This window comes from Hirundo rustica, chromosome 9, assembly GCF_015227805.2.
Source record: "Hirundo rustica isolate bHirRus1 chromosome 9, bHirRus1.pri.v3, whole genome shotgun sequence".
Lineage (NCBI taxonomy): Eukaryota > Metazoa > Chordata > Aves > Passeriformes > Hirundinidae > Hirundo > Hirundo rustica.
In genome coordinates this window covers 9415108-9537003 of record NC_053458.1, presented here as the reverse complement: position 1 = coordinate 9537003, position 121896 = coordinate 9415108, and the positions used below count along the sequence as shown (strand labels likewise).

The window sequence follows — 121896 nt, the reverse complement described above, 5'->3', positions numbered from 1 at the left end:
CTTGTTTCTGGCCCTGGACCCAGAGCTGAGCCAGCCCCCCAACAGGTAAGAATTCCTTGAACCTCTCAGACTCTACTTACGCCATCACTCTCCAAGACATCGGTGATGTAGAGAGCCTTTTTCCTCCCCCAAAACACCTCTCCACCCCACCGACAGGCACCCCAAACCCTTCAGGTCTTTGGACAATAATATATGGCATAGGATCAGTTTCATTCTAAAGCCTTGCCCCTGCTCAGTCATGTAGGACTTCACCCAAACAATGCCACAGCTCTTTCCCACACCTCAATGTCTCTACCCAAAGCAAAATGCCCACCCAAGCTTTCAGGGCCAGAAATTTGTCTGCTGGGAGGTAACCAAATGGTAGCTGTTACACACCCAGCACCAGATGGGATTCCTGTCTCTGCCATGGCTAATTGCAGCACTGGTCATCAGTGAGGGAATGCAAATCCAGGTATGCCCCACTCATCCTCTGTTACCTCCTTGGCAGGGACATCATTAGGAGCTGCACAAGGAAAGGATGTGGAATTGAATACTAGTGCTGATAACGCATCAGAAGGCAAAAGAAAAGAGACAAAAGTCATCATCATCCTTCCAATCTGCACCTCTTCCCCTGACTGGCTCCTCTGGCATCTTCTGCTGGTGGCCAGCACCCAGCTGAGGCAAGCCAAGGACCAGAGGCTGGATAAGAGCAGCACCCAGAAGCATGCCACAGGAACACAGTCTGCTCCTACCAGCTATGGCAGGGAGACCACTCTGCCCGGATCTGCTGGAAAAGAGGCCAACCCTGCATCGATAAGATGAATTAGTTGTCTCAATAGCACCAGCAAAATGAGCGAGAAGAGCCGAGCCCGTGAGGCCCGGCCTGCTTTGTTTCAATTACAGCAGCTGCCAGAAGAAAAAGATAACCTCAATATTGATGGCAGGAGCCGCAGACAGAGGTGCCCTTGCAGGCTACTGGGAGCAGGTAGAGGAGGAAGGGGGAGGAGAGATGGAGGAGGGGGAGCAGGGTCTCAGCCAGCACCCTGTGGGAGAGCCTGGCTAGTGAGAAAGATGCATCTGACCCCATTGCTCTCTCATCCCTGTGAGGAACAGCTCCTTTTCACCCTGGTTTTGTCCCAGTCACTGTGCAGAGCATCCTCCAGAAGAGACAGAGTGCAGAAATCCAGCATCAGGACAGAGCACCATGAAAACACTGAGCAGCGAAACATCTCTTTGCTCCCCACTCAGGCTGCGGGGCCTGGAGAGGCGTTGAGTAGGGCTGTGTGGGATGATGGATGGGGCTGGAGTAAAGGGCAGGGACAGGCCTGGGGCACCCCAAGGTGCAGGCAGGCGTGACTGCCTGCCAAGGGCACAGCACCCACCTGCCTGAGGGCTGGGGAGCCCCACGATATGCCTGCAATGGCGACTGGTCTGGGCACTGGGGACAAGATGCCCACGGTGACTTTGGACTACATGTGGGAACCAGCAGCAGCTTGGGGCAGGCACGACAACATCACACCTACAAGCCAGGTATGGAGGTGCTGAGCCAAACATCCTCCAAGCAGTGCAGTGTTAATGTCCTGGGCTCTCATTCTGGGAGGCAGCCAGAAGATAGGAAGAGATGGGGTCTTCTCTTGAAGACGACTTCTCTTCAGCCTTCAAGCCCTTCGCCTCCTGCTCAGGGGATGTAAATCATCCCCAGCTGCTGCATCATGGGGTCTACATCCAGCCTTGCATCCCTCCCTGTGCCCAGAGCACAGACCGGTGCTGAGCAAGACGCCCCTCCCGGGCCCACCGGAGGCCAGATTGAGCAGTGGTCACTTCACAGAGGTTTTATTCATACTCCGGATATCCACGCTGCCCTCCCACCTCGCTTACCACCAGGAAAGACCTCAGGATCCTCACCCTGTCCTCCCCGGGCCGTGCCCCATTGGAGCCCCCGGGTCTCCAAGAGGGGACAAGGCCACCATCTTGCGGCCACCCGCCACCACTGCACATACCCGTGTGCACGGTCTGTGGGGCGCCAAGCATGTGACAGCTATGGGGGCACAGGGTTTGGACCATGGGGAGCTGCGACATCCCACCGCTCCTCGTGCCCTCAGACCCCTGGAACCATGTCCTGCAGAGCACACGCTGTCCCTCCCCTGGCTCCCTGGCCAGGAAGCCCAGGGATTCCAGCACACCCACGAGTGTCTGGACGGGCAGAGGATGCCAGCAGTGCTGCTCCCATCCCAGCTCTGGCCCCTCCACCCCCGCCCTCCCGCTCTGTGCAGTGTCAGCCAGCAGTGACCAGGGACCTCCTGGTTTGCACAGCAGGCTTCATTGAGCACAGAAAGGCAGGCAGTGGCAGATGAAGGCTCAGAACTGAGCCCTGGGGCTGAAAACGCAGCACTGAGCAGGATCCAAGGGGAATTTCCATCCCTATCACAGCATAGGAGTGCAACCCTCATGGGGTATGCTGGAGAGAGTTGTTAAACCAGTGCTGCTGGTGACCAGCAGCCCAAAGCAAGTCCTTCCACACCTCTGTGAAGTGAGTTGGGGTCATCTGCACACTACTGGGTTCTGCAAGGCCGCCCAGCCTGGTTTAATGCTCATCCTCCTCCTTCTGCTTCTTCCCCTTGTGATGGAGCTGGGCATGGTCTCCATGGTGGTGGTGAGCATGGGTAGCAGGTTTGTGGTCCTCACTTGGGTTTGTGTCCCTCTCGCTGCTGACCTCATGATGGTGGTGAGGATGGAGGGGCTTGTGCTGGTGGATGGGGATCTCCGACTCCATCCCCTCGTGTTCAGGAAGTGAGCTCGGGGTTGCAGAGCCCTCCATGGTACTGTTACCCTGAGGAAAGTAACACAAGGACTGGTGTGGTATGTGCCCACAGAGCCCTGCAGAAAGCCTGGGAGCACTGGGAAGAAGGCAGAGCAGCATTCATCATACAGGAAACTGTGGGTCAGAGCAAATGCTCTCCAGCCCTGACCCAAGGCACAGGGAGGGCAGGAGAGGCTGGAGCATACAGGGCAGAAGCCTCTACACTTGTATCCCTTGGCTCAAGCTGTCTTTGGTCCAGAAATGGGAATTTGCATTTAGTATTTCTGGATGTATTTTTCTCCTGGGAAGTGACTAATCACTTGCCAAGCTCAGAGCTACATCCTTTTCTTTGCTCTGAGCTTGCCACCTCTGCATCCACTGCCTGCCCTTTCTTATATTGGAACAGTCCTGGTTAGCATTCCCAGGCATGGGATATGACCCCTTTAGTCAATTCCTTTTCAACCGGAAAGCTCTGACCTATTTAAGTGCCCTTATTCCATACCTTTCATCACCTTGTCTCTCAAACACATCTGAGGGCAGCTACCAGCCTAGAGCTCATCCTCACCTCGGAGATAAGATTGTTTCTGCTGATGTGCGGTGCCGGAGGACAGAAGGGATCCCGGCTCCAGCGAGCATTCCAGCTCTTACCTCCTGGGTAATGTTGTGGTAGAAGGAGCAGTTGCCACAGAAGTCCTTGACGAGGCTGGAGCGGATGGCTGCCTCCACATAGGGGAAGTGGAGGAAGCTGAAGGGCAGCTGGATGTGGAAAGCCAGGCGGCCACACCTGAGGGGAGAAGCCATGGCCGGGATCAAGACGGGGGTCTGGAATCCCCCCAGCCCAGCCATGAGGGGAGATTTTGGAAGCCCATCAAACGCTCTGTAACTCCCAGAAAAGCCTCAGGCGAGTCGGAGGACACTCACCGGTCATAAACAAGGAAGTCGTCCTTGTCACCCCCTAGGACCTGCCAGACGTCAGGGTCCTCCCGCTCCGGCTGGAAGACGGGGACGCCGGGCGGGGCATGGCGCTGCAGCTCCGGGAGCATGGCGCGGGACAGCGGCGCCTTCTCGTTGACGATCATGTAGCGGACATGGGCCGTGCCCTGCCGGGCCAGCCGCTCCCGCAGGCCCCCGAGGCTGAGGGAAGGCGGCGCTGGGAGGGGCTGCCGGGGCAGGGCGCCGCCGTAGGCCCCTGAGGCGGCGGGGATTGTTCTGGGGAGGGGGAGCGGGGCTCACCTGTGGGCCTGCCTCAGGCAGAATTGTCAGCTGGCCTTCAGCAGGGCCACCACCGTCACCTGGCCTGCCGCCCCCTCCATGGGGCTCGAGCCATTGATGGTCCACGCCGGAGCCTCCTGGCAGATCCGGCTGCTGTTGGCCGCCTCCTCGGAGGCCGAGGCCAGCCCCAGCCCCAGCCAGGTGGCCAGGGCCAGCACCAGCAGCCCCATCCTCGACCCCGACCCTAGCAGGGGGACACGGGGTGTTACTCTCCCCGCAGATCCACTGCAACCCCGAAATACCTCCTTGCACCCCGCTCCAGGGCAGACAAGGACTGTGGGCAGTGTTGGCCTGATCCTGGCACTGGGAGCCAGGACCCCCACCCCAGAGGGCAAGGAAAGGGAGATGAGGTGGGGAGTTGGAGCATCCAGCTCGTTGATACTGTCTTTTGTGGGCACCCAGTTCCATAGCACCCTGTTCTCCCCCGGCAAAGAACACCCACTCCACATCTCAAGAGATGAAGGTGCTCCTCCTCCCATGGGCCGTCTCCACTTCTCTGATCCCACAAAACAAACCCAGCCCGAGAGAGGTCTGTCTTTGCCCCAGAAGGGAGCAGGGATACAGCCCTCTTCATCTCAGTTGCCAGTGAACAGTCACTGGGACAAAGATGGTTTCACCTTCAGGTCACCTTGAGAGTCCTTGATGCCCCACAAAATGCTTTGGGGAGTACATAGAGCCTTTAAAGCCCTTGAGTCCCAACATCTGCCTGAAGCCCCGTCCTCCAACAGCCCCCTAACCCTGCCCACCCCAGGATATTCCCCATCCCTCTAAAATCCACCACACTTAATGGGCAAGGGGGAGGATAGGGGTCTGGGGGGATGATCTGGGGAGGAAGCAGGGAGATGCAGGATCTGGTCAGGGTGGATGTGCCCCCACTCCCAGCCCTCTCCCCGCGAGAACAAGCCCTCGATACCGCACTTCTCCTCGCTGCCGTCCTCCCTCGCTCCGGGCCCCAGCAGCTTTCAGCAACTTCCAGCTGGCCCTGGTCTCCCTTTTATCTCCTGTCCACTCTCCCCGCCCAAGAGGGAGGAGAAGAGCCTGGCCGGAGCGGGGACTGCGCTCCGGCCACCACCGCCTGCCTCGAGGGGACAGCGACAAGGCAGGCACTGTCCCCGTCGGTGCCATGTGGCCTCGGGGTGCTGCCACAGCCCAGCCCAAGCCGTGCTGGAGCAAAGCGGTGCCTGGTGCCGGGCTGACGCCGGAGGGTGACGGGCGGTGCTGCAGGGAAGAGCTGGACGCCTCCGCTCCAAACCTCCCGGGCAAGGGAGGGCTGGGGGCGTTGCCAAGGACTCTGCTTGCACCAAAGGGTTGCGGGACTGTGGGGTGACCTCGAACAGCGCCATCCCCGCGCAAGGTCCCACAGGAGCCACCAGCGCAGTCTCTGCTACGCTGCAGCCAAAAAGATGGTGCCTCCCTCACCCGCTGGGGTGCCGGAGCTGCCTGCCCTGTGGGGTGTCACCCCAAAGCCGGGCTGCTCTGTAATGCCCACGGCTGTTCTCAGGCCAAGCGTGGCCCCTCAGCAACTCCCCAGTGTCCAGTTCCATGCCTCCTGTGGTGGTGTCGGTGTTTCCTTGGGAAATCACAGCGACACTGGATTCCACCCCCCAGCCAAACAAGAGGAGCTCACCACTCTGGCAGCACAAGGACATCTCTGCAAATATTTGAGCAGTTTATTGTACCTGGGATCTGTACAAAAACATGATAAGGCAGGGAAGGGCAGCAGCCACAGTCACAGCGGGGACAGAACATGATCCCAGATGCACACAGAGGGGGGATTCGTCTGAAAACAGCAGGGGGAGAGGGGATCGCTACTGAGGGGCTGGAGGGCCCCAGAGGTGTCTGCCGATTGGGGTTTTGGGCAGATATTTTTTCCCCCTTAAGCATCCCAGATGTGGAGCCGTGGGTTGGATTGGTGAGCAGTCCCTCATGACTGACACCGGACTTTCCACAGAGCTGTCACCCCCCACCCGCACGCTGCTACCCGCAAGTCCCCACCGGGTACCCCGGACACCGTGAAGTGCCCAGCACTGAGCAGGGACACGTTTCCCCAGTTCATGTCCTGGGACGCGGGCTGGAAGGGAATGATCCTGCACAGACAGCAGCTGTGTCCCAGGGAGCCCCAGCCACCGCCTGGCAGGCGCTTCCCTCTTCACTCGGCTCAACCCGAGCCGCCGGCGCCTGCGGTTTTCAGCCCGGGAGCTTTTCATCCCGCAAACGCAGCTCGGCACCGCCGGCCTCGCTACCAACTGCGGCACCCGCAGCGGGCGGGGCGTTCTCCGTGCGTCGGCCCCGTCTCTCCCCGATCCCTCGGCGGGATCGCTCCCGCAGCGCCCGGGCAGTGCCAGCACCGCGCCCGGCCCGCCGTGCCTGGTGCATGCCGGGGAGGAGCGAACTGAACCGCCCCCGCGCCGGCCCTGCCCGGCGTCCGCTTCGCCCGCAGCCTTGACCCCGGTGAGCCGCAGCCCCGGGGCCGGCGGGGCCCCTCGGGCACGGGGGTGGCGGGGCGGGCGCGGAGAGCGGGGCCGGCGGGAGCGGAGCGGGGAGCGCGCTGCTGCCGCGCTGGGAAGCAGGGACGGAGGGAAGGAGCGCCGGCCCCTGCCCATGTGCTCAGCGGGGCTCCACGCGGTCCGTCCGCCCTGGGCTGGTGGGAAGGAGCAGGGAGAGCTCGGGGCACACAGCCCCTTCAAGCGGGCGGACGAAAAGGAGTATTTCAGCAGCCGTGTGGCCCCCGGCGCACTGCACCCCTGTGGGGTCTGGCCAGGGCGGTTCGTACATGCTATGGGGTCAGGAAGCCTCAGTGGGTGCTCTGGAGGGGTGATGCCGATTGGGGTTTTGGGCAGATCTTTTTTCCCCCTTGAGCATCACAGATATTCGGATGGGTGGGGAGGAAGGTCATTTTCCCGAAGTGTCCCTCCTCTCTGCCCCTAGGGCAAAGTTATTGTTCTGAGACTGTTGCAGAGAGCATGGTGGCCCCACGCTGTCGTGTTGGGGAGGGGAAGGGCACATCAGCCTGTCATGACCCCACTGCTTCCCTCCATTCGTGGGACACACCTGACAGGTGCTGGGACAGCACAGGAGCATTTTAGCTGTAATCAGTGTGTTGCTCCATGTTTACCAGTCCAACCTCCATGTTCCTGGTACAGGACATTCTCACCACAACCCTTGTCCCCATAATCTTGCTTACACGTGAAGCACACCTCCTCCCCTGGGGATCCCTGCTGACCTCCCTGCAGGACTCCCAAGGGACACGTGGCTCCAGAGGGGACCTGCAGGGCTGCACCCAGGGCCTGGGGCTTTCCTGCTCTGGGACCTCAAGCATGGGGGACAGAGCAGCAGAGTGGAGGGCTGGCAGGAAGGCTCAGCATCCTTGGGCAGCTCGTTGTAGCTCGTCCCGAAGGTGGGTATCCTTTCACAGTGCAAATTGGCTCCTCAGACCCACTTATTTAAAATTCACGCATTTGCATCTGTGCTTGCAAACACAGGTGGGGGAATGACTTTTTCCCAGGGCCAGCAGCCCCTCTGATTCCCTGCGTCCTCCCTGCAGCCTGCCCAGCCATGGCAGCCTTGCTGAGCCGCCCCTGCTTCATCTCCCTCCACCTGCCCTACAGGCAGGGCTGGGCCCAGCACCTGGCCAACACCTTTCGCTTCCAGCCAGTGGCCGTACGGGAGACGCCGCGTGTCCGGCAGCTGGCCTTGCGACAGAAATCTGCCATCTTCCTCGTCAACGAGCGCCTGGCACCTGCCAGCACCTCGCCCTGTGATTTCCTCTATGACATAGATCCCCAGCCCACCTTGGGCACAGCCTCCAATGTCTGCTTCGAGGTGGATGACGTGCCGGGGCTCTGCAAGTGGCTGCAGAGCCAGGGATGCTCCTTGCTGGTGCCCCCCACCGAGCTGAGCGATGAGGGTGGTTCTGTCACCTACGGCGTGGTGAGCTCTGTCGTGGGCAACATCAGCCACACCCTTTTGGACCGATCCTGTTATCGGGGTCCCTTCCTGCCTGGCTTCCAGCCCATCCACGGAGCCCCCTCAGCCACAGGGGATGGGATCAAGATCACTCACTTTGACCACATCACGTACGTGTGCCCCCGGGGTGGGGCCCGGGCGGCTCTGGACTGGTACCAGCGCTGCTTCGGCTTCCACCGCTTCCTGCTGAACCCCCAGGAGAGGCCAGCTGAGGGGTATGTGCTGGGGGGACAGGGGGTGGGCATGCTGCTCCTTGCACTGCAGAGCGCCCAGGACACCCCAGCCCACGGCTGCAAGCTGGTCTTTGCTGAGTCCCTCTCCCAGAATGGCACCAACCAGGTGGACACGTTCCTGGAGCAGCACGGTGGGGCTGGGATCCAGCACGTCGGCCTCTGCACCACTGACATCGTCAGCACCACCAGAGCTCTGCAGCAGCAGGGGGCACGGTTCTTCACACCCCCCACCACATATTACAGCCAGGGGGGCAAAGCGGAGGAGATCCGAGGAGCTGGGCAGGACCCCCACATGCTGGCAGAGCTTGGCATCCTCCTGGACACCACGGTGCCTGGGCACAAGGGCTGGTCGGGCACTGGTGCCACAGAGAGTCCCTCTCGGGAATATTTGATGCAGATCTTCACCCATCCCATCTTCTCTGAGGAGACCTTCTTCCTGGAGCTCATTGACCGTCGGGGAGCGACGGGCTTTGGGGAAGGCAATATCCAGGCACTGTGGAAAGCTGTGCAGGTCTACATGGACCAGCAGCAGTAGTGCAACACTGCAGTCCTCCTCCCTCAGCTCCCCATCTTCTCCAGTCCAACCCTGGGGCAAAGACCACAGAGATCCCATCCCTGGAGTGGCCCAGGTGGGCAGGGACTAAGGGATGGCTCCAGATCAATCCAGAGCCAGTTCAGCGTGGGAATAAGACGCTCGGGGCTGAGACCAGCGGGGGTCTGAGCATGCCCCAGGATGGGTGGGATTTCTCCCCTGCCCTGGATTCCCCAGTGATTTATCAACCTCACGTGAAGAACTTTCTGCCTTGGTTTCATCTTAATTTATTGAGACTTGAGCCTGCAGCACGGCCAAGAGTGTGCTGGCACAGAAACATGCCCAGACATGGAGAAATTATCCGAGGGGAGTGGATAATCGGGAGGCCGTGGATATGGCCACTTCCTGACAGTTACCACCCACAGCATGACCAGCCCTGGAGGGCTCGCGGTGGCCTCTTGCTCCTCTCAATCAAATTAACTTACAGGCACTGCTTTGAGTTTTTAATCCTCTTATTTAAGATGTGCTGAGTGCTAGGTGAGGATGAAATGGCCATTTCCATCACTCAAAGCAGGCGTGTCCCTAAAATTGAGATCACTGCCCCTTGCATTCCTCCAGGACTGTCCCCTGTCCCGGCCAGTCCCCAGCATTGTGCCTTTGCAAGGGTGCACCATAGTCAGCACAAACAGTGCTGAGCAGCCCAACAGAAAAAATATAAAACGAGGATGAAACGGTACAAAAATCCCTGGGGGCAGTTGTTCAGCCCCAGGGAGGAGCAGCCCATGGGCAGGAGCTGCACAGCCCTTGGGGGCTGATGTCTGCCCTTGCAGGAGGGGTGCTCTGAGTGCCTTATTTGGGGTCAGCAGCAGTTCATGCTCAGCCAAGGGCCTCTTGGGTGCATTAATAAAGAGATCCCTGCTCTCCCCAGCCCAGACGTAAGGATCCTGTTGCCTATCTTTTCATTCCACCGCAGGCTGCCCAGCACCCCCAGCTTAGCACAGTGCAACAGACAGTCCCTTAGAAAACCCCCCACACTTGAGATTTATTTTCAGGTCCAGTAAAAACGAGGGTACAGCAGCATCCCCAGTCACTGGCTGGTGGATGAGATGCAGGCATGAGATGAGGGGACAGGGCTGCAGGAGCAATGTGGCCACAGCCTTCCCACTGCTGGAGAGAAACCCCTGCTGCCCTGAGCCCACAGTGCCAAAGTGGTGCCAGTATGGGGCTGAATAGCCCCAGGAGGGCTCCAGCCAAGGAGGGAGGGCAAGTCTGGCTCTAGGATTAGTCCAGGACCAGTGGCCACAGCCAGGCACAACGACCACAGGGGAGGCAGGGGAAAGGAAGAGTGGGAGACCATGATAGTGCTGTGTCCTGGGCTTGCTACAGTGACACCACTGCCCCACCCTGGGCAGGACTCACCCCAGCTCGGGGCTCTGGTGTCTCACACGAGGAAGGGCGGTGCCCTCACGGCGCGGTCGGTGCCCGGAGAAAGGCGTGGAGGGAGAGCTGTGTCCCAGGGCAGGTGCTGCCTGCTCCTGGTGCTTTGTTCCCCCGCTTCCTCTTGGAGCCCTGCAGGAGGCACAGCAGGGCTCAAACAGACCCCAAGGGCCCCCACGATCTCCAGGGATCCCCTTTGGGCACTGGGAACACCCAGGGGCAGCGCCAGTCAGGAAAATTCCCCTGCCACAGGCTGGGGATGCTCCTTGGCCTGATCCCAAACCCCAGGGGCCCTTAGCTCAGCACCCCAGAGGCTGTCCCACAGCACTGGGGCCTCAGGCACGCTGGAGCACTGCTCACCTTGACAGGGCTACTCTCCTTTCTGCGCTGCTTCTCTTGAGCTTTCAGCACCTGAAGGAAGAACAAAAGAGCCCAGAGCTGCACAGCAGCAGGGTCCTGGAGCTGGGACAGCCCAGAGAAGTTGAGAGGATGCCAGGGGTTTTCCCAAGATAACTGAGGGAAGGGAGGAAAGGCCCAAGTGCCCCCCAATACCTTCTTCATGGCTGTGGACACGGCCGAGGTGTGGAACTCATCCTCTGTCACCCATCGTGATGGGGACAAGGCAGGGTCCAGGGTCACATCCCCATCTAGGTGCAGGGAGTAGACCACATACGTCTGGTGGATGTGGGAGAAGATGTGGATGACCTTTGAGGGGATGGAAAGACACATGAGACAGGCAGCTGGCAGGAAATGCAAAATGCACTGAGCCTGCCAAGGCCCTGAGGAGTGGGGCAGAGCTTGGGAGGGGTGACGGTGGGGAAGGGAGACCCTTCTCCTCTGTGCCACATCCCCATGGCTGAGCACAGGGGGCTCAACTCACACTGCATCCCTCCAGCTCCAGGCTCACCTCTCCAATAAACTGCAGGCCTTTTGCTGCCACAGGCTGCCCCATCCAGGCCTGGAGGTGATCAGCCAGCTCCTCCCTCTCCTTTTCCTCCTGCAGATCTTGAGCCAGCGGGACACTTGGGAACTCCCAGAGTCCAGCCAGGAGACCTGGGAAGGAGACATGACAGAAATGTGAGACAGCAAGGGACACATCCAGGAACACTGAGCCTCATCAGAGCCCCAAAGGGCTCCTTTCCCCACCCCAGCAACCAATACCTCCCCCTCTATCCCTCATGCAGGTGGGAAGGGGCTGTGTGGTGCCTTCATCCCCCTCCTCCCCAGCCCCGTTACCCGAGCTGGGTCTCTGCACAATGAGGTATTCTGGGGCCCCGTGGCAGCCCCTCCGCTCCAGCACACACGTGGCCGTTCGCATCGCCCGCGGCGGCTTCTTTGCTGCTTTCCGGGGAAAGTTGGTCACCCCCAGGCTGCTGTCCCACGGCTCCGTGGCTGGGGGGCACAGAGGACAGTCCCCAACACCTGCCAACACCAATGTAACAGTTGCTGCAGGGCTCAGACCTGGAGCTACAACAGGGATCTCCCCACATGCTTACCACAGTCCTCAACATCAGGCACTGGGAGGGTTTTTCCAAACAGCTTCTGAGAGGCAAAGGCCAGCTCCTTCTCCACCTGCAAGGGGGGACAGAAGCGAGGACAGGCTCATCCACCAGCCCACCTTGTCCCCAGGCATGGCAAACCCTCAGGGCCATACTTACTCTGCGCCACGCTTGGCAGTGCTGCTTCACCGGGCACTCCCCGCACAGTGGGGCCTTGGGCACACACACAGTTGCCCCCAGCTCCATCAAGGCTTGGTTAAAATCCCCTGGGCGACTGCTGTCCACCAGGACATTGGCCATGTCCCTGGAGAAATGGCAGTGAGAGGCACAGGGGTCTCTGGGGAGAGCATCCCGGGATCTTTGCCTGCCTCCTGCCTGTCAGGGGGGATGCTCCTAGGTATGCACAGGCAACACAGCTCCTTTCACCACTGCTCCCAGCAGCACCAACTTCCCTAGAGCTCCCATACCCCACGCCTGTCTCCCTTCACAGGCTCAGCTCCCCAAGGCTCCTGAGTGATCCTGCCCTTAGCCATGATCAGCACAGCTCCAAACACAGACAGAGCATTCCCCTCACCAGAGCCGGTCGATGACAGCCGGGCTGCTGGAGTCGGCACCGATGCATCGCAGGCGGCACAGGACCCGGATCACATTCCCATCCACAACTCCCACAGCCTGGGACCAGGAGCAGGAATTACCAAGCTGGAACATACTCCGGACAAAGAAGGGAGCTGGGATGCTCCCAGGATGGAGAGTGACACACACCAGGCCAACCCACAGACCAAGCTGGGTGGGGGCTGAGATGCAACCCGAAGTGGGGGGAGAGCCAAGCACAACCTTGTGAGACCCAGCAGCAGGATCCTGTCAGGAGTGGGGCGGGGCAGCAGAGGGGGGACGTGTCCACTGATGCCAGCTCTCACCTGTCCGTACGAGATGGACGCGATGGCTCCCGCCGTGTATCGGCCCACGCCCGGCAGCAGCTTCTGCAGGTCCTCAGCCGTCCTGGGCATCCGGCCAGCCAGCTCAGACACCACCTGGCAGGGAAGGGGCCGAGCTCAGGGAAGCAGCTGGGGTGGGTGTGTGCAGGTATCCCATTTTGCCCAGGGGAAGATGGGATCCCAGCCTCTGCAGCCTCGTGCCAGCAGCACAGCCCCAGCCAGGCACGGCAGATGTGAACCAGCAGCAGCCCAGCAGCCACAGAAGGGTTTAGAAATGCCCCTTCCCCCCAACTCCAGCACCTTCCTTGCTGCCTCCTGCAGACGCTTCCCTCTGGAGTAGTAGCCAAGCCCGGCCCACAGCTCGTTCACCTCCTGCTCCGAGAGACACAGCGCGGTGTTAACGGGGAGCCACAGGGCAGGGAGAGCAGCCGGTCCCAGCGACGCTCACCTCCAGCGACGCCTGTGCCAGAGCCTGCAGCGTTGGCCACTTCTGCGGGGCACAGGGAAGGGGACAAGTCAGGGACAAGCAGAGTTGCGCTTTGACACTGGGGATCTGCCACAGGCAGTGGACGAGGTCTCCAAAAAGGGGGAGCCTGTGGGCACAGGACTCTGTAAGCAGCAGTCACCTGCATCCAGCGGTTGTAGTAGTCGATCACCGTAGCCACCTGTGTCTGCTGGAGCATGATCTCGGACACCCACACTGCAGGGAGCAGGCAGGGGTCAGAGCACAGGCACCAACACCACCCACACCACGTGCTGTAGCCATGTTAGCACTGGCTACAAACCCTGCACAGCATCCAGCTCATGGGACACCCTTCCACCCCTCACCTTCCCCACATCCTGCCCCACAGGAGCTCCCCCAGCCCCAAGGTGGGTCCTCCAACCCCCCAGTGCCTTGCAAGGGGAATCAATAGTTCTCATGGCCGCTTCAGGCAGCTTATTCCAAGGATGGCACCCAAAGCCACACCTCGCAATGCCAGTTCTGCTCCTCACCTGCATATCCCCGTCTGTCGGCATCCGACTCTGTCGCTGCCTGGAAGGGGAAGAAGATGAAGTGTGAGAAACAAGGTGACACAGGACCCCACCTGTGTCAGAGGGGACCTGTGTGTAAAATAAAACAATCCATGGTGTGTTTCAGAACACTGCAACAAAACCTGAAATTAAAAAAAAAAAATTCCCCCAAGCACTCAGAAGTTTTGAGTTTGGGTTAATCAAGTGACAGCCAAAGCATCTTCTTGCTGATAAAATCCCATATAGAGAGTTACTTATGAGGTTTAAAATCCCACAGAGAACTGTCCCATACCCGAGCCTGCCTGCGTAGGAAGCAATTGGAGGCAGATGTAAATCCCACAGAAGAGCTGTGCAGTTCCCACCGTTCAGACATTGCTGTAAAGCTGATGCCCACCCTCACCACTACAATGACTCTCGATCCACTGCTGCCAGGCTGAGCACAGAACAGGCAGGAGTTTTAAAAACATCCAGGAGGCTTAAAACAAATACATGGGAAACCTTTTCCATGCAGCACTCACTGCTACAGGGTACCGTGGAGGCGGGAACAAAACAGTATTAAAACAGAGCTGGACTAACCTTGACAGAGATAAATATTCCTCTTGAAGGTTACGTTTGAGAAGCACACCCAGCTTTTACTCTTCATACCTAGGGACTGCCTTCAGACCAGCCACCACAAAACAGCCACGACTAGCTGGGAGCACTTCCGTGCAGGTAGAGATGCACCACAGGGAAAAACCATGGTCACTTCAGCCAGGCCCCCTTAAGGTAGAGTGAGTAGTTCCCCACGCCCGCTTCCCGAAGTTTCCCCTTACCAGCGCCCTCCAGGGAAGGTCCCGCTTGCATCGGTCGTACCAGGCGAGCAGATTCCCGCGCAGGGCCTCGACCTCAGCCGGGTCGCTGAAGAGATGCCGGGGGGGCGGCGGAGCGGGCGCTGCAGCCGGGGCTCCTGCCAGGAGAGAGGCGCGAGGTCAGCGCTCGGTGGGAGACGGCGAAGGGCTGCGGGGCTCAACCGCAGCAGAGGCGGGAGCCCTACTGAGTGGCTGCCGGGTGGACGCGCACCGAGTACCGGGCTCTATAAGTACCCAGCAAGCACCGGAGACGGCCCAGGCCGGCTGTCCGTGCCACCGAGAGAACACCACACACTCCCCCCCTGCCCTCCCGCTACCGGGCACCTCCGCGGGGCGACGCGCGCTTCCTGCCCCGCCCCTGGGGCGGGGCCGCGCTCCCGCCGCTCCGCCGGAGCGCCCCTGCCGCCGCCGCTGCCCGGGCCCGCGCGGGGCTCATGGCGCGCCCGCTCCCGCCGCCGCGCGCGCTTTCCCGGGAAAACGTTTCCCGCCCCGCCCCCGGGCGAGGGCCAATCAGAACAGGAGGACACGCCCACCGCCTGCCCTCCAACCTCGAAGGGAGGTGCCGGGGAGGGCTCGTGCCCGCCCCACACCGGATCGCAGGGTTGGGGCGGGGCCTCCCTGCGGGCCGGAGCCAATCAGCAGGCGGGGAGCAAAAGGAGCCCGCCCCTTCTCCCGCCGGTCCGAGCGGTCGCTTGGGAAGGACCCGAAGGAGCTGTTCTAGTTAAAAGCCTGTTGGCTTAATTCCAAATTTCGGTTGAAAACGGATTTTGAGAACGGTTAAAAAGCCCCACCGGGGCCGCAAGAAACCGGGCAGGCCGCGAGGGCGGGCAGCGCCGGGCACGGAGCGGACAAGGCGTGCGGGGCCCGCGGCGGGCAGGCGAGCGGGCAGGCGCGGCGGCGGAGGCCCCATGCGGGCGCGACCATGGCGGGCCCGGCGCGGGTGCCGGTGGTGGACGTGCAGAGCGACAACCTGGCGGAGCTGTGGCCGTCCATGGTGCTGGCGCTGCGCTCCGCCACCTTCGTGGCCGTGGACACGGTGAGCCGGGGTGGGGTCGGCGGCGGGGCGGGGCCGGTCCCGAGGGGCCGCTGACGGTGTCTGTCGCCCCGCAGGAGCTGAGCGGCCTCGGCGCCAGAAAGTCGCTGCTGAGCCCGTGAGTGCCCGGTGGGGCGGAGGGGGGGCGCGTCTCTCGGTCCCGGCTGCGCGGTGCCCTCTCCCCGGGGTACGGGCAGGCCGGAGCCGTCACGGCCCGTTCTCCTGCTGCCAGGTGCATCGAGGAGCGGTACAAGGCCGTCTGCAGCGCCGCCAGGACACGCTCCGTCCTGTCCCTCGGCGTCGCCTGTTTCAAGCAGCTCCCGGAGAAGGTGCGTGCACGAACCGTGGTGCGGCCGTTTTCTCTTGGTCCGTCCCGGGGAACGGGAACGCGCTGGGAGACGGAATTCTCCCGTGGAATTGTCCCGGCTGTTTCGGCAGCTCTCTCTGACAGGGGTCCCTGGGTTCTTTGCACGCTCTCCTTGTGCAGTCCGAGAACACGTACCTGTGCCAGGTCTACAACCTCACGCTGCTCTGCACCGAGGATTACGTGGTCGAGCCCCAGTCAGTGCAGTTCCTAGTGCAGCACGGCTTCGACTTCAACAAGCAGTATTCCCAGGGCATCCCTTACCACAAGGGCAACGACAAGGTACAAACCCACTCCCTTTCAGACACCTCACCCTGCTCTGCTCCAGGTTTCTGGGAGTGTGCTGGCGTCCCCTGCTCCTGCATGAAGGTGGGCAGACGCTGGGGTCTTGGATGCAGCATTATCTCTTTCACCTCCCTGCTGCTTTAAACCCACTTGCTGCAGTTGCTTTTCCAAACGTTTGTGTCTCTCTTCAGAGTAAGTCAGCTGTGGGCAGCATCCTGCTGCTGCAGGCTCTGAGGGCTCTCCAGGGTGACAGCCAGTCAGGGTGCTGAGGCTCACTGACTGATCCTTCCTCGTGCAGGGCAACGAGAGCCAGAGCCTGAGCGTTCGGACGCTTTTCCTGGAGCTCATCCGGGCGAAGAAGCCGCTCATCCTCCATAACGGCCTGATTGACCTGGTGTTCCTGTACCAGTGTTTCTATGCTCACCTCCCGGAGAGCCTCGGCACCTTCACCGCCGACCTCTCCGAGATGTTCCCGGCTGGGATATACGACACCAAATACGCCTCGGAGTTTGAGACTCGCTTTGTAGCGTCCTACTTGGAGTACGCTTACAAGAAGTGGTGAGCAGCACACTGGTACTCAGAGCTTACAGGAGGAAGGGAATGTCAGTGTGTGTTTGTTTTTCCAGACGAGGGGGTTGTGTCCTTTCACTGTCCCACTGACCAGAGGTGCTTTTCAGGTGACTCTGCCCTGTGCTTTTTCTGTTTCTAGAACAGATTTGTTTTTTAATAGGCTTTACCTGTGCAGTGGGCAGCAGCTGAAAGAGAACTTAAGAACTGGTGCCAGTAGAAGACTGACCACAGTGGCCTGATATGAGATTGGGTCACTGCCTCGCTCTGGTCCAGCAATGCCACAGGGTCATGGCAGAAACTCACACAGAAAAGAAACCAGGGCTGTCTTGCAGCGTCTGCTAGTTATAATTCTGCTAGTTATAATTCTGTTTCATGAGGGATACTCCAGTTGAAGGGTGGGTGCTCCCTGCACTCCTTGACACTGACCAGCTCTGTCTCTCCTGTACATGAGATGCCCATGGCCCACTCTGACTACCATCACTTCCTTCCAAGCAAGGGTTGTGCTCTTGTTCAGGACACACATCTGTGCTTTGCAGTCTGGCCCCATATTCTGCCAGCCTCATTCAATCTAAACAAACCCCTGGCAGTGATAAAGCCCTTGGGATCTCCATAAAACTCAAGTCATGCTCTGTTTTGAGGAGAAATGGTATTTTTAGTGACTGTTTTATCTCAGGAAATGCCACTTTGATAGGTCTGAAAGCATTCAAGATGGCCATTCTCAAAACATGAGTGCTTTGTTTTGACAAGAAAAAACCTTTTTAAGATGACATCTTAAATGTTTTGACCCAAGTTCTCATTAGGTAGAGCATTCCAAAGGTTTTGGGCCTTTTAACCAGCTCTTGGGATAAAACAGAGATCAGATTTTTTTTCATGAAATGAAAGCCCTTGTTGCCTGCATTGGCCAGGTTCAACCTGCCTGGATGGTGACTGTGGATTGTCTGCACAGTACCTCATTTTGGGGCATCTTTTCCTTGTTCTTTAACATTATGAAAACAAACACATATCTTAGTGCCCTTTATAGTTAAAAAAATCAAACTATGCATCCCCTTCTCCTGTAACTTTACCAGAGATGCTGCTTTCCCTTCCTCTATGTCAGCATAAGAAAAAAACACCTTTGAATCAGCATGGAAACAACTACTTACTAAAGCTGCTCTCCTGGGGTTGATTTCCTTTCCAGCATCGGGCTGGAGCTCAAGAGCAGGAAACTCATGGAGTTGAGAGCTGGTGGAGAGCAGTGTTTGCTCCATGCCCTGGTCCCATCCCACAGTAACTGTGTGCTCCTCTTGTTCCAGCAAGCGAGAGAACTGCAAGCTGAGGGACTCCAGCGGGCAGCACCTCACGGTGGAGTTCTGCAATTACCCTGCCCACATGTCCCACTACATCGACTACCGCTACTGCTCTCTGGAGGAAGAAAGCCACAGTGCTGCAGGGGGGAACAAGGTGCCTGTCTGTGAGAAGTTTTCGGTAAGGAACGCAAATCCCCGCTCCCTTCCTGGCTCCGTGAGAAGGGGCACATGTCACCTGAGCCAGAAATTGTAGGAAAGGGAACTTCCTGCTTCATAGTACAAGGAACATTTTTAAGCTTCAGGTGGCTTTATGGGCAGTAGTGTGCTCTGCTTGGAGGTGAGGAATCCTACAGGCTTCATGAGGAAGATTCCAGCAGAGAGTCTATATCCCTAAACAGTGGGATAGTATGAGTTACAGTATCCCTTGATGTCTTGGGCAGGGGCTGCAAGTTCTGCATTAGTTTGGCTTGTCCTACAAGAAAGAAGTGCCACCTCTACCCTTGCCTTTATCTTCTTTAGACATAAAAAATCATTACCTGTCTGCAGCTTCTGGCTCTGTAGCACAGGGTGATCCACAACAGCTCGTCCTGGTGCAGCTACAGCAGCAAAGAGCCCCTATGGTCAGATCATGACTGGCTTCAGGTGCTTCCTGGAGAAAAGGAGCTCTTCCAGATGTTGCACATTCTGTCACAGAACACAGGTTAGGGAAATCTGTGGAAGTTTCTCATCCAACCACCAACTCAGTGTTGCTCAGAGTCTTGTTTGGTAAATTTTGAAATTGTGTAAGGACAGACATTAAAAAACAACTCCAGGTACCTATTCCAGTGCTTGACCCCTATGTAAAAAATGTTTTCCTACATCTCTAGTCATAATTTCCCCTGACTGTTACCAGGGCCCCTCTCCTCTGTGCTCTCACAAGAGTTTAGCTCCATCTTGCCCATATCCTCTGCTGTAGGTACCTGCAGACAGCAACTAGATATGCCCCTCCCCTTAGCCTTGTCTTTTCTAGGTAGAACAAATCCACCTTCTGTGGCCTCTCCTTATATGCTGTGTGCTGCACTGTGACAGCTCCCTGCTGCACCCAGTACAGTGTCAGCACCTTTCCTGTGTGCTGGGGGGCTGTGAGTGGACACTGTTCCTGCTCCAGCCTCACAAGCCCTCAGTGGAAGAGAATATTTAGCTCCATTCCACTTTATGGTGATTGCTGCTCTAAGCAGCAAAGTGGAGGCAACTGCAGACCTCTCTCTCTCTCTCCCCCCAGGCCTATGGGTGGTGCCCAAAAGGGGTGAAGTGTCCACAGTCTCATAACATCGACCTCATCATTGATGAGGATGACAAGCTTTGGGAGAAACGAAAGAAACGGAAGCACAAATGGAAGCATCGGAAGAACATGAAAGCGCTTGCAACGGCATTCCAACAGGAAAGCTCCGGGGAAAACATGGAGCAAGCTCAGAATGGGGAGGAAGGGCCACCACAGAAGCAGAGCTGCTATGAGCCTGCAGCTGCTACAGAGCTGGCAGAGATCACACCCAACGGGCAGGGCAGGCCCCTGGAGGAGATCTCCGTGGACATGGAAACAGAGGTCAGCTCAGACACCAGCACACAATGGGAAGAGAATCCGGGGAGCACTGAAAGAACTGACCAGGGAGCAGCTGCACAGAGCCCTTCCGCCAAGGGAAATGCCTCTGACAGTGACCAGGTGGAGAGGAGGTCAAAGGTGCCCGCTGGGTTGGGCTCAGCCAGTCACCCAGCCAGCCCTGAGACTGAAGCAGCAGGCGCTGCAGCAAAGGAAAAGGAAACCCATGGCCCTCCTTCCCAGGGGGGCACACACCGAGCTGGCTTCGATGCGTTCATGACCGGCTATATCATGGCTTATGTCTGGATGCTCAAGCAAGGGAAAAACATAGACGCTGGTGCAGGGCCCTGGTTGCCAGACTGCCATAATAAACTGTATCTCAGTGGGAAATCAGTGCCACTTCAAATTGTGAAGAGCTTGTTTTCTAAATCTTCCAAAGCTCACAGCGAGAAGATAAAGTTGGCCTGGGACTGTGCATAGAGCTCCAGAACCCCTCACTAAACTGTGCTTTTTTTTCCTCCTCCACATTTTGGAGTTCTTTCTTCCATCGAGAACTCACCGAAAAGGGAACAGGTTTCTTATTCTTGTTTCTCTTTTAACATCTGACTGATTAAATTGCTCTCTTGGAGTTGCCTGTGTTCCTTAGTGGCGTGCTGGGATGCGAAGACAGGGATGAGGCTGAAAGGGGGAGAAATGCACCTTTGGTTAGAGCATGCACAGATGAGACCTTTGCCCCTACAAGAGAGAAGGAGAAAATTCCTCCCAACTGGGCCAGCTGATTCTAGTGCCAGCTAACTGCATGCAGAACCAAGCTAGAGCAGGTCTTCAGACTTGTTCCAAGGGGAGAAGCAGTGAGGCTTAAAGCCAGATACGTGATCCTGAGAAACTGCACAGCTTCCTGTGCTACTGAAGATATTTAGGGCAAGAACAGAGCAGCCACCATGGCAAATGCCCTGCAGGCTGTTACCAAAAGCCATCTTACCTGGCAGGTCACAAGATAGGGCCTACTCTTCAGAGCGCTGTAACACAGAGCAGAAAACAAAAAATCCTGGAAGCCCATGGATTTAATAGTGGAACTCTTCAGTGAGATGCAGGAGAGAAATAACACTTACTGCACATGACAGTTTTCCTTGGGTATAAGTCAGCACTGAGTAATAGCAAATACAATCTCAAGCCAGGTATTAATGGCATTTGTATTTTAAGTAAGCATTCGAGCCAGCTTTTTTAACTTAGAGCAGTTGTCCTCTTAATCACAAGACTCAGGCCTTGATTTCATTTTTATTTTGAAAGCAAGTTGGGAAAGTTTACAAAACCTGACCAAGAAAAAAATTATGAAAATATTTAAGTGGATTCATCTTTGGTTACTTCTTATTGCAGTTCCAATAAAACATACACCATTTCTATAGTTCAAAAAAGTCAGAAGGTCAATCAACATAAAAACAAGAACGTGCTTTCTTTACATATTCATAAATATCTGCAATATTAGAAAAGTTGTTTTGCAAAGATTTTTTTTTCTGGCAGTGTTAACTTACTATTATACACAGGCTACAAACTTCTTCCTAAGCCTTTAATTACAAGTTCAGCTATTTACAGACTGCAAAATATTAAGACGTAAAACTCCTTCATAAATACGAAAATAGATCATCTCGCAAAGATCTTTATACTTAATCAAATATCTGGCTGCCCCTTCTCCCAAAAAAAAAAAAAAAGTTATTTGTTTTGCATAGAAATGTAGTGACATGCAATATAAACAATAGCATTAAGTGCAAACAGGAATTATTCAAGTGTCTTTAGTTGTACTGGCAAAAAATACCAATGTTCTGTTACACATAATACATCAATGCCTCTCCAACAAGTACAAGTCTGCTAGAGCCCCTTGGCTGTGCTGCTTTCGAGGGGCAGCAATTCACATGCATTCTCTTGGCTGCATTTTATCAACCTGCAACCACAACAAAAATAGCTTATAACAGACATTTAAATGAACTCAACATAGATTTAAAGTAAATTAAAACCATCTTTGATCTCTTCAGGGAGATGTGTAGCAATGTGTAGAAAGTACTTTAAAAGAGCAAGAACCGCTCCTGAAAAGTCAAAATCACGGTAAAATCCAATCACGATAAAACTTTGTCACATCACTATAAAACAAGGAGTTTACTGTCAGAAAATGGCCCTCTGTAGAAAAGCAACCTCAGTAAGCACAAAACCTAGGAATTTCTAGGTACAGCCTAAATTCAGCTTTATGCAGCCAAAGGGATGAGATGTAGTGACTTCCAGCTGCATCCTTGGAAACACTGGGTTTCAGCAACCACTTCGCAATTTTTAAAATGACCTTTTACTCCAGTTTCATACGTGTACCTCTTCCCATGCAAACTAATCCAGGAAAGGCCTGAGCAGCAGTCCTTGGCATTTCTGTTTCTGACATCTCCACTTCAGTACAAAAAGCCAGAAAAGTTGATAGTTGTGCCCAATGCATGTCAATTGGTTGTGCTTAGAGCGGACATTTAAGAAAATAAAATTTTAGCTGTGCTGCTTTGTAAGAGCTCTTCAGGGCAGGGAAACGTAAAGACAGCGGTGTAAGAGAACAGTGAGGTCACTGCAGTGGGTGCCCCAGGGCTCCCCAAGCCTGACTGCTCAAGCTTTGCAGTCAGTGTCAGAGGGCGGCAGGCTGCAGGATGAGGTGTCAGCACTGACAGCCAGGGCTCACTCAGGGGAGCCCCAGGGCAGGCAGAGGTGTGCGTGTGCTCTGGGTCAGGCTGCTGGACAGCTGCCCTCAGCCTGGTGATCCAAAAGTAAGCTACTCATTATTGCTTGTTTGTCTGAAGTCACACACCTAAATGCATCTTGTGACAGTAAAAGATGGTGCTGATGGTTTCCCTCCCTGAATATATAACTGTAGCAAAGATTAAAAAACAAAACAAAAACAGAACAAGCAAATGAAAACAAACAAACAAAAACCCCAAACAAATGAACAAAAAAACCCACTAAGCGAAAAAAACCCCAAACCCCAGCAGGCACCAGGCAGGTAACTGAGCTCTGGTGTTTCTCTGTTCTCTAAGGAAGTTACACACACACAGTGGCAGCCATACAAGCTGCTCTGCACTCTGCAGACATGATACAGAAAACAGAGACTACTCTACAGATCAGCACCTTCAAAGGCAGAGAGGTGTGGGCCAAAAGGGGTGATCTTAGTGAGCACAGGCATTTTCTCTTTCAGACTGCCAACAGCTGCCTAATCTGGCATGGACTGTATTAAATAACTCAGTATCACTGGGTTTCTCATTTCATTCATGGCAGCCACTGCAAAGGGAGAACTGCTGCTCCAGTTAACACACACTTCACTAGAGGAAGTCATAGCTGTAACACATAGAATAGCTACCTGCAACTCAGCAAAGATACACATCCCAACCAAGAAAGAACTAAGGCTTTCTCCATCCTTTCTTTGAGATGGGAGAAGAGTAGAAAGAGTCTGGCTTTCATCAGAGACTAGCTTACCGTATCCAGCCTTACAAGAGAGCAGGGAGAGTGTAACAAGCTACCTGGATGAAATTCTGGACTCCGCTGCATCACCATCTGCTCAGCAGTTGTGCAATGTTTACCTCACTTAGGAATGATAATACAGGTTAAAAAAACCCCATAAAATTTTAAAAATCCCTTGTCTTTTGGGATGATGATAGTGGAAAAGGGCAGGATGCTCTGCAAATGTCACAGAACAAGCTTTCCCACACACTGCATCCCAAAGCAGGGATCGCTGATGCTGGTTCCAGCAAGCAGCATTAAAGCTCATGTTGCTGCTTCTTTCACAGGTACCCGCTGGTGGAGGGAAGTAAAAAAAAAATAAAAAAATAGATCATCTTATTCAGTGACAGGAGAAACCAACAAAGACAGCAGCTTCTTTCTGTAGAGGAAACAAAAAGTCCATTTGGGACAAGCTAATTTCTTCAGTTTGACAATTCAAAGCCCTCCTGTGAGTTGTCCTCTCCAGGAGCACTTGTGGGGCTACAACACTGCTGGCAACTTCCCCTGAGCAGGAGATCCCTGTCGTCTGTCAAGCAGGCTTGTGAGGAGCCATCATTACTGCAGTGAAATCAGTGAGATGGGATGTTGTAGCAGAGAGGGAGGTGAATGTGACCCTTCTAGCTTAGTGATAATAGTCACCTGTGATGTAGCTACTGTATTTAACTATGCTGCAGAAACAGATCATGATGTCCACTCAGCTCTTCAGAGAAAAGAGCCCACCCCCTGCTAAAAGCTCAGTACAGCTGGTACTTTCAGGAGCAGTTTCTTCAGAAGCCCAGAAATGGCAATGCCTGGAATATGTTTCTCTGTGCCCTGGGCAATTCCTCCACATTTGGGCTGAGGTACATAAAGAGCTGTACAAGAACTTCCCTGCACAAATGTATTAAACATCATTACTAAATCCCAAGGGAAAATGAAACACCAGGGAACAGATTCTTCTTGTTAATTGCAAAGTACTTGTCATGTGACTCAGCCTGCAGATTGTGACCAGCATGAGGGGTTTTGTTTTTGCTCCTTTTGAAAGAAGAGCTTGTTTAATGCTACAACAGCATTCAAAGCAGCTCTGGGACTAGAGAGCATTCCTATCTGCTCAACATAGCTCGTAAAGACTTCTGTGCCTGTTTCTGAAACAGAGGCTCCAACTCACGTGCACTGATGCAGAATGTTAATGAAAAATCTGCAGTGGCTTAGAGCAGCTGTTCAGTTAGTGGAAGAGGGAAAAATCTAAGGGTCATTCTTCTCTACATGGAGCTTAAGACCTTAAAATGCCCCATGCTGGAAATCCAGGTCAAACTGTTTATGTGGTGCCTGCTCTGGCTGCTGCCTCTTGGAAGGACTGTGGGACCCACATGGCCATTCTGGCTGGAGTAGTTCCCCCCTCCTAATGCAAATCAGGAAAGGGAATAAGCACAATTTGAAATAAAGTTTTATAAAATAATCGGCCTTTTCAGACACTGTCTGCAGCTGTCCGACAGTCAGCTTCCACCATCCGTTGAGTCTCTTTCAAATGTGAAGCCCAGCACTGCAGAAAAATGGAGTTTAAGCAACTGGGAACAACTGTTCCTTCAAGGACACATTCAGTTTGAGCCCTCTCTTCATATGTCACAAGCTGACTTTGTGCTGCCACTTGCTGAGATGTTGGAGGAGGTCTGAGAGAACAGGGCAGGACTGTCCCCATCCTGCTCCCTGAAGGGCCATGCTTCTCTCTTCAGTTCAGTGGGAGGGCTAACACTGAACAGAGGCTTTGTAGACTCTAACAGAGCAATTTTCAGTAGATCATCTTCTACCTCCATCTCTTCAGAAGGGAGACAACCTGCAAACACTTGTGGGGAGCCACGTCCCTCAGAGTACACCGAGTTCTCCACTGGGAGCTTTTTGTAAGATAGTCGCCCAGACTGGGCCAGCACTAATGGTTGATCACATGCTGGATCTCCACATGTGTTCTCAACAGGGCAAAACCCATTTTCCTCCTGGGCCACTGGCCCATCTGAACAGTCCATATCCTCCTCTTGTCCTGGTGCAAGAAGAAACTCTGGTCTGTGAGGCTTGGCGTGAAAAGGGGGAATCTCTGACACACCATATTTAGTGCTACTCAAGAGTTTTTGCCGAACCTCTGCACCTAACTGGGCTGGGTCACACCTGCCAACAGTTGAAGACAGTCCCCCAAACAGGCCATACTCCTTGTGTGCTAATTCAGGAGAGAGTGGAAGCGATCTGCATCTCCTCCCAGGAAGAAGGGAAAGGTCTTGCCAGTCTGTGCTATATGCCTGCCGGAACTGGGACTGGCTGGCTTTCAGGCCTCCACCTGCCTCTGGAGAATGCAAGTCAAACACGAGGGAAATCACAGACTTGCTGGGCATGTCAAAGAATTTGATCTTTCCCCCCTTGAGGTCCTCCCGGGCATTGAAGGGGTTAACTTTCCGGCCTAGCCCTTTGCTTGGTGTGTAGTAGGGGTCCTGCACGTTGATCTTCCTGGAAGGTTTGCGGGAGAAGATATCCGACTGGCTGCGCGACAACCAGATGTTCCGCCGCGGACGGGGTGACTTGGGCGGGATCTTATCATCCAAGGAACTCAAACGTTTTACTCCTGGTCCTTTGTCAATTGAGCCTGAGTAGAAAAAGAGAAATACTCTTAGCTTAAAGAAGCTCTATATATTCTGCACCTGCTCACTCACAGAGCCTTCATGACAACTGTAAAGAAAAAAGCTGTGTTTCTGATATTCCAAACTATGTTCCATAAGCACATGTCTGCTCTTTCCTTTTAAGTTCCTGCACAGACACAAGTACACCATCCTCCTCTCCTCAGTGTATTTTAGAACCCCTGCAAACCTCCTTGCTGCCAGTGTACTGCCACAGCTGAGAGGGCACAGGGTGGTCTTGGAGAAGAACAATTTGCATGTTTCTAGATTTATTGTCCTGCAGAGATTGCACAAGGTCTGTTGGTGCTACTGACCACAAAAGAGAACCAGTACAAAACATAGTTGCCAAAGAAATCGGAACTTTTTCACCTTGACGAGAAACGTCTAAGACAAAAAAAAAAAAAAAAAAGTCTCTCCTTGTACCATGCAGATTTTAAATCATTCCATCCCAGCCTTCTTTCAGTACATTATCCAATACAAAACTGGAGGTATGAGAGTGTGATCCTAATGAATTGGAGTTTAAATGTTGTACATGTGCCTGTGTATTTGCACCCATTGCACACACACACATTTATAAATAAAAGCTGTATCACTAGATTAGGATGAGAAACTGGTAGATGTTAACTCCCCAAGTGTTTGGGGACATGCATCTGTCACAGGCTCTCGAGGTGCCTCTAAAGAGCCACTTTAGAGCAATAACAAATGGGTATAAAGATAGCTCCTTTTGATTACCATTTCCTGAATAAGCACATATGGATTTTCACTTTTCCCTTTAAATATTGCCACAGTTTAGACTACAGCCATTCCACATAGGAAAGACTATGCGAGTCAAAGAACAGCATGTAACACTTTGAGAAATATTTGTTTTGTACATGTACTCCAAAGGGAAAATGCCAGAAAAAAAACACCAAACCCCAAAAGAAAAGACCCGACCCAACCCAAACAAAAAACCCTAAACAAACAAACATTCCTTTTTAACTCATACCTCTTTTAGATGTTTTCCAGGTGTGGGAGAATTACCACATGCATTAACTCTATGTGGTTTGACATAGAGAAAAATTATTTCAATCTACAACTTTATTACAGATAGATAGGTATGTCCACACATTGTAAATCCACATAATATAAGGAACTTTTTTTTTAATGTACTCTTAAGTTTCTAACGCCAGAAGTGTACTAACATAAACCACCCAAGACAGAATACAGCCCAGGCTACAAGAGTTTGCTCCCCACACCAGGTGGCACCAGACAGCTTTAGAGAAAACCTTTCAAGGCCAACTTTCCCAAGCAGACCTGGGACTCATCTTTTCTTGTCTTTCAGAGTATTTCTAGGTACTTTATAATACTCTTGCATCTTCTGTGCTCTTCCTCCTGAAGGAATTTAAGAAGCCTCTAAATGTTACACGTAACATACACCGAAGAAATTATGTATATGTACAAAGTATTGCTGCAATAAAACTAAAGTGGATGGATTTTCATATACTATTAGCAACTTACAAACCCAATCCCAAATAGACTCTAAATTTCCTCTCAAGGTCTTGGCAACAGAATATTATCAGACACTTTAAGAAACAGCTGGTTTTTTGCACCAAAGGAAATTCTGCAATTCAAAGTAGCTGCAGAAGAATTGCTCCAGAATAATTTTCAGGGTTCGTGTAAAATTATTTATAGACCACAAATAAAGCCATATATAACCAAAATACCAGTTTTCAAAATACAAAGCTTTTTTTCTTGCTGTGAGCACACAGCAATGTTTGTACAATACAGACACTTACCTTTTGGTTTTCTTTCACTGTTGTCAAGGTTCAAGAACTTTCTGTCTCTCTCTGAGTCCTCATTTCTCAGGCGGTTTAACATTTCCTCCAGTGTTTTGACAATATCAGCAAATGAAGGACGCAGCTTTGGATCCATCTGTGAATGCACACAAATCAAATAAGTCCATGTGTGTTTGTCCATGCTATTCTGCTTACATAGTGGACAGAGAGAGGGCCAATCTGAGGAAATTCAAAATGGTTTTAAGTGTGTTGCCATTAAAAAGAAAATCTACAGAAAGAAGGGGGAAAGCAGTATTCTATTACGCCTCTCACATTTAATCATCAATCTGTAAATATTCTGTGAAGAGGAAAAATTTTAAATTGAAAAGGTGGGGAACTGTCAGATTCATGGCTTGTGATGGGGTTGGTTGTTTTGCTTGAAACAGCTTGCATAATTCAGGATTTCTTTCTGGACTCTGGTTATCAAACAGAGATTATGTACCAATGTTATTTCAAAAGGATTACACAAAACAACATGGCTATTTAAAAGATTGCAATTCTTCCATCATCTCCTTGTGGCTTTAATTAAAATGCACCTAAATAGCACTGCTGATCTTAAAGCTGAAAATGTTGTATTTCTCCATCTGTTAATTAGCCATACTACTCAGCGTACTGGTCTATGCTGTAAGGAAGCAAGGGTGGTTATATAATTTGACAAAGTTATAAATGGGGGAAAAGAAAAATCAGTCTTTCCCAGGTAAAATATTCCCCCTGGTCATCAATATGTATTAGTCTGTATTTCTCAGTATGTGTTTATTTATTCACTTTAGCAGATACAGATCTCTAAACAAAGCTCAACACTAAAATTGTACCACTGGGCAAGCAGCTTCCTTTAAGAAGTAAATCTGAAGGCATTTCACGATTTTGAGCATTGACTCTGGATATATGTCACAGGCTTCACTACATCTAATTCAGCAGCAGAAAGTTAACTACATTCCAGTAATAAAAACGATTCTGTTTGACCTGATTGCTGTTTCCAGCCTTCTAAAGGCTTTTTCAGAGTGGACAAGCCCAGACAGATCTCACCTCTACAATGGGAACAGTAGTGCTTTGTACCCAACAAACCCCAAAGACCTCGCCGATACTGCCCTGCAGGTTGTTTGAGATGGATTTTCTGAAGAGAACTGGTGTGATCAGCAATGCCAGAACACCTTCGAGCAAAAGGGAGAAAGTGCTAAAAATTCATATGTACAGTAATAATACCAAACAAAGAAACCACACTTGAAGAGCTCAAGAGCAGCAAGAAAATTGTTCTGAAGCAGCAGCTGGAATTTCCTGGCATTGGAAAATATTTTTCTGCATTCCCTGTTTCACTGAAAGAGTAGGGCAGGGGCAACACTGGAGCACACACTGTACTCTGACAAACTTACTAATTTGGGAATCTTGGGGAGCTGTTGCAAGCTACAGGAAGTTAGAGGAACTAACTTGGCTATTTTAATTTGTGCTAGGTAAGATCTAAGACAAGAGCAGCAATGGAAAAGTTACTCAGAGCAGCGTGTGCCTCTTCCATCCCTGAGCAGTCCAGATCCTGCTCAAATGGAAGAGAAAGTTCCTTCTCAAAGCAGCAGCTGCCAAAGGCTTAGCTCATCCTGGTAAGCTTTTTGCATGATCATTTATGATTAAGTTTATTAAAGATTCCCACAAATAGGTTTACAATTGTTGGGTGCTTAGGTGTTTATTTACAAACCCCCACACTTTATAACAGTAAATTAAATTTTAATCCACTACTCATACATGTCAGTTTTTACTGACATGTCATGTTTTAGGGAACCTTAAAACACATTTCCTGGCTGTAGAAAATTCAAGGTCTTTGCACATTAATTCAGCTAGGCTATACAGTTCACACCTTGTTGACCTATTAAATAATAAAAAGTTACATAAATGTCCATGTCTGAGAAAAAAATTACCTCACTGATTACCTCTTAGTGAAGCACAGCATGCTGAGGAAGATATAAGAAAGCCTTATCTGTTTACTCCACTTTCCTTCTCCTAGGTGAGAGGTATGTGAATTCCAGCATGCCCCACACTGAAATCAGCATATTAATGGCTGGATCACAAGACAGTAATTTCCATTTCAATTCAGCAAAGGGACATTTATTATACAGGAAGCTGCATTTGACAATAATGAGTTAGTAGAAAACCCCTTTTCTCTGAGCACGCCAAATTCTTACGTGACAATATAAGGTCACTGCCCCTTCCTTCATGAGCAGCTTTACTCTGAATTTCTGAGCTAAAAATTTGCTTTGAATCATGCACCATGTGTTTGGATGCAATACCACTTCTGGAGTCTGCAGGTGGGAGCTGAGCTTTCCAAAGTGAAATCCTACCTCTAACCAAACCCTTTAGTGCTCATGTAACCAAAGCACTTCATAAACACGAGTGAGATGTACCACTGTCCAGGCAAAGCAAGCTCTGATGTACTAAGGTGAAATAAGAGGAGTTCAGTAGCTCATCCATAGTAAGTTCCACAGACACTTTTAGAATTAAATTATGCTACATGGTGCCAAGAGCAGCAGTCATTGCCCATATTCTCACCTTTGTACCACTCTCTCCTTGAGCATGGGCTTTTGTACTAATACAAAGTAAAGAGAGGGGTCGGGTCAAAAATAACCAGCAAAAGCACAAAGATATGAGACGTCTTAAAAGCACTCACTTAGACACAATGCTGGCATCAGTTCTTGCACAGCCTGGTTGTGAATCCAGGGCCAAGTTTTCTGCAGTAAAAGTTTTTAGTTTCCTCTAAGTTGAGCAAACTGGACATCCCCAACTTCAGTTGAATGTAGTGGAAGCTCAGGTTCTCTTATTTTATATAAACTGGTTTACTGTACATTGGTACGAATAACTCTGTTACAGGATAACCAGCAGAAGAGATCTACTGACCTGGAGTTTTCACAATAAGGAGCCAGGAAGGCATCCAGCACTATCACAATTTGACTTGAATAATTGCCAGAAAATTTTCTCCATACAGCACATGGCCTATAGCCTTACAGATATTAAATCACTTCAGTCCAAGTTTGGATTTTCTAACAGAGGGTAAGGATTTGGATGTCAACCTCCTTTTCCAAAAGGCATCAGACACTTTAGAATACTTTAATGCCTGCTTTTGATTTGTTTGTCCCCTCTGTAAGAGCAACTCAGTCCCTCCTTCATAGCTCAGTAGGTCTGCACACAACAGCCGGATTTTGTCAGCCCGAGGGTTACCCAGTGTCAATGGCATCCAACTGGTTATGATCAGCCTGAGCAGCCTGCAAGAAGCTGTTCAGTGTGCCAGACCTGTTTGTTTGGCATGACACAACACAGAATTGCAGAAACACAAGACAGACCTTTTAGCAAGGGGAATGGAAGGGTTATAAACACTGAAAGGGACTTTCTGGGTTGTCACAAGGTACATTGCTTCTATAGGTAGGTTCTTCAAGTCTCTTCTGTAAATGCTTTAAGCTTTATCTTCAAAAGCCAGAGGGATTTAGAGAACTCCAGTTCAGGCCTCTCCCCCTCGAGTAAGACACTTACGTTACAGCAGTTGAAGGCCAGCTGCAGGAAGTCAGGAGGACAGTCTCCCACCATGTGCTGGAAGGAATCATAATCTAATCCAAAATTCTGTACAAATGACAACAGAGAATATAGACATAAATGAGTCTTCTATCTAGCTCAAAACATCTTCTTAGGGGGTCCCTATGTGAAGTTATCAGGAATAACCATGAACACCTTCCTCAGCAACCACATAACAGAGGAGTTTGAGGAAACTCCATGCACACTCCAAAGTGCAGCATTCCCAGTGGAGACTGCTGATACAGGACAGCTGTAAGAGAGTGGGCTGACATCAAAGCCCATCCTTCTTCCTGGGTTCAATTGCAATCCATTGCACTTGAAATGTTGCCTGTGTGGATTTGGAAACAATACTGTATACTATGATGTTTCACTGTAGTGGCTTTCCTAGTGCAAATTAACAGCCTACTCTCAAATTAGAGGCTTTGCTATGATGGAAATGCATCAGTTAAAATAGGTAACTTTTCAGTGGATGGTAGGCTGGTAATACAAATTATCCAGTTCCTTAAGGGCATGTCTATAAAATTTGAAGGGCAGACTAAAATAGAACCTTTTATTTATTGCAGTTCAAGACCTAAGCAATTTTCCATTCTGAGAAATAGAGGAGGATAGACAACTTGGAATAACCCCCACAGAGGGTCAAAAGCTGCCCTGTAGATGGGATGAATAAAGAAAAAGTATCTTTAATTAGTCAGTCATAGCTCAGATCCACAGTGCTTAGCAGAGTCTACACAAAAATAAGGGTGAACCTTATTTTAGCTGCTGTTAACACAGCTCCTGCTCCTTTCACAAGGAGGGGGATGCTTAGTGCCAAAAGTGCCTTGTGAACCTGGCAAGAAGTCTACATGAGCTATCACTCCACAAAAGGAAGAGTTTGCATTGCAATGCTGCTGCCAGTTAGGGGCAGAAAGGATTCCCATGAGGATTGCAGCTGCACAAAGTCTCTGAAAAAGTGTCTTCAATGGAGCTTCCTACAATAACAGCATAAAGAGCAAAAGCTTTTTACAGGCTATTTTTAATGTCACACCTATCCATCCTATCTTTGACAGCAGTGGCAGAAGTTCTAAAGGCTGAGCCGTTATCGTGGCAGACTCACCACCTCCCCCCAATGTTATAAACACAACCACTCACCTCTGTGCGAGGGAGATAGTCTGGGTCTGCCTGTATTCTTGCTATAATCTCACACAGAATGATGCCATAGGAGAACACATCTGCCTGAGAGAGAAAAAAAATTAATAGACACATGGTTCAGCTGTGAATACCCAGCGTTCTTATCTGCCACTGAGTTTCTCCTTACCCCAAATGGCTATCGTGAAACAACACCACAGCCTCACAGCACTGAGCAACTGCATTAGAGCTAACATTTTCCACGTGAAGAAACCCATGCTCGCAGAAAGCATTCTTGTTGCACAAATAGCGATGATAAAATTAAAATTCTTTCAAGAAAAAAAAGAAAAACCCACCAAACCACTTTTAATTCTGCAATGCAAGAAATTAAAAAATAAAGAAATCCTTATTTGCACGAAGAACAGTGAAGTTCCATTTGATGTACTACACGTGGGAATAATTAAAAACATAGCAAAAAAATTACATGCCCATATATCACTGTGGTTAGAAATGAACACGAGTCACAGCCTAGCCAGAACATTAATGCTGTTTTTAAGAAAAATCACATTTTCCTCTTCTTGATTCAATACCTCTGGAGAAAACTGTCTTCCCAAAGCTTGAGATATCTAGCAGCACTATATATCAGGTTTAATTTCCATGATGTTTAGTAACCACTTTTCTGACTACCTCTGGAGCTGCACAGATTCCTCTAGATTTCCACCCACCTCAATTTTTCAGGTAATAAAATTTAGGAAAACATGGAATACAAGTCTACAGGGCAGAAGCATGAATCCCTCACCCTTTATGTATCAGGCTTGTTTATATGTCACCTGTCATGCTGATGAGGCATGACATCTGCTTCCTCTTCAGTCCTTCCCATGGTAGGGTTAATGAAGAATGTGGTACCATAGATTTGGGTACTTTATTATTAATTTAGGTCACTATTAATTATTATTATCATTTATTAATTAAACACTTTTTAATGCTTTGAAATGGTAATTATTCCATTCATTACTGAGATAGTTACTGCTTTCCTGCAAGTTAAAAGTACCACCAATTAAACAGATTATTAACTACGAGATATAGAGAGGTGCAGGATGTGGGCTTTATCAGAAAAGCTGCACTGGCAGAGCTGAAGTAATGGAGACAAAAATCCTATGTAAAGAAGAGATTGATTGAAAACACCATTTCTAAAATGGTGTGACCTGATCCTCCTCTGAAAAAAAACATTTCCCAATGACACAAACAGGAAAACTTAAAAAAACCTTTGGAGAACATTTTGTCTTATCAAGGTATTTTACCTTACAACGTGCTGCATTATATTTTGGATACATATATACACACACACATACACAGAGAATTGTGCAAGTTTACATACAGACCTTTTACTTCTACCCAGATTTCACTAGTGGATAGTCAGGGAAACAACTTCACTACATTTCTCAGACTTGGTAAAATTAAATTGTGTTAGGTCAACAAAACATTACTATATTTCAGTATGTGGGGTGTTTCAGAATGGAAATAGCATAACAGAACAATCCTAAAGCAAATTCTATTTCCATATAAGATTAAACACCATGAATTAAAAATACTAGCTGTTTAATTCCCACTCTCCCTTAGTCTGAATAATCTACTGAGTACAGAAACATCACAAGTGCAAACAACAATAGTTTTAATACAATGGAAATTCTAAATCTTGCATACCACTACAGAAGAAAAATATTTGTCAACTAACTGCATTTATATAATGTACCTACCTTTTCATTGTAGGGCTCATCTCTGAGAACTTCTGGTGCCATCCAGAAAGGTGAACCCACAACTGGTAACTTCTCACTATATAGATGGGGGTTAGATATGGGTGGGAGGTGATGGGAGAGAAGGAAGAACCATTAATTAAATTCTCAAACATTGCTACTAACTTTCCCAATCAATTACTTCAATCAATTATATTTTACTTCCAGTTTTTAAGTGCCCAGCCACTTTAAAAGAATGTTTTATTTTAAGGTTGCAGCTGTTCAATAGTTTTTATTGCCTAACTCTTGGCAGAGTTGGCTCCTTCATCTGTACATAAAAAGGTTTGCGGACCTCAGTTTTGGGCTAGATGCCAAGTTCTCCATTCATCCAGCAAGATGTGCAGGTATCCATCCCTACATGTATATGCAGCTCTAAATGAAGTCAAACTTATTTATTATTAAAATAATAAAGATGTGAAAACTGTATTTAAAAAAATAAAAATCAAGATGGACCAGATGTATCCTTTAATATGGAAAAATTAAAAGTAATCAGAATAGACCCAATTTGAAAAACTTGCAGTTTCCATAAAGCTGAATACTGGGGTCTTAAGAAAGGCTCCAGCCTGTCCCCAAGCTGATCTTGAGGGAACACCTACTTAAAAAAGAAAGGCCTCTGGAGGCCTCAAAGTAGCATGCTTTGTTACCAGCAAATTGGAAAGAACAAAGCTGCATTTGAAAATGGGGGTAGAATTAGCCAAATACAAAATAGTGTCTAATGTAGCAATTCTATTATGTTGCTGGTTTTAGTCTCAAGCTACCTTAACTGTAATCTCAGTTTTCAGGGCATCTCAAAGCTGGGTATTAAGGACACCTTAAGGCACCTGTAGTGTCTTCCTGATTTTGTGACGGGTTCATGTGAATACAGCTGAAGCTTCCAGCACCTCATAGGGTGCTCCACAGTAGCTATAAGACAGACATTGACTGTACTTATCAATAGTCTGTAAATTAAGATGTTCAGTTTGTTAAGCTTTTGGATGCAGTATTTCACCAATATTAATGTAAGCCTTCAGATCTCTCAACATAGAGTTTTAGGATATGTGCAGTTTAAAAACTGTGTGTGGCTGAGATCAACTTCTATTGTTTTCTTTGCAGTCAGAAATGCTGGAAGGCTTTTATTTATTTTACGCAGAAGCACACACTGGAGAAAATCTGACAGCACATTTCACAGTCAGAACACTCTGCAATACACAAGTCAATATAGAGAGAACAATGAAATCCTTGTCCTTGATCTCTCTAATGGAGGGATGACAAAAGAACTATTTTCAATTGTGACAATAGCTTGTGACAGTCCCCTGTGCATTCCTCAAATGAGTTAAGATTATAATTTCATCCTAGAGAAAATGAGCTACTGTTAGACAGTAATTTTATAATTAATTTTATTTTACTCTGTTATAATCCTGGATCTTAAAAACCAACCCAGAGGTTAAATAAGAATAATGCTGGAATGCCACCGGATACTGTTCATGAAAGTACAAAGAAGCTAAAGTTGCTTGAAATCAATGAATGACATTTATTAGAAAATCATCCCAATCCAGAATGTTGTACAGTATTTTTGTATTTGCTTTGTGTTTTGGGGTTTTTTAAATCCACAGTTCCCAAGCACCAGCTTAAAAGATCTGCCAAAAAGCTTGAGCAAATCCTTTAGTGATTGGAACATTTTTGAAGAATAAATGTCACCACTAAATATCAAAATGGACAGAAATTAAGGCTGGATCATTCTGGCTATCCAGCCTGCAGTTCCAGACTGAAGACTGAGGGTATTTTTTGAAAATTCTATACCAGAGTGCAATAACAGCCCCAGGGATCTGGCTCATTAGAGCATGTGACCTGCACTTGCACTAGAACTCTCACTCCATTTAGATTAGCTTGCATACCTGTGATCAGGAATTTTCTCTGCTAAACCAAAGTCTCCAACTATTGCTGAGTATCCATTCTCATCATGTTTGATTAAGCAGTTCTGGAAAAAAACAAAACAAAGCAAAAACCAAACAGAAGAGTTATTGTCTGGGTGTGAAACCTCTATAAAATTCCAGATTAAAAATAGATAAAACAAGACTACAAATATAGTTTGGAAGATATCAATCTGTGAGAAGCTTTTGTCTGAGAGCTACAACCCTTTCCCCCACCATCCCCCTGCACAATCACATGTCTGTCAAACTTAAGATGCTGCAAACAGCCTTCCACTTAGCTAATAATCCACTTTAAAACTTGCTGAGAAGGCAGGCAGCCGCAGGCAGCACATACCCTGCTAGGTTTTAACAAGAATTATGATTTAACTCCCTTATGCTCAAATATGCAATACATGCTGTTCACTATGACACCTTACATTTTCTCTTTACAATTTGCCTGTATCTGACCAGAATACAAGATCAGAGCAGACTCTAAATGCCTTTATTTATTTTGCTACATTAACTACTGAAAAGGAACTCACTGCTTTGCAGTAAACTTCCATCAGAAAAATATGTGACCAAGTTATGTGTGCTTTTAGAGTAATTTTTTTTTTATTTTACAATATATCATAAGACATGATTTAAGAGAAAAGTCTAATAGGGAAATGCTGTCAGTCTTTTCTTTTCACGTGCCCTCCAGTGCCAGGATGGAGGGCAACTTAAGGGCACAGATAATTGTGCTCTAACAGCATCACATCACATACAGGGCATTATTGATTTCTTTTTGTTATTTATTTACAGCTCTGAGAAATATGCTTTGACCATTCAGTACCCCATCTTTTCCCATTTCACCAAAGGAATCGATAGCTGATTCCCTGCATTTTGTTCTGTCCTGCAATAGGTAGAACAAAACAGAATTCACTCCTTTCCCACATGCTTGTTCTGTATCCTTCTGTGGGCAGTACAATAGCAGTGACAGGGAGCAAACCCACTGCCGGCTCCTACCGAGTGGTACCCTGCATTAATTAGCTAAACAGCAGGAGACACTTTCTGGCTTTATTGTGCCTGGGTATACAAAAGCCCCTCGCTGACCCCAAAGCATTAGCTTGTCTGTATAATGCAACTACCAAGAAAAGTGAGTCCCTTGTCTAAACGATCAAGTTCAGGTCATCACTGTTTACATTATTCAGAGACTGTCGAGGCTCAGGCCATGAAGTGAGTTTTCCTCCTGCCAATTAAAAGGTTAAGTGAGCCACTCCTGCAATCGTGTAAAGAAAATGCATGCCAGCCTCTTGAAACACATGCCAGGCTCCTGAGATGCAAACCTTTGTTTGTTTAGCATGACTCAAATATAATAACTACAGTTAGTCTGGGGATTCATAAACATGTACCAAGTTAAATCAACTGTGCTTGCCCAAAGAGCAGCAAAGCTTCTCAGTTGCAGGCTTTGCTATCTTTAATCAAAGAGCGCATTCATTCAGCTCGCCTCTCTTTAAACATTTGGTCACTGTAAGTGGACTTAAAACTGAGAAGGATAAAACTACTGAAAAGTCTTACTCAAATGATTCAGACAAGTGGAATTTCATTATGTACCACACACAAACAAATCTATGAGGATACCAAAGATTTTGCAGTGTTCATGAAGGCTGATACTATCTTACGCAGGAAAAAATTTAGGTTACTTTTCTGCCATAGATTTCTCAGCCACTAAAAATTATTCTTAATTCAACATTTACTAAAAAAACCCCTCTATAATTCATAAACACCGGTTTTGAAATGTAGATTTCCTTCTTGCATTATACCTTTGATTATTTACATTTTATTCATTTTGAGAAGCAAGACTGCAGTATTAATTTCACCTTCTGGGTTTTAGGGATTGCGATTCTCCAATAACCCCTGATCTCCAAAATTCTGAGGAAACGTTTACATCCCAACTAAAAACTATTTTCAACATAACTAAAAATCTGTCTACTGATCTTATAATAATTTACAAGGCTGCTTTGATACCAAAAGGAAGCTTAACTGAAACATCATCATGACAGGAAATATTCCTTCAACTTCTTACCAGTACCTAATCACATCCCATTAGACAGTGATACATCCACTGAAGCTGAACAACCCTACCCCCCAGCAAGCCCCAGGCAGCATCAGCTTTCAGGTGCAGCACTCAACTATTGCACAAGTAGGTTATTCTAGATAACTCCTACATTAAATCAGTGCTGTCTGACAGCTCTGAGCCCCTTCCTCGATGAGCAGGATTTGCCCACAGCAGAGCCAGGCTCCTTTCAGTGCAAGCGTTTGGAGAAACCCAACAGCACAGACACCCCACTGCGGGGGGATCCACAGCTCCTGCAGGACAGGCCACTCCACCAGGAGAAGGCAGTGGGGGAAAACCTTGGGCAACATTCCTGCTGTAGAGTTCTGATGAGCTGTTCTGCCGTGGTGGGCTGCACACACTGGTCTCTCTCATTAGTGGACACTTGTCTTTTGTTTGCACATGAAGTGCTGAGTGTGAATTTAAATTCATTAGGATACGTGTTCCAATACAAGAGTGACTTTTTTATTCATACTTAAATCAGCCACAGGCAGGTGACATGTACCATACAATAAAATTCCAGTGTCACTACAAATGCTCATTGTAGTGAAACTAAACTGATTTAATTAATCTGAGGCAATTTTTTACGTAGCTAAGCACTGATTTCCTAGAGTCCAGAAAGAATGAAAGCCCATTCCCAGCAAAATCAGTAGTAAACCCTTTCTACATACACCAGCATGGTTGGATGTCACTTCTCCAGCCTGTACTGCTCATTCACGGCATGGTTGTGTAGATGGTAAAGCTGCATTCTCTGTGAGATCCTCCAAGTCAAGGCAAACCCTCAGCACCACCATACTCCTCCTCCACACTTCCCACCCTAGGAATGCCATTACACAAAGCCAGGCCAAACCCACAGCACAGATATTGGAGCTACCAGATTTAAGATGCAATTCATAAATAGCTGACATAACACAGCCCACTGTGGTTCATGTGCACTCAATGAAAGACACAAAGAATTCACATTCTACCAAGAAGATAAATCAAGATCAAAAAGAGACAAAGCTTCGGTAGAGACGAAAAGGTTGCAAAGAGCTTTTGAACTTCATCTAGAGGTGGCAACCTAGTAGGAAAGGTACAAGAGTACAAACTGCACTGCTTCTTCTAACAAAGTGATACTTTTCAGTTTCTGTAAAAAAAATAGTATATCGGTGTGATATGAAGAAGTTCCATTAATGGATTTTAACTCAGAGATGCAAGAGTTCAAACCCCTCACTAGTGCAAAGAGCCTCTCAACAACTGCCTATGAAATGAAATGCCAAGCAACTTCACAACACGAGCTTTGAGAAAGCACTTTGACTTACTTTTGCACTATTTGTATAAGCTGCAAGGCAATAAAACCTGGTGACCTTTTCAGGCTTTCTTTCTGGACCTCTATAGACAGGGATGTTCTTTCCTTTGGCAGCTCACGTAGTCAAAGAGGGCAGTATTTGACTTCAGTTGAGTTTTTGAGGGTTTTTTTCCCCCTGTCAAAATAGGGACCTCATCAGTCCTTCCTGAGGCAGTCTCTTAATAGAAGCAAGGAGTTCTGTATGTGAGTTCGAAAGAGTTAACAGAGCTGTTTATGCAGACAGATGTGAAAGAACATAAAGCACCCTTTGTGTGTTACAGGAGCTTAACATCTGCTTTGCACAGCATAATCCTAAAATGAATGCAATATTCTACTCTCCCTTTTATATAAACAAAAATGAAAATAGACCCAAGAGTTTCAGAGTTAAAAATAAGTTGCTTAGATGAAGAAACACCACAGTTCTATTTTATGATATTAGATACAAACTAAACTCCTCAGAGACTTTACTGCACCCCAGAAAACACAGAAATGCCACTGCAGTGTCATTTACAACCTTCTGATAACTGTTACCAAATTAAAATACTTAATGGCCAACTGAGATGTATCAGCTGTTTAAAAAGTGCTATCCATCCCCTAGGAGAAACCCCACTGAGAATTAAATGTGTAACAGGAAGTTTACAATACTAGATACAATTTTGAAACTATTATGCTCAAGGGAGAGGTTCCATTTGGTTCCTGAAGCATCAGTAGAAGTTTAGTATTGAGGCTATCATTAGAAATAGCCATCTGTAACAGCTAATTTTTTTCAGTGCAAGCCCTCCCCTGCAGTGCAGAATATCCAGATGAGCTTATTCCAGCACAAAGGGGACCTTGCAACTGCAGCACTATGAGACTCATCAGACAAAGGTGCTGTTCACAGCCTGGGGTTTATTTTGTTTTAAGGAAGCAAACAGCATACAAGGTAGGAAGTCAGGGCATGTCACTTTCAGGCCCAAAGGCAGTGAATTTATGTTATATCAGATAATTCACAGTAATTGCTTACATGCATGATTCTGTCCCATAGTAACCGAGACTGCTCCTCTCTCAATGAGAGAAGGCTGAGCGATTACACGCTGTGAAGTGAAAGCAGATGTTGGCAGGAATACACACACATACACACGTGTTTATATATTTGTGCCTAGAGATTACAATTCCTCCAAGATTTTATCATCAATGGAGCTCACTATGTCCTCTAAAACTGTTCACAACCTACTATTGATTATAAAACCTTGTTTTCAATTATACATAATTCTGCAAAACTAAAAAGCATTTGTTTGGAGGTTTGCCTGTTTGTTTTTAATCAAGAGTTTTGGTAGTAGATTTTTAGGGAGGAGCTGTAAACCATAAAATATCATATATTGAATTGGCATGTTCTCAACTTGAAATGTGGTGAGACCTCTGTATAAGATGCTCCTGTTGTCACCTGCACAAAGAGTAGACTGGGATAGAAGAGTATATGCTGCATGAGGAATTTGAGAGCACGACTAAGGTGACAAGACAGAGGATAAGCCCAAGGCAGGGACCAAGACCAGGGTCCTGAGCCAGGGTAAAAAAAGCAAATGCTATTACACGGACAGAAGAACGGCAAGTACAGCAAACAGGTGGTGGTAGGAGGGATCAGAGCTAACCTGGAGCAGCAGAACGTGGGGAGAGCTAGAAATGGTCAAACATACCAAAACACAAAGATGGACTGGATAAAGCATCGAGTGGGAACAACAGGAAGAGATTAGATGAAGTCAGCCACACCAGGATTTTGATCAACAAGGTTGGGGGGCAGGAACTGGGAACAAAAAGAAAAGAAAAAACCTAGGAACAAGGATGAAATGCCTGACCAGAGACTGGCATTGTACAGTAGCAGAAAGGAGTGAATAGCAATAGAGCAGGTTTGATCAGCCCTGGAAAAATGGGCAGACTTCTGGATGTTCACTTCTCAATGTCAGAGTCTCTCTTGTTCCCCTCCCCATTCCTCCTCCACAGCAAAAACATGCAATGTGTTTTAGCAATACTAATTAACAGTAGCAACAAATTAAAATATTTCATGTGTTAGTTACTGTAGTAACTAAAGCAACAGACACCCCTACCATGAATCTCAAGCTTCCAACTCTAAAATGAAGTGCAGAATGCCATTTTTTCCAAAACTGGTAGGAAGCTGTACACAACAAACACTACATTAAAAAATAAAATTGCACAAAAGATGGGATGTAAAACTACTTTTCCCCTTATGCATACATATTAAGGTAACATCCTTAATTACATGATCACACAGACAGTTTTCCACCTGGCATCCATGTGTTTTATAGTACACACAAAGGCTTCATGCTGATGGTGAATTGGGGCTGTACATAAAACATTTGGACCACTATTTTCAGGACTCTGACCACTCTTCCCACAGAAACAGCAGGGTGACAGAAAAGCTGGGAAGAGATGAAAGGAAAGCCCGGACTGCCAATGAAGCTCTTCTGTCTTGTGGTTAAGACTATTGCAGTGTTGCCCTGGGATCTGGATTCTGGCCTTCCCCAGCGTCACAGAAGGATTCCGTAACAAGGAAGCTACTTTAGCAAAATCTTTCACAGATTGTTGCTTATCTTGTGCTTTCTCTGCCTCCAGGGGTCAAACCTGACTATTTTATGAGTGCTGTAATGCTTCCAACTGCTTCTGAGGTCCGCAAGCGTATTGCTTTGAACTTAAACATGTAAAATGCAAATACTCCAAACAAAGTCTTAAAGCACATACCCAATATTCACCAATATTCTTGCTTTTAATCTGTTATAATAAGGAATGATCTTATTTACCTCCCTCATCTCAGAAGTGCTGTAAGAATAATTTCACTGATATTAGGGCAGTCATTGGCATAAGCTGACAAGGAAATCAACAGTGCTTCCAGAGCAGGGTTTGAATGCAGTGCAAATAAGGTGTTGAAGAAACTATGTGTAGCTGTAAGATGCTTGTTTTGAGGGGTGAGGTACAAAGGAATTTTGTTATATTCTTTTTGCAGGCTGGATACTTCTTCCCCATGCTTTCCCAAACACGGCTATTTTAATTGTAAATTACAACAGCTAGAATGCTGTAAAACCAAGTCACACCAAGAACAAACTATATCACAATTCAGTTGCTTCTATTGAAACACTTTCACAACATGATTTCTGTTTTAATGATTGCATCTCCTACGACTAAGATTTTCAGTTAAAATTAATAACCAGAACTCCTTCACAATCACTGAAAGATTAAGAAAATTCCTGTGATTCCAGGATGCAAATCCTCCTGCGCTCTCAGCGAGGCCCCAGTGAAAAACAATTCATGGGGTTTGTGGTGATATGGATAGGGGGCAGGGAATAAGCCAAGGAGGCTGGCTGTCAGAACCCATCCATGGCTTCACTTCCATGAAAATCTTTTCATGACAAGTTGAAAGTGCGGACACCACATTTCTTGTCCTATAAAAAGTCCAAGTCACTCTGCCCACACCCCTACTCTGTGCAGGCTGCAAATGGCCAGTGTGACCACTCGTACCTTCAGCCAGATTCAAGCCAGGCTGTTGCTATCAGCTAGGGCAGCTCAGCCTGATCAGCTACAGCAGCCCAGGCACTGAGCTGCTCTTGACATGGGGAAGCAGCGGCTGTCGGGCCAGCACATCCCTTCTAACAAGTGCTGCCTCTCTTTTTGACAGAAGGACATCAGGAAGGGCACCAGTGGGATATGAGGGCTGACATCCCCGTGGGCTGTCACATCGACTATAATGACCTACATCTACTCTTCTCTACTGTTCTTCCCTCTGGCCTCCTGCAGTATCAGTGCTGTTCTGCTCCTCTCCACATGGTGCAATTAGGAAGAGAGATCACCCCGCTGGACACTAATGGCCCAACCCACTTATTTTCCAATCTTAGATTGGACAGGAACTTTTCTTTATTTAAATTGTTAGGTATCAAATATACATATAATGCTAAAAGCAAGACAACTCTGCTGCCATAAGTGACACAGTAAAATTTATGTATCACACCATCCACACTCCAGGAAGATGCAGGAATTAGAGGTCTGCCAGAAACAGAAAGGCAGAAGTATGGGTCTAAATTAATTAAAATTAGTAAAATTCATATTAAAGGGACAGTCAGTGGACTACTGTCCCAAGTGTAACATGTAAAGCATGGAGACATTCCTGCACAGGAAGTCTCAGTTTCGTTCTGTTCACGCTTCAGTCAAGGCCAGCAAGTTTCATAGAAAAATGCTCCACTGTCCCACCTTGCAAACTCAGTCTGTTCTGACTTTCGCAGATGTCTAAACCCTTGTTTTAGCCTTCATTTGAATAATAAAGCCATCCTGTCAATTAGTGAAGTTTACTGAAGAAAGAAGGACAATACAGAATAGTATTGAATTTGCCCTTGTTCAATCCAAGTTCTCTCCCAACGAAAGAATTCATCACATCTTCCTCCTTGCTCACTCACTGACTCTTTACTAGTAAGAATGAAGACAACTCATCCTATCACCAGTACAAACCTGGTAAAAGCCAAGGCATCTTCTCAAGCAGTAGCCCAAAGCCATAAACTAAGACCTGAAAATTTTGGTGACAGGTTTTTCCTATGGTTATCTTCATTGTTTTGCTTTGGAACAAAGTTACTCTTTTAAAACTTAGCCAGCCAGCAGGGTAAACATTTGCCCAAAAGGGGAGTAGTTTGCCCAACAGATTTAAAGTTTATTTTATCAATACCTAAATATGCTAATAAAATCCATGAGTTGCTTAACGTGAGTGTTTAAGGCCAGGTGTTTCATCTACTTCCTTTCCAAACAGAAGAAGGAAAGTGTATACATCACATTAAAAAAAAAATTAAACTTAAAAATAAAAATAAAACAAACAAAAAAACCAAATGCCCAAGAAATTGAAAAATTCAGACCATAGCTGTCATCAATTAAATTCTGTATTATTCTTAAAGCTGACAGCTTCTGATATGACCCACAAAAGATACTGCAACTTTAGTGCTAAGAGCCATGCAAATACAGTGTAACTGCTAGTAAATTCTTAGGGTTTGATTTGTTGTTCATTTGTTTTTGAATAACCTTAGCTACTTCCCCTGGCCTCTGATGAGCTTGCTCTTGCTGGATGTCCCGCACCCCTCCCAGCGGGTGCAGCTTTCTAAACAATTGGCATCCAACAATAGATAACATTGAAGCATTGACAGGGCAGCTCCAGAGAATGACATAGTTATGTAAAGCTTGGAACAAAGGCATTCACAGGGATCCCAGGAACTGGATTTTCCTAAGACTGACCATCACAGAACGTGTTACAATAAATGCTGCAGGCACAGAGTTCTCCTTAGTTACTTTGGTTCCTTGCAGTAACTCTACTCCTAAATGCACTAAAATACATTCTGAACTGAAAAAGAAAGGGGAATACCAAGTTGTCTTTTCAGATACTTTTATGCATTTCTTATCTGCACACCCCAAGGTGACTGAAATGGAGCTTTCTGAGTGCATCATGTCAAAGTGACATGACGCCCAGTCTGGGCATTTTTCATAAATTTTATACTCTTCCTTACAGAATTCAGTGCCTTTCACTTGAAAGAACAGCCAAGAAAGTATTTTATGACTTCACCAAAATACTTCTTTCATCTACCAGCTGGACTTTTTTTTCACCTTGACTAAATGCACACTCTACATCTGTTTAACACTGCAGTAAGGAAGCTTTAAAAAAAATGCCTAAAAGTGGATGAAAGGACTAGTAGCCTCATTGGCAAACATACTCTGTTGTGGTTTTATTTTTAAAAACTAAAAAATATTCCCTTTTAGACTAAATTAACATTCTTCTGGATTCTTCTGATTGAAGTGACATGATGAAGCCTTCTCAAAAACAGTTTTGAAGGACTTTCATGTTGCAGGCCCCCGGTGAGTTTAAACCAACTCATTAGCACCAGCCACCAGGACAGACAGGACAGCAGAGCCCTCAGCACAGGCTGCAAGGGGTGGTAAGAGCAAGTGTGAACACTGGGACAATCTGCACACACAGCTTAGTACTCCTGTGTCAGTATTTCTAGCTGAGTTTGAATTATCCAGCTACTTCAGCCAACTAAGTTCATGCAAGTTGTCACCAAAGCAACTAGAAAAAGTAAATCTATGTCCGTTGAAAACTCTGCCACTGATATATTATTCTGAAAGAAATTTCATGTTTTGAAAATTTTAGGCAAACTATTTTGATCTTACTGACTTTAAAAATGAAAGAAACATAAACCAGGATTGTACACAGCACTTAATGCAGAATTAGTACCGAAAGGTCACTCTTCCTACAGAAGAAAACTTGTGAAATACACAAGGAAACAAAAACAACAAGTAGATTTTGAAGTGTATTTCTAATAATCCCCTCAATTTGGGTTCTTTATATGATTAACCTGTTCCAAATGTTAGGTTGTTGTGCTTAATTATCCAGGGATTTAAATACTTTACTGAACCAGAATTCAGAACTAAAAGAACTGTGGAGCTGCTTTATGAGAAATTCTAATCTGAACTCATTTAAGGGATGATCTTCCTTCACAATAATAATTTCTCTAGTTTCCATACAAACTATGAACACTGTTTGAGGAAAGTTTAAATTCTATAAACTGCATTTCAATTTGTTTCCCAAAATGTCTTAGATTATACAGTAGCAGTTCTCTGCATGGAATGGAGGAAGGGAGAAAATCCAGCAATGAGCTACAGTACCTTCATTAGGAAGTTCCCCTAATTTTATAAACGGTACCTTGGACGTAAGGTCTCGGTGAAAAATGCCTTTATAGTGAAGATAACTGATTCCCATAGCAATGTCATATGCCAGTTTCACCCTCACTGTCCAGGGCAGATGCTGGTTGCCATCTAGTAGCTGTTCCAGGTTACCACAATTGATGTACTGAAAAGACAAAGCAACATTTCTAATTAATCATTAACTTAATATTTTGTCAGGAATGTAAAATTCATCACTACAAGTGACGCTGGCTCAGTTACACATTAAAACCTTTTTTTTCATATGGGCTCGGCAGGCACAAAGTTTGCAGGTCAAGAGAAGCTGAAAATATTTCCCTTCACCACCTGTACCAATGCCCTTGTGTTAAAGACGCAACAGCCACCACTGTATTAACTCCATGGTATTTAAATAGACCCTTCAGAAAAATCTACAATATCATATCACCCTCTCATTTCAGCTTGAGGAAAATTAGGGCAAAAACGATGCAGAGCTGACTTTCATATAGAGTTAATCAACAAAGGCAGAGCTAAGTATCCAAGTGCAGGTCATGGAGCCTGATCAAGTTCCCAGTTTCCTTAAACTGAAACAACATCAAAGAAAAATATTACAATGTGCTGCTGTGAGTTGTGTTTTTTCACTGCTGTATCTACAAGTTCTAATCAGCAATATGATTCCCATTGTGTTCAGTACTACATCAACCCATCAAATGGCAGCCCTCATGAAAAGGAAAGCACATTAAGTAAAAGATAAATGCTACAAGAGACAGTGAAACAAAGCAGCACCTAAATGATACTAGGTAATGTAGCCCAGGTCAAGACACGGCAGCTCCAGGGCTTGAATAATCATTACAGCAGCACAGCTTATGCTTTATGTATGGACCCTTTATACCACACCAGCAGCTACCTAGTGTTTAGGCAGCTTCTTGTTACACTCCCTCTTACACAAGCAAGAGTAGCTTGCTCCAGAAGGAAAACCGGGCAGCAATGCAGTGACTTCTGTCAAGGAAACCCGAGTGAAGCAGACAGGACTATTTGCTCCCAAGCCTGGCCCACACATGTACCCCTGAGCAGACTGTACCAATTTCACTTCTCTGTGCCACATAGGTCTCCAACACTCTCTCAAATGACTTTCCTGCATGCACAACCATCTTCATGTTAAAAAGAAAAATCTTGATTGCAGCTCTTGTTGTTTCAGAAACTTTGCAACCTGCTTGTATTTTGTTGCTCTTCTTTGTGTCTTGGAGCCTGGGACAGGAAGCAAACATGAGCCATACACCCTGCAGTGTAGATGGATGTAGCTGATCTCCTGAGACTGTGCTACAGCATGGAAAGAACACACAGTTGGATTCTACTGGTAAGTTTGGGGGTCACAGGTCACCTCCCGAACAGTCTGCAAGGAACAACTCCTTCCTTACAGCTCAGGTCCACCAATTGCTGATCTCACCAGTGAATTCTGTAAACCCTTGCAGCCGATACACGGGTTCTACACTGAACTATTTGAGGAGCCAAAATTGTCGGGTCAGAGAGGCATAAAGCAAATTTACGTGGCACAGAGCCCATCGGGAGGGGGCGCCACAAAGCAGCCGGGGCTCCTGCGCGCACCCCTCGGGAACGGGGCTCCTGCGCGCACCCCTCGGGAACGGGGCTCCTGCGTGCACCCCTCGGGAACGGGGCTCCTGCGCGCACCCCTCGGGAACGGGGCTCCTGCGCGCACCCCTCGGGAACGGGGCTCATCCCAGCCCAGGCACAGCGCGTTCCACCGGCAGGCCAGGGCATGACCCCCCTTCTCTCCAAAACAACCTGTCCCTTGTGCTAGGAGTTCATGTGCCAGGAGAGCAGAGCAGCTCTGCAACAGGTCACTCTGAGGGTATGCAATCTCCATCCTCAGAGACTTGCAAGACCAACTAGAGCTGCAGCCAACCTGGTTCAGTGTTGGAAACAAAGCTGCTTTCAGCTTTTCCAGCTTTGATCTTTCTAATTTCTTTTATCTGAACCCCTAAGGGAGCTAAATGACCTTAGACAGCATGCAAGGAAATTAATAAAAAAACAACCAAGCAAAACCCAACAACAACAAAAAAACCCCCACATGCTCAATAAAATTAGGTTTTCTTTAACATAAGTTGCTATCATGCTTAAGGAAAAAATGGCAACTAAGGTTTCTACAGTAACATCTTTTATATTCCCAGCCTCCGTGAAACAGTGTGAACAGCTCTTCTCATGCAGTCATGTTCAAATCAGAACAATACTGACCAACCTGGAACGGAAAGCACCAAAGCACCTGGCTGAATAACCCAGTTATAAAATGATACTTAGCAATTATCCCAAACCATTTCACCTTTCTGACAGGCCAGTGACAGACCATCCATAAAGCATCACCAGACTTGAATTCATCGGAAAGACAATGCAAGGGGGGAGGGAATCACTGACCTAGCTTCCATTTTCTGCTCTTTGAACTGTGCCATTCCATGACACAAATTGCTCCAGAAATGCTAATAAACGAGCAGCCCCTAAGAGTATTGACACACACAATGAAATGGGACAATAGCTGGCTACTATATCGAGCATGCTTTTGCTTTCCCTTTCAACACAGCAGCGTACTGATTCGATCCATTGTTGCCATATTAGTTAAGTGCATCCAATACATCCGTTCCTGCAGCACTCTTCCAGTCAAACTGGCTCGCAGGGTCATTCACCCATCTTAACTGCAAGGCCTAGATTCTAGCATGGCTGGGCAACAGGTGACACACACATTGGACACAGCATCCACCAGCCACAAAAGTGACAGCCAAACCCGTTTCCAGCATATCTACAAAACCTACCAGGCCTCGCTCCAAAAGTGCCACCCAGCAAGTGCACAGCCCTCATTTAGCACAGAGGTGAGTCCTGCCTTTGGCTCTAATTTCTATGCCTATGAAGCACACGAGGCTAATCATCAAGTGAACAACTGAACTAAGATTTTCCTAGACATCTTTTAAGGCTTTAGTTGATCTCAGGTTTTAGCTGGCCAGCAGGTAATATTTGCATGCAGAGGCATGAATTGTTCCTAAGGCAAGCACTGTACAGTGCTCCCTCAGTGTCATGTAAGTAATCCAATTCTTCCAGTCATTCAGGCTGATAATGCAAACAGCCAGCCTGATGGCCTATTTTTTTCAAAGGACTTCAACAATGCCTTTTCAGGACAGACACAAAACTATGTACATTACTTCCTAATTGCCAGTGCAACTGAAAGGGAAAAATACTTGTTTCTCAATCTCTTACTGGCACAAATCAGGTCTGTGTGGTAAGAGTACCCTGAAGGACAGAAAATGCACCTCTCCCAAAGACAACACTAGATTTTATTTTGTCCCTGACACAGTACTGGTACAAGTAAGGCTACAGCACACACATTATCTCAAAGCATTATTCTACTACAATAACAACAGCCATCACCTAAGTCTACAAGCAATTGGAACAGAGATCTAACTAAGCTATGACAATGAAAGCAAAGGGCACTACATTTCTTAGAGACATCACAGCTAAGTGGGGCAGCGTTCAGACCTTTTCAAACCCTGGATCATCAGGTTGCAGTGAAACAGCTACCCTTTATTCCTCATGCTGCTTTTCTCTCATGTAACTGGACACCAACAGCTAGCTTATCTGGTTACCAGTCTGAAAGCAACAGCTATAGGTTGTTTATTTTTGCATTTACTACAACTTAACACAGCAAGTTGAACACTCATTTAAAAGACCTTGGCATCTTAGTCCACAAAAAATATCATTTCTTAAAAAAATCTGAGGTAAGCGCTCATACCTTTGTTGTGAAAACAAATGTTCAGCTGAACTGCATTTGTGGTACCTCTCCCAATTGTTATGAAGAAAGGGGGCAGTAGCTTCTTTGAAGGACACATTACTCAGAAGCTCAGCCAAGCACAGATGGTTTCTGGATCAAAGAACCTTGAAGAGGTTTCTGATGTTATAATTTACTGCTGTGAAATGCAGTAGCAGCAGTGTATAACTTATCCCCATACAACAGTCATGCTACTTTAACCTAAAATCAGCATAATAGGACTGCTGCCTGGTAACACAACTGCAGTCACATTATCAGACTCAAGCATATGAAATGAAGGATGGATAGAAATTCAACATATAACAGTACTTAGGCACAGCATTACATGCTTCATTTCAAGAGACTAATAATGAACTTCAGCTGTCAGATTTTAGCTTCAAAATTCAAAATTGAAGTTTAAACACTAATACAAGAACTAGAAGCATATCAGATTCACACAATTCTAGCAGTTATTTCCCAAAAAACAGACTCCAAATATTGCCAAGTCTGAGCAGGAAGACTGACAGGAATTGCAAAGAGTTTTCAATGCTATTTTGAAAACCAATGCTGTTTCACTGTGTAGGTCTGATAAAAATAAACCAACAGATATTGCACAGGAAAGCCAGAAAAAAAAGTTGGCGTGCTATTTAGATGACTTTAAATGTCACTGCCTGTCATTTAAAAATCAGCAAATAACCACAAGGCACTCCTGTACTTCAGCCAAATGTTGCTGAAGACAAGGCATTAAGTGGTTAAGAAAAGATGATGTGGAGGGTGCATTTAAGGTGACAAATCAAATGAGGCAAGTAAAGAGTAAGAGCTCCAGAGACTCAGAATATTACAAGACAAATACTGAAACAGCAACAAATCAATATACAGCAAAAATGCATTGAAGAAACAGGTAGAGATACAGGAGAAAAGAGAAGCTAGAACTGTGGCAGTAGCACCTTCTGTATGGTGTGGCATGAGAAACACCAGAGCAAAACCCAGAATAAGTATCTGTACTCCAAAGGGAGACCTGGAAAGCAAAATAAAGTATTGTAGACTCTGTTGACAAATGCATTGAAGAGTGTCAAAATAGACAGAGCTTGCACATTTGTGCCATTTCTAATGCTGAAAGTAAGAAGGTAACTCTCATGCCTAATAAAAGGAAGTTGAGAGCTCTTCACTAAGCTTTCTGCAGAAATTTAAAACCAGTTTTCAACCACCTGTCTCAAGGAAGACAGCCTCATCTTCAGTTCTCATATGTTTAAAGTTACCTGTCACACTCTGCAGTTTAAGTGACTACTCTGAATGCTTCTGTACAAGCCAGTGTACCCTTCTGCCACAACTGGCATAATTATCTACACTGTAAGGCCTGGAAGTTTCTTCCTTTCCCCAAACTGTTTTCATTACCTTCAACTGTGCAGAACTGCAAAAGAAAGACAGTATCACCATGTTCAAAACTACAATATGAGATACCACAAGTTGATACACAGAGTGACTATGAGATTAAATTGACATTTCTTAAAATTTGAAGGTGGTTCATAGACCTCCAGTTGTTAAAAATCCCACAATTTAAAAATCTACAAAACCACTTGACCCAAGTAGTTTTGAGCAGTAATCTTCCATTTCCATTGATTGTATCAATCAAAACAATCACTGAAACAGAACAAGTTGGATATTGGATTTGGGCTGTGTGAGTATACTTCTGGTCAGCAGGTCAGCTAATGCTGCCAGGGAGAAACACACAATTACTGAAACAGAATACAGGTGAAGCTAACACATTTCAGGACAAAGCTTGAAGTTTTCCATGAAGGATCAGAAGGGCACAAGAGGCTTGGAAAAACAGCTTGATTGAAAGAACAGAAGCAAAACTGAGAGTCTTCATCTCTGAAGGCCCCTTTACTTTCCTGCTCCTCAGTTCCTGAAAGCCAAAGGAAAAGAATCTGTAACCTAAAATCAATTTCTCTTCTGCTTTTCTACCAATACAAACAATCCTGTTCTTTAATAAAAATTTATGGGTTTTTTCTTTAAAGATGTTAAACATTACAGGATTAAAATAAATTTTTAAAGTGCCAGCTATTCTCAGAGGAAAGGGTCAGCTTTGTCAACTGCCATAGCCTGGTCACTCATCAGAATCCAGAACCAAAAGCCAAGAAAGGCAACAGATCTACCTCTGTTTCTTCTTCTGTGTCAGTTGCAGCATTGATTAATTCATTGGCTCCTCCTTCTGAAAAGGCATGTACAGGCACGGCTTCTTTTATAAGGGCAAACAAGAATTAACATGCACTAACTCAGGAAGGAGCTGTAATGAAAACCATTTGTTGCACTCCAAACATTCAAGTGTTGGCATGGAAAAGAATTCAGCAAGATTTGTCTTCCTTTAATTCCCTAATTCCAACAGCTCTTATGGTCAAGTATGCTGAATTTAGTCCTTTTCTGTCATTTCATTCAATCAAAATGTAACGTTCACTTGGCTGCCTGCTGCTACAAACAGATTTTTGTTGGTTAGGTTTCAGCTGAGGCACACAGCAACAATGCACTGCTGCAGCCCATATGGATGAAGGAAGTTTTATGGACGCTCACTCACAGTCAGGTCTGTAATACTGCAGGAAATAAGCTTATTTTGTTGGAACCGGAAAACACTCCCAGTATATCTATACAAACTGACCTTGATAACCATTTTTCCTGTAATTATATTAGTAGAAAAAAACCCAGAAAGCAAAGAAGGCCTGACCAAAAAACCCTGCATTTATAATGTGAAGTCACAACCATTTGGATTCTAAGTGGAGCCCAGTCTCAGTGCAGATAAGAATCTGGGATATGGCATAAATTAGCACACAGAGAAGAGAAAGTACCTTGTTGCTGACACAGGCAAGACAAACAGCATCTCTACAATAACACTTCTGTTAGGAGCAGAAGGCTCTATCCACACTGACAGCATTTCAAACATACTAGACTCAATTCTGCTGAGAAGCTGCAATCCCTGACAAGGAGCCTCTTATTTAAATAAGGTCTTTCTCACCTTCCCAACATAAATACCAGCAGCAGCAGCCCACAGATAACATGCCTGCAAGATGACAGAAAAATAACCCCTTTGCTTCACTTTTTGAAGTCTGTGAAACAGCTACAAGGATCTACTGAGAGCAAAACTTATAGCAAATGAACACCTCTCATAGTACAAACTTTGTTTAAATTCTGCATAAGGAATACTCTCTTTGAGCTGTTTAAGAGTGTTTTTCCAAGCTTCAACACTCCCACGTCCACTTACACTTGAGGGTGCTCAAACACTTTATTGGCAATTATGGAAGGCACCAAGATTCTCTATTAATAGTGGCGTGCAAAAGCAAACTTTAAAGGAATTTTCTCAGAAACTCAGTTTCTGAATGTTTTGGATGGCTGATAAGTAAAGCAAAATGAGGAAGTGAAACCACAGAGCACTTGTTAATTCAAGAGTATGTTTCCTGGGAACCAGGCTAAAAAAGTGGGGAAAGAAGAAAAAGCACTACATACAAATTGAATTTACTGGAAATATGTAAGGAAAAAATTCCAAGGCAAGAAGTGGCCAGCATCACAGTACCTATCTGGACTGCCTCTCTTCATATACAGAAGTAACAGGAAAATCTAGTGCTCAAGACAGTAATCACATCTCCTCTCTCTCCCCCCCATACCACGAGAGCTGAGAAGTTTACGTCTTCTCACTCTTGTTAACCTAGATACCAATAAAAGAACTCAGAGGTTGAAATTCAAAAATGTTTTTCTTTTTTTGCTTGAGGCAATGGCAAATAGTCCAGTTGGCTTACCGTGAGTGTCAGAACAGAGATACTAACAGCCCCCCCCCCCCAAAAACACCCCAAAACCCACGCAACCCACAGACAGAGCACCCACCCACATGTGTGTGCCTCACATGGGGGGAAGGGAGACAAGGAATGAGACAATGGAACTTGCTGTTTGCAGCTGAACATTTATCTGCCTCTTATCTTTCTTCTATCCTTGAGACATTCTAAAAAGGAGGAAGAGGTTAGCACCAGCAAGGTATTTAGCAAGCCGTTCTCAGAACACAACATATTCAGATGCATCAATCTCCAAGAAAATAATGAATAAAAGTTGCTTGTGCACTATTACAGGCTCTGAAGTGATCAAACAAGTTGATCATCCTCCTGTGAGAGAGGAAGGGAAAATAATTAAAGCCAAGATTTAATTTTTAAAAATAGAGGAGAGGAATAGAGAAAAGGAGGTTTAACTATGAGCTCAAAAGTTCTCACTGAAATAACTGGTCACTCATCACTTCTCATCTAGCACCTGCATGCATAATACAGACTGTGCATCTCAAGTTAGACTTTTTAAAGTCTTGGCTTCTGCCTTTACATGAGGACTTTTTTAGTGTCTCTGATTATAGTTCTTTTTACATCTGAACTTTGTTTTTGTGAGAACCCACCCTTCTCACCTAACCACACAGTGCAGATGTATCTAAGCAGCTTCCCACTGCCCCCAGCACAATGCAGGGCTCACAGAGCTTTCACCACTTACCTGCTTCTGGTAAAAGCACAGACTTTGCCTGGAGAGTTGGCCCTGTGTGTTTAATTTACCTGCTCACCACCAGCCCACAGCAGGTTTTTCCTTTAACTGACCTGCCAGCTTCCCTCCTCAGACAGTGCCTATAATGCCAGCTTGTGTCCTCCAGAAGACAACGTTTTTGTCAGCTTTTTGCTTCCTGTAACAGAGCTTTCTGCTGTAACTTTCTGAGAATCAATTCCACATTTCTGTTTTCAGAATAAGTGTCATGATCAGGGAGAGCAGCATTAATTTCCTTCCAAAATGAAGGCCCTTGCATTCTGCATGGCCAGGTACAACCTACCCAAACAGATTTAAAAAATGTTCTGTTAAGTGTTTTTCTGGAAACCCAGATCTCGGATCACTGCAATCAGACAAGATGGTTGAGCTTCCATTCATTTAAAAAAAAAAAAAAAAAAAAAAAAAAAAAAAAAAAAAAAAAAAAAAAAAAAAAAAAAAAAGGCACCAGATGTAGGGGGAAAATTTTAAAATATCACCTAACTTAAATAAGGTCCTTTACATGCTTTCAAAAAACCTGACTTTTGATATTTAAGCACTCAAAACTGCAAAGCTACAAATCAGAGAGACTTAGCTGAAACTCCTGTGGAGCCCTGTATCCTTTTTGCTGGAGAAAGAACCAAAGGGTCAAGCACACCACATATGCCACAACATGAAGCTGCAAGAGTATGAAATGGAGATGGAATTTCAGTCAGAACACTAAATTTCCTGCCTCCTGTCATTGAAAGCCAGGCCCCCTTGTGTGATTTTAAATGGACTTTTTTGGTATGTGCAGCACATCAAGCTGTGTTTGGGACTGAAGTCTTTTTTTCTTTTAAAAAAATTCACAAAAATATCAGGTTCCCAAGGAAAATCTTATTAAAGTAAAGAATATGTACTTTGTCTAAACCTCTGTGAAATAACTTCACTGTCTTAGAGGCATTGGGGTTTTTTTGTTACAAAATAATACATGAAGCCTTAAAGTTACAACATAAGGTTTAAACGGTGTGACATTTTCTAAAAACCACCACCACTCCCCCTCCTTTTTCTGCAAGCTTCTTAAACTCTACTTACTTTGAACAGTCTAATTTACCATACTATTGTATGTACCATATTTAGATTTGATTTTGCATCCACTGCTGCATACAGTTGTCATGTTAACACCTATTGTTAATCAGCCTGATTCAGATCTCTCACAGTTGTTGGAACAAGCTTAGTGCAAGTGTCTACAGAATCATTTCAACAAAAAGGGAGACATCTTTGGCTGATAAAACAGATAAGGGTGCTCACATTCTCTTGACCCTCACTCAGCTTTCTTAGAGTTGATAACCTATACTGAAACGTCACTGAAAACAAAATTTTCATTTTTGTTGCTTTCTCGTGTACCCTTTCAAAAAACATAGTTAGGGCAGACCCTCCTGCCACAAAGCCAGTACAGCTGGTTTGGTGTAGCCCTCTGCAGTTGATCAGGGCACGGCTGCTCCTAGAGGCACCTGTGCTTCTTGACAGGTTCAAGGGCACAAGAATGGGTCTCTTCAGCTTTGGAAACTGGTGTGGGTCTTTCATGTGGGGATCTCTCAGGTTGGAGAGACACGCTGTACTTCTCTGAAGAGAATAAAACCAGTGGAAAAAGGACACTGAAGAGGAAACACAATGCCTTGCACAGCAGAGAGAAAGGATGAGGTAGAGCTGGCTGTCAAGCCACAAACTATGTTTGCTGAGAGTGCATTCAGCCATTTTTATAAATTAAACTGAGAATTTAAGTGAACTGCTCCAGCAAAACTGAAACTGACAGTCCATATGCTGTGAAGAGTGCAAAAATAAGACCAAATATGGCTCAAGTGCTGGCAAGTATTTTTAAGATTCTATTATGAACAATCAAGAGATGAAGGGAAGTGTTGGCACCAAACCAAGCTTATACAAAGAATTATAACTGCATTTCAAAATTATCAAAGATGTAGTAGAAATCATTTTGCAAGTGACATGGAAACAAGTAAGTCCAAGGTCTATATGTAGTACCAAATAAATAACTTGTCAGATACATGCACACATCCATGTACTTAATACTTACATTATAGATACCTCTTTTTTTTCACACTAATTTCAGCAAAAGCTAAAAATTACACTTTGTTATAAGAAATACAAAGCACATCTCAAAGCTTTTCACTTTAAAGAGTCAGGATTTTTATAATTTCAAAAACATATTGCTAGAGACTTTGCTAGCATCTATTGCTACGTCATTTGTCATCTTAAAAGCACACTAATCTTGGAACATAAACAGAAGCTTCCTAATTTTTCAGCTGTAAGGAAAGTCCTCTATTGCCTATGCCTTTCTCCTTTCAGCAGGCAGCTGCTGCATACAACAACAAAAGTGATAAAACTGAGTTCTTCCTAACTGAGTCCTGGAGTTAATGTGCAATGAAAGCACAGGCAATAGGCTTGTCTTTCTGTACAAGTTTAGTTGGTTGGGTTTTTTAACCCCAAAAGATTAAGTCAGCATTCAGATGTGCCAGTAAGCAGGCATACAGTAACAGCTTTTTGCATCTTGTAGGTTTACCTTAGCTCTATTCACCACAGCTTTTTTATATTAATAAAATACGATAAAATTAACAAGATATTTCAAAGCACCTACTAGCTTGCAACAATTTTTCTGTGGTGAGAAAAGTGATTTTTCTCAAGAGCAGAAACATAAAGGGCCACCAAGATAATTAGAAGGATGGAGCACTTCTCCTATGAGGAAAGGCTGAGAGAATTTGGATTGTTCAGGCTGGAGAAGACAAGGCTTCAGGGTGACCTAACTGCAGCCTTCCAGTACCTGAAGGGAGCCTCCACAAAAGATGGAGAGAGATCTTTGAAAAGGCTAAGGAGGAATGTTTTTAAACTGAGAGTATGTTTAGATTTAGATCTTAGGAAGAAATTCTTTGCTGTGAGGGTGGTGAGACACTGGCACAGGTTGCTCAGAGAAGCTGTGGATGCCCCATCCCTGTTTAAGACCAGGCTGGATGGGACTGGGAGCAACCTGATTTATTGGAAGGTGTCTGTGTGCATGGCAGGGGAGTTTGAACAAGATGATCTTTAAAGGTGCCTTTCAACACAAACCATTCTGTGATTCTGTGACCAGGTCCTTGGCAACCAGCCCCAGCTGGCCCTGGGTGGCCCTGCTTGAGCAGGGAGGTTGGATCAGGTGACCTCCAGAGGTCCCTTCCAGCCTCAACCATTCTGTGATTCTGTGAAAAAAGCACTATACAGACAGCAAACAGCCCTAAGAGACATGTCGTGATCCATTCATTCTAATTTAGTGCTGGAAAAAATAGTGCCAATGGAATGATTTCTCACCTTTTACATTACAGACTAGCCTAGTCTTCCTAACACCTGAGCTGTTTCCCCAGTCTCTTTTAAACCCAGCTTCTGCTGCCATGACCTTGCTCTTCTCACGTCCTCACAGTCATTAATGGAGAGTGCAACTACTGCTGCATCAGACAAGGTTACCATCACTCTTCTCTAGAGGTCAAATCCCTGGGCTCTGAGTGAATGGTTTTCTGTTGACCCTGAGGCAAGTACATGCAAGGTCTAACTCTTAATGACTCCTGTAAGGGAAAAGCTAAACAATCCAAACAACCAAATTAACAGAGGAAATAACATGGATATGTGCTGGCTGGACTTCCAGTCTTGCAACAAAACCAGCAAAAAAGACAAGCAAATAATAGCAATAGACACTTGTAGTTTTATAGCACACAACCATTCTTGTCACCAGAGCATATATTCCTGGAACCAAATATATCCAGGTCTAAAACTCAAGTCTATTCCTGGAAAGGTACAAAGTAACCACAGTTTAGCAGAGGACTCAATACCTCTGACATACTTTCAAGAGGGCTAAACTTACTCTTCCAGTGCTTGGGTTTTGCATCTGTGGAGGGCCAGATTGCCTCTGTGTGTTACCTTCCAGTACTAGTACAGCACCACTGAAAGAACTCTTCATTGAAAAAGTGAAGCTGTAGCTCCAATTAATGCTACAAAAAGTATCTGAACCACAGTCGAAAAGGATAGAGCCTGCAAGTAGAGGTTTATCACAGCATTAATCCACGGGTCATGTTATTCATTGGCTGAGAGATCACAAGGATAAATTTAATCTGCAGAATTTTACACATACTTAGAGTTCTTATAAAGTTCAAACCACAGTCCTTCTCTTGCATCCATTTAAAAATTCTGGCTGTCAGTTGTTGGAAGTCATCTGAAACATCATTTGTCATCATTGCATGATAATCTTTTTTTTTAAGTTACTCCAAAGTGAATGCCCTCTTTACACTATTCTGTATCAGGACTCATTCCCCTAAAGCAAAGACATTTAGAATTAACAGGTATATTCTGTATCTTCTGAGCTGTTAACAGGAACATCCAAAAAACAGAAAAAGCTTGCACCGTTGCTCATGTTGTTCCTCCAGAAAGTCAAAGCAGTGACCAGTGCCACAAAACCATAAAACAATGAACCTTACATACTGCCCAAGACCTTATTACATTCAAGGAAGATGCTTTATGTATGCAAATGATACCAAATTGGAGCAGAATTAGGTCCCAAATCTGAGGAGAAATAAAGGACAAAAATACCTTCAGAGTTTTACCATCCCTCTGCTTTTTTTCTCTTCCTTTTGAGTTTTCTTTTTTCAGTACTTCAGTCAGAAGGATTATATAAAGTGTCTAAGAAAGATTTCAATGAGCAAGGGGAGGTAATGCACAAGCATTAGGTACGTACACGATATGAAGGAATACAAACTGATCTGGGAGGCTCTACTCAGTATGGCTTCACTGAACACATTAGGTAGTACCCATCTTACCTGAATTCCAGGACTTCCCTAATAAATCTCAGAATTGTTGGGGTTTTTTCCCAAAAATTGGACAGCAGTATCCAGGAAACAAGTAATATTTTCTAACAGGGTGAAAATGAGGGTCCTTTGATTTCTTTTTATTTTCTACTTGATACCACCTTCAGCACAACTGTAATTTTCTCTTCAGTTGTCTCCAAGCGCAGGCTCACAAACTTCACACCACAGCTGTTCTCTACTTTTGAGAAACAACCACCGGAGCCAACTCATCCAGGACCCAAATGTCAGCTGGGAAACACGTAATACCTAAAGCAGGAACAATTCATTTGCTGCATAAAATATTTGCAGAATGACTGCTAATGGGAACTGCAGTTCCAAAGGCACCAGAGAACCAAGTTCTCCAGAGTTGGCAGCCTACTGTCAGCACCAAAGCCGAGTTAAATATTTGCAGTGCTACATAAGTAAAACTAAAGTTATTCAAACAATATGAATCACACTGGTGGAACAACAGTAGGGATTAGAGAGTCTTTCTTACAGGAGATGAGGAAAGGAAGCAGCAGGGAAAGAATGGCATTTCAGGGCTTTTTAGAACTCTCACAAGTGTGCAATTGCCATATGGAAGACAATGTGTGACTACAATTTTAGCTGTAGCATAAAGATTCAGAAGAGGAGACCTAAGTGAGGTCTGTCTGGTTTCCTCCATTCTAAGGTCAAAGGCTCTCCACAGAAAGATAACCAAGAACTGAGGGGAGGAAAAAAAAAGAAGAATGAAATACTTTTAATGATTTATTCTGCTTGTGAAAGCTGTACATCAGAAGAACCTTCTCACTTCAAGAATTTCCTTTCTATTCCTTATAAAAGGGCAACTCAGCACAATTGAAACAATTCTGAGATTTTTTAAGCTTTTAATATTTTTTTCTTTCTAATCGAAAAGTAAAAAAGTAAAAATGCTAAAGAAGGAAGGTCTCCAAAAGCCTGAAACTCCACTAATTACATTTATTGTTTACTTAAATTATTATTGTTGGGAGGGAAAGCAGAGAAGGGAAGTTTTCAGTTATCACCAAAGTACTTACTGAAAAAAACCCTCTCTTTTTAAAGGACAATGGCATTTTCATTACGATGAGCTTTAGCACTTGCCATACGTAACAGCGTCTGAAAACCACGGCTGGAACGCTCAGTGCCTCTGATTCCGCTCCCAGTAGCTGGTGTGGGATCAGGTGTTCCAGGAGTCTGACTCTGCAGTTCACCAGCAAGGACCAAATCTGCAATACTTCAGGAGAGCATGTCAAGCAGCTCCCAGCTCACACAGCTGCTGCCTGAAATAATACTGTCCTACCCCTCCATCACCTACCACGCGCTCCTATCACACTGCAACAGCCCTGCTCTCTGCCTGAGAAAGTTCCAATGCATGTCAGGTCCCACACTGAGCAATCAGATTGTGGCAGCAATGCATTTGCACACACTTTTACTATCATCCAGTATGAATTAACTGCCATAAAACTTCTGCTGCAACAATCAACTATTGTCCCCAAAGCACTGCAATTTAAAGATATCCCAATCAATGCACAATAACTTTCCATTCTTCATCTTCTATATACACAACTGCCAAGGCTTTCACTTCCTTCAAGAAGGAATTATTAACCTGTATGACTCATTCTGCGCAAATATAAATATACATCTAATTATAACAAGATTTCAGCCTGACCTGTCTCTTAGAAATTCAGATAAACCTGCTTAACTGAGTTCAACAAACAATTCAAGATCTGCAAGAAGGTATTAAGTGCTTTTATATGCTAGACTTTATGCTGCTACGTTATCTGCTTCAGTATAATACCACAGGCCTATAAAACCTACAACACACAAATAAATTTGTTTGCCTCCCATCTAAAATGGATGTTTGCTCATGCAGCCATTCTATGGTAGATGTGCATGGGATAAAATCCCACACAATTGCTATTCCCCATGGCTGCTCCCCACTGGCTCAGGCTCCACAGCCCCTGAACACACACTGTCTGCTCGCCAGGCCTCTGACACCAGAGACTCTACTACTATGCAATTTCTCCAAGACTTACAAAGCTGCTGCGGCCAGAAAATGGAAGTGAAGAGAGCTGTCAGATTAGGAAAGTAGCTGCAAAATACAGAGAGGCCTGAGGGAAAGGCTGAAATTAGTTTGGAGAGGCATGCGAGTACAGCAGGAAGCACTGCAGATTCCTGTAGCTAAAGGAACAAACCAGCAGCTTCGGATTAGAGCTGAATGCTGAGAAAGGAACACCCAGTTTCTGGTTTTAGAAAAAAGCATGGCAAATCTGTGCTCATGAGCCTAACATTAGTGAGGCAGTCTAATGTCTACCAGCTCATCTGGGTGATACACCTATTAAAGCATTCGCTTTCCTTAAATGTTTCTTAACTTACTGCTTGCAAGGAATAGAGGTCCTTGGCAGCCTAAACTGTTCTGTCAATCTAAGGATATTGAATTACTTCAGAAGAGGCATATGCCATAGCTTCTGGCTTGAGAACTTAAAAAAAAGTATTGGATTATCAACACTGATAAGGCTGGATTCAGAACAAGGCCAAAGTCCTAGTGCAGTCTATAATTAAACAGTTCCCTTCTTATTTTGAAAAAAAAAAACCAAACCAAAACAAACAGAAACTACCTCTTGCTCAAGAGTTTTAAAAACAAAAGCCACTTGAGAGAGGAAAATTAAATCAACACAAAATGCTGCCAAAAGGGAAAATCCCAAGGCATACATAGGATCAACACCTTCCTCAAGCAAAAAACCTGCTCTGCACGATCCACTCCTGTGTCTGTAAATATGGAAGAAATCTGGAATGCTTCAAACTCTGCCTTCCAATAGCAAAGTGCTGCATATTCCTAATGTAGCCCCTTAACAGGCTCACAAAATCCTCAAGGCTCTCCTAATACCATCTGAGGTTGCCCTGCCTGTTAATAGCACAAGTTGTCTAAATCCAGTCACCAAACATCTGGCACAAGTTCTCAACTTCTCCTGTTATGGAAACATATACATATATAAAATAAACATGATTTCCCATCATGCTGCCCTCAGACATAAGCTCTAAGTGATGCTGTATCCCACTTACATAGGCATATCATCAACTGCACTCTCAAAACACAAGAGGGGATAATTAAACTCCTTACAGAACAGGTCCAGCGCAGGCAAGCGTGAGAGGATTCTCCCTGCAGTGACTCAGACCCCTATTGACCAATGGGCCTCTGAATCAACAGTTTCATCTCCAAGAAGTGAAACCCTGGCAGAAGTTCTGAGCGCTTGTAGTGCCTGGCTGGTGTCAATTATGCTGAGCACTGGAAGCAAGGAGACCACCTTTGTGGACCACAAGCTGAAAAAAGCCATGAGACAGTGGCTAATTTGTTTATCCTCCTGGGCTATATTTGAGCTGGTGATTCATCCTGTCTGTCTTACTAATGACTCCTTCAGCTCATCATCTCAGCCACCTTCCCCAACCTCCAGAAGTCTTCAGAATTCAACTATTACTCTACACACACTTGAAGATGAAAAATTCTGCTGTTGGCCAGAAAAGACAATTCTAGCACTTGGAACATATACAGTTTTTAAATTTTAAAAGCTCTCTAAAATCAAAGCATAGCGATGTTACAGGGCAAAATTATGTGTGGATTCCCTACAACATCAATTTCTGTCCTGGATTTTCCTGCTGAAGGCATTAAATGTTCACCTTTGTCCACAGAAGAAAAGCAGTAATCACTAATTATACTTTTAAAATATGTCACTAGAGCTATTCTGTTTCTCAAGATGTTGCAGCAAACTTCTTCAGTCTAAAACTTTTCCTTTTTGGTCTCAAGATGCTTCAGGAATCTCTTCTGTTATGCTGAATTATAACTATAAAAAGTTATTCTTTGAAGTCTTTCTTAGATTTATTTGCTTGCCAAGAACTCAAAAATAGCTGAACAAAGCAGCAGCTACAAAGTTAGCTCACTATGAGGAAGCATCTGTGCTGTTTTCATTTTCTTGGCTTTTTGGGTGGGGAGGGTTATTTAAATGGTAAGCAACTGCTGTGAAGGAAGAGAAAAAAGACAACTAAACAAAAACCCCACACTGAGCAAAATCTTCCAAGTTTTCATATGATAAAGCATTACAAAGGTCCACCTCTTCTATGATAATGTTTAGTGAGTAGAATGGCCCAAAACTTCCCTGTGTTTACTGACCAGATATCCAAAAGAAATCAACAACAATGTTAGCAAAGCCTGCCCGAATAACTTGATCAGCCATCTTAGAAATGTTTCCTCTACTGAGCACAGGGACAGGGAAAAAAAAAAAAAAAAAAACAACAAAACCAGAAAGAATAAATCAAATAAACTGTCCCTCTCATGGCAAAAAGCTCACACACATGATGTATCTTGAAATTTCTGGAAGTGTCTTTACCTTTGCTCCACTAGAAATACAGACACTGAATCAGAGTGCACCACTCCAATAGCAGCTAGAATGAGAACTGCAACATTGTCACCCCAGAAGGTGAAGAAATTCACTGCCCACATGTGTGCATCTTTGCCTCAGAGCTGCATCTGTAAGTTACAGAAAGTGATGGTGACACATAATTGGCATACAGCTCCCCAGTCTTCTCATTTTACAGCAGTTCTTGGCAAGCACACCATACCAGGAACATGCTTAAATTGCTAATTAATAACAGACTTGTCTTTGGGAGGGTGGGAAAGGGTTAATCTTTTAATTGAGCAGTTCCTACAAAACAGAAGTAAATAAGAAACATTAACTTTACAAACCACGAGTTTCTTTCGGTCTGTACTCAAACTAATACAACAGGCAAAGCATTTTATTGATTTTGACTCAAAACAGGCACCACTATTCCTAACAAGAGAATACTCTCTTGTTTTTCCTGAGCAGTTTACAGGGGGATTAACCAACCAACCCAATAAAGCTGGGTGGGAACTCATATGAATGGAAACTTCAGCTTCATATTTGATACCTAGATCTTGGCCAGGGTACGTGGGAAATGGAATAATTCCTTTTTATGGGACCCAGATTAAGCTGCAATATGAAAGGGGTAGGGACTAAATACAATAACATGACCCAGCTGAAATGTTATTCATTCACTTGCAAAATACACAACTGGAGTATAAATAAGACTTAAATAGAATGCAATGTCACTAAAACAAACAATATTTAGGGGCAGCTCAATGCTAATGCATATCTCTCACTTAGAACATTATCAGTGAAGTTTTATGTTCTTACTGTGATTTTTTTTTTTTCCACCCCAATCAGTGCTTCTGAGGAGAAAAGACATACAAGGGCTGTGAGTGGAGTTGTGAGGACTGATTCTGCAGTCATCCCTGAATATGGCAAATAGTGAGTGATTAACTCACCAGTCACCATAAAAGAAACTTCACTCAAGGTGAATGGCAATTGCAGAATCTGTCCAGAGAACTGAGTACTTCACATTCAGTGTGTATATTATGAAATAGTCTTACCTCAGTAAGAGCGTGCAGCTGTCCTTTATGCACACAGACACCCATAAACCTACAAGAAACAAGAAAAGAAAAGTGGTTTGGGCTTTTTTCCCCCCTCTTTTTTTTGTTCTTTAAAGAAACTAATATAGGATACAGCAAAAAAGGAGGTAAGAGAAAAAAAATCAGCCTCACAGACACTGCATACCTCACCACTGATTATTCAAACACCTCAGCACAAAACAAAACCATATATCTACACTACAGTATAATTTGAATTAGCAATTCCAAGAGAGCACAGGAGACAGCTCAACCTCAAAATGGAAAGTTACTAATTTGACTATAAGCAAAGGCCAGCATATGATTTATGCAGAAAAGAAGTCTCAGAGTCCTATTTTAAGGAAGTTTAAGCCAAGTAATCCACTGTTGGCCTGCGTAAACAGAAAATTACTTCCCTTTGTATTTTGCTGTTTAAGCATAAAGATGTTTCTTCCTATCCCATTCTTAACCAATCAGGAATATGAGGGCACATGTAATTTATACTTCCCCTCCCCAAACTCCTCTTTCCAACACTTGGATAGAAGCAAGTTTCAATAGTATCCCTTACACGCACATTCCACAAGCGTTGCCTACACTGCACAATTTTCAGACTCCTGCTGTTAATAGTAATGATTGCCACTCTCAGTTTGTCTGGAAAGCAACAGGATGTGCCACAAACAACTGAAAGCTCATTTTTACCACCTTACAAGCTGAACTTAAAAGTGACAAAATGCAAATTAATACTACTAGTAAACATCTCCCATGAGAAAGTTCAGTAAAGCTGAAATTTTAAACACTTTAGAGCCCTCCCTGCATAGTTCAAGTGTTCATTCTTTATAGATTAACTAATTCTCAGATTTAGCATTTAGATTTGAGTCTCAGCAAGCAGAAGCAAATTGTCTGACACTTCCATAATGTTCAGAAATTTCCATTTTGCAAGTAAGAGGTAGACATGTACGATCTCATTAAATGTGATGGAATCTTGTGGACAACAACTCAAAGTAAAAAGACCTTTTATATCCTGAAACACTTCCGAATTTAAAAACAAAATGATGCAAGACATGCAGTGCTAGTTCAGCTAAGCTGCTTTTGAAGAAATGAATGATCCTCACTGTTCTCTTGTCTAACAGCTGACTGGTAAATTACAAGCAGCCAAGGAAAAATAATATAGGTAAAGTCCTTTGCATAAGCTGAGCTGTGGAAATCTGTTTTTATAACCAAAGAAGCAGCAAGACTTGTATTAGAATTTCTACTGCCTGCTCTCACCTCAAACACTCAAACAACATTCCCTGAATATGGGGATTTTTATTTGAGAGACACTGAAAATCTGATTCCTCTTGTTTAATGTGGAATCATAGGGCATGATCAAGTCCTCAGGCGAAAGGGAAGAAGCTTCTTTTAGCTATACCATCTACTCAAAACATTGCTCCTTCTGAGTTTTATTTCATACAGCAATGGACATATAAACAAATTTGTAAAGGAACTGACAGATTAAGCTTCCTGAAATGAAGAAACCAAGACTTCTATAGAGCAGAAATCTATTTCTTAGTGCATTCTGAAAGTATCCAGAGCTATCACGCATGGTGTTAATGGCTTTATTCACAAGCAAAAATGGAAAGCACACCAATATTAATTCCTCTATAAGACAAGTATTTTTAAAGTATTATTTTCTCTATTAATTACACAAAGTTAACCTGCTATGACAATGTTTTGATTCAACAAAAACTGAGATTAAGTAACTAAAAATAATGTTTTCATCTACAGATCAACTCCTCCTTTGTAAAGGTCTATCACACTACTTACAAATTAAGAATTCATTGTATTTGACTTAATTCCAAAATACAAATGCATTTAAGAATTTATCAAAATTTTGGAAAAATGTGATTTCTTGTCTCATCTTTACCAAATAGGAAAAACATCACTGTCACTTAAAGACTGGTAGAACTTAAATGTTTTCTGCCAGCCTATTTTGGTCAAGGGAAGTCTCAATGGAAATATATTCATTACCTTTGTGAACTTATGCTTAAGGCAGCAAAGACACATTGAATCAAGTTACCAAGAGTGAGAGCTAAAAATTCTCAAATGCTTAGGATTTCTACTAAGAATCAAAAAGCAAAGCTCCATATCATGATCACGTGGAAAAAAACAAATGTATCTTTATGTCCATTTTTTAAACCCCACATATTTAGAAACTATTACCCAGGAAAAGAGAGACCAAATACACTGATAAAGACAGAATTAATGAGCTTACAAGCAACATACTGAAGCCATTTAAACTTTGTGTGAATGAATCTCAGTTTTCAGGCTCTGGAAAATAGATTGATAGAACAGACCTAGCAATCCAGATTCCTGGAAAACCTCTGCTTTAGCTGTTTTATCAAGCAATAATGAGCCACTTGGTTAAGCCAAGAACTGCTACAAAACATTGCTGGAAAGGATTTTCACTAAAAGATAATACACCCAGCTGCTACCGAGAAATACAATTACCAAGCAAGATTTAACATGGTTTCAATTTCTGAGATTGCCCCAGATGAGATTCCAAGTTCTGTGCATAGGAAGCTGACATGCTGGTCCAGCACAGCTGACATTATTCCTGTTGGCTAGACACACTGTCTCCTGAGCCAAAATGTGCTTGTAGGTGAACCAGCAGAATGTCTTGTCAGCCAAAGGTTACACTTCCTATAAGCATTTCTAGCTGGAAGCAGCTCCAGTAAGCAAACCATCCACAAAACAGGAGATCACTTGCAGATTTAAGGAAGTTTATTTTCAAGACAGTGTATCTGGCCTTATCAGCAAGCTGAAACACTTCCAAAATCTGGTTGGAAAAGTTTTCCTAGAAGCTGCAAAGAGGATGATACTTGAGTCCAACCGACTAAATACGGTGCAGCACATATCCACTACCAAATAGTTTCTAACAAATGTCAGCAATCTATGCACATGTTGGAAATCTCATTTTATAAACAATCAAGCTGGAAACCCTGTCCTCCTAAACAAAACCAAGAGAAGTCTGGATATTTCTTAGTCCTTCACAGCGGCTACAAAAACTACTTTCAGTTCAGTCAGATGGCATGGGAGAAAATCCCAGACAGAAAAGAGGAGACTAAATACTGTAGCCTCAGTCTGCAATCTTTGCCTTAATTTATCAAGCAAAACTAATATCCAGATGATACAGCCTCTGTGGATATCCAGACACTGAACACATGCTTCCAGTTAAAAGAACTTCACTGGGACACATTCCTGTTCTGTGGATAAACCTGGGGCAGCTACAGTTCAACAAAAGAAATCAATGCTCTCCAAAATTTACTGCTCACAATGAGAAAATTCAGCACCTTGAGAACATTAAACAAAAGAAACAAACCAAACACCAATGCAAAAGCCTCTAGTACAAGCTCAGTAACAGAGACAAAAGGTCAGAAGACACATGCTTATTTCATTGCACTGACTGTGGGAGAAGGAAGAGGGCAAATAAAAATATTGTCTGCATTAAGGCCCTCCTTAAAGGTTCAGGCATCATGCTAGATTAAAAATGTATTTTAAGTTTTCTACACTTGCATCTTGATTCTCGACAGAGGTAAGGCACTTAATCTATCATTTCTGTAACATATTATACACAACACATACAGCCTCTCTTCTGCTGCCTTGCACACTGTATCTCTACAATATTCCTTTTTGATAACCACGTTACCCAAAGAGAAGCAAAAGCAATTTTCTTTCCTGTTAAAGCACTGTTCAGTACAGGAGAAAACATGTTAAAAGACAAAATCTGTCCTTCTGGCTATTGTAACAAAGTCCATCACAAGCAATTTTCCTAAAAGGAAGGTTTGAAAGGATAAAACTATACACACAAAAAAACCTCCTGGTATTGTGTTCCCAGGGTAATAGATTTGTCTCAGAGAGGCTGAAATAAAATTCTCCTTGAAAGGAGTTCATGGAATATGCACACAGTGTGCTTATTTGTGTGCCTGCACACACAAGAAGGTGGATTTAATCAATGAGTCAATCTGCCTGCATGCTCACAGCCAAACACGCAGCAATACCTCCAAGTGCTCCCATGAGAACACTTAAGACATGAGCTAAGACTTTCTGTGTACAGAATGTTTTAAATTAAGTCCCCGAGGTACAGATCAAATAAAGAAATACTTCTTCATGCAAACAATAGTGATATTAAAGACTGAAATTCTATCTTAAAATTGAAGATACACTAATTTATGAGACAGCACAAGAGATGTAGAATCATTGGTAGCACACCACTTCATTTGTATGAGAAAAACACATCTGTAAGATATTACCAAAAAAAGAAACTCTATCAGGTCTCTCAGGCTGTAGCCTGAAGGCTCCCAAGCTCAGGACACAAAGATGGAGATTTCTTGAGTCCCTTCCAGACCTATTTTCTTACTTTGATTTGGGTAAAAACTCATGACTACAGCAGCACATCAGCATTTTCAGAAAAGTAACAAAATAGTAAAACACATCTACAAGCATACACCAGACCTTTCATAACCATGGTACTTTATCTAACCCAACCCTTGAACAGCGCTGCACCTTAAATAGGACACAAGCTAATAAGGAAGTGGAGAAATCTCCAAACCCCTGTTTTCCCTAACCCCAGTAATTACAGTCTTGCCATGTATCAGCTAACCTGTACTAAAGTGGCCATAGTAAACATCACGTGGTACAAACCCCGACCTCAGCTCACTTTTCCACACCTCCTCTCACCATCTGTCTGAGGGAAGATGTGATAAAACCAACATATCCCACATCCAAGGCAGGAAGAAATGTAGATCAGAGGTAGAAAAGCATTCTAATTCTCCATGTTTAACTTGTATGCAGGAGTGAGATGGAGACAGGAGATGAGGTTGATGGTAGAAACAGAAGAAAACACTCCTTGAACACCATTCGTCTGCTTCTGCCCTGTCCACTCCCTAAAATGTCCCCAACCTGGACCCTGGGGAAAAACCAGCAAACCAGAAAGTTTATAACAAACACCAGACAGTGACTGAACAAAAAATTACTACATTGTAGTTAACACCTACTCTTGTCTCTAGAATCACATCTGCCAGCTGAAATAGGAAACAAGAGGAAGGGAGACAAAAAGCCTCCCAAATCCCCTATTTTTTACCATCATGCCTATGTAGTTGCAAGAGCTGGAGTCTATTCTAAAATAACCTTAACAGACTGAAAAAGAAGTCCAATTTTTTGCCAAAATAAATCCTCTAATAGAGGGTAGAATCTCATTTTCTTCATGGAAAATACATTAGAAACTTGCATATACACATATATTTGACCACTGGAATCTTTATGATCCTACCATGGGGACGGCAGACTTACTGAGGACTTGGTAAGTGAAAACTAAGCTCTTCACTTACATCTCTCTTCTAATCAAGATGGATCTATAAAGCTGGCCAAGAGCAGAATTTGAGTGCAGAAACACTGAAATGAGTGTGGAGATGTAAAGTTAGCCTTTCACTCCATGGTGAATAAAGCCTAAATACCCAGACCAGTACTTCATCAAGTAAAACTGAAACTCACCAAGAGAAACTTCACCCAATTCCATCTCCTCAAGATGCACAAAAGTGTCAGTAAGGTAAAAACACAGAAGTGCTTTTAAGTAATCTCTACCAATCTAAGGCATGGAAGGAAGTCAGCAACTACTGACAAACTCACACTCCACAAGAGTGACCAGAGTCTGGATAAAAACCTCAAAAGGCATCTGTAACTCTGAAAAGGAGTTGATATCGACAGCATAGAGGCAAAAGCAGTTTCAAATAGTCAGCAATATTTATTAGTCACATCAGTGCAATCAACAGCAAGAATACCAAAATCTTTGCGATAACATCTTGAAGTTAACTGTGGGCACATTGGAATTGACAGCTTGTAAAAAGTTGCTATATATTTTAGAGCATTGGCAAAAGGATGGGTTTTTTAATCACCCAAAGATAATGATGATTCTGGGCTACCAAATGCACTATGAGGAGGAAGAACTTCTCCTTTCCATAACACTTATCTATATAAACTACAGAGGAGCTCTCGGACAAAAACACCCATTCAATAACAATTAAGGATGTTCAAAAACACAACCACACTCCCACCTTGTAAGGTTTTAGTGTACTAAAGTAGATGCCTCGTTGCTGAATCTGACATTCGCTTTCTAAAACAGTAACTTTCTATCCTACACATATTGAAATGGTTTGAGAGCAGATTTTGGAGGCTGTAAAGCCAGTATTTATCCAGTTTCATAATTTTACAAGCCATTTGATAGCAGAGCAACTCACAGCCTTCACTTGCTTCAATTAACCACTGTACAATATGATCTCAACATTTCAGCCTAAGAAACCATTACTGTCCATACTGGCTAGCATAAGGAAGGAAAAACTTGTTTACAGTGGAAGTTAACAGCAGGTAGTCCCAGAGTTCAGAGGAGATGAAGCAGCTCAGAGATATGTAAAAATCAGAGAACACCTTCAAGGCATGAGGAGGAGATCCAGTGGCGAATTAATAGAGAAGTGAACTTGATGCTAGTGACAAAACTCAGTAACGTAGAAGAATTTCAAAGGCAAAAAATTAAGTGAAGAAAAAGTAAAGAATACTTAACAGCAAACTGAGATAGCTCATAGCCCCTGGAGAAGTTATATATTAGAACTTCTTTGAAGAGGATGTTCCCTCTAAATACTAATACAAGCTTAAATTTTCCCAAAAAAAAAAAAAAAAAAAATCCCAGAAAATGTTTCAGTGGGAACACATTGCTGTAGAACATTTTCCTAAAAACCTTTCAGCAGTACAACTGCAGCTGCTCTTATCTGACAGCACAATGTTGTCAAACAAGCAACACAACCTCCCACCACTTTAAGCATAAATTACCATTAATTATTATTTTTATGTGTTTCTAAAGAGGGAAACAGGTTATTTCACAACTAGTAGAAGCACCAATGATTTATAAGTTTATGAAACCTAAATAGAGAGGCTTGCATGTGTGTGTTTATATACAGGTATATACAGACACATAGGCAGGTAACATCTAAGAGGGACAAAATCTTCTCCCAGACATAAAGTGGAAACACTGCAGTAAAAATTAAACAAAAACTTAAATGACACATCATTAACACACAAAGCCACCAAGTTATCTCCTACACAGAAAAGCAGTAGTTTTTATTGTGTATATATTCAATAAAAAACCAACTAATACAAAATACAGTTTTCTTGTTTGCATTTCCTGTAGGAATAACTCTGCTCTCTGTAGCAAAGGGACTTACCCAGCAGATAAGAAAAAAGCCTACATTTTTTGAAGAAGCTTCAAATTAAGCAATTCATAAATCAAATGCAGTATATTCTAAACAAGCCATGCAAAGATATACCATTTCTATTTAAGTAGTTAATTTCTGATGTATTCACTCATAACTGCTTACTTGAGCACAAAAAGAAAGATTTCTCTGTCAGTCCTGGGTAATAACCGGAAGAACAAATGAAATTCCTTTTCTGCTTCATACATAAATCAATACATTATTGTTCTTCCTTCAGGACCATCTGTGTAGCACTGCTGACTTCAAATTATTCATAGGCTGTAAGGCCAGAAGGGACCCGTACATCACAAATATGATCTCTTTTACTTCACGAGACTCCTAAATTTCAGCAATTACTCAGGACTGAGCACAGTAATTTTTGCTCTCAGCAACACCTCTAATTCCATTCAAGAGAGGGCAGGGTTACATTTAGGTACAACTGAATGATTTTGGCCTGTCAATATATCCCTTTCCTACTTTCCCTCATCCCAACCCAATTAAATTCCTGATTTTGAACAGAGCTGTAGAGCTAGATTATTTTTTTAAGTAAGATTTACCAACCACACAAAGCTGATTAGAAAACTGATGAAGTTGGTGATTCTGACAATGTCAATCTTACTTTGGAAAGTTACTCTTTCCACAAACCTTACTAAAAAAGGAGCTTTAGCAGTCCTCCAGGGTCATACACTGCTTATCAAAGGATTTAGAAAAAAAGAAATGAAGGAAAAGATGTGGGGGATATATATAAGACACAATTAATGATCCTGAAATCTAAACAACCAGAAAGATGATATAATTTAAATTAAAACAACAACAACCAGAAGGAGGAGTTGTTTGGAATGCACCTGACCTTGGAGCAGAGAAAACTAAGAATTGTATTTAGGGATAGATTACTATAAAACTTAAATAAATATATTATGATAAAACCAATGCAGTTTGCTATGAGTAAGAATTCTTTAAGTTCACAGGTTTATGAGGTGTTAAGAATAATAGAAAACAGACATGAACTAAAGGAGTGCTCCTAACAGATATTTCAAATGCTTCTGACACATCCTCATAAATGCTGAAGGAAACACATAGGACAATATTGTTAAAAATCAGTTGATGAAGACTGAGATAGGATTTCAAGGATCAGAAAATTTGGTTCTAAAGGATTTCAGTAATCAGTATTATGTCTGTACTACGTAAAAGAATGGTAAAGAAAAGGAAATTAAGTAACAGAGTTCACTGTGTCTCCAAAACTTTTCAAAAAGAGCTGAGATCAGAAATGGATGCCAGGTGTGCAACAGCAGCTTAGGAGAACTGACCATTTGATGCACTGTCATCACATCTTTAAATTTCATAATGTTATGGCTTCAGCCAGTTATGTTAATTGCTTGTCACATCACCACAAAAGAGAAACCAAGACTAAAATGGTTTAAGAAATCACAAGATACACATTGAAACATTTTGGATTTGCATGCAGTAATCTAATGCAAAGCAAGAACCTCCCTTTTCCTTCCAGAGCGTATAAATTAGATTCGTTCAGCTCTAGCTTCTTCAGTCCTTCTTATCCCATCTTGCAATACTGCAGCAAGAAAATCATAAAAACTGGGAAGCAGACCTAAGAATATGAAGCAGCTATGGCACTTTGCATTGTTAAACTTTAAGATTAGGAAGCATAAGTTAGTTGAATAGTGTTAAATTTGCAATAACTTAAATTCACAAAAAGAAGCTAAACTTCACTCTCATCATCACACTCATCATATCATTTTATTGATTCATCAGAAATTTAAAATGTGAGCCCTTGTTTTTCTCTGGCATAAATTACTCGTTACTGGCAAACTCCAGACACAAAATCATGTTCATGTTTGGGTTTTTTTCTCTTAACTCTTCTTCTTCTTCCCATTCACCTATTAAATTAGCAATTGATCCTAACACATTCACAACACATAAACCTACAACAAAAAATTGCTAAATAAAAATTGGAAAGAGGAGAGCCGTGCTAAAGACAACTTATCTCTATATGATTCAGAAAAACGCCAGTGTACCTTAAGATGTTCGGATGTGAGAGTCTATTCATAAGTTGAACCTCTTTCAGCATGTTTGCTCTGTTGCTGTTCAGTGTGTTCATCTTCAAAGCCATTACCTGGTCTGAAGTTCTGTGCCTTACCTATTGGATAGAAACAAAAAATGGTAAGGATATGGACTGAAAGACCGAAGAACCAGTATTGTTGTAGTGCAGTGTAGAGATCCTTCATGACAAAAGTGATCCATACACCAATTTCTGCAGTCTTTACCACAGAGATGACTCTCTGTAAGCTTCCTATGCAAATGTGAAATGGCATTTTGCTCTCTTCTTGCAACTCATGATGACAGAAGGCTTGAGAAGTTGAAAAAACTCCAACTATTAGCTTCTAAGTACAAGGGAAGGAAGCCATCTGTCCACAGAGAAAAAACTTTCCCACTCCAAGACCTATGAAACTTATCTTTATTGCACCCATATCTTTTTTTTGCCCCTGCAGTGGTTGCTGTCGTTGTTCACAGAATGCTTTATACGAGGATCTGTTGCCTACAGTTACGAGGCAGATCTTGGAGGTACTCAGTGTTTACTTCTGAAAATAGACTATGATCCAGCTTCCATATCCAGGGGGCTGAAAGCATTCCTGCCAGCCCTTGCTGCAAAGCAGAGAGGTTCCTGCACAGGGGATCACCTCACCCAGGGTGTCAATAGTGGCTGTAGAGCATCAGCAGGAAAAAGGATTTCTCTGGCAACTGCACAGCAGAAGTTCAGCGTGACTTTCCCCAGTCAGAAACGCAGGACTGTGGCCATTTTTAACTTGGTACTCAAACTAGCCCATCTGTCAAGTGTTATGTAGATGTGTGCTACTGTTGGAAAGAATATGTCACAATAGTGTAAGGCCTGCCAATCCTTTGAATTTCCTTGCAGTTGGGCAACCCCACACCCATACTGGTAGTATTCATGGAAGTTATGTTCCCATTTTCTTCCTACATCAATACCTGCAGCTCAAACAGAAAACATGTATTTCTCAAAACACTGAATTACCCCCCATGGCAAATTCATGTATGTTTACAGAGATTAGCTTAGGAAGGTCTGTGTTCCAGGAACTTAAGAGTCATCAGCTCTCTAATTTAAAACTGAAATCAGCATTATGACTTAAATACATACAAACTACCTACATTTTAAACAACAGCAGCCTGTCCCCTTTTATTCCAGAAGACTGTTCACCTTTTCCAGCAAGAGGCTCCTTTAGCTGTGTTATGAATTACAGAAACAACTGAACCCATGATAAACAGATGTAAGAAGAAAATAGGATATGGGTTTTGAAGGTAAGGCTCCCTGGTAGCTCTGAGGCAGCAAGTGATACCTATTTTCAAATTTTATTTGCACACCACTATCTGCAAGAACAAAGGGCATATTTCATCTAAACATTCTCATCTAGACACAAAGCCCATGAATTCAGCACAGGGATGTACAGGGAGAAAAGGGTGTCACATTTCAGGTGTGTGTCTGGTTTAACACTTCTAAGTTGCCTCTTCCCGTCCTAGTTTCAAGTATAGGGTAGCACTGGAAACACCCCAGGTGAGTGGTAAAAAATACCCAGGCACTGAGTAGAAAAATAGTCCTCAGATGCTTTTCCTTCTGCTTCCCCCCTGCTTGTGTACGAGCTCCTCAAACGCCTCACCTACAGTCACCCAGTAATCCCAGTGCAGGAAGGATCAGGGAAAGGGAGTGGAGAAGGATACAGAAACCAGCACTGAGTAGAAACCAACAGCAAGTTCTCAAGCATGGGACTCCTCCTTTCTGTGGTAATATTGGTTTTAAAATAAAACTGGTCGAACTACAGCTTTAGTGCATTACAACAAGATAATCTAGAATCATTCTCAACACAACCTGTCTTGCTTGTTTGGCATGCGGATTGGTTTTAAGCAGGATGATTGCATGTTAAGTTGATGAGGTTTATTGTTACTTGCCAGGTTTCTTGTGTCAGTTCTGTACTTTCATTAATTTTTAATTTTATCTAGCCAATTTGAATGAACAAACTAAGTTGGACAGGTCAATGTATACACAGAGACTTATAAAACATTTTAACTATACCTTAGGATTTATTAGCAGTAAGGCCTTGGGTGAGGGGAAAAAATAAAAATGTTTTCCTAGACTTAGAAAACTTCAATGTACATTTAAATAAAGAAAAAAGGACTATGCTTTGAACCTATACACAGCAGCAGCTAAATATTCCTTTGAGACAAAGGTTAGGAATTTTGGGTGTTGTGGTGGAGTAGTTTGGGTTTTTCAGGGAACAGGAAAGAATTTGAAGTCACTTAATCCCTACAGACAGAGATGCTCTCAACAGAGCTTGCTCAGAAATGAGCTTTCCACCAACAGAGAAGCTTCAAGGTCTGCCAAAAGGGAACTAATACAGGTAGAAAGTGATCAGGAACTCAGATGCAATGTGGTCTTAAAAAAGCACTTGCTTTCTCATTAACTCTGCCAGCTACCTCTTAATCTCTTGCCCATTTCTGTAACTCACTCATTTTCACAACAAAATTTCCTGCTCTTTTGCCTCAACTCTGAGGTAAAAGTAGAATTTACCAGAGGATCTTTTTCCTTGTTCAGACTGCTTTTCTTAAGGTAAGGAAACCTCAGAAAAGAAGGTGGGCAATTGCTTAGGTCACCGTGTCCTGCATTCTTCCTGGATATTCAGGACTGATATGCAACAAGAGGTGGTCAACAACTGCTTCTCAAAAGTCTGACTGTCCAAAGCACTAATTGCACATCCAGAGAAAACTGAGCTGCTTTCGCAAAGACAAAAGTTTTCATCCTCTGTTTTAGGCTATCCTGCAGTCTTTCCAGGCTTGACAGACTGAACAAGGTTCATTGGCAAGGTCAGCAGGCTTTTCTTTTATTTGTTTTATAAAATCACTTCTCCCATGCTTGGAAATTTCTCGAGTTTCCTACACATAGAACAGCATATTCTGTCCAATTACCTAGTCTCTAAATAGTACCCAACACTGCACTATGTTTTGCTTCACTTAAAGGGACACAGTAACACCCGCAATTTTATCTGAAGTTCTGTATATTGTTCTGATGTTGGAGGATGTATTCCTGCAAGATCTATCAGAACAGGAAAATTCCCAATCAAACCAAAGGAGAGATAGTTACCCTTTAAGCAAGAAGGAAGAAGCAGAACTGGAGGTGAGAGGGCATCTTTCTCAAGAGGACAATACTTAATATTATGAATAGTATCAAGTATCAGTTTATAAATTATGGAGTACAATGCTAATCACTTGGAATATACCTAAGACTAATTACGTTCTCTCCTCTGAAGAACAACTGGCAAAGAGCATTTCTATGGCAAGAACAAATTGACAACAAGGAACTGAGAGATTCTGTCTTTAAGGTCTCAGTCAAACTCGGACTCATGAACATGGAAGGAACCATCAGCTCTGCACTCCATGCCTACTGATCCATCAGTCATACCCCAGACAAAATTTGTGTCTATCCTGGCATGCCTTTCCAAAGCCCTGCAAAACTGTCTAGTTCTAATCCTTCTCCTTTCAGGCCACCTCTGTGCCGTAAAACATGGAAGTGATGTTTCAACCACCTGACTCCAGAAGGAAAACGAGTAAATATTTTGGCAATACTGCTGATCCAATTTAACATTTGTTTACAAGGCAGTTTGCCTCAGGCATATGCCTGTATACTCAACATAAACAGGGATTCACTCATGCAATTCAAACCTCTCACTGATGCAACTTGCAGATTGCTGTGAAGCTTTTAAGCTGTCGACATTATTATTAATTAGGGGCCCTTGCATATCAGACCAAATAACCTTTCAGCAATGTCTGGATCACGGTGTCTCTGCTTAGAAACCTTCTGACAATCCTACAGCTGCTCGCACACGCTTCCAGCTTCTCAGTCTGCTTACCTATGTGTGTGACTCCATCTCCGAGGTCACAGTAACCAGATATTGCTCTCTGTTTTATTGCTAACAGGCAGTTAAACTGTCCCTTTGCACTCTGGTTCTCCTAGGACCAAAGTACTTTGGACTTTGACCTGGCTATGGTTACCGGCGTGGTTCTGTTCACATCGCACCATGTTCCGATTCTTACCCCTTTCTCCAGAAGAAAGTGGGAAGTAGAGGAAGTCATGGATACAAGTAAAGAAATAGTGATGCATTTAAAGGTAAATTTAAAAGTAATCTCACAACAGTGATTGAGCAGGATCACATTCCAGAGAAGTAGTTACTATATAAAGTTCATGAAGATTATCATGCAAAAATTGGTGGGTTTACTGTTCAGCTCAGTGTTTAGCTATAAAGTTCTTTATTACTAAAAAATTAAATATATTTATATTATTCATCTATTACATCATATATGTCTGTCATGGTTCTCTGAAAATCCAAACATTTATATTACTTCCACTTTCCGCTGGACTGAAGGGTAGGTATTTTTAAGCAATAGCTGAAATCTAGCCTGATTTCATCTTTCACAAGGCCTTTTCAATCTCTATTGACTGTACCTTTCCAGGTGGCCCTGGGATAAACATCTGAAGAACATTTCCTAATACTGATATTGTAAATCTGCCAACACAACTTTCAGCTGTGCTCCTAGTTTTTCATTGCATTTTCATTATTTTCCAAATCATCATTATATAGCTGGAAGTATTTTGTCACAGTTCTCTTCCAAAACTTCATTTAACCGCTTTCCAGTTTTTCCTTACCTTCCCCTCTTCTGGCATCCAGCCTCGCAGCTTAAATACATTTACAGATCTTTACTTATACAGCCTACTCCATAAAATCATGTTGCTGCTCTAGCACACACATCAATTTTTTGTTTATTCTTTTACACACCTTGGTCTTCATCTGGCCATTTCACCTTCACTGTCATGTATCCAAAACACCATTTTAAAAGCAGTCCCCTCTGGCCCAAATACTTGAACTTCCTTGAGTTTGTTTCTCTGTCTTCATTTGATTTCTCTTTGATGAAAAGAGATGAAGACATTCCCTTAGCTACCATTCTAGGCCATTTGCACTAAATGTGCTACACAGTTTAATTTTGATTGACCGAGTTAACAATAAAGCTTGTGAGGCACATGAGATGGTAGAAGTAATCACTGTTAAGGAGAAAAGGCATCATCGTATGAGTGCCTAGTAAATGATAGGGAAAAAGTCTTTCACGGGGAAGCTGACCAGCAATTTGGCTCTGACACAAAACTTCTCTCAAAAACAGACTATTTCCTTGCTGTGACAGTAGAAGAAATCTTAAAAAAAAAAAAAAATAGGCTCAGCTGTATTTTATCCAAGTCTCACAATCGAGCTCCCAAGTCATCACACTTACAGGGACCTATATTCATGCCTCGAGGACGAATGTGTTAGAAGAATGCCTTAACTCTATGGCTGATTGAAAAAAGCTCCCTTCAGCAAAGAAGATAAACCAGTTCTTCAGCTCAGTTCACAGTGGTTATAAATCTGTAACCTGAAATGTTTTTCTTAACATTAAAAGGTACCCACTGTCAGACACACATATTCATAGTAGTGATGCCTATATCAAATCAAAAATTTCACATCACTAGGAAATTTTGCAATGACAAACAGAAGCTGAAAGAAATACACCAGTCCAGATAATACTAAGCTGCTATGTTGATGCCAGAGATGGGCTGTGGCTGTTTTCAGAGCAGTAATACAGAACGTCACCATACTACAACTTCTTGCAGCAAGAGAGAGACTTGCCAAATGTAACAAAACTCTGCCAAATAAAACTAGTCAGCATGTGTTACAAAAGCTTTAGCCCAGGTTCAGAAGATCTACCGAAACTAGGCACAAAATAAACCCCCAAACCTTTCAAAAGCCTGGCAGTAATTGTGATTCTACTAATTTCTAATACTAAAAAGAGTTGAGAGAAATACACAGAAAAGACTGGAGATGTACAAAAGCTCAGTATTAGTCAAACTAATTTGATAACTTCAGTAATTTCTAGCACCACCAATTCAGCAAGGAAGTTCAATTACTAGAGAATATTCCACACCTATGGTCAAACAAATTCTCTAATTTTTTCCAAACTAAAGTGAACTTCTAATTAGTAAGACAGCACTACCATTGATACTTTGTAAATCCATTTGTGTGCCAAAAAAAGCCCGCAGTTTTTCTTTTGTATTTTGTTTTTCTTCATTGCCTACTGTAATGTAGAACCAGGGCCCAAAATAGAGCACTCTTTTGTTTTAAACAAGCCATTTATTGATAGGAATCTGTGGACATATCTCTGCCATTAACTTGATCTCAATCAAGCCATAAAGGCAAAAAGAGACTACAGTCTTATTTTGAGAGAAAGCACAAATTCATCAGAGGACTATTGTTCCACAGTTTGAGATGAGAAATAAACAGGCACAGCCCAGGGTGGGGAAGTTGACTGATTTTGTAGCCAGTTCAGCAGAATGTAACCATATAAACTTTCCTCTGCAATCTGGGACATGGAACACAGACACTGGGTAAGCAGTTTTACCACAACCTCAGTAAACAGCTCAGCCATGTACCTTATACCTGAGTAATATCATAGTCAGGACAGAAAAAAATAGTTTGAAGTCCATAACTGAGAGCTTATTCCTAATTTTCAGTGTTGGCTATCCTCAGCTCACAGAGCAGCCCTGAGCAGTCTACTTTCTTTTTTTGTTACCTAACTGTTCTATAAAATTGAGGTGATATTATCTACCTGACAGAAAACTGGAAGATTGACATCTGCAAATGACTGCTGTAACATTCAAAGATAATACATAATCAGATACTGTATCTGTGTTCCTAAATTCCCATTTAATTTTTAATTCTTGTGGTTAAATATTTCCCATGTTACTATGGGTTTATCCTGTATGAAAGATAATGATACTTACATAAACTGCAGATGTTTTTGAAGAAAAACAATGCTTTGGACTGAGTTTTCATGACACAGAAATTTTGTCTTTTAACCCTTACAGTATATGAACAGTTTGGCACTGAGCACACAGTCCCCCCACTACACCAATAATTTCATCATTGGTATTCAAACACATTTATGGGGTTTCTTTTCAAAACCATATGGGAGCCTTGACAGAAAGTTCTGTTCGGAGCAAAAATAATTTCCTTAGAATTCCTTTATAAATCTTTCGAACAAGCATTGCCATGCATGAGTACGGAAGTCTGTCTCACCTCTTAGAAGAGAGCCCATGGACACACAACTGTTGCTATTAGAAGCACTTAGAACGTGATCACAACCACAAATAAAAAGAAAGCAGGGAGCAGGAAGAAGCTACATTTTGCTTATTTGAAAATACTTCAGCTTTTATAAATTGATACAATTAATAACTTTCAGGTTACAGCCAAAACCAAGTAATTTCTTGTTATTTAAGCCTTCATGAAACTGCTCTTCTTGAGAACTAGGTTCTTACACAAGCAGCTAATTAAATATGCCATGCAATTTCTTATGTCTCATCATGGCCTGTAAATGCTAGGAAGCACAAGAATTGGATTTGCAGGACTTAACTGCAGCAGCTCATGTGAACAGTACAAAGCAACAGCAGTGAGTCAGTGTTAGACACATTGTCAGCTACGGATTAGCTAACAAAGCAACGCTGTCTCGGTATCGATCACTCCGGTGGATGGTTCAGAGCTCTGTCCTCTCCTCAACCCCTGATGCCACCAGACCATCAAACAGAGCTCTGCCCTGCAGAGCTGCTGCCAGAGCAAAGGGCCCTGCAGCCACCCCAGAGCACTGCCAGGCTGTGCCAGGAACAGTGAGGATCAAGAGCTGTGGTGACTCCCAAACACAGGAAACACGAGGACAGCGAAGAGGTTCCTACAGTCTGGCTACGGCCTCAGCATCCATTGAGCAAGAAGTTTTGGACCACTTGCATACAGAATACCAACAACTACTGCAGGAAAGATTAAAAGAAGCCCTGTCATACAGGCTTTGGAGTTCCTTTCTCTAATCACTTCCAATGGCTGTTAAGGAGCTATGGAGAAGCATTCCCTATGGATCTGAAACTGTAAGCATCTCTTTTTTGTTAGTGCCATCAACAGCAACTTGCAGTTCTCATTTTTTACATTTCATATTAGGCAGTAACACACATGCGCTTGTGTGTATTAACATCACAGACACTCCCCAGGCACAGGCAGTGAAATCCATCACTGAAATAGATTTAACTTTCCCCTGCTGCCAACACCAGTAAATAAAGAGTCCGAGAGAGGTGCCTCAGAGACGTCTCACAAAGATTTTAAGTGATGCACTCTTGTTCTCTCGGCGCAGTCATGTTAATACTGGACATATGCCAGTATGCCAGCACAGTTATTTGAACAACAGTAAATCAGCACCTGTCTCTCAGTATCAGCTATGAATGAGCTTACACAAATGTGCATGTTTGCCAGCTGGCAAAACACAGAAAATCCCAGAGCTGCCAACCCAGCACATCTCCATCCAGAACAGAAAACTAAACAGATCTCATTTAACCGTGCTTGAGAAATTAGTATGGAAAACAAGACAAAAAGCACACAAACATTTCAGAGCCAAGGGAACCTTGCCACCTGTTTTGCCCTGGGAAAACTGCACAATGATACTCAGATTGGCACTTTTCCTACAGAAGAAAATCAAAGGCCCAAAGGACTCTGAACTACAACAGCCACTGTACTAAACACAAAATCCAAACAGGGGTTATCTCCTATTGCAAGGTACTTGTTACAGTATCAGTGTCTTTCTTACTGTTGACAGAATTTGTGAGCGGTCTCTCTATTTGTGAGGGCAACAAAGACTTATCTCAAATATTCCATGTATCAGCTCTTCAGCAAGGCTGAGGAGAGGCCAAATTTCCAAACAGGTGAAAAATACATTTCAAAATGGACAATTTTACATTACACATTGTTGTTGCTTTTTTGTTGTTTGTTTGGTTTTGTTGGATGTGGGGGTTTTTTTGTTTGGTGGGGTTTTTTTGGTTTTTTTTTGATTGAGCATTCTTTAACATCAAGTTTGTTTCAGTGATTTTTATTCTGGCTTTTTAGTCCTCAAACACAACATTCATTTTCAGGGTAATTCTATCATATTTTCTAAATATTTCTGTCTACCAGGGGAAGCTGTCTGACCCAACCAGAGAAAGTGAAATATAGTGTAAGAATTGTTTCACCCTATTATAATTTGTGTTACTCAGTAGAGTTCTAGACTTACTGTAGTGATGCCACTGTTGGAAGAAGCATTATGGAAGTATAGTTCTGAAAATATTTCAACACCACTACAAAAGATAAGGCTTTCATTAAATCTGCTGCCTGGTTCTCCTTTAATCCCAGTGTTTCCTCAGCTGATGTTTTAAGACGATTATAACATGCATATCTTAAGACTTCTACCTAGAAAATACATTAATAAATTAATAAAAAACAGAACTAGTTTCAGATAGCAAATATGAATTTGCCCTCCATTCTACCTTACATTTCAAAGCGTCTTCAATTCTGCTAAAAGTAAGAGTGTTTTACACTTCAGATATATGCAAATGTCATTAAAATTCAGAATAGATAAGTGTGGGGAAGTGAGTATTTTGCCCCAATGGTGCAATCCATAAAGACTAACAACACAGATGAGGTTTTTAATTCCTATATTAATGATCTGTTGGAGTACAGCCTATTTATTACTACTTCTCCCTGTAGCCTATGCCCTATAAAAGCATTTGCTAATTAAGTGACAAGGACTAGGATGACAGCAGCTTGGCACCCCAATAGCAAAAAAAAACATTACCAAGAGGAAGACAACTGTCTGGTTAAGTGGTTACCATACAAATCATCTGAGCAGTTGGAAGAAGGGCTCCAAAGGACTGATACCTCACACATGAGAGTAAGAAAATGAAACTCACAAGAGTTCTGCTTCGACTAAGAAAGCACCAGAATCCTCAGCATTCATGCCTCAGTTCCACAATGGTGCTTCTTCCTACTCCTGACAAGAACCAGAATAGAAACAGATTAAAATCACCTCTCTGATACAACTCTGGAGTTTGAAGTGAAGTTTCAGAGTTATTCTAGCTTCCTTGGCTAGATTACATAATACAGTGAGTGCACTCCCAAACAATTACTAACTTGTTTTAACATCGTAACTTCACAGGAGAGACCTTTAGCCTCCAACACCTTACTTCTGTCACCTTCAGCAAGGTGATATTCCTTCACTAGGCAAAAGGAAAAAAGTTTCAGCTTAAAATTCAGTCCTACAAAAAAATCAGGCCAAAAGGCATCCATGGACAAGAAGAGTTGCTATCTGTTTTTCTAACTGACATCTCACACAGGGAAGGCAGGGACAAGAACAATGGCTCTACACCTGAGTGAGGCAAGATAAACCTTGGTCAAATGGGTGTCACTTTTCAGTCACAAAGTATATTCCGCATACCTAAAAGATCAAATATTATATCTGCAAAACCAAAACACAGGATAATCCACTTACTCATTCCCTACTCCTTTTCCAGCCTAAAAAGATGGCTTCTGCCACTATTTGTCATAAGCAGACCTTGAAGTATCTCATTTCACCTGATGTAGCTACAGCAGTTTCAGGAGGAAAAAAACCCACACAACAGTTAAAAAAAAAATCCCATTGTCTAGACCATTACTTTCCTATTGTCTAGACCATTACTTTCCAAAATTGGTGGTATTACACTGCTGGAAGCTGTAACTTCCTCAACACCTTACCAAACATAATAAAGAACATTCTAAAAAAATATAAAGACGGCCACAAATACCACTAATAAAGCAACAGGAGACAAATTTTTTGGTTGGTAAGGCATATCCCACAAATGCTTGCTTTTTTAAAATAAGCACAATTCTTGTTACAGCATTTAGCCTTTCTCATTACACTGAAGAGTACCTTCAAATAACTATTTCCTTATTGTAAGCCTGTCTATGCATTGTAGTGACAATTTTTACACAGCAAACACATTAAGACTGAAGTCATCCACTGAATCATTTCTGTAGTTATTAAACCAATTTTTATTGTTTCTTTGTCCTCAGGTGTTAACACTGAGTTAACAACTTGTGTTCTCCAACTTTAAAAAAGTCAAATATCCAATGTTGAAAAAGTATTTAAAGCCCACAACTTGAAAGTTTCCTACAAATCCTTAATAGAATAACTAAAATCAAGTATCTTTTAAGCCTATCAAATAGTACCACAAATACCATGGTAAGTGGATACTGTGTAATCTCACCTCTAATGTTTTACAAAGTTTTTGACAAACTCATGTTCAGACACTTAGGTTTAGGCCTCCTGATCAGGCTGCTAATTCCAGAGGCATAAGATCCTTTTCCTGTACAAACCTTTCACTAAAGGTTCAAAACAACACATAACAAAAAGTGAGAGAACTTTGAAACTGAAGCCATAGGGACAAAGAAAAAGCATGAGAAAGACTTGAGACTTCCAGTGAAAATTTACTTGCTCAATGCTGCTCTCAGGATATTTTTAATCTGAATACCAGCAAATCTATGTTATGCAGAATGACGTTTTTGATGTGTTTCAAATTTCTAAATTGACAGTGTTACTGTTTTCCTCCTTAAGACAAAGTGACAATCATTGTAGATAGAGAAGGCATGAGGAAAGTATTTATTGATGATGGAAAGCAATTCTTCCAGATGCTTTCTCAAGTCCTCAATAAATTTGTACCATCCCTTTTCCAGGAGCTTCTGCCCTTCCAGCTCAACTCAGTGAAGAGACTAACCATGCCCATCAGCTTCACAGGAAGTCAGAGCAGCCTGATCTACTGTTGGAGGCTTTTCAGTGCAGTGTGGTTATGATGCAACCATTCCTCTCTTGCTCAATAAAATTGATTCTTCAGAGATACGAACTCCTGGGCACCTCCCACAGCAGTCATCTCTACAATCAGCTCTAAAGAATAGGTTGAGGAGTTGTCCACACACAATTTCATAAAGCTGCTCTTGCCCCACAACAAAGAGATTAAGAACAAGATGACAAGAAGCCTTTTCCCACTCTATGCTTTTTGACTCCACAAATCTACAAAGCAAAGAAAAACAAAGATTTAAAGTGAGGTAGGAAGGCCTAGACAGCAACAAAATTGCCAAACCTTAATGTTAAATAAAACTTGCAGAAAGCAATTATGCCTACTGGGAAAGAATTAGTTTCCAGGGGAAAAAAAATTAGTGTGATTATCTGCAGTACAGTACTAATGTCAAAAGAAGAACTCTTGTTACTGCCTTGTAAGTCTGAGGACATGATACACACACAGCACTAACCAAGCTATGGTTCCAGCAACTCTACAGCTCATGTACAACAGCTACCATAAAGAAAAACACCTACACACAAACAGCCTTCCTACCTTTCTCTATACAAGCATTCTGCCCAATTAAGTGACTTCATGGTGATATTAATGTCTAAAGTCTGGTGACAAAGCATTTTGGTATTAACAAACAAATAAATTTCTTCCTGTTGTCAGTATTTATGTTGGGAGTTTAGAAATAATAGTCAAAAAGATATGATAGAATTAAGAAAAGCTTGCCTCCACTTGACATACTCAGATTCTCCTTGATTTATGCTGAAAATCAACCACTTCCTCCCCAAGAGGATTCAGCAGGGAAGGAACTGACTTGACAGTCTTGAAGACTGACATCCCACTTATGCAGCAAACAGGCACACAGAGGAGAGTAACAGAGCCCTGGGAGAGTACTGAGGCCCTGCCCTGCAGGTGGGAGCCCCAAACCAATTCTGTTCTTGGCCATCCTGCAAAGACCAGCAACAATGCACAGACTCACATTTAGATTTAAAACAGTTTGACAGTTCAAATATTGCAGTGCTGTTTATCTGATAAAACCCAAGTTAATAAAGATTCCAGTCCAGGAAAGTGTTGTCTGCTAACTCTGAGACACTGTTTCCAACACCTTCTGCAGTGGGATTTTGCTGAGCGTGGGCTGAAAACCAAGCAGCAGGTCCCTTGCCTTTTTTCCTGTACCATTTCCATGTCCTTTTTGTAGTCATATCCTCCTTTTAATATGAACTGGCATTCCTTTCCTTGCATGCTCGTTTTTATAACTACTCAAATATCTGCTTCCCTCCTTCCACACACTCACAGACATGTTACTCTTCTGACTAAATGCCACAGGAAAATGGAACCCTCTGTCAGTAATGAGTTGCTAGCAGAGTCAATAAGCAAATAGGAAGGACCAGCTGTAGAAACAACTCAAACTGGGAGGTTCTATCTATAAAAGGATCATTTAAAAATAATAAATTATAGCCCGGATACACCAAAGGAGGCTGTAGAATCTTTTATAATGGAAGTTTAAAGGACAAGCCAAAAGTGGCTGCCAAGGATAGAGCAGAAATACTTATGTCTAGCTTAGCTAAGGATACCGTAGTAATTCTCATAACATCCCTGCCTAGTTGTACATTAATTTTCAATTTAGGTAATAAAACTGATTAAGCAAAATGTATACATATTTTGCAATAGCAATATAGAGACCTCTGTAAGGCACCCGACTCTGCGCCACAACTGCTTGGCACGGTATTGTCTTTGAGATCTTCAGTTCAGAACTGAATTAAACAGCAAGGGAGGTATACCTGTGCTATATGTGGTGTCAGTATACACTCCAGACAAAGTTCCAGTTACTGGCAAAATTCAAAGATCTTAGGTGATGTAGCAGTGTCTTTAGATGACCCAGTAATTCTTGCAAGCCTTAACTGTTTGAGAAGTTCATAATGCCCTTATTTTTAGACAGAGTTCAACTACGAGTATAACATGATACAGATATTCATGCTCACCAAGACAGATACTCTTTTTTTTTTTTTTTTGGTCAGGATACCTCTCATAACTTTTGGGTCTGAAATCCCATGAGTAAATCCCTCACTTAACTCTATTGTTCTGTTCCTACTCTGTGCTGTTATTCTAGTTAGCAAGTCCTGTCAAACCTAGGTCAGAGGCAACAGAAGAAAGTGACAATAAACATTCCTGCACTAGACTCTTCAAGGCCTGCAAAATTACAGACAAACACAGAGAGAAATATTAATCTAAATGGTAATGAAGTCATAAAGTACAAAAAAAAACCAAAGCTCCCATTGAGTCACTTTGGGAAAGTCAGATCAGTAATATCTCTTAAACCTCCCACAATCCAGAACAAGATGTTCCAGAGATCAAGCCCACCACCATGACAATGTGCCCATGAGACAAAATACCACAAATGACACACTATCTAGTATCATTTATAATTTGTATGTTTAGAGGTAACAGAACTGCCAGTTTTATCCTAAGTGCATTACAAGTACTTGATAAAAAGAATTATATATGTGTTCTTCACAGTACCTCTGAGCACAACTCCAGCCTCGTTTCTCCTTTCACATTAGACAGTTAGATGCTGCTTATCTTTAAACACCCTGAAGACATTAAATAAATACTAGAAACAGGATCCTAGCCTCAGGTACAAGGTACTTATTTGGACAGGCACACCTTTCCCGATCAGCCAGCACTTTCAAAAGTCAGAGAACATTAATTTGACAACACAAATAACGACTAACAACTAATTAAGGACTTGAGGACCATCACTCCAGGGTACTCAAATAGAGGCCTCACAGGATAAGCACATACAGGACAAATACCCTGAGGATACTGATCCTTTTGCACCCACACTCATCTTGTTAAGTCATCCAAAAGTAAGATGCCCCCTCTCATTGTATTTATACTTTTTTGTACAATTCTATATTGACTCAATGACTCCTGTTTTCATGTACACACAAATAATAAACGGCAAAAAGTCCATTTCTAACAGTGGAACGTCACAAGTATTTCCAGTCTCTCTCAAAAGTTCAGCTACAGAATGCAGAGACCAAAAGAACACCTGAAAGAAATTCACAGCAACTTGAATACTTAGTACTGGCCTTGAACCTGAAGGTAAATGTGAAGAGATGATCATCCTGGATTTTAGTCTGACTGCTGTCCAAAAACACACACTTTACAATTAATAGTAACTGTCTCCTAATACAATACTTCATTTCAGTATAATGCTTGGATTCCCCTACAGTTTAAGGGTTTGGGATCATGGCTGTTCATTCATACAAACAGTCTCTGCCCAGTTAGATCTTAAAAGCAAACCTCAAGGTGCTGCACTTGCCATGGAAATTTAGAACAGGTAATAGTCAGACAGCTGCTTCAAACTAGACTGCTGATATTTTGACTAAGTTCAGTTTTTCTAAATTAGTTTCTATAACATCTAGTATTCAGGTGAACATCAATTTGAAGTGTTATAGTGATGGCTAACAAAAATCAAAATGCCAGTTTAACACTCTGTTCTGAATAAAGCACAGATTTTAATATGTTAATGAATAAAGGTGCACTAGAAATGTTAAAAGATCATTCATAGCATATAAGACCATTAACACATCTGAGCTGTAACATACTCTTATTCACAAGTAAAGCGAAGGCAACTTCTATGCACCACAACAGACTGCATTTTAAAAGAAGTTTCCACAGAAAAGGATGGAGGGGAAGAAATCACTGGAAAAAAATGTCAGCTACATAACAAAACAAAAATCCCAAACCCTTAAAACAGTCCAAGCATTCTTTGCTAAATCACTTCAGTAAACCCGATGTATGATACAAAACAATAGACAAATACATTATTGAAAAAGCTCTGGAGACGTGGTGGGTTTTGAGACACCTTTGATGATTTAAAGAGAAGGCTTCATTGCTCTTGTAAAACTACTTACACAGTAAGTTTAGAACTACCCTGGATCTTTCTCACCTTCAATCATTTAGCTGTGAGCCTGCAGATCAGACTGAAATTTAACTACAAAGCTTGGAAGTTACTGGAAGCACATCATGGTTCTCACATGAAGTCTGATCATCAGCACAGCTGGATTAATGACAGAGTTGGTCAGGCTGATAAAGCAGCAGAACAGAAACCTGCTTAAATGAGTTTGGAACTGCATCTATGATAACATTGTAATGCATTCTCACCCCTTCACACTAGAACTGCAGAGCTCTGGTTGAAACTAATGCAAAAGAAAAGAGTTTATCACTCAGGGTCTGCCTGCAGGGGGACTGTGGCTGTTTCTGTAAAAACAGACATCAGATACTCAGACTATCACCATTGCTCCCACAGTAATGCCACCAACTCCAGCCAACACCTTGAGATGTCTAGTTTAGCTCACTGCAAAGGAGAATAGCAGGGGAAGGCTTTTAAAGAATTTCAGGATTTGTTTATGCACATAAAAATAAACTGGGTATCAGGGATTTCTTTCAACCAACGAATTCTCAAATTAATCAATTACTACGAACGCTGGAAATTAATCTTTACTTTTAGCTACCTTTTTCCCTCTACCTGGATTCTGACATTCTCACAAGTAAACTGAGGTCTGCTATTTCCTAGTTATTTAGACACGACCTGAGTCTATTGGTACCTTTATACATGGGACAGCAGCTTCACCATAAAAGCTGTAAAGATGAATTCCTGTAATATACAGAACTTTAAAACATTTAACATTAGAAAATGTCTCCACAGTAAAGCAGTTGCTACAAAATGCATTAGAGAAAGTTTTCCAAACAGGGAAAATAAGACAAAAACCAACCAAACAAAAAACACCAAACAAACCCTTGTTTTCAACTGTTACAAAAGCTGGCTTTATAAAGAAATGTCCTGCACAGAGTCTCTCACAAAACCCCAATAAAATTATTCATGTCTACCCATTTGAAAGCATTACAAACTTGTGTTAGTGAAAACTAAAAATGCATATATCTAGCTAAACAGAAAAACTTCTGTAGAGTGGTTTGCCTTTACACAAGAGTAGATACATGGAGATCTCAATGCCTTTGGGTATTAAACCAATATAAAAATAATATCCATTTTCTAATGTAGGTATCTATTACATCAATAAAACTGGATAAAAGTTTTTTTTGTTTAACTTCAAGAAAAAAAAAAAACACATGAATTGTCATGGAATGGACATAATATATTGTAAGATAGTTTTCTGGCATTTCACTGAAATGCAAACAATGTGGAAAGTAACTTCATGAAAACTCAAGAACTAGAAAAAGGAAACAAATTATTTTTCAATGCCTGAAAGATAACTCAGTGTCCTGTTCCTCTACAATAAACCTTCCCAGAACAGTCAGAGCAGCAGAAACACTACCAGCACTATAAAACTGCATTTCACAAGTTACTTCTTTTAAAAGGTCTTTTCCACATCCCACGTTCATAGCAGCAAGCCAATGACAACATCAGATTTTCTTATTCATATTATTTACTTCAAACCAATCTCTGATTATTGGAGTTAGAACTGTGGCATAAGCAGCAAAGTAAACAGAGAAGAGCAGTTAATTATATTGTAATTTCAGTGCAATAAAATCTGTGGTTCCAAATTCAGCAGCCATGAATGGAGTTCCTTAACACATGCATCTAAGTGTTGTTAGGCAAAGACTACCAAAGGAATGTGTACCATCCCACAAAACCCATAACCCAGCTAAATGAAAGACATTTACACTTACATATGGGAAAACCAACAGCCATCAGTGTTTAACACTACATGAACGCAAAAAATATATGGCAGAGGTTAAAAAAATAAACTAATTATTTTTAGCTTTTTCTCTTTTTTCCAAAAAGCTCTGCAACTTGTCAAATAAATAATTAGTGACAAAAAAACATTTGGAAGAGTGATAGAAGAAATATTTGGAGCCTGAAAGTTCTTCATCACTCACTGATTTTGAGTGAAGCAAATAAAAGGACTATCACCTGACTTCAGTGGAAAATACTTTGGCTGACAGTCTTGTACATTATCAAACAGGAAGCAATCAACACTGAGAGGGAAAAACTAAACACACACCTTGAACACCTCAGAGAAGAAACCAGAGCCAATTTTCTCACACGTGAAGTCATCAAGACGAGTAAGTCTGGAAAAGGCACTTATCAGGGCTCTGTATGAAGAGGTGCAAACTCTTCCTATCTGGGATGCAGTCCCTTCTCCCGTGCCACCATCAAAGTCTTCGGCGCGCTCCAAGCGTGGTGGAAATCCTGCTATTGAATTCCGCTTACTTCGGTCCATTTTGAAAACAAGATTTTATTTCACTGCAGGAGGACTTCTCACATCTTAGGTAATTTGCTGTCTTCTCTACTCTTGTTGGATCCTAAAATACAAGAAATTGAGATTACCATTACTGTGATGATATCTAATAAGTTTGACAGGACTCCAACAAAGCTTATACCCATTTAAGAAGCAAAGAATGAAGATATCCAAGCAGGGGCACAAAAAAGAAATAAAACAAACCACTACACAACATCAACAGTAAGGACAGCAACCTAATGAAATTTTCCTTTAGATTCATGGAAACACCCTATGCTCTGGCCATTCTGAGACAAAGAGGCTTAGAACTCAAAAACTTAACTGGTAACATCTTCCATTTCCTTCCCCCCAACCCTTTCTTTCTTTACTTAAATTCTGGTTGCTACAGCAAGCAACTGAGCAGGAGGAAACCCACAAAAATGTAACATTTTATTCTATTTCAGTTGCAATTGGTGACCAATCTATTGCTACAGCAAGAAATTATTTCACTTTCCTGAGTGAACAAGGGATCTCCAACTATAAAAAAATATAGATCGATTTTCAGCAGACATAAGGAAAGTTACTCACTTGAAATGTCAAAACCTTGTTTCTAGAGCTTTCATTTATGAGTGCTCCAAGACCAATTCCTTACCTGGTAGGAACACAAGGTTATATCCACTGAACACCTAGCCCCTAAATTTAAAAAACACAACAATCCTGCTACAAAAACAAAGCATTCTTTTAATAATCTGCCAGACAAATTTCCCTCACAAAGATATTTTTTAAAGCTATATTAATTTCAGTTACTGAAAACACAGGAAACAGCTACATTAGCCAAGTAGGAGAAAAGAGGGGGAAAAAAGGAAGGGGGACCAAGAATTTTTTTCTCTCTTTTTAAGAGGATGATGAAGTAATTAGGATGACTCTGGAGCCCATCAATTTCAGCTTGGACTGGCAAACTTGACAGGTGGCCTAATTCATTTTTTTTTCTTTAAACCTGAGACTTAGGAGGTTATTCACTTATTCCAAACTTCATTGTTCATTTACAGCAATTTGGTGAGCACCTACAAAGCCTGAACAAAGTGAACAGTCACAAAGAGAATACTTTTTTTTACCCCCTGAGGGTGAATGGAAAAACTAGAAGGAGAGGAAGGAAAGAATAAAATAATTAAAAAAAAAAAAAAAAGTGGGCAAAATAACCACAGAGCAGGCAATTACACTTCTATTTACAGAGATGTACAGAACCTGAACAATACATTACATTTGAAAAGCATCTCAAAAACAGAGAACACCAGCTGCCCTCTGAAAACACAGCAGTGCTGCTATACCCACGTTTTACACGCAGGGTATCTTTTGGAGATGCTCTGTGCCAACACATCAGGCAAACACACAGACTTTCCCTGCTTTCAGAAATAAGCTCTGTTGAACTGTCTGGAATTAATTTGAGGTTGTCCGCTCCAAAAAAGAACGGTGTTTATTTCAAACATCTTAACACCTCTCTAAATGGATGTCAGTGGGTATAAGGGACTCTCACCAAGGCATGATCATGAAAATTTAATCTCTATCAAATCCCACATCATGTTTTTCCTACAGAATTTTGTAGGCAGACTCCCACATGCCTGATCTTAGTGCACTTTTCAGATGACAGTGGCCAACTGGCACACAGGAGATCAGGATCCAGTTTCTGATCTCGTATTCTTGAGTCAGGAGCCTTGAGGGTCTGGAAAAGGCACAGAAGCACCACAGGAAGATAAAGCCTATTACATGTCCTCAATGGGAGAAAAATAGCCCAGAGAACCTCCTCAGCTACAAGATGCCTGGGACTTTCCAAGGCCCATTTAAATAATTCCTTTTGATCTGAAAAGGACAAGCTATATTTTGGTTACTTTTCAAGGAGATAAAGAAAGCACTGTCTATGGAAAGAGAAAAGACAGAGGAAACCGTGGCATTAACAATTAATTTTTTGGATCAGAAGATGCAATCGTTGAAGACTGACCAGAAAATCTACTGTAACTGAAGGATTTTTTTATTATTTTTAGAACTTATTTCCATCAGAGTAGCACCCACATGCACCAGACACTTTCCATGGAAGGAGGCAAGCATCTGCCCCAGAAAGGCACAACCTGACAACCCAGCATCACAGGGTACCCTAGGATCACCACTGCACAGAAAGTGCAGAACCCCTGAACAAATCCAGTGAAAAAATGCATCTGTACTGCAACCCAGCAAACTAAAGACTAGAAGTTCTCAGGCAAAGCAAGACTTGAAAAATGGAAAAACAAAATAGGAAAGACTGCTGTTGTTTTAACTAGAGGAAGATAGACCAAGTTAGATAAGCTGTATTAAACAGGAGGAAAAGTCCAAATCTCTTAAGTATCCAGATACCATTAACAAAAGATGGCTTCCACACAGTTTCTACATCTACTTAACAAAGCAAAAAATCTCCCTCACACATATACACATCCTTTGATTAAAATCACACGGTAAACTTTGCAAAACTCTGTACAAATTCCACAAGGAGAGAAGAGACTCAATGCACTTCACACAAAATAAACCCCAAAAGGTTTTGCCACCTGGATTCCCAAGTAAACCATTCCTTCATTTTCGTCTACTAGAGTTTAACTTTCCAGACAGCTACAAAAAAAATCCTTGGAAATTATTAGGATACAGCTCCATTATCTTGCCCAGGATTCCACAGACAGAATTACAGGAAAATTTCAAGTGGGCACAATTCCAAGTGGGCCTCCTGTCATTTTGGCCAATTACACTAATGATCACATTCTCAATGAAATCAACCAAGGTTTAATTGACTGTCAAGTCAGTCTGAGGTACTTTAATTTACTACCTTGTATGATTAATTAAAGTGCACTGAACAGAAGCCAAGACTATCCTGTAAATCCTGTAACCAACTAAAAGGTTGTTGGGTGGGTTTTTTTCATATTAAGGTTCAGCTTAAAAACACTTGAGCTGTGCTCAACAGTTAAAAGACACTATACCCTAGAAAAAACATTTCCTAATAAATTCTCAGCTTTCAGAACAATATTTCCAACACCTCAATACAAGAAAAATGCACCCCACTCTGTCATGACCGAAATAATTCTGAAATTCACCTCTCAAAATGCTTATCTGCCATATTCAGCCATTTCTCACATTTTTTAAAAAATACAATTTCAGAACATTTCATGCCCTACTACATTTTAATTTCTTAGCTTACCAAAACACACCTTGAAAGAAAAAAAAAAATCTGTATTAATATAATATTAAGATCAGTTTCTTCACTGAATGAATGCATTGATCTTTTAAGCACAGAAATTACTATAAATACAACTACTATCAGCATTAGTTTGGTTAATTAGAGATTTACCCTTCAAAACCAGTGCCTGAACCTGCAATTATTTAAAGATGGAAACCCCACAACAGCACATCAAGTTATACCCTAAACATCAGTGTCTAACAGGTGGAATATATTAGCCAGTAATTAACATTTTATACTTCATAGATATAAAAATGGGTAAGGCTCCTCAACTTCAGCAGCTTCCCTTTTATGCCTCAGAGCATAAAACAAGATCCTTCCAAAAAACATTCCAGCTCATTACTAAGAGGTTTTCTGTCCCCAGTATCTTTATAAATACGTGCATATTTGCACTCAAATGTCAAACTCACAATTTCCTAAAAGATGGCCCTAATAACAACAACCATTTTTAGACACACAGACCATCGCTAGGCATTCAGCCTGGAAAGCAATAAATCTGGCACACTCATGTTATTAATTTGAAAAGATTTTCTGAAGAACAAGATGCCAAAGCTTTGACAAAAGTCATTTGCCAAGAGTTAACTATTTAAACTTGCAGTCTGATGAAGCTTCAACAGTCAGCACTACAAAAACAAAGGAATTAAAGGAATTATGCTGGCAAGTGTCACTCAACAAAATAATAACTCAAGGGGGAAGAAGACTTCACTGTAGTATTGTGAAAATTCCAGAAGGGCTTCAAAGAAACGTAAAGAACAAAATTTTCCAAAGACTGAATTGACTGAAGTCCTTAGCCTGGAGGACAAAAACGAACAAACAAATGAAAAAATGTTTAAAAATTAAATCAAAGAATTTAAACTGAACAGTAAAGAGAACCAGACACTCAACAATTTTGTTCTCAGCCGCTGTCACCTGCTCCCCTAACAGGAAAGTTCCTTGGTTTGTCCATAACTTAGCTTCTTGTCCTTGAGAGGAAGACAATATCAAATATTTACAGAGGAGGTAGCTACAAATACCAGAGCTTGGGCTATGTTTGGCCCAGCTCATCCCAAACCTGAAGTCTTTTTTGACTACTTCATGGGACATGTCTTTAGGTTCAGTTTATAGTTTTAGTTACAACACTGCATTTGAACATGAAGATCCCAATATTTTCTATTTTCACTTACATGACATTTTGCTTTAATTTCATCTCCCCTGTACAGGATAATTCCCAGCTGTAGCCAGTACTGTCATAGCATAAGCTTCCTGCAAACTAGGACTGACATTCCTCAGAAGAGACCTGCATTAGCCCTACTACACCACTCCAGAAACTGGAAGTCTGCTGAACTGCCTCATGGTTTTATAATGCAAACAAACCTCCACAAGAGGCTAAGCTGAAACAAACAGTTCATTTATTTTGTGACTGTAGCCAAGTTTGAAATGAGTAAGAGAGACCAGCTATTACCGCAGAGCACAGGATTCAGGGCCAAGGTCGTAGGTTTCAAAATATTTTCATCAGGCATAGGCATAAATTTTAGCACATATTTAGAAGGCAAATATAACTGAGGGAGAACATTAAAAACTCACAAACAAACAAAAAACTACTGATCTTTATGCCCACAGTGTAATTACCAGCATTTTCCAGGGTCCAATTACAACACAAAACTAAAGCTCTACCAAGAACCTTGCAACAATCCACTCCTCTCACAGCCTGGTTTCAGTCACTCCAACCCACGGTGCAGACAGGTTCTAGCCTGGTTACAGAGCATCGTTAGAGTTAAATAACCACTCAAGTAGAACATGTACAAGACACAGCTGCTGCTTCACATGGTTAATTTTAATATATTATGTTTGCTTAACAAAACATAGTCCAGCAGAGACAGTGAGAAGCTGCTCATGCCTTCCAGGTGTCAGCAGGCTGACATTTGCTGAGCTCTTAACAAAAAGAAAAGGAATCAAAGTCTTCTAATACCAACAGGTATTGTAACATCTCAATCTAGGAATTTCCCCCCCGGCCTCTCTGCTGGGTTTGCAATGAGGGCTGACAGCTCTATTAGCACTGAGGGTTTCACATGAGACTGGAAGCAACTTTTGTTGTTTCAATGCAGCCAGTGAGACAATCCAGAACAGCAAAGCAAAGAGAACATGAATGCCTGAAAGAGGGATGAGGACAAAGTAGACAGGCTGAATTTCATACCTGACTGACAACTCTTGGGCACAATCTTATATTTATGCATCACCACACAAGGCAGTCAATATTTGTATTTTCCAGCTAAAAGTATCATCTCCACAAATATTTAAGACACATTCTGTAGCCTACCCTTACTAAGCAAAAACCTGAGTTACTGGTTTCACCTTAGAGTGAAACACCAACTACCTTGTTTACTGCAGTAGTTACTGCACAAACTGAACAGTAACAGTCTTCACTGGTTTATGACTTTTTGAAGCGAGAACAGGGCTTCCCAAACCCGTTGTTCTGAAGGTACTAGGGACACGGAAGTCTGCTGGTATTTACAAACCAATCTGAAGCTCCCAGTATAATTGAAAACATGTAACTCACAGTCTGAGAGCCATGGACCTGGAGCATACAAGGTCAGCTTTCTAAAGCAAAGTTATCTCAACCAACTCCACTCCTGCCTGCAAAAGCTGTTACATTTCTCCAGTGCAACCAACAGGACAATCACACCAGAAAGTGGCTTAGCCACTAGCAGCAATGTGTTCAACTTAACAAAAAGTGACAGGATCATATGAAAAGAAGCTTACAATCTAAGTCAGAAAGAAGACTTGGCAACAGACAACAGATGGAGCTGGTGTGATACAGTTGCTGATTATTAGATGGACTTACTGATGAACACACAGCTCCAAAGGAATATGTTAGGGAACTAATAAGCAGGAAAAGGGCTTTAAGAAAAAGTTATTAACATTGACCTTTTTTTGATCTTGCCTAGCAGAGCTCTTATTTTTGTGCTAGTTTGCAAGATGCCAAACTGCAAGGAAACAATAAAGACTTTTGCCATTATGCAAATGCATGGTTGTCCGCTACAGGAAAAATACAGAAAGGGAACCTATGATGCAAGCGAACCACAAGCTTCATTCTTTTCTACAGCAGACACAGAAGCAACAGTCCCCTCCTTTAACCCCGCATTTCTTTCTTGAGTCTGTGAAACCATTTGCATAAAGGATTACAATGGCAAAAGCAAATATCTGGAATTAGAGGGTATAACTAGGTTACAGAAGGCCTGTGCCTCCAGAGCAGCTCTTCTGAACTAACTTTGTCCTTCCACAGCCACAAAAATATGAAGAACTGAAGCAAGGATTGCTCTGTTGCCCTAATTTGTGCTTGGTCCAACTGCAAGCTGTTCATCCTAATGAAAAGCCACAAAACAAATCAAAGTAAAAACACAGGACAGCACACACTTGCCACCAGGTATGGGGAATACACTTTGCCTATACTGAACTTTGCCTTCAGTTTAAACGATTCGTTTTGCATAAAGGTTTTACACAAACCAAGACGGACAATGGAATTACTCAGCCATGTCTACAGCTGAGCACTGCAAGAATCAGAAAATGACATTTTTATTGGCATGCAACAATAATTTCCAAGGATGATGACTAAATGGAAAGGTTTATGATCAATGCACAGGGCATGCCAGAGTTTCTCATAAAAAGTCTTATCTTAGGTTGCAAATTCCACTGCCTAATTACATCCATGGAACTGTAAGTCTGTTGATTTTGCAGACAATAAAATATGCTAGAACTATGATCTCTTAAAAAAAAAAAAAAAAAAAAAAAGTCAAAGCACAAAGGCTTCTCATAAACTAGCCTAAATGTTAGCTGTTGCTTTTTTTAGATGGGCAAACAGAAAAGTTTAAATAAAATTCAACTCAGTACTCTTCAAATTCAATTCATTACTCTTGAAATTGTAGCTTTCAACTATTACAGCGGCACTTACAGGAACTCCCAAGTGGGAAGTCCCCTGTACTTCAAGCAAAAATCCTTCCGACTCTCCAAGGAATGCAACATTAAGAGCAACCACCTACATTTATATATAGCACGTCTCACCTGAAGGCCATAAAGCAAACATAGATGCACATACACTTGAACACTCGAGCCTGTCATTAACGCGTGATTCACTTATTCATACAGGGCAGCACTTAAACAGCAAAACCCGAGACAAGCCCTCACACCTCTTGGTAAAGCGAACATTTCTAAGGCAGCCCTGGACGGGCAAAGATCCACGCCGGGCGCTGCCAGACCCTTGCCCCCGGCTCCGAGCGCGGCTTTCCCGCAGCGCCCGCCGCCCCTCACCTGCCGCCACCGGGACGGACGCGGCCCCTCCGCGCACCTGCTCCCCGGAACGGCCCTCTCACCTCACCGCGGTGAGACCCCTCCGCCGGCAGGGAGCCCCTTCCTCGGCGCAGCCCCGCTCCCCGCCGCCGACCCGCCCGGACCTGCCCCGCGCCGCCCCCGCGCCGGCCGTTACCTGAGCGGCGGCGCCTGCAGGGCCCGCGGGCGGCGCGGGCTTTCATGGCCGCATCCCCCACCCGCGGCCCCTCAGCACCCCGGCGCGGGTCCGCCCCGCCGCTGCGGCCGGCGCGGGGCCCCCATGTGAGGCGGGAGCCCGGCTGCGGGACCCCGACCGCCGGCTCCGCCTCCTCCGCCTCCTCCTCCTCACGAACCCCACCGCCCACAGCGCCGGGGCGGGAAGCGGCCGGGAGCCGCCCCTCCCCGCCGCCCAATCGGCGCCAGGAGAAGTGTGATGGACGGTGCCTCTCAACCAATGGAAAAAGGAAACTGGGCGGAGGGATTCGCAGGTAGTCCACGTGAGTGCCCCTTTCCAATTGGTCTTGGGTGCTTGAGCGACAGTCACTCTGACCAATGACAGGAGCATCAACAATTCCTGGGAGAGGCGAGGGAGGCGGTGGCAGGAAGGAGAGGGAGCATTGCTATGGGCGCCTCGCCCTCATTGGTCAGCCCCTGAGGGCGGTTATAAATAAGGGAATCAGCCAATAAGAGAGCGGGGTGGGCAGTGATGGACGGCCGAGAGAGCCAATAGCTCTCTCGTGTGTTTATAGCGGCGGGGGCTGAAGCTGTCAGTGGGGCGGGCGCTCGGATGTCCCGGTCCAGGTGTCGGTCCCATCCCCATCCCCATCCTCATCCTTATCCTTGGACCCTCGGTGACCACAGCTGGGCTCCGCGATGGTAATCTTACTGTTATTCCTCAAATTACCCGTGCCCTGCTGCGCTTCCCACAGGACTGATCCCTTGTTCTGGTCCCCTCTCTCCAGGACTTGCAACTTCAGCGTTTTCTCTTCCCGTTCTTCCCATCTGCCCGCCGCTCCTGGTGTCGGTCACACGGCTCGGCCCCACCCCGGTCCCCGCCAGGAACCTGCTTAATCCAGCTCAGATATTCTGGGGGTTCGGCTGCCAAGATGAAGTAAACCTGGGGTATCTCACATACAAACTGTTACTGTTGAAATTATCACTTATACTCATGTAGGCAGCCTGTAACAGGTATGGGAAAAGATACCTTTATTCCTGCTGCAGCTCACTGCCACATTCCAAGTACCCATTCCAAAGAACGGCAGAACTAGAACATCTCATTAAACAGTTGTGAGAAGGATTTGGTTTTGTTTTACATCGGCGAGAGGCTGATTTTTTTTTTTTCCCCCTGACCTCATCCTTGGCAGAGGCTGAGCTATTTTTCCCAAAACTATTCAACAAACAAAATTCATTTACTGTACAGTTTTGGATAGAATAACGAAATCCCAAACAGTAAAAAAAAAACAGAGTTGTAACTAAAAAGGATCCTGGACAAGAATGTGTCACTCGGGTTTGCCATACCATATTAGTAATAAGTTTTCTCATTATTGTTTGTGATTAATTTTACATCTTGTCTTTTCAGCATGATCTAAAATGCGCTTGAGGAAGTTTGATGTTGGACACATTAGCACCAGCTCTAAATACTGGACAGAGACTTATTCTTAGAGCTGGATAAAAATCTCTCTATTCTGCAATGTCTTGATTAAATTTAGTCTCAGAAGTTCAATCAAGAGTGAAACCTTCTCCGTAGTTTTAACTACAAAAAATATAAACATATTTGCACAGGTAACAGATTAAAAGTACTTTTTGTGTGGGCAAAAAGTGTCTTGTTTTCTTGATTTCCTCCTGGATTTCCTTCACACTCACAAATGTTAAATATCAACCACCTGCAAACATCTAGCCTAATGACAGCACAAACACAGGGTGCAGCAAAGCTTTGGTGATTAGGCCATTAAAAATTATTATCGTATCCATCATATTTTAATGAGTGACAGAGCAGATGGAGCTACCCAGATCCATCAGTCTGTTCTCTGTATATTCAAGCAGAACTGAGTATCATGATACAGGTTTTTAGCAAGATTTTTCTTTAGAACTTTTTTTTTTTTTTTTTTTTTTTTTTTTTTAAGTTAAATTTCAACGCTTTATATTTTGCTGGGATTTATCTCAGCAAGATTTTGCAAAGTCAGCTCTGCAACATCTTCACCATGTTAGGGTCCAATGATCCCTGCAACTTTGCACCCCATTAAAACACCCAGTACCTCCCTATCCCGGGTCCCCTCGTCCCTGCTGTTTTGGGAGCTATTAGTTGGCTTTAAGATGACATCTGGTGGTAGTTTTTATTACTGCTCTTTTTAGGAACTGATCCCAGAACTACGCAAATTAATTTTCTTTCCCCTGTTCCCCATCAAAAAATTTACCTCCTTTTTGTTTCCCAAGCAAGACATGTGCAATTCCTGCTTTTGGACTGCAAATGTCTTACCGGTGACATCCAGGAATCAGCGCTTATCCCACAGTCTGGCGCGAAGTAACATCATTCGAACGCACCAGAGCGATGCAGTAAGGCTAAATCTCCTCTGGAAACACTCACATTGTGTTTCACGTAACATTGCATGGGGTCCTGTGACTCGTGACATCACTGAGCCCTGTTCTGAGAGGGAAATAAAACCATCTCAAGATTCCTCCTATGGCTTCATCTCAAAGCAAGTCCTACGTTCTGAAAGCAGGAAAAAAAAAAAATCCCGTACATAGCAGCAGAACTTTGTCTCACAGAGTCCCCGTCCCCTCTCGCAGCTGGCAGAAGCACCGGGGCGAATCCGCAGCCTCGAAATCTGCGGAAGACGAGTGACTTTTGTAGTCTCCGTCTGCTTCCCGGAGAGAGGAAAATGAACACCGCCTCAGAAGACTCATCAAAGAGACTCATCAAAGGCAGAGTCTGGCAGATGTCACAGCGCTCTCGTTCTGCCGATCTGGTCTCGCATCCCAGAAGGGTCCCGCAAGCTGTAAATGCTCACGGCGGGTGTTCCCCTCTCCTCCGGATGCCCCCAGGCTGCTCCACGCAAAGATCGGCCGCTCCGAAAAGCAGCTCTGTGGCTTTGCGGTTTGCTCCTCTCTGCTCTCAGACTGCCTCTCTCCTCCAGACGGATCACTTTGTTTTTTTAAATGTAATCGGTTTGGCAAAGCAGCAGCGGAAGGTTCACTCACGGTTGGACATAAAAATAGACATTGGAAGGTGGGTGAGAGCAGGCAGAAGGGAGGATTCCCTTCCTAGGGGTTTTGGAAATGCCCCGGAGGAGAGACGTTTGGGAGATTTCTCCTTCCCAAGAAGAAGGCTGATGCTATAAAGCCATGCAAATTTGCCCCCACTGCAGGAGACCGGGTGTTTTCCCCAGCAGAAGTTCTGTGGGCTCCAAAATTAAACAAGTGTCACACGACAGGAATTGTCTCTCTTCCCTCCCAGGGGACCAAGACAGTGGTTTGACCTCACAGTATTGTGATGAGATTGGGCATTTTAGTGATTTAAACTGTTAAATACTTTATGTAATGAAACCTGTCAAGAAAAAACTATCTTTGGATAGGATTGGTAAAATTGTACTCTGATTTACTCCCGTGGAGATCTGAAATCACGTCACAAGAACTGGAAGAGAGGGTCCCCATGGGAATGCCAGGAATCTGGCTCTTGATTCATGTCAACATAGGCCCTTTTCTAGCCCCTGTCCTAGGTGGTTGTTTAACATAACAGCCATGACAAATGATGCCTTTAAGTTCTCAGTCACACACGGAACCCCTAGATTTTGAAAACCATCTTAATGGGTTCCCTGGGAGGAACATTCTCCCACCTGTGCCTCCCTCAGCCAGCCTTGCAGGTGGCATTTGCAGAACAGGGACAAGTTTGCTTGTGGGTGAGAGGGCATTTCCTGCTACTCTGAGCAGGGGAAGGGAGAAGGCACAGCTGGGGCTGTGCTCTGCCCCCCTGCCCCTTGTTTTGTCATGCCCATGCTCCTGGCAGCAAGGAGGGCTCCTCGGGGGCAGCCTGCGTGCTGTCCCCTGGACGAGGATGCACCTGCCTGCTGACCAGCTGCGTTACCAGTTGTGTCCCACCACTGGTGCAGATGAGGTGGCCAGTGTGTCTTGTGCTCAAAGCCGTGCCGCCGTGTCAGCCCCCGCCCAACACCACACATCCCTGCACAAGACCTGGCAGCCATAGGAATGTCACAGCACCTTCCTTGTCCCTCTTCCAGGAGGCTGGGCAGAGCCCAAGCAGGAGGCTGGCACAGCACCAGACACCCTGACTCAGAAAGTGGAAAGGGATTGTTCTAGGCCAGATGGATATGCCCAAACTGACAGCTCCTGAACTGGGATTGGTGCCACAGTCTTGTGCTCCCCTGCCTGCTCATCATGGCCATCTGCTGCCTTGGCTACAATTCGTGGCGTGGCTACGACCAAGCTCCTGGCAGTACCATGGTTATGGAGCGGCACCGAGCTGACCGGCTGGCTCCTGCCTGCTCTGAGGTGCTGCCAGCCATGAGGCTGTGCAAACACTGGGACAATGAGCCTGTGTCACTGGGCCTTGCTTCAGCCCTGGGCAGAGCCCACCACACCATGCTCCAGCCCCTGGGAGCTGAAGAGCAAAGAGTGAGACCCCAATACTCAGGGCAGGCCTGGAGCATGGCTTCTCTTAGCAGCACCTGAAATTTTTAAATACCAGTTTTGAAGGGGAAAACCTTAAATATCTGATGAAGCTGTATTCACTTTGCATTCACCCACCAAAGTGCAGGAACACAGATTTGCACTATCTTGGACCATGGTAGATGCTGAAAGAGGCCACGCAGTCCTATGAAGATCGAGGGCAACAGCCCAACGCCCATCAGTCCCACCGCTCCTGCCCCATGTCGAGGCACAAAAGTGTTTCTGCATTGCCTGGTGCACTGTCCTCACTCCCCAGCTAAGCCAGGTTATCTCTGAGATGCAAACACAGTTTTTTGCGTCCTCAGGCTGCATGGCAGCCTCTCCTCCTCTGGTTATGCTCCTCACACTTCCACTCACTCCTTATCTCTGCAGTTACAACAGTAAAGAGGCTTGTCCCTTTTGTGGCACTGAAATTGAAAACCTCTGCCACCACAGGGCTCTTCAGCTTGTCCCCCACCCCAGCCACCCCGGGCTTGGGCCCCTTCAGCTCTGCCCCTGCTTTCTCCAGCCCTTTTTGCAGAGCTGCAGAGTATCCAGATGCTCTCTGAGAGATCCCACTCTCTGATCAGCCTACCCCAAGATACATTTAGGTTTCCCAGACCCTTCATCTTCCCTGGCTCCTCACGCCAGTGAAGTCAGTGTTTATTGCTCCTTGCCCTGTCTCATTCTCTAACTCTTATGCTGATTCACTTTTTTCTTTTTCTTTTTTTTTTTTTTTTTTCTCCATCAGTTTTGTTCCTCCTTTCTCCCTTTGCTGGGCTACCAAGCTGTGGAGAGTTCTTGGAACAGAAGATGAGTCAGGACAGACATGCAGAGGGAAGAATATATTCCAGCCTTAAAGTCAGGTTCACTGCCTGCGTCATTGTTATTAAAAATAGATGAATGGCAGTGCTGTTCACATTGGAGGAGAGACACAGGAGATGTAATATCCCGGGCTGCTGAGCAAATGCTCCCTCTGTCTGCCTGCAAGTCCCCCAGTGGCATCTTCTGCTCTTTGATAAATTCTCTTTTCTTGGCTCTGACTTGTAGGATTTAATTTGCCTTTCATAAAAAATCTGGTTTAATGTTTCAGCTTTCGGAGGGAGAATGATTCACTCAACAATTAGCTCTTCTGCACCAGTCAGTTGACTCCCAGCTTCCTTGAGAATTGAAAATCCCTACAAGTGCCAAGTTGTCTTCCTTTGAGAGCAGGCCCTCTCCTCATTCTGCACTGAAGAGCTTCTGGAGGATGCGAGCAGCTGTTTGGGGATGATACCTGGGCCTGCCTACACCAAGACCATCCTAATCATGTCCCATCCTCATGAAAAAGCAAGGGGACAGGGAGTAGTCTGGGATCTGCTGGGCTCTGCAAGGCCAGGCTGAGATGTGCACCAGGTGTGTTCCCAGTGGCCCTGGCAAAGGGCAGAGGAGAGAGAGCCAAAGCACAAGAAATGGGATGATTTACACGAGCCCAGAGCCCAGGTGAACCACCCACATGCCCTGAGCCATTCCTCTGCTCAGGATTCCCACTGCTGCAGTCACTCACCCCTGGGCTGGTGAAACAGGTGATCACTCTCCAGATTGTGGGGGGCTGCAGGTTGTGGTGGCAGCGAGGCCAAAGCTCTGCGCACTCGGGGGACGCTCAGCCTGTGTCATACCCTGGGTTGGGGCACACAGCCCAAGGTCTGAGTTTATTTGTCTTTCCCAGAGCCAACACCTCCCTCCCTCCTGCCTGTGCCCTTACTTCTCCTTAGCTCTTTTGCTGCCACTATTTTCTATTCACTTATTTTCTATGATTTGCTTCTTCCTATTAAATTACTATAACCAACATTATCATACCTGGTCTGCTCCATGACTTGGCCAGCAGCCAGGAAGAAAAGGATGGGAGTTGAAATGAGCCACTGCGAGAGGGAGGTGTGACAGTGGCAGAAGCTGATGTTGTGGGTTTTGAGCACAAAACTTTCTTTTGAAAGTTATTCTAAGTCATCAGCTCTCAGTGCTACCCAGACCTGTCTGATCTAGACGCTGCTAGGGCTTGCGAGGGTGTTTTCAGTCTTACTCAAGAACAAGCCAAGAGCCTGCACAGACATGGGGGGCTGCTGCCTGCTGTCTAAGGGGAATGATTTTGCTTATTCCATGAGAAAGTGGCGGTGTACCAGTGAGATGCTAAAGTTCCCCTTGTTTTTGCTCCCTTCTCGGGGTGGGACATCGGCAGTATCATCCTAAAGACATTGTCACACAGATGCAGTCCCTTTTCTTGCTTCCAATTGCTCCTTTCTTGCTATGGGGAGCCAAAGGTTCCTCATTAGTGTGTTAATAATAATCCTAACGAGTGCGGAGATCAGCTAAGTAATAGCAGTGACCTGCAGGGGGGCTCATCTGCCCAGATTTATGGTGCTGCTCACCAACCCCTCCGGGGACTGCCAGCCCCCCTTCCTCCTTGTCCCCTGGCTGTTGAAAATACCCCGTGCAGCGTCTATGTGCTTAATTAAAGCAGAGGGATCGGTAACCTTGACGACTGCGAGCCACCCTCTCTAAGCCAGCCGAGATGGATATGGTTTTGGTGTCTCCAGGGAGAGGCCAGAGCAGAGAAGTGAGTCAAGCACACAGGAGCTGTGTGTGCTCGTGAGCTGTGGGCACAGCCAGCAGTGCCGATGTCCCCTGGAGCTGGGGGTGGCTGCCTGGGGACGTGCCCTGCTCCCTCGCTGGTGAGATGTGGCTCCTGGCCCGGGTGATGCACAGTACAGCACTGACAGACCAAGCCAGTCTGGAGCAAAGGAGGCTTTGGTCTGTTGGGTAGCCCTGCAACCTCTGTGGGTAGCAGGAGGCTCCTATAATCAACTAAGTAGCTGTAAATATGCTTAAAAGAATTCCCCTTAGAACTGGGTCATTTGTACAAGCACAATTACCTCTGCCAGAAAATGGTACAGATAGTTTTCTTGGCAGTAAGTAGCAAGCAGCTAGAAACACATTTCCTATGAGGGGCTAAGATTGAATTTTACTTTTTCTTATAAAGCCAATAAGCAGTGTGATCAGTTCTGTATCAGATGAACTCTCTTCTACCTCCGAACTGAGAGCATGAGCTACCAAGAAGGCCCTTACTGAAAAACGGATGCAAAACCTCTTGGGTTAATACCCATTTCTACTTTTCCTCTGTCCCTTGGCGCTGCAGGCTCAGGTATCTGATGGAGAAGGGGACCCACACCCCACCTCTGCCAAAACAGCCTGAGAGAGGATCAGTACAGACCACGCCATGACATGGAGCCCTCTTCTTCAGAAATGCTGGCCAGAAGAGAGCAGTCAGACTTCCTGAAGGATGGCTCAGCCTGCACAGTGCCTGGATGAGGCTGGCCGGCCCCCAGGAGGCTGGAAGGGATGTGAAGCCAGGGGAGATCCCAGGGGCTGCAGGAGGATGCCCCAGACATGGCACATTGAACATCTGGCTGAAGCCTGGCCAGGGCAGTTATCCAGGGGTGCTTGGAACACCTCTGCATCCAGCTGTGCCAACAGACTCAGGCACCCTGAAACTGTCCGGGGGCCCCAAGATGATGCCCCACGTTGGGCTCACCTGCTGTTCACATCCCTGCATGGGGCAGAAATGGAGATGTCAGGCTCAACTGGGGGTGCCAAGAGCAGAGTAGGAGGTGGTGAGATCCTGGTCTGGGGTCACTTGAACCTGTCCACGGGGTGACGAGGTGGTACAAACCTGGGCTAAGGATTCCCAGAACAAACAGAGAAAGGGGGTACCGGGGGTGCCCTGTCCGAACCAAGAGTGCCCGCTCTGAGGATGCCAAGGCCGGTGTCGGACTGTACCAAGGGTGTCCTGCCCGAACCCAGAGTGCCGGGGACCACCTGGTGATGCTGGCGGGCGGTGCGAACCGAACCGGGGGTGCAGGGGACAGAATCGGGTCTGGACCGAGAGTGCGCTGTCCGACACGGAGATGCGGGGAAGCGGGCCGGCATTGCGGGGCCCGGCAGCTGCCCCCTCCGCGCTCCTCCGGGGCCGGGGCCGCACCACGTGCCTCCCGCCCCGCCCCGGCCGCCGGCCCGCCCCGGCGCCGCCCCGGTGCCGCCGGCGGAGCCAGCACGGATCGGCCCAGCATGGAGGGGACGCGGCGCGCCCTGCTCCACCTCGCCGCCGCCTGCTGCCTGCTCTGCGCCCTGCCAGGTACCGGGGAGGCGGCCGAGGGGTGCCGGGGCGGGGGGGGCTGACCGAGGGATGCCGCCGGTCTCGCCGCGGCGGGGAGCGCAGCGCCGGGACAGCCGTCGGGGCAGCGCCGGGACGCGGGCTCCTCTGCCCGCTGGCGGGGCTGCGGGAGAAGGGTCTGGAGAGCCCCCCGACAGGGCTCCCCCTCCGGGGACCGGCACCCCGGGCTTATCCCCCGAACTCGGGCAAAACGCCTTCGGCACCGGGCGCCGTCGTCCCGGCGGACGCGCAGGTGAGGCGGCCCAAGGATGCTCGGGGGGGTCCCGGGCGATCCCCGCGCTCCGGGCAGCAGCGCGGCCGCCGGTCCCGGCCTTGCCCATACAAGGCAGCTGCCGGCAGCGCGGCTCCCGCCGGCGGAGCCACCCGGGCTCACCTCCCGCCCGGAGCCCGGCGGGATCCCGAGGGGATGTGCGGGAAGGGCAGCGACGATCCTGGAGGGGCTCGCCCTCCGGCATCCGGCCCTGCGAGCCTCCCGCCCGGCAGATCGCGGGTGCCAGCGAGCCGCTGCTGAGCTTCCCCCCGAGGGGACTCCGGACAAAGCCCGAACTCTGCCGCCTCCCGCAGCACGACGGCACGAGGGCCCCGTGCCTGCGGGAACGGGGGCAGGACGGACGGAGCTATTCGGGAGGAGCAGGAGCCAGAGCCCGGCCCCAGGCAGACTCTCCCGGGCCGTTTTTCGGCTCTGCTCTAGGATCAACACGTCCCCACGTGGGCAGACGCAGTCGGCAGCGTGGCGCTGACAGCCCCGTCCACCGACACCAGCGAGCTTTGCCGCGTGGCTGGAGTGGTGGGGGGCTGTCACCTTCCCCGTGACTCTGGCAGTGACAAAGACTCTGTGGCATTTAGGGACTTGCCCGGGGCACGGGAAGCAAAACGTATTTCTTCTTCTTTGTGGCTGAGAAAAACCCTTGGCCAGACCCTGACCAGATCCCAGCACCGTGACGGCAGCAGTAGAGACCAAGGATGACACTCAGAAACTCAGTTTCTAATAACTAATTAGGGCTGGGAAAACCCTAAAATAGATGCCTGTGGGGCTGAACCCGAGCAGCCAGAGTAGCACTCAGGATGAGGTTTTGGGTGCAGGATGCGGTTTAGCTGGGTTTGAGGCTGAGCACTGGGAGCAGTCCTAAACCAGAGCCCTTCATGTGGGCAAAGCTGCACTCCCCACACGAGAGCGGCTGTGCTGTGATGGGGTGTGGGGAGGTGGCCAAAGGAAGGACTCAGGATTTCCAGCGCTGAAAGGAGGAGGAGCTCTGAGCTGCCGGGGGCTATGTTCTGGCCCTGTATCTCGTAGTCCGGACACACTGGGAAACCCCAGGGAGCCCCTTGCCCCAGCTGGCTCGTAGGAACCTTCTTGCTGCAAAGTCCAAGACTCAAACTGCCAGAATGTACCAGAAATTAAGATTGCACTGAGTTTTTCCTGGGACCTTTGTTGCTCAGTGTCCCAATCCAAGATTCTTCACAGCCTCAGAAAATGGTACCTATGCAGCTGACCTTGCCCTCATAGCTTTTGAATTTGTTACCTAATCCCAACTGTGGCTGAAAGAGCAAATGTTTTGTGCAAATAGACGGAAGAGATGCTGCCCCATAAATAATAAAATGCCCATAGCAAGCACAACCCATAATGAGACACCAGAAAACCTCAGCAGGACAGTGGTGGGGGAAAGAAATGGTACACCCAGAGATTGGCCCCGAAATCAGCAGCACTTAGACAAATTTGTCCAAAACTGGGCTTGTCCTAGCTCCATGAGCCTCTCTGCACTGCTCCCAGCACGGATTCCCTTTGCTCCCGCTGTCCGGCAGTGCCCACTCCCATTCCCCGTCTGGGTTTGCAGCAGGGCCACCTCCTGTGCTCTGCCCACCCTGGCCACTCAATGCAGCCTTTCTTCACTGCCTGCGGAAATCCACTTCCTCCAGCACCACCAGCCTTACAAATAAAACCCCGAGTAATTTTGGTCTGGGCATTTTTTCTGCCTCTCCCTCCCGTGCCGAGCTGCCTTGCAAGCAGTGAGAACAGCGCAGGGCTGGGAGCAGCACGAGCACATAAAGCCCTGTCTGTCGGCACCAGCGGGGCCGTGCACACAGGCAGGCCGTGTGTCTGCTTCAGGGTCCACTGCTGATTTTCCCTGATTTTTTTTCCCTTAGTTTACCCAAGGCAAGGACGGCCCCACCCTGACAGGACAACTCCAGCGCTGCTGCACCCAGAACTGAGCCACAGCTTGGTCCTCTCCTCTGGGTGTTTCCTTCAGCTGTGTGACCCTGCACTCCCAGCCCAACCTTTCATGTCATGCCATCAGTCCTTGATGCCATTTCTACATATGCTTTTCCCTCAACCCCAGGGGCAATGTGGGCTTTGTCTCCCTGCTGCTTTTCCAAGAAGGCTTGACCTGCTGGGCAGGAGCAAAGCACTCACCTTCAGCCCCCTTGGCCCCATCCATCCCTCCAGACAAAGGGGAGCAGGGACAATCTAAAGCACAGAAGCCCTGTCCCTCCTTCCTTTCCACCATGACCCTCTGGGTGGGTGGTCACAGTTCTTGCTGCCGGGTTTTCCGTAGGTCTGTGATCATCCCCACAATGCTCTCTGGGGCAGCTTTCATAGGCCTCAGCATCCCTGAGGTCTGGGGCCACATCCTGAGCACTGGGGGGCTGCCCAGGGCAGGGCAGGATGCATCCTCCAAGCCTCACAGCCCATGGAATCAGCAGTTACACATCTGGAAGGATCTGGAAGCTGCTCAGGGCTGCGCAGTCTTCCTGATGTCCAAACTTCCCTCAGTCCATGCCACCTGTGCTGCACTGAAGAGTAGGCTCCCTGCTAACATGGGGCTGCTATTAAGGCAACTGGCTAATTATTTTCTCCTAATGATGTGAATACTTCCTCCACTGCAGCTGTGACTCCTGAGGTAAGCAGGGCCAGGCTGTCTGATGCCAGAGCTCCCTGCTGTTGCTGTATTACTGGGGTTACACAACCCCAGAGAAGGGCAGGCTTCCCAGGCTGTGCTTGCCGTGGGTGTGCCCAGCAGCTTCTGGGCAAAGGGGTCTTCACCACTGCTCAGTCCCCTACTGAGGAACAAAACCAGACAGCATGGGAGTCTGCCAGGCATGCTCCTGCCAAGCAAGGTGCTCCATAGCCGTGTGGCCCGTGGAAAATAACTGGCTGCTCGGACAGCGGTAGCTGAGCAAGGCAGTCTGCTCTCCCTTTTCCCTGCCACAGAAATTTGGGATAAGCCCCCTCACCTCTAAATGGATCAGTCATAGAGCTTCCTGCAAAACGGTAGGAAAGAAGGTTTTTGCATTTCTCTCCCCTGGCTGGGTGAGGATCTCATGTGGCAGGGCCAGGCAAAGCGTGACACCCTGGGGTGCTGTTCCTGCAGGTAGTGAACACTATCAGGCTGGTGCTGCCCCACTATTGTGTGCTCTGGGCTGTGCTGTTTCTGTGCTGTTTTATGGGTTTTCCTAGTACTGAAGTACCTGTGCTTGGTATTTATAGTGCTGTTTCCAGGGCTGCTCACCCCTGTTCCTGCAACCCTTGCACTGCCATGCCGCCATTGGCCGGTTGTCCTGGTTCCCAAGGCAGAGCCATCTGTCAAGGTGGTAACATTGCCTCCCCTTTTTGTTTCTCCGTGGTTCAAGCCTGTGGCCCTGTATCCACAGATGCCCTGAGGAGGCATCTTCCTGCCTGCCTGGGCAGGCTGGGTGCTGGGCTGTCCCTCCCCAGTGCCACTCTCGCTCAGCACCCCATATCTAATCTGCCCCCGTCTCGTGCTCTGCTCATGGCCACCTGCCTCCTCAGTCAGGAGACCTGGTTTCTATTCCTGTCCCTTACCTCAGCCCTTGCTTTGCAGTGTGCCTGGCCTGGCAGCTCTCCAGGGCTGAACTGGGTGCTCAGCACCCCCAGTTCAGCACCCCCAGTTTTGATGCCTGCAGAGCAGCTCGCAGAGGCCATGAGGGGTGCAGTGAATTAAACTGCTGCCATGAAGAGCTTCACTGTGGTCCCCAAGCAGGCTACAAGATTTGTGCCTACATCTCCTTCTTGGACTCCTCACAGCAGAGAGAGTCTCTTCAGCCTCTCTCAGCCAGGATGGGGATGGAGACAGTCTGGGCATCAGCCCTGGCAGGGAGAGCACTGGAGCCTGTGGAAAATGCAACCTTCTGGCATCCTGCCTCCATCGAGGTCCTGCAAGGTATCCAACTGGAGCTGAGTTCACAAATCAGTTGCCCTTTGTACCAAAACCTGTCTCTGAACTTGCTTCATCACAATGAGGGTGTTTGCTCTGCGGCATCCCTGGGTGCATCTGGCACCTTCCTGAAGGGCTCCAGAAATCTCTTCTGCTGCTTGTTGGTGTTTTTTTTATATTCCAGGAAAAGAGATCAGGCTCAGCTAATATCTTATCAAGAGCTCTTCCAGTTCTGCTTTTAAATGAAATGAAGGGCCTTGGTTTTAAATCTCACTATATGGTTTTATTTGCATTTATACTCAGGCTTTTTTCCTTCTAGAGATTGTCTAATTACCGTTGGTTGGTAACCATAAAATGTAATAACTGGCAACAAAAGATAATTTCTACATTTAATGAAGTAGTTTGCTAAGCAATAAGATATAACTGCTTTGATACATGCGGGTTACAGTTTTTGCTGTTACTTTTTAAACATTATATTTTTCCATTTTACTAGGTTGTTTTCGAATGGAGCTGTTACACTTAAATGGAAATTGAATTCATTTAGTGCACCAAAATAGCACTGTAGAAGGGTTTGGGTGCCTTTTCAATGAATCAGAGCAGTGCTTTGACATGCATTCTGTAGGAAGCTGATTTAAGTGAGGTGTTATCCTCAGACAGTGACAGCCTGTGCAGGAGCATACATCCCCACCAGGGAGTCCTGCTCCCATGGGCACTTCCTCTGAAATCCTGGGTGAGTCCTTCTCACCTTTGTGCTTAGCTCTCACCTAGGACTCTGTGCACCTTCTGCAGTGGTGGCTACAGCCTGCACCCTGCTGCCCTGCTCTCCCTCGTTCCCTGGAGCCAGCCTGCCATGGGCTTCCTCACCTTCATCTCATCCTGAGAGGGATTTTAAAAAGTGTTCAAGTCTGTGGATTGGAGCTGGGTTGGTGTTGACCTTTGGGGAGCTCAGGCTGCTGTTTCTGTCAGACAGGAAGGAGGGTGCAGAGGATGCTGCTGAGAGCAGCAGGAGGGTTGTGGCAGAAGCTTGTTGAGGGACTTGTCCAGCTGAGGCCCTGCTCTGTGTCGTTGTTTTATTCTGAGAAGCAAATAGATGGTGGGGTGGCTCTGTGGCAGCGGATGGACACCACAGTCCCCACTCTGCGTGACTGTCCTGGCACAGCAGTGACTCTGTGCTGCTTGTGCAAACCTTCCTCAGCCCCTTGCTTGGCCCCAGCCCTGAATCTTGGGCAGGGAGCACAAAGGCAGGAATGGCCCCATTTCCTGCAGAGATGGCTTCCTTTACTCCTCTGCTACGGCATCATTTTACCATGTCTGTTCTGGAGCTTGGGATGATACGTGGAGGTCCCTCAGTGTTGTCACTGTTGAGGGGTCGAAGCTGTGGGCTGATGTTCAGAGCCCTCCCTTCCCTCAAGGAGCTGGGAGTGTTTCCCACCCTTGTCCAAGGCAGGGTCTGCTTCTCGGTTGGCTGCATCCCTCTTCCCCTGGGATCACTCTCTTCCTTTGCCCCTCTCATTTCCCAGACAGAGGTCACTGCAGTCAGCACAGTCTGATGGGAGCTGCTGCTCCAAATCCACCAGCCCTGCCCTAATGTGGCCCGGGATCTCTGGTTCTCACCACGCACAGGCTGAGCCTGGGGGGTTAGCACAGACACAGGGCAGGAGTGCGGCTGTCGCCAGGGGACCAGCTCTGCTTCAGCAGGCACCTCAGTGTAACCAAAGCAAGCTCACCCTTGTTCCCCTGTCAGGGGAACAGATATTCTTGGTCAGAGGTCTTGCTTACAGATCCTGGGACAGTCGCAGCTGCTTTGCTATGGATCCAAGGGTGAGTGCACCTTTACCAGCTGTCCCGGGGTGCTGCGACTATGAGGTCTTGGAGAATCACAGAAAAGGTGAAGCATTCACACTAACTCTTCCATTTGCATCTGAAACAAGAAGGACATGGTTCCCTCTTGTCTCCTGAAGCTGGTGTGGGCGATGCCTTAGGCAGTACCGACATGGCTTTCCTGGCATGTGGTGCAGGAAGCCGAGCTTCTCCAGGAAGACGCCAGAGGAGCGAGCTCTGACCTGCCTCTCTATGGGTAACAGATAAACAGCTAAAACCATCAGCACCCGGTGACTGGGGCAGCAACAACTGCGCCGGAGCTGGGCATTTTTCGACCTGTTGGGTACCAAGCTCTGGGGCAGACCAGGAGCTGGGCCCCGGAGGATCCCAGCCCGGGAGGGGTTTGCTGGGTCTCCCCCAGCACGGGGAACTGCAGCAGTGCCCTGCTCTCCCCTCTGTACCGCAGGGTTTGCCCCGGGTTGCTTTTGCGTGATAATAGGATGTTTTGGATATGTTGCCCTTTTGGATGGATGATAAAACTGGCAAACAAAGCTATGGCATTGCAGCAAGGCCCTTTGGAGGAGTGTTTTTATTTTAAACTAAAATTGAAGTAAAACTCAGCGCTTGTACCTTTTAACACCTACAGCTCACAAGGAACAAACTGCACCTCGGGGATTTCCCCAGGTGCTTTGCTTGGTGACTGTGCTGGCTTTGGATATGCCCTTACCCTTTAGGAGCTGACAGATGGGTGATGGGAATCTTTTGTCTGCCTGTCCCCGGGTGATCAGGATTTACTCAGTCCTTTGTTTCCTTGGCCATTTTAAGGCTCTTGCCTTCTCTGTCTTCTGACCATCATCTCTTAATGTCTCGAATCTTTGTGTTAGTCTGGATTAGGCTCTTTTTTCAGGCTCTCCTTTGTTTCCTGAGCTGGGTGTGCTGTGATGTGCTGGGCTGGATGACTTGCTAATTGAAGCGCCATCAACACTTGCCATACTCAAAGCGAGTCCCTTGTTCCTCACCTGCCAATTTAAAATCTCCTCTGCAAACCAGGTTTTACACACCACAGTGCTGTGTTACACCAGAGCCAGAGCGGCTCATCCATCCGGGAATCATTTTGTTTTGCAGTGGTGGACACCAGATAATTTAGTGGGAAGAAGCCGAGTGGCTTCTTGGCACGAAGAGCTCAGGGAAATGGCAGTCCCGCCGGCTCTCCCTCCTGCAGGAAGCTGTGCGGGCAGCGCCGTGCGGGGAGCCGCTTGTCCCCACAGGCCCCGCTGTCCCACAGCATCTCCTCTGGCAGGGACGCCAATTCCTGGCATGCAGAGAGGTGTCCTGGTGCGTAGGGCACTCATCTGCCTTCCCTCTGACTTTCCTTTTGTGAGTCAAATCACCCATTTTCCCCCCAAAGTTCAAAAGTTCAGGCCATCTGGGTTCTGTGGATCCACCAGAAGTTTGGACTGTCTGGGCTCCGCAATAGACTTCGCACAGACCCATTTGTTTATTACCTATAAGTTCAGGAGTTTAAACTGACAGACAGGAGTTAATCCAGACAGTCAGACTGTCTGGATTCTGCATTGAAGGTTGGTAGAGACATTAAGACCCATTTCTCCTAAAGACCCTCACCCATTGAGCTGCTTGTTGAGACATTAGCACCCATCTTGCATATCACTTCTCTAGTCAGAAACTGGCGTGATGGTTTCAGAGCTGCCCAGGCCTTTGTGCAAGATAGCTCTCCACAAATCTTTCCTCTGCGTGACTCAAGTGACTCTTGCCACCGTGTGAGAGGCTGTCCCAGGCACAGGCCAGCTATTCAGAGCGGCACATAGCCAGGCTTGGCACTGGCCAGACACCTGGCCACCACCTTTCCTGTTTACCCCACAGTGACAGCACGGCTCTGTGTGTGTCAGTATGGCTCTGTGTGTGACAGCACAGTTCTGTGTGTGACAGCACAGCTCTGTGTGTGTCAGCATGGCTCTGTGTGTGTCACAGCACGGCTCTGTGTGTGACAGCACAGCTCTGTGTGTGACAGCACAGTTCTGTGTGTCACAGCACGGCTCTGTGTGTGTCAGCACGGCTCTGTGTGTGACAGCACGGCTCTGTGTGTGACAGCACAGTTCTGTGTGTGTCAGCACAGTTCTGTGTGTGACAGCACAGCTCTGTGTGTGACAGCACAGCTCTGTGTGTGTCAGCCCAGTTCTGTGTGTGTCACAGCACAGCTCTGTGTGTGACAGCACAGCTCTGTGTGTGTCAGCATGGCTCTGTGTGTGTCACAGCACAGCTCTGTGTGTGACAGCACGGCTCTGTGTGTGACAGCACGGTTCTGTGTGTGACAGCACGGCTCTGTGTGTGACAGCACGGCTCTGTGTGTGACAGCACAGCTCTGTGTGTGACAGCACAGTTCTGTGTGTCACAGCACGGCTCTGTGTGTGACAGCACAGTTCTGTGTGTGTCAGCACAGTTCTGTGTGTGACAGCACAGCTCTGTGTGTGACAGCACAGCTCTGTGTGTGTCAGCATGGCTCTGTGTGTGTCACAGCACAGCTCTGTGTGTGACAGCACGGCTCTGTGTGTGACAGCACAGTTCTGTGTGTGACAGCACGGCTCTGTGTGTGTGAGCACGGCTCTGTGTGTGTCAGCACGGCTCTGTGTGTGACAGCACGGCTCTGTGTGTGACAGCACGGCTCTGTGTGTGACAGCACGGCTCTGTGTGTGACAGCACGGCTCTGTGTGTGACAGCACGGCTCTGTGTGTGACAGCACGGCTCTGTGTGTGTGAGCACAGCTCTGTGTGTGACAGCACGGCTCTGTGTGTGACAGCACGGCTCTGTGTGTGTCAGCACAGCTCTGTGTGTGACAGCACGGCTCTGTGTGTGTCAGCACGGCTCTGTGTGTGTGAGCACAGCTCTGTGTGTCACAGCACAGCTCTGTGTGTGTCACAGCACGGCTCTGTGTGTGTGAGCACAGCTCTGTGTGTCACAGCACGGCTCTGTGTGTGACAGCACGGCTCTGTGTGTGTCAGCACAGCTCTGTGTGTGTCAGCACGGCTCTGTGTGTGTCAGCACGGCTCTGTGTGTGACAGCACGGCTCTGTGTGTGACAGCACGGCTCTGTGTGTGTCAGCACAGCTCTGTGTGTGTCAGCACGGCTCTGTGTGTGTGAGCACAGCTCTGTGTGTCACAGCACAGCTCTGTGTGTGTCACAGCACGGCTCTGTGTGTGTCACAGCACGGCTCTGTGTGTGTCAGCACAGCTCTGTGTGTCACAGCACAGCTCTGTGTGTGTCTCTGGCTGTGGAGGAGCAGGTAGTTGGGTGTTTACTGTGCAAGCATCCGCCGGGGCCCAGCTGGCACCCGGAGCTGGTGGGATCCCACCCCGTGCTGCATAGCAGTGCTGCGGTCAGGGCTGGAAATTGTCACATGAAGACCGGTGCATTTTGGTGCCTGGTCCCAGGAAACCCAGCGCTCAGCCCTTTTCCTTGCAGGTGTTATTGGTGTATCCTACGCCTGAGCTCCACGGCAGAGCGGCTCGCTTTATTTGGAGGCATCTTCTGGCTGTGCACATCTGGATCCAGGCGAGGCCAAAGAGAGCATCACTTAGGCCTTTGGTCATGTTTAAGTTGCCCCAGCTGGGGTTCCCTGTGTGAGCTTGTTCTCTGAATGTGCTGAGCAGGGTTGTGCATCCCTGCTGGAGCCCTCCTGGGACTGGGGCCCCGGGCTGGGGAAGCACAGCTCCATCAGGCTGCTCCAGGGTTTTGAATTCTCCAGCTGGTCAGGGTACTGCAAAGGTCTTGAGAGAGCGATGTATTGTGTCTTTTTTTAGGGCCTGTTAAGTGCTGTAGCTGGAGAAGAGGTCTGATAACTCTATCTGTTCTGAAGAGCTTTTAAAAACTGCTAAATTTTTCCCAAAACAGTGTAAGAATGGGCTGCTTTGCTGGTGGATGAATATTTCTTGCTGATAGCACCTGCTTTGGATGCTTCTTCACTGTGGAGAGAAGGGGCATGATGATGGATTTGCATCAGTACCTTTATTTTTTTCTGTAATTAGCTCATCAGTCCTCTGTGGCTTGGATAGAAACTTTAACAGAAATTGTCCAAATATTGACTGTGAGATGTTTTTAAATTGGAGAGTCCACCCTAATGTGGCTACATTTCTCTGTTTTCTTCCTGTTTTATACCCTGAAAAACCCTCACAGGATCTGTGTTTATGAACAGGCAGTGTAAGAGCCTTGTGGTTTTCCTCCTCCTGTATGCTGTCACACTGTCAAGCAGCTGTGGATCTGGGGGACCCTTGCTGCAGGTTCCCTTCAGGGCAGCTGCCCCTTTTTGCTGCAGTGGGAGGCTGAGCAGGTCCCCATTTCTATGACAACAGTTGTACTTCATGGTGGTGGTGTGTTCATAAATAGCTCACGAAGGCGGCTCCCAACGCACAGCCCGAGGCAGCCCTGTCAGCTGTAGTACTCTGCACATTTCACCTTTCCCTCCAGCAGAATCCCACACTACTACTAAGGTGACTCACAATATTTGCTTTACCTTTGCCATCTGCAGTCTTTTTAAATATCACTTTTCCCTGCTTCATTGGGCCAGGGGAGCTAGAGAGTCTTCTTCCACAGTTTGCACATTTGTGTTTTTTGAGGACCACTTTTGGCTGTTTCTCAATGAACCAAAGAAGACTTATCTAAATTTTTTACTGAATCAGGTCTCAGATGATACTTCTAACAAACCCAAATCCTCTAAAAAAGTTTAGAAGTCGCTTGAGGATAGAGGGATTGTTGGTGCTGACCCTAGAGAACAACAGCACAGGACTTGAGGGAGGGGAAGATAAAGGAAAAGTCCCTTAGAACAGAGCCCTGCCTCAAAACAACAGGCAGACAGAGGAGCTGTTTGAATCCTTTTCTCAAGTGTGAACTTGTGCTGAAATTGGAATTAAGGGGATAAAGAGGTTCCATTTCTGTCCTTCCCCTGTTTCTTCTCTCACTGTGGGATCTCTAACAAACTTCTGTGTTCCATAGGAGAGGGTCAGAAGACAGCAGAGGCCTTGGCGTCACCATCACCTTTCCCTAGCACAGCGCTAACCTCGCCTCAGCCAAGGGAAGCCTCTGACTTCAATCCAGTGACTACTGCCATTCCTCAGACAAGCCTGGAGAAAAACTTGACTGCTGCAGCACTCAGCACCACTGGGGCCCACGCTACAGAGGTGGACGATGCCTTCATCCCCACCACCCCCACGGCAGTCTCCAAGGCAGAGAGACTGCAGGCTTCTACCACTGCCAGTCCTGGGGACGTCACAGCTACACATCCTGAGCATGACAACACGAGCTTGTCAGTCAACAGCAGCACTGAAATCCCCTCCCCTACCTTGACTGCCAGCACTCTGGAAGAAAACCAGCCCAGCCATGAAGCCACGGAGCCTTTCAGCACAACTGAAGAAACGGATGATGCCAGCAGTGCAACCCCCACGCCTCCCCTGACCACTGTGCCTGGTGAGCTTTTGCCTTTATTGCCTGTACACAAAATCCTGCCTCAAGGATGCACCACCTGGAAATGCCTGAGCACTTTCCTGGTAACTTGAGAGCGGAAGAAGGAGGGAGTGGGACAATAAGCAGAGCCAGTTCAGTGCAACTTATTTGCAGAGATGATAGTTCAGCATCCTCTTTGCAAACCTCATTAATTTTGGTATTAATTGTGCTGGCTGCTTTCTGATGAGGACATTGATGGTGTGTAGGGACATCCTTCAAATATCTAATGTGAAACAGCGTTCCTTAGCAGCACTGCCCAGCTGGGCCTTTCTGGCATCAGGGCTGGGGGCTCAATGGGAGCCTCCATGGAGAAGAACACCCTCCCTTTACACAAAACATGGAGATGGGTAAGCACAAGTGACAGCTCATCCATCCCTGGGCAACCACGGGAACACCTACCCCACCTTCAGATCCCTCTGGGCCGCATGGGGACTGGCTATAGGGTCTGCAATCCCAATTTTGCCCATTTTGGGGCCTGCCAGGCTGTCACACACCCTAATGCAAGGCAGATACTGATTGATCACTGATTTGCATGGTGTTAATGCACGACTGCATTGTTTTCCCTGGCGTGTGTCACATGGTCCTGCTGTTCTGTGACACATTGACACAGCCTCAGGGGATGCTGCTACCCAGTCCCTGGGCAGCCGCCTTTGTGCTCCCTGTAAGGAGGGATGAGAGACCTTTCCCAGTATCTTGCTCTGGGGTGATCCCCAGCTGTGTGTAGAGTTGTTTAAGCTTTTCTGTTTGTCCTTTGGCCCCAAGGACAGGCCTTGTGGGCCCAGCTGAGGCTAGCTGACATTGCAGATTGGCACATATGAAAACTGAGAGGACTTTCTAAGCACTGTGGGTTATAGTGTGGCTCAGCTGTGGCTGTCCTAAAGATTCTGCTTTTTTTCCAAAGGACTGACTTTTGAAAAGCTGCTATTCCTATTGTCCAGTCTTCCTTATAGCCTTGCTTCCATCCTGTCCAGCCCCACAGAACAGTATGCTTGCACTGGATCCTTTGAAATAACTGCTTGTTCCTATTTTGCAGCAACAACTAATAGCTCTAAGTCAGGGCTTTTTGATGGGCAGACGCTGGAGCCCACAGCAGCAAGGTCTGAAACCAAGCCAGGAACGAGCCCTGTGGGTGCCACAGAGGAGAGCACTGTGGAGCCCAGAACTTCCCCTGCTCCCATCTCCATCGAACGGAGCACGTGGTTTGCTACTGCCTCCAGTGCTGTGACGGTGACACCCCTCGTGACCAGCTCCATGTCTGCCAGCACAGCTGCCACCCCCACCAGCACACCGACACTGGCACAGTCATCGGAGCCCAGGCATGAGAAGGCTTCTGTGCTGGATGTTGGTGATGATGCCAATTCAGGTAAATGCTCTGCTTTTAATGGGCTGCCCAGGGAGGTGGTGAGGTCACTATCCCTGGAGGTGTTTAAGGAAAGACTGGATGTGGCACTCAGTGCCATAGTCTTGTTGACAAGGTGGTATTAGGTCATAGGCTGGACTGATAATCACAGAGGTCTTTTCCAGCCTAATAGATTCTGTAATTGTTTTGTACCTGTTCTCTTAAAACATGGCAAAGGGCTGGAGCAACCTCAAATTGCCTCTTGGTTGTGCTGAGCAGAACCAGAAAAGATAAAGCTTTGCTGTTCCAGCCCTTGAAGGCTCTCCTTCAACCTCATTTCCTTGGTCTCCTTGTAGAGCTACCCAATTTGGCTGGTAAAACGAGGGCTGATCCCTTGGTAATCACTGTGATCTCCGTCTTCATTGTCATGGTGGGCATCCTGGGCCTGGTGGGCTTCTTGCGATACCGCCAGCACAACAACCGCATGGAGTTCCGGCGCCTGCAGGACCTGCCCATGGTGAGTGGTGCCTTCAGCCCAGCCTGGTGTGGGCTGGCTCGCCACTGGCTGCTTTGCAGTTCTCCTTCTACTGCATTAGCAGTGCTTTGGGTGTTTGCAGCAGCACCAATGCT

General features: G+C 45.3%; 6 protein-coding genes across 13 annotated transcripts in view; 3 read left to right on the top strand and 3 right to left on the bottom strand.

The window, feature by feature from the left end:
* Window positions 1–1796: 1796 nt before the first annotated feature.
* Window positions 1797–5100, bottom strand: LOC120756853 (selenoprotein Pb-like). 3 transcript variants are annotated; one of them, XM_040073599.2, is made up of 5 exons: window positions 4970–5100; window positions 4013–4235; window positions 3701–3913; window positions 3428–3563; window positions 1797–2809 (listed from the first exon to the last, which is right to left on the bottom strand). In XM_040073599.2, exons 2-5 carry the CDS (start codon window positions 4219–4221, stop codon window positions 2564–2566), a joined length of 804 nt encoding a protein of 267 aa, XP_039929533.1. In that variant the 5' UTR covers window positions 4222–4235; window positions 4970–5100; the 3' UTR covers window positions 1797–2563. The 3 variants fall into 3 exon arrangements, with proteins under 3 accessions (XP_039929533.1, XP_039929534.1, XP_039929532.1); XM_040073600.2 differs by having other exon boundaries at window positions 4965–5024; XM_040073598.1 differs by lacking the exon at window positions 4970–5100 and having other exon boundaries at window positions 4013–4694.
* A 1295-nt stretch (window positions 5101–6395) lies between these two features.
* HPDL (4-hydroxyphenylpyruvate dioxygenase like) lies at window positions 6396–9834 on the top strand. 2 transcript variants are annotated; one of them, XM_040073285.2, is made up of 2 exons: window positions 6396–6502; window positions 7534–9834. In XM_040073285.2, the coding sequence occupies exon 2, from the start codon at window positions 7607–7609 to the stop codon at window positions 8783–8785; it is 1179 nt and encodes a 392-aa protein (XP_039929219.1). In that variant the 5' UTR covers window positions 6396–6502; window positions 7534–7606; the 3' UTR covers window positions 8786–9834. The 2 variants fall into 2 exon arrangements, with proteins under 2 accessions (XP_039929219.1, XP_039929220.1); XM_040073286.2 differs by having other exon boundaries at window positions 6471–6502; window positions 7596–9834.
* MUTYH (mutY DNA glycosylase) lies at window positions 9800–14610 on the bottom strand. 2 transcript variants are annotated; one of them, XM_040073282.1, is made up of 15 exons: window positions 14477–14610; window positions 14241–14364; window positions 13647–13686; window positions 13280–13353; window positions 13102–13143; window positions 12954–13025; window positions 12636–12749; window positions 12293–12390; window positions 11878–12022; window positions 11716–11791; window positions 11456–11641; window positions 11127–11272; window positions 10772–10924; window positions 10580–10630; window positions 9800–10351 (listed from the first exon to the last, which is right to left on the bottom strand). In XM_040073282.1, the coding sequence occupies exons 4-15, from the start codon at window positions 13334–13336 to the stop codon at window positions 10247–10249; spliced, it is 1245 nt and encodes a 414-aa protein (XP_039929216.1). In that variant the 5' UTR covers window positions 13337–13353; window positions 13647–13686; window positions 14241–14364; window positions 14477–14610; the 3' UTR covers window positions 9800–10246. The 2 variants fall into 2 exon arrangements, with proteins under 2 accessions (XP_039929216.1, XP_039929218.1); XM_040073284.1 differs by lacking the exon at window positions 14241–14364 and having other exon boundaries at window positions 14477–14599.
* Window positions 14611–15417: 807 nt separating this feature from the next.
* TOE1 (target of EGR1, exonuclease) lies at window positions 15418–20254 on the top strand. The gene is made up of 7 exons (XM_040072641.2): window positions 15418–15548; window positions 15623–15663; window positions 15778–15874; window positions 16033–16191; window positions 16493–16752; window positions 18057–18228; window positions 19312–20254. The coding sequence occupies exons 1-7, from the start codon at window positions 15435–15437 to the stop codon at window positions 20104–20106; spliced, it is 1638 nt and encodes a 545-aa protein (XP_039928575.1). The 5' UTR covers window positions 15418–15434; the 3' UTR covers window positions 20107–20254.
* Window positions 20255–20680: 426 nt separating this feature from the next.
* Window positions 20681–99799, bottom strand: TESK2 (testis associated actin remodelling kinase 2). Of its 3 annotated transcripts, none has more exons than XM_058421719.1 (11): window positions 99596–99650; window positions 91781–92081; window positions 74011–74132; window positions 64689–64737; window positions 46071–46217; window positions 35916–35998; window positions 34006–34081; window positions 32273–32356; window positions 31106–31192; window positions 27557–27692; window positions 20681–25750 (listed from the first exon to the last, which is right to left on the bottom strand). In XM_058421719.1, the coding sequence occupies exons 2-11, from the start codon at window positions 91997–91999 to the stop codon at window positions 24738–24740; spliced, it is 2016 nt and encodes a 671-aa protein (XP_058277702.1). In that variant the 5' UTR covers window positions 92000–92081; window positions 99596–99650; the 3' UTR covers window positions 20681–24737. The 3 variants fall into 3 exon arrangements, with proteins under 3 accessions (XP_058277702.1, XP_039928574.1, XP_039928573.1); XM_040072640.2 differs by lacking the exon at window positions 99596–99650 and adding an exon at window positions 96858–96877; XM_040072639.2 differs by lacking the exon at window positions 99596–99650 and adding an exon at window positions 99709–99799 and having other exon boundaries at window positions 20682–25750.
* An 8480-nt stretch (window positions 99800–108279) lies between these two features.
* The window catches only part of LOC120756754 (mucin-2-like), a 16507-nt gene continuing 2890 nt past the window's right edge, over window positions 108280–121896 (top strand). For both annotated transcript variants that reach the window (XM_040073393.1, XM_040073394.2), the window contains exons 1-4: window positions 108280–108381; window positions 119421–119891; window positions 120961–121290; window positions 121623–121783. In XM_040073393.1, coding sequence (XP_039929327.1) covers window positions 108315–108381; window positions 119421–119891; window positions 120961–121290; window positions 121623–121783 — 1029 coding nt within the window. In that variant the 5' untranslated portion in view covers window positions 108280–108314. The remainder of the gene's footprint in view (window positions 108382–119420; window positions 119892–120960; window positions 121291–121622; window positions 121784–121896) is intronic.

Excerpts from the sequence above, each read along its gene's own strand:
- HPDL (XM_040073285.2), top strand. The coding sequence starts at position 7,607 with ATGGCAGCCTTGCTGAGCCGCCCCTGCTTCATCTCCCTCCACCTGCCC.
- MUTYH (XM_040073282.1), bottom strand. The coding sequence starts at position 13,336 with ATGCTCCAGCAGACACAGGTGGCTACGGTGATCGACTACTACAACCGC. Across the intron at positions 11,792-11,877 it reads ACTGCCAAGCGTGGCGCAGA|GTGGAGAAGGAGCTGGCCTT; the intron begins GTAAGTATGGCC and ends CCCCCCTTGCAG. Across the intron at positions 10,925-11,126 it reads GCCTGCAGTTTATTGGAGAG|GTCATCCACATCTTCTCCCA; the intron begins GTGAGCCTGGAG and ends ATCCCCTCAAAG.
- TOE1 (XM_040072641.2), top strand. The coding sequence starts at position 15,435 with ATGGCGGGCCCGGCGCGGGTGCCGGTGGTGGACGTGCAGAGCGACAAC. Across the intron at positions 15,664-15,777 it reads AGAAAGTCGCTGCTGAGCCC|GTGCATCGAGGAGCGGTACA; the intron begins GTGAGTGCCCGG and ends TCCTGCTGCCAG. Across the intron at positions 16,192-16,492 it reads ACCACAAGGGCAACGACAAG|GGCAACGAGAGCCAGAGCCT; the intron begins GTACAAACCCAC and ends TTCCTCGTGCAG.
- TESK2 (XM_040072639.2), bottom strand. The coding sequence starts at position 91,999 with ATGGACCGAAGTAAGCGGAATTCAATAGCAGGATTTCCACCACGCTTG. Across the intron at positions 74,133-91,780 it reads TCTTCTCTGAGGTGTTCAAG|GTAAGGCACAGAACTTCAGA; the intron begins GTGTGTGTTTAG and ends TCTATCCAATAG. Across the intron at positions 27,693-31,105 it reads TGGCCTTCAACTGCTGTAAC|ATGGATCCAAAGCTGCGTCC; the intron begins GTAAGTGTCTTA and ends GTGCATTCACAG.